Consider the following 123,607-nt stretch of genomic DNA (forward strand, 5'->3'; position numbering starts at 1 on the left):
GCATTTTAAAGTTTCAGGGCCAGATCCTCAGTGGGGGTAAATGAGCGTCTCTCTATTGAAGTCAGTAGAGCTATGCCAAATTTTGGCAGGGGAGGATCTGAACCTCAAATTGCTGTTTTATTTTGTTCACACTGGGCCATTTTAGAGCATTACAACTGATTCAAGTGGTTCAAAATTGTTTGCAAATATTGAATTTGCATGATTCAAGGACTTCTTTTAAAAAAGAAGAAAATAAGCTTGTTTCTTATCCCTACCTGCTGCAAGCAGAATGGCATCTTAAGAGTACAGCAGCGTCTGTACGCTAGCTCCCTCGTTTGTTTTGCCACTCTGTTGGGTACAAGACCTTTTCCTTTGATGCAGCAAAAGGTGGAAATAAGCCTGATGACTAACGCTGCACATCTCCAAAGTTAACTCTCATCTCCTGTAGTGCTGCTTCCATTACCATCCCAGCAGTATCTTTCCTTCCTCTGCTGTATGCAGGTAGCGGGTGATTTGTCAACATTTCTTATGCTAATCATTTTTTTTTTTTTGCTCTCAGATGAAAGATGACAGTGTGAGATCTTCCACTGGGAAGTCAATATTTAAAAAAAAATCTGGAGAAAAATAGTTTGGCTAGTTTTTTTAATTAATGAGAGGAAATAAGACACATTTGGTTCGGAACAAATATTCTTTGTGCTCCATTCCCCCTCAAAACAGATTTAAAAACAAATATTTTTAAAATAAAAGGTTCCTATTCTAGTCTAATGCTATTAAGCTTTTTTCCCCCTACTAAAAGACAGAAATCTAGCAGCAAAAACATTCTCTGCTATCCAGTGAATTGTTTAGTCATATAGATACTTACTAAGTATAACAATTACATGTTGGCCTTAAAAATCTCCTTCAGACTTATCAGGTCACCCTTTAAAAAAAATGTAAGATGTCATCCTTTACAAAAAATATTCAAGATGAAGCAACATTTTCCCGCTGTACAGTAATGAGTATTTATAAAATATAGTTTTGTGTTACTGCATTCCTCATATTCCCCTTTTTTCATTACCTGTTCTTTTCCATCAGACAGGCAAGAAAGTAGTTAACTATTGCTGCTGCTAATGATGTCACACTCAGGTAGGAAAATAATCCTGTTTCCTGTCTTTCACCCAACACACGTTGCAAGTTAATAAACATACATCCTGATAGGGACATTGGGACTCATGACCTTTAAAATAAAATGTGAAGGGATTGACCCTGCACCATTCAAGTCAATTGTAGTTTTTCAACTGGCTTGAATGGGAGCAGGACCAAACTCTATATAGTGCATGTTTGTTTGTTTTTTTCACCTTGTTGTACCTCCATAAACACAAGGGCATTGACAAGAAAACTAGATGAGCCTGGAGTCATTGTGTGGCTCCAATCCTTCAAAAACTCAGTATGTCCATTACTTTACTTCCATGAGTAGTCCTATTGAAGTCTAGTCCTTCACTGGGCTAAATTAGTCCATTTGAAAGTTAAGCTCTTCATTTTAAAGTTGTAGTCAATAAGCCTGTAGGCTGTACTATAGCTGTACTGAAAGCATTTCATAATTGTAATAAGTACAATGATTTATTAAATATAGCTGCATAGAATTCTGCCACTCCATCTTCTGGTTAAAGAGTCAGTCATAATTGAAATATAATTATTTAATTCATTGGAATTCCTGCCTGAGTATAAGATACAGAATTAGGTTGAATTAAGTTGGATGTGTAAGAGACAATTCCTTTGTTAGCTGCAGGAAAGATTTAGCTTCCTTGTTGATTTCAACTGATTTTCATTCATTTGCCATTTTTCAGTATCATCATCTTGTTTTCCCTGTGACACATACTTCAAGATAGAGAGAACCTATCTTTGATTTGATTTATAGACAGCTTTTTCTCTGATTTCTTCTGTCCATTATTGTTAATGTGTGTCACCAATCCTCCAGATGTCTCATATTATTGTGATGATAAATGGATATTTAACTTTGGTTGCATTTATTTGGTTGGAAGTTTGGAGCCACTACCTGTAATAATGCCATTGGATTCCAGTGGGGAAAAAATGGCTCCTCTTTCAGATGGTCTGTCAGTGAGTCTAAGCAAAGCCGAGGAGCAGGCCTAGGATTGGTCTCTGAATTCATACAAAGTTGCCCTTTCAATCTTGCAGCAAAAAAATTCAAACCACCTGTCATGAGGTTGTTTAGCTTTAGCTTTTCAGCTGCCTGTGATTTTGGGTCTCATGTGAGGCTTAAAAACAATGTATCTGTATTCACTGTTAGTTGCAAATCCTAGAGAAAGAAATTTGCTTGTAGGTCACATGAGTGGAGCGGATGTTTAATTCCCAGGCTTTTTTTTTTTTAATGCCATGGTAGTAGATTACACGGCTCCATCTGTTTACACACTTTCAACCTATTTAAACTTGCTTTGTGTCATTTACGTCCAGGGGAAGATTCTGAATGTGTTCTCCTTTCGGCGAAGCTATTTCTGAACTGTCAAGGTTACTGTCATCTGTAGCAGCCTCTGATGCTATCTTGGGCACTTGTATACCAAGCCCTTTATGGCAGATTGTATTTTATGGTGATGCCCTCACTTTTGTGACCTGTCTTAAGAAACAAGCAGTATAAATAAGAATAATAATGACTTGTACTTAAATAGCAATCTTACTGCAAAGAACTTAGAGCTGTTCTTATAGGATTTAATTAAAGAACTCACATCACTCCTGTGAAAGAGATAGGAGCAGTGTATGTAACTAGCTCAGTGTATATAACTGCCTGTGCTCTTAACACTAGACACATCATCACCTCTCTGAAATGAGACGTAGGACTCAATAGGAAAATGGACCAAACATTCACCTACGAGCATCAATTCAACTGTCCCACATAGGATGCATGAAGTGCTGTGCCATGTCAGTGTAGTGGTTCAATAGCACATCATCAGGGTAGTTAGTAATTTCTAATAATACCAGAGCCACATTGATGCTGTGGACCATATTAGTGATTACTTATTTGCATTACATCATTCTGAATCTCTATTGCTGCTATAGTTATACAAGGGCTGGTAATGAGTTTAGCTTCTATCATTCATATTCAGCCAACAGCTTTCCCTAGAGTGCCAGTGTACTGACTCAGAGAATGAAAATGCATTGTGAAACATGTAGGAGAGACTACCCATATTAAGCAATCACCTGTCTTCAGAGACAGCTCCAAAGTATCTGTGAAACATCCCAAGTACAGTTCTGCTCCATGCTGATTACAAGATTGCCTTCATTAAGCAATCAATCTTTTTGGTCCATTGGGTGGTCACTGAAGACACATATCACATTTCAGGAGTTAAAAAAAAAGCCAATTTAAAGAATGTGTGGTCCTGAGTGTCCTCTCTACTTGTATGAATCAGAGGTAAACTATAATGAATTTAGTGATGTTACACTCATGTTACAGCTAAAGTAAGTTAGAGGAAAATCAGGCTCTGTGTCTGTTTTTCTTTATAACCTCTTTTGCCTGTGTTTGAATCAGATACTGGAATCTCTACAGAGAGAGAGCGAGAGAGAGCACTTTATATAAACTCCTCTTACATGTGTTTAACTCAGTAATGGTAATCAGTGTTATACATGTATATTAAAGGGAAAAATGTATCCTCCTTGCTAAAAGCAGAAAACACTATAAAGCAGGTATAGTCAGTAAGATATAGTTGAATAAATATTGGCTAAAAAGCTTCTGGAACATTTGACACATCGTCTCAGGCCACTAGTTTCTGAATTTACTCATGCTTACTTCAAGAAATCAGGAGTTCAAGAAAATTCCACTTGTTTCTATGAGAAAAAGTGAATGGAGGAAATTGGGCAAAATTATTTTTCAGCATACCTTAAAAATCCAAAATACCCTCTTAGTTCTGGTCAGTGCAGTGCTAGATCTGTTCCAAGAAATACAGTGAAAAAAGGAAGCCAGGAGAAAGAGACAGAAAGAGAGAGGTGAGTTAAGCTGCAGGCCCTATGTAACTTTTTATGGAACAATGAAATTTCAATATTCAACTTGTTCCATCAAGATCAATGGCCTAGGCAGAGAAACCAAACTGTAAATTAGTTATGTTTGCAGCGACATTAGGTGTGAGTGAGGAACATACAGCAGGACAAGCAGCAAGTAAACTCCAAGAGAAATTGAATCTGCTTTGGGGCTGACACATGGCAAATGAAATAACGACATTGACAAATGTAGAGCAATATGCATTGTTCACAGAAATGAAAACACAAGTACAAAAATTAATGGAATGAAAGTAATCAAGAAAGCAAAGGCGAACTTCAGAAAAGGCTTTGATGCCATCCTTAACCCTGGCTCTATTTTGTCATGTCTAGATGTTGAAGGGGAAAAGAAAAATAATTGGGGTAATAGGAAATGCCAGAATTATTCACCGGAATATTGGTGAAACAGTGCACTTTAAACAGTCCAGTCTAGTGTAATTGTGACTTGAGTTTGCTAACTGGTCATTGTCTATAAATACAAGGTCAGATTCTACAACCTTCATTTATGACTAATCCCATTGTAGTCAATTGGCTGTAAAAGACTCACACTGAGAGTAAAAGTGAGAGAATTTGGTCCCAATTCAATGGGAGGTTGGATACCTAATTCCTGTACAACCCATTGAAAATACCAGCCTAAAACATCATGGTTTGCGGTGTGAGACTTGTAAAGGAGCAACAATTTGCTTTTGTTGGGGGTGGGGGAGGGCAGGGTAAAGGTAGCTTTTGAATTGTTGCCCATGTTAGGCACTGAGGATGAGTGGGGGTATTGTATTTATTATTTAGTCACCCACCATCAGTCTTATTCCCTAGCTTCTCACTTCCACCCAGTAAGACCCATCCCAAATATTGTTTAATTCAGCTAACTGATGGATTTCTTTAGATTTACTGGTTTCAGAGTAGCAGCCGTGTTAGTCTGTATCCACAAAAAGAACAGGAGTACTTGTGGCACCTTAGAGACTAACAAATTTATTTGAGCATAAGCTTTCGTGGGCTACAGCCCACTTCATCAGATGCATAATTTCATAATTAATTAGCCTCTTAGAGTTGGTATGGCAACTTCCACCTTTTCATGTTCACTGTATGTATATATATCTTCTTACTATATGTTTCATTCTATGCATCTGATGAAGTGGGCTGTAGCCCATGAAAGCTTATGCTCAAATAAATATGTTAGTCTCTAAGGTGCCACAAGTACTCCTGTTCTTTTTTAGATTTACTAGCAGTGGAAAGAACCACAATGATAGAAAAAAATTGGGTCATTATGAAATGATAAAATACTAGTTTTACCCTGGGAAGATAAGAAGATTGAGTGGGACAGGAAGGATTGGATTTGTAGTGGAAGTCAACAAGTGTGTGGGGTGAGAAGAGTGTGAATCAAAACCTCCAATTCAGATTTTGAAGGAATTTGGAATCCAAATCCATGTCTGAATTTGCAGCTGGCCCCATTCTTTATACTGAACTGGATCAAAATCCAGGATGTGAACAATGGAGAACACTCAGATCTGAATTGTGTGGCTTGATACTATTTTTAATAACAAAGAGAGAGGTTTAAGCTTGATGGCTCCAGTCTACTTGAACCAATGTCCTGGGTCCTGTCCTATTAACTTGAGGAAGTTAGAGTCCTGTTGACAAATATTACTGATAAGGAAGTGGCTTAGATGCTCAGATGTTTGAGACACAGTCACCTCTCCTAATTGGAAAAAAACAACATATCAAGCAAAATCCATCAAATTAAATAAAATTGTGGCAAGTACACAATACAAAGTGACACCATCATTGTGGTTGATCCTTCCCTTGAAATGTATGATGATCCAATGGGACTAGGAGAGAGAAATTTGTGTTATTTAAACAAGGATGTATTGTAGAGAGAGTATTTGGCACAGAAAAAATATGTATGTAGCTGAGTGATGTTAACTTGCAAGGGGACAAAAATATAAATTAAGGGGAAAAATCAGAGCAGACAGCAAGATTCCTTTTGTTCAAATGAAATTGTGTCCACTTGGCTAATAAAGGGGAAAGGGATTGGTCCTAGTTACTTTGGGGGTGTGGGAGGGGTGGTTTCTACCTTAGGGGGAAATGTTTTTTGGAAAGTCTGTGGCTTGAAGTTTCCATTAATTCCTGCAAAAATATACAGCCTGACTTACTAGCAAGGTTTGTTTGTTTTTTCCTTCAGTTTGAATTGTGGCAAACACTGTAGCAAATAAGAAGAGCTATCAGAGTGCCAACTGCTTCCAGGACAGAGGAAAGTCGTTAAATACTTTGTAAATAAAATTGGATAAATACAATTGCCAGATGTATTTTGTGTTATAAACACAGTATCACTTTTTGTTTTAACACTCTGTAACAGTTTTTCAGCATTCAGCATTCTGTTTACAATCTTACTAACCTATGGGGAAAGAACCCGAATGTCCGGGCAGCTCAAATAAGGAATACTGAAAAGGTCACATTTAGTGTAACACAGCATCACATAATTCAAAGGCTATAGCATATAAAATGGGACTCGACAATAGCTCATTACATCAAGAATTTAAAGAAATACTTCCCACTTTCCCAATAATAGGTGGCAAAATCACCTGCCTAAGGCATTTTCTATCTGTTCTCTCTCTCTTTCACACACACACACACACACACACACACACACACACACACACACACACACACACACACACACAGAGTCTTTGTGTGTACTGTAGGTTGACATATTTCTTTACAAAAACTGAGCCTGGAACAGACCGACACACAGCATAGTTTGCTTTTATGATGTGCTACTGCAAGAATGAAGTGGATTATTTAATATGTATAGACCTTTCCTTTTAATACTGCAATAAAGTAGAATGAGCCATTCTGGTACATAATATATTTATGACCTATAATTGTACTTGAAGATGTACATGCTAATAGAGGTTGATCCAATCTTCAGGGCATCAGCTGAAAGGTCTCTCCCCCCTCTTATACTGCCTTGTACAATTGGAACAATTTGAATTTCTCGGTTTGAATATTTTTGCCTTTTTCTGAAGCTTTGGGCATAGGAAGCTGCTAAAGGGAACCTATCACATTTAAACCATTGTTCCAATCCAGTAATGTTGAATTCTATGCTCTAGTGATGAGGCTTGTTCTTTTTAATCATTGATAAACAAACCTCAAAATGTCCAAATGTTCATTTGAACATATCCCAATCTCTTTGATCAAGAAATCTGACTGAAAAATCTCACAAGACCAAGACCTCTTGAGATTGTCAATGCCTCTTAGGTTTAGCTGGTAATGAAGAGCTACAAGAATAGTTTTACTTGTAGTATTTTGATGCTTCTGGAGCCAACCAGGAAGTAGAAGTGCATAGTGGGAAATAGGGAAGAGCTAAGTTTGTTGACTTTTCACACCTCAAAAACTAGTCCAGGTTTCAGCTTTGGTGAAAGATTCAAATTGTTTTTATTTTATCAGAACCATTGTATCCATCGCTGCTAATAAAGTGGGCAAACTCCGACATAAAAGCCTCTTAAACTTAATTGATTCCAGAAGGTTTAGTATAGCTGTCTGTAGGTGGAACGTGAAGACAAAGCACCTTCTCTTTTTCTTTATAGAAACAGTAGGTAATCAGATATTAGCCTTGACATTGTCATTATTGATGAACTCATAATTATGAAACTTCTAAGCCATTTGGAACAGTGGTCTTTGTCTATATAAATTGCTCCTGAACCTACAGTAGAGGTGGTAAACTGGGTTAGATTAAATAAGAACTGACCTGAACTCAACCTTTTTTTAAATTTGAAAAGGTTTACCAAATCATTTTGTGCTCCTCACACATCCTGCTTTTGACTGGAGGCAGCTATGCTGAAATGCCACACAAGAGTTTGTTCCTGAGAAATTTCAAGCCAATGTTGCAGTTTTAAGAGTTGCAGACAATCATTTGATCATCAGGGTGGTTACCAAAATGGATCATCTTAATTTCCAGAGATTCTTTGTCACTCATTTTGATTAAAAAGTGAAATCTAAACTAGGATCCTTTCCCTTCCTCTTGTTTTAGGGTAACTCTGTTTTACAGTATTAGAGGGGTAGCCGTGTTAGTCTGAATCTGTTTTACAGAATACTTCTTTCCCAACATTGCAGCTTGAATCCCCCTGCCTGCTTCCCCCTCCCCCACATAGCTGCTATTCCCTTCCCATCATCCCTTGATTACTGGCTTTGTTAAAAATCTAGCTTCTCCAGCCTGCCTCTATGGCCACTGCTGCCCTGGCCCAGTACAGTTATTTCGTACTCTGTCCTATTCCCCCTGAGTTGTGCAATCTGTCCTGCAGTGTTCTGAGAGCGCATGCCGGGGCACAGGGTCACCTTGTAGGCTTACAGGCCCAAATCTAGCAAAGCCCTTACACACATGCTGCTAAGGCCATTGAATGGATTGAGGGGTAGGAGCAGAAGAAAAGCAAGGCCTATCCAAGGCCTGCAGCTTTTCCTGTGTTTGCTTGCTTGCTTTGTGTTCCAACAGTGCATGCACCTGTGTGCACATCCAAATCAAACAACAATTTCTGCCCTCTATTTAGAGAGCTTAATCCACCTCCAACCTGCATGTAGTTTTCTCTAAAAAAAAAAAATCCTGATTATGAGAGCCTCACTAACAGCTCTAAGCATTGCTGATGTCTGTAATGAAGTAATTATATTTTAATTAAACACAGCTTCTATAAAATATTATAATGGATGTAAGAAGCATTTATCTCCTGACTCTGTCTCCTTGAACATTCATTTTATGGCACTGCAGAAAGAATGTGGCCTTTGCAGCACATATCCTCCAGTGAGCCCAATGCATGGTTCTCCCTTGTGGCAAAGTATAACATTACTCTGTGTACTTAATGATGCTTACAGCTGGAATGAAATATGTGATCAGTTAAGTATGTAATGAAAAAGGTGACACAGAGAGTGGGAGGGGGAATGAAGGGAGGTACTGAGACTCAGGAGGGGTGTGGTGTGGGGATGAGGGGCAGCCTGCTCCAGGTTGGAAAGGACGGTCCTGGGGGTTCCTAGCTGTGCTAGGCCCATTCCAGCCCTTCCGGGTCCTGTTCCCTGGCCCAATCCTAGGCCCCATGGGGGCTGCTTGAGTCCCTCTGGCTCCTGTTCTTGCCTCCGTCCACCCCACCCCCCCGCTCCCAACAGTGCTTGAATTTATATGGGAACAGAGCCCTCACACTATTTCCATTGCAGAAGTGCTAGTCTCCCCTACCTCTCTCCCCAGTTCTGCTAACCCTGGGGTGACATCTTCAGTCTTGAAAACCAAGATTCTCTGTTACTTTGTCTAGGCATAAATTTTGCTTCCCCACAAAATATACCAGGGATGCCAGAGGAAGCCCCAATTTTTCCTTTTCTTTCCACACTTTCTGGAAAAAGAGACTTACTTTGCTGAATTTCTTTTAGACCAACACAGAATTACAAGTATGCCTGGTCTCCTCCTTCCTCCTGGGTCTGATATACAGGAGTTAATTTTGTTCATGCAATGCAGCAGCAAGCGTTATTTTTAGTGAAAATGAGAGCTCACAGACTAAGTGCAACACACTACTGTTTTGTCACTGTGTGACTTTTCAATGGGAGTGAAATTAGCTTGTCAATATACTTTCTCCCATCATATAAGGGATGGACAAGCTAAGGGGAAAGAAACAAGAAAGCCTGAAAATAATAATAAAAAAAACCCCTCTGTTCAGTGTGGAATGAGGAAAGGAAGATGACCAACATCCACAAGATAGCAGGATAATTAATTTTAAGACCGGAATAATTCTTCTGTCAAAGGGTCCCTCAGGCTTCACTCCATTCCCAGCCCACTGCTGCAGTGTATTTCAGGTCAGGTTGTTGTGTGAATTGATAGATTGTTTGATTTAAAGAACAGTTGTGTGTGTGCTCATGTTTCTAAAATTGTCCAGCTAATCAGACATTCAGTTTGTCTACCACACCTTGCATATTTTGCTATGCTAAAGACATTCCCCCTCTCCCCCACTATTAGCTATGCAATATAACCACCTTTATCAATATGGAAAGAATAGCTTACAGCTGAGACCAGCTGGGAACAGAACTGCTGGCTTAGCAAGAGGGTGGCTTCCTTTTGGCTCACCTGTGTCATTGGACTACAAGGGTCTTGGTCACACTGTGTGCAGAATGAGACTACAACAAGTATTAAAATATGAAATACTTGATTTATTGGTTCATCCTAAAGTCTCATGACTAAGTTGACAGACACGATATTTAGCAGCCTTTATCTTTATAAGTGTTCTAATAAGGTGTCTCATCCTACATACTCACCTTCAACCCAGACTGCTTTGCTGAGGGTTATCTTGCTACCAGAGAGGAAGCTTTATCTGGCTTCAATGAACCTAATAATCTTCTTTGACAGATGCAGGGGAAGGTAGACGAGATTGTCATCTCAGCAAAAGGGGGTGTAAGGACCATCCCAGTAACAGTGGGGAGCTAAATCTCCTGGGAAGAAAATAACATATACAGTCCTGTGATGACTAGAAGTGTGCAGTGGTTAATAACAAGCCGTTTGACATTCCCAGCTGTTTCAGAAAGAGAGACAAAAAGTCCTAATTAGCAGAGGGGTCACTTGCTGGCTGCACACATTTTTATAAGCGGATACAATATCTAATTGTTAGACTTCTACAGTGTATTTATTGGAGACTATGAGATTTCTTCATTTAATAGCAGATAGTACTTACTTAAACCAGATCACTGTCACACATTTGGTCATTTGTGGTAACAAATGCTGTAATAGCTATGCTTGGCTTTAAAGTGAAATTAATTACTCTGGGGCCACACCTACCTCATCTTGGGTAGTACCTCATTCTAGTATCTTTGAGGAAAAATAGTCAGTTCCTTCTAGCTTGGAAAATTGAATCCTACAATATAAATGCCTATAGTCATTCTTGTTAATAAGAGTTATGATTTCTCAGCATGTATCCTTAGCTGGCAATAGGACAACAACACATTACAAACCAATGGGGAGCTGGCAAGGTAATGGAGAAAACACTTATAAATGTAATATACAATAAATGTTTGTCCATCATTTTTGGTTTTCTCTTGCTATTATTTCAGTAAAATTACTATGTGGCAAAATGCAGATTCCATTATTGCACAGCTTCTTCTGTTTGATCCAGCTGTCAAGTCCATAATGTATTTATGACATCAGTCTGTTCTAATAAGAACAAATGTGATGTTTAGGATTGTTGTGACTTCATTGCAAGATTAAATAAGAAGAGATGTGCTGGGACAGAATAAATAGTTGTTTTCAAGTGTAAACACATTGTTGCTAATCCAAAAGTGTGTCGGGAATGATTACGAAGAATGAATTGGAAATAGATTTGACCGAAATGTTTGAGAGTCTCTCAAGCATAAAAATCTCCACTGAGGAACGCTTCTCTGTGGTAACCAGGTGGCAATCAAATATTCTCTGTTTTCTATAACACCCATTGCCATAATATAAGTGCCAGCCCAAGTCATGTAATGGTGTTATGTCCTTGGCAGTTTTCTAATACAAATAATAACAAATAAAATAACAATAAAATATTAGCAAGGGCTTCTTCAAATATTGTTCACCTTAGTCGGTGACATATATGGCAACCCATGGGTAAAATACTCCTCCTGCCCTCCCCTCAATTTCCCTCTTACCAATTTAATATTTTTTTCTCTCCCCAGTCTTAATCTGGTGTTCCTTCCATGCCCACATTCTTGATCCATCATGTTTCCTCCTTCCCAGAAGTTTCTGAGGACTTTTCTAGGTGTCTCCACTTCCTGGCAGCTGTTCCTCACAGAAGAAGCAATGGTAGCAGGATAGTAATTCTCCAGCCTCTGCTAGGAGCAGTGGTGGCTGGTAGCTTTGTCCTGTGGCTTCTGCTAGCCTCTGCTTTCAGGAAATTATCCTGCAGGTGTGAGCTATTGGGAGCAAAATGGGAATAGGTCTTCTTCAGGAGGTGCGCAGGATTCCTCTGACTGCTGGTAGTAGCCCCTGGTTGGTGTGAGAGGACTGGGCACCAGACTTCCTCCCACTATTGCCTCTGTTAGGATATAGATATTCAGGCCTGTCTGTAAAGGCCTGTACTTTAAGAATGTAGGTGTATTCTTATTACTTAGCTAGTTATAGAGGTATAAAAGAAAGAATCAAAATCACTGTCTGTCTGTGAAAGGGCCTTCTCGTACTGTGACAGTCTGAGGCCCTGTTCTTAGGCTAAGTAAGGTCTTTGGCTAAGCAGCAGAGGCAGCCATAAGCTAAGAAGTGAACGGTCACATCCTCACATTCCAAAATAGTCACATTGAAATAAGGTGCTATTGGGCTGTTATGAATACAACCCTGTCCTGATATTCCTATCCCCTCCAGAGAAAGGAAAGAGCCTAGACGATGTAAAAGGAAACTTAGTGTGATAGCATCCTGTCTGGCAAGAACTCACTTATCAATAGCTGGGATGTGAAATCCTCACTTCTGTATTGTTTTGTATGTTTATTTGCATAGTCTCTGTCTGGTTCTGTAATTGTTTCTGTCTGCTGTATAATTAATTTTGCTGGGTGTAAACTAATTAAGGTGGTGGAATATAATTGGTTAAATAACCATGTTACAGTATGTTAGGATTGGTTATTTAAATTGCAGTAAAATGATTGGTTAAGGTATAGCTAAGCAAAACTCAAGTTTTACTATATAGTCTGCAGTCAATCAGGAATTAAGGGGGGAATGGGAACAGGGAAAATGGTGGGAAAACTGGAACCATGTTTTGCTAAGGGAGGGAATGGGAACAGGGATGGCTCTGTGGTGTCAGAGCTGGGAAGGGGGAAACTGAGAAAGGAAACTGGAATCATGCTTGCTGGAAGTTCATCCCAATAAACATCAAATTGTTTGCGCCTTTGGACTTTGGGTATTGTTGCTCTCTTTTCATGCGAGAAGGACCAGGGAAGTGAGAAGATGAAGGAATAAGCCCCCTAACAGCTTCTTTAGTCTGGGTAGCATTGGTTGAGGGAGAGCTGAACTGCAGTATTCTCTTCTCAGTGGTACCAGTAGTAGCTTACTTCAGATTCCTTTCCTCCCCCTGTTTCTCCTCCTTATTCACACCTGGAGTGGATATGGGATGGATGCAGACACTGCATAGTGTGTTCCTCCCTGTTAGGTCCTGTTATGGGGATGAAGGAGGGGAATTTCCCGTGCAGCATTTGCCTTGGCCACAGCAATAGCAGGCACATCTACAGTGTGGCAGCTGCCTCAGAGCTCAGTATCAGCTCCATCCTGCCTCAGACAGAGCTGAAAAGGTGAACAAGCAAACCTTAACAATTTTGTGCAGGCCTGTGAAATAATTTGTAGGTGGGCCCGCAAAATGATTCTTTCAGATACAACCTAAACTTCACTGATTTATTTTACATTAAAATGTCTTTTGATCAATCCCTCACCCCAGCCTCTTGCGGAAGAAATGGAGCCCAGCAGATTCTTCTTTTCATCCGTAGCAATGGCTTTATGCTTCCAAGGTTTTCTTTGCAGGGAAAAGGCTAGAAAATTACTTGATAAAATATTTTTAAAAAGAAAACAAAGATGGTTCTTCATAGCACCTAAAGGCCATCTGTGCCAGCCAATGGCTCACACAAGCCCCCTCTAGCTTATCTTCCAAGGGACACCCAATTACCCGATGGAGGTACTGAACAATGGGAAACTGAAGGTAAAGGGAGAAATTGTTTTTGCGGTTTCTCAGACTTAAGAATATTTGAAGGACTCCCACTTCAGAAATAAATGTCCCAATTTTACATTCCCAGACAGTTATTTTAAGACAATGAGGTGGTAAATAATGCAGAGGAATGTTATTTAAAAATATTCTGTTTTCCTTCCTAGTCTCCTGTAAGAGGTTTATCCTGACTTGTTTCTGGTCATCCCTCTCTTCCAAAATAACAACTAATATATTTTTAAAAATGTAACTTTTGCAGATGCACAAGCATCTCGCCTGGAATGACTAAAATAGATCACAAAAGTACAATGAAATTAGGTAGATAAATGCATCCACTGTAGGCAGTTTCTATGCCGTTCTATCTTGGTTGGCTTTTAATTAATTAAATTTTAATTGAAATCAGTCAGACCATTTTGTGCACTAGGCAGTGGCCAAATTTCTTTTGAAATATAAGCTCATGTTTGAGTTACTTCCCTTTGCTATTGTATATCTTAGCCCAATAACTTGCTCATATTTTTGCATCTATTTAAACATGGTCAGTGAGAGTTTGGGGAACAATTAGCCATGGAGGAAAAGCAGAGGGAACGGGAAAGCCTGAGGGTGGTGAATGATATTATTATTTACTATTTGTAATGTGGTAGATCAGGGCCTCATTACGCTAGGTGTCTCAAGCATAGACCAAAAAAAGATAGTCCCAGCCCGAAGAGCTTAACATTTATGTAGAAGACAAGAGACAGAGGGGCACTGACAGACGAATGGGGGAGTACAAGGAAACAAGGATACAATAATAGTTCACCCTCCAAACACTGAGATGTTCATTTAGGATATTTATCTTTACTTTTGTGATGGAAATCTCATGAAAACAGGGCTGATAGTGAGACCTGCAGTATTTCCTGTCTTTAGCTGGGTTGGAAATAGAACAAGACTTACCAATTTCTCTGTATTTCTTGTTATGAGTCATCCCTCTGTTTGTAGGAAGGCAGCTATAACTATATTTCGTTCATTAAATTATCTAAAAGAGGGTTTCAAGGAAAATAGATACTGGATGCACATACACCCATCCCAGATGTATCAGATGTTCAGTATAGACGTCATCAATTAACTCAATGCACTTTTGGGGGAGAAGTCTTTTCTTGTTTCTTTGACACACATTTTTAACTTTCTTTATTACTGATGCTAGCTCACCTAGCAAGGGCAGACTAGGCCTGATACAGTGGTGTTTGACTTTCAATCTTTTAATGAAGATTTTGTGAAATATTCCTGTCAAAAGATAGAGTTGGTGATGAATTTGAAATGGGCTGGAGGGACAGGCCTTTGGAGCTCACCTATTGGGCAACTTTGCCTGGCATCTGTGTACAAATTTCCTGACTAATACAAAGTATTTATTCTCATTTTCCAATGTCCCTCCCTTCCCTTTATGTTTTAAATTCCATTTAATATTTCCCTCTGTGGTACGTGTTATGTCCATTGGTGCAGAAGTTAGGGGTACAATTTTCCAATGTGCCTAAATTCCATTGTCAAGGTGACTTAGGCACTTAGTTCTCCTAAGTTCCATTGAAAGTCGGTGAGACTTAGGAACGCTAAGTCTATCAGGTGCTTTCATTTTAGTGCTATGTCCTTCGCAATACCTGCTGGTAACTGCGATTTCATTGCCAGTGTTCCTGTTTAGGGCAAGTGTTTTTGATGGTGAGACTACAGCCATCAGCCTTTTCATCTAGTATCATTTTAAACAGAACAGAAAACTTAACTCTCTTCCAGCATATACTGAAAATAATTATCAGAAAAGGTTTCAGTCTTGAGGCCTTTTACAATAACATACTGTAAAGGACGGTGTGTAGCTGAAGAGAGAGGATGCATCTTGTGTAAAATGAAGACTGAGGATAACTATCAATTGTGTATATGGTATAGCTAAGATTTTCAAAGGATCTCAGAAGGTTTGGATGCTCTGTTCCAAGTGGGAACTAGGGATAGATTTGCAAGGGAATGTGGGCATGGTGATGCTGAGCGTCACCATGCCTAACTTTTAGACAACTAGAAAATCACTGGGATACATGAAGCCTGAGTTTGGTGCCTAGACTCCCTATACAATGACTGGGAAGAGATAGGCACCTCAGAATGGGATCTACAAAAGCCAGCAGACTAGGTGGCTTCCCACATAAAGCTAGCCAATGGGAGTTGCCAAGATGTCCAAAGCTACGCCCCTCAAAGCATTCGGTGCCAACGTCCGAGCTGAAGGGAGGTGCTTCCCTCTGCTTGGAATTCTCAGCTGCAAACCCTCTGTTGAGGTTAGCTAGGTATCCTGACTACTGGGCTAAAAGTTATGAGGAAGGTCCTCCCCCTACCTTTTGTGTAGGCTCCCATTTAAGGGGCCTATATCCAGCTGGTGAGCTCTGAGTATTCTTACTGATTGGGCACACACTATGCAAGTTAGGTGGAAGAACACCTATCATCTGCCAGTTTGTGCATCATTCTAGGGGTTAGGTGCCTTAACACCTATTATGAAGACTGCAGTGTGCATGCCCACGGGCAAAAACATTTGCACCTAGGGAATTTACTGCAAACATTTAGGTGCTGAGCAAGTTTAGGCACCTACAGCATTCGGCAGCAGGTGAGCAGAGGTTTTGTGAATCCCAGTAGAGCTGATTCTGGGCTTTAGGCACCTAAATAATTTTGAGAGTCTAGCCCAAGGTGTCTAAATCCCTTAGGCCACTTTGAAAATCTCAGCCATTACATTCATTCTTTCAGGAATGCAAAAGTTAATAGTAAACCTTTTTCTTTCATGCAAGGGCCAATAGGAACACCAGCCAACAACTGTTTTCCTGTAGTCAGCATTTCAAACATAATTTGAAGGACACAAACAGAACATGGTGGTTTGTTCCAACAGGCAGGCGACTGTGCCATAGCCTTAGCACAGTTTCTAAACTGTTCTGCTCTCAACCTGAGCATGTTCATGTATGCTGATTTTTCAGCAAACATGTAACCATTTTATTTCTGCTGCAACAACAGTGCAGCATCACACTTTCCTTGCTTCTTCCCAGTTGATGGTTTTTAGATGCGTTCCTAAAGCCAGCACCCCAAAAGGATGATCCTTTCCCTCTCTTGTTTCTAGCATACAAAAGAGAATGTATTAAATATTAGGATAGTGACTCCCATCTACTCTTGGCAATTATACCAGTTTAGTAGGCCCTGATCCAGGAAACATTTATGCACATGCTTAATTTTATGCATGTGAATGGCCCCATTGTCTATGAATGTAAGTAGCCCCATGTAAAAGTAATGCATATGTCTAAGTCAGCGGTTGGCAACCTGTGGCGGGCCTGGCCGACGCTTCCCACAGCTTCCATTGGCTGGGAACGGCAAACCGCTGCCACTGAGAGCTGCGGGCGGCCATGCAAATGTAAACAAATGGTCTGGCGGCCCACCAGCTGATTACCCTGATGGACCTCATGCAGCTCGCAGGCCGCAGGTTGCCCTCCACTGGTCTAAGTACTTACAAGACTGGGACCTATGATCTCATTTATAGCAGCCAGTGCCAACTGCTTCCCATTCTATGCAATTGAAGCTTGGACTGTATCGAGCTTGGAGTTTAAGGTGCAAATCGCTGATAAACCAATTCCCAGATTACAGATTAAAAGGCAGACAAGCAGTGCACCAGAGCCCTGCAATAAGGTTAGCTATTAAGCAGGACGACCAAGACGCTGGAGTACCAGTCATGGTATTAGTATTATGTGAATGATTGTTCGGGAATTGCTGCGATATAAAAATATCAGGACATTGCGTGGTCTTCAACAGAGAAGTTCAGGTGTGAAATCCTAGCTCATTGAAATCAATGGCCAAACTCACACTGACTTCAGTGGAATGATAATTTCACTCCAGAAGCACCGTTAGAAAAAGTGCCAGTGTTGTTTTCAGAACTTCTTATCAATGTTTTTCAGCAGTGTGAGTGAGAGTATAGACATACTGTTGTGAAACCAAGACAATCACAATTTATCTAATGCAGAAGGGGGAAGGCAGCACTTAACCCAAAACATCTCAAAATACTTGATTTGCAGCTGGCCAAAGGTTATCAGCAATACCATAACCACAGGCTTCTGCCTGCTTCATAATCTGCATGAAAAATGGACTCTCTTGGAGTTTCGGGAGTACAGCAGCTGTGGGTTAAAGTTTTAGCATAAACAGATACAAACCTGTGGCTGAGCTGGACCCAGGCAGACACCCTTTCCTTGAAGCTTATCACAGTGTGGATTGTGTTGTAACAATTAGATTTCACCATCTGTGCTTGTTTAGGCCCCAATTCTGCTAACATTTAGGGAGCACATGAGTAGTCCCTTTGCAGTCAGTGGAATTACTTATATACATAAAATTAAACATTTAAGGTGATTAGGGCCTATGGAGGAGATCCGTAGTTGGTGTTAATTGTCATAGTCCCATTGAAACCAATCAAGCCAGCTAATGAATTGCTTTATATATATATATATATACACACATACACACACACACACACAGAGTACTGTATATAAAACCTGTCTCTGTGTCAAAACAAACAATGCCTATGACAGTTTTTGCTCTCGTTTTCTAACAGTAATATGCACTGTCTAGTCTCTCAAGGAAATCATGCTCTCCTGATATTTTTGCATTCAAATATATAACATATCTTCTCAACAGTATATGCAGAGATTCACACTAACAACAGTGGAAGTTTTCTCCATAAATGTCTGCACGTTCTGTGGTTTGGATTTATCCTGTCCTAACCTTTCACCAGATGATGGTCAATGAAAAGGTCAGGTATTTTGTAAATCTGTTTTTCTGTTTTCTCTTTTTTTTCCCCACCCAAACAATTTCTCAAGAGATTTACTCCCTTTCTTACTCAGCATCATATGCTCATTTATGTTTTACATAAACTGGAAAATCATGGGAATAGATTACTGCACTTGCTGGTTGCTACAGTGCTTTCAGAAAACAAAGTGAAGAACACAGCATATATGTACTTTGGCCAAACACTCCTGTCCTAACACTATCTTCAAAGACTATATTCAAAGAATTTATGTTAACATTATATTCTTAAATTCTGCTATTAAGGAGACAGGAAGCAAAGGGCCCTTGTCTTTGAATATTGGTTTCCATATTTGTAGAACTCTATAGTCAATTTTTGCAAGATATATGTATGGTGTACACCTGAGAAACAGATGGCAGAATTGTTTGCTAAGTCTATCATGATATAGATACTTCATATGCTGTACATTTAAGATAAGAAGGCAATTTCTGAATTATGATATCACTCATCTAATTTGTTGAATTCTGCTTAATTTGTCTCGTTTTTAACTAAGAGAGTTTTCACAGCTGAAATTTTAGATTAAAGTTTTCAAGTTAAACAAGTCCAAAAAAAAAGCATCTTAAGCCAGTAAGTATTTTATATTTTTGCATTTATATAGTTTGAAAATGGTTAAATTATACTTTAGGGGAAATTGGCTATGCAAACACTCTCTCAGGCCAGTGGTATACAAGGAAGAAGGCAGGATCAAAGCAGTGATGATCAGACCTCCAAAGACCCAGGTCTACATTTATGATGTTTATCTTGGAAACCTCATAAGAATAGATTTTATAATAAGATGTCCACTGCTTCTTGGCTTTAGCTGAGCTAGATGCACCATGAAATTAGTCTATCGCAAAGTATTTTGGTATTTTTATTACCACTCTACCCACCCATCCACCCACACTTTGGATACTTAGAATAATTTCTTGGGGTCCACAAACTTACTTGGAAATCTTGCATGTTTCCCAATCTCTGCAGTCTTAGTATGGAAATCTTGCTTTATTCCAAGATCAGGGGAAACCAAACATGTCTGACAGGTGGAATAGATAGCCAATTACAGATGCCAGGAGGATATTATAACTAAAGAATCACCAGGTTAATGTGGTAATATCTGTGGTCATTTAACAGTTCAATATAAAACATTTTTTTCCAGGTGTATATCTGTGGCTCACCTGGTCACCTTTTGAAAAGGTGCCCTTGTTTCTGAACACTTGTATGCAATGAGAACCAAAGTTCAGGTCCTGTCTGTTTCCAGAATCTTTGCACTAGTTGCAGTAGGTCCTTCACTGTGCAGAGTATTCTGAGATATGTTTGGGAATAAACAGGTGCCCACTGCATGTGACTTAGTAGAAACGCAGGTCACCTTTCTGAAGGAAGAAAAATCTCAGACAGTGCACTATGTCAGTAAGCCAGTGCATGACTTGGTATCAGGGCACCAAATACAGTCTTTGCCTAAGGCACCACTACACTGAAGGCCAGCACTGGGCAAGATTTGTGGTACTTTCTCTTTTCATTCAAAATGGAAAGACCCTAAGAAGAGGCTTTCCTGCATGATTTCAAAATTTGTGCCTCTGGCCTGGAAGGATCTCATGTGCTGAGTATGCTTACAGCATCACTGAAGGGAAGCTACCTCTGAAGATGGAGGCAGCAGCCAAGTGGACAACTAGCATGTGCCAATCCACACAACATAAGGTAGAGAAGAACTGTTAGCTAAGGCAAGGGGCCAAACCATCTGCTATTACAAAATGTGCCTCATGGTCTTTATCATCCATGCAGAGAAAACAGGACTTTGGATTTTAAGGCCTGCTCCAAAAAAGCCACAAACTCTACACTTGCAGAGTCCTCAATTTATTTGCATCAGAAAGTTGACCTCATCCATGTCAGGATATGAAGTAGTGGCTGCGGGTAATTTAAACCTAGTGCTTATGCCACTGAGTCAACCCTTGAAAAAGAAGTGCTTGTTGTAGTAATCTTGAAACAAACTGAATTTATGCCAGGGATACATTATGAAAAGCAGTTTAAGAAATGTATAATAACATAGCTGATCCCTTCCCCTCCTCCGCCCCTACCCATTTGTGTGTTCATTCACCTGTTGCATGTTCTCTAATTGCTAGATGTGTCTGAGGCAGGGACTGTACAGTTCTTGGTGAAATGGGATCCTGAGTCTTTTGTGGGGTCCTTAGGCACACCTACAATAGAAATAACAGTAAGCACAGGCAGTTTTACAGATTCATGTGTGAGGGAAAAGTATTCTCTGAAGAACAAAAACCGACTCCTACAGCGAGAGACATGGATTTGTAAAATCCATGCTTCAAGCTTTATCAGCCTGTTTCACCACCTGAGCAGCATTTCACAGGGCTGTTTGGCAGGCATGTGATGTGCATCAGCCTTATAAAGCTCTCTTTCCCCTACTGCTTTATATTTTAAGAATAGTCAAACCACAATAGATGCTGAAACTTTTACATTAATTTGTAAAAGTCCACCTCTTCCTCTGCAAATGTGGATATCTTTTTGCTATTCCTTTCTCCCCTCCACTCCCTCTTCAAATAACTACAGGCTCCCACCCAGCTGCCCTACATTACCATGATTTCTCTCCTAACAACTGGCCCCTTACCAATTTGTCTTCTTCCCCTGTGATGCTTGCCTTTATCTTCTCCTCCAGAAACCCTCATCTATGACTTCACTCCACAACTTTTCTCTTGGGAGCTCTTGTAAAAATTCTGTCCTCCTAACTGAAAGGAGGGCTTCCCTGCCTCTGATGGAATTAACTTTGTCTCCGGCTACAGCTACCTCAGCCAGTCAAGGTATGACATATTCCTGAGGGATCATAAAAATAGTTGAGAAGGGCAATTTTTTTTTTTTTTTTGCCTCTGGTTCCATCTGCTAATTCCAAGTAGATATTTTTCAACAAAATAGTTCCCAGTGGAGGGAAAGACCTTCACTTCACTCCCATCCCCCAACCTCCATACACAGTTTTCACTTCAAATTGTATTGGCTGAACACAGCTCTACTAATGTTACACAATATTCCATGTGTGCTACACACACATCTCTGTGCCTGAGCCACAGTGCCAGCTAGGAGATATAGTCCTTTAGGCTCATGCACTAAGCTCTGGAGAGCCTAATTCAGTCCCTGGTTGACAGTCATTGCACTCACATGCTCAGTATATTTGATCATGTGCACTTAATATAAGCTGGTTTGCCAAGTGGTGTTGCCTCTCTCCTTTTTTATGAAAAAGCATTTGTATTTAAATGCAGACAGTAATGCATAGATTCTTCAGCCCTCACCCTTTTTTTCCTGCAGAACACACATCCCCCCCAAAGGCTAAAGGGAATTTTTTTATAAAAATGCTGGCAGCATATCAGTGATAAGAAGTGGAATCAAAGAAGAGGATTTGTTCTTTAGTGGTAGATGATATTGTGGTACAGGACTGGGCTGGGAAAACTGGATGGGGAGGGAAAGAAATGAGTAGTGAGATGGCTTATACAGGAATGGGGTTTCATTGAAATGTAAAAGGTTTCGTTGTGGATTTTATTTCTCTGCCACCATGTTCAAACTTTTAAGAAAAAAAAACCACAGGTGTGTTTATTCAGACGAAGCTGGAATAGATAGAAGTTTGGATCTTTTGGGATTACTAGTCTATCTTTCCCTATTTGCATTGCATTCAGGTAGTAGGTAGAAAGACTAAATAGCCCCAAACCCTGTAGCCATTTATGAGAACATATTTCCACCAGTGTGATTTTCTTTTCTTCAGTCAAAGCTGGAAGGAGATATTCCCTCAGTGTGAATTTAAAAAACCTGGCAGTAATGTGACCCAGTGGCTGTAAACATTTCTGCCACCTGTATTCAAATGGAATTTCTGATGTCTTGTTTTCATCTCTGCTAGTGGTGTATCTTCCCTTAAGACAATATTTAATCAGACTTATAATGAAAATGATAATGTGGTCTTGGTTTATTTATGGGGTACATTTCTATGTGGCTGAGAGAGGTTTTTTTGTATTATTAATCGAACCCCAGCTGTTAATGTAGCTAAAACCCTACAAACTATATTTCTACAAGAGCAAAGTGCTTCTATAGCCATAAACAAAATTTGCCAATATAATACAGACTAATAAAATGCAATTTATTTAATTGGAGGTTTTGGTGTGGATCACAAAACAGATAAAGAAGCCAGGAAATGCTGGGTCAAAGCAGGATGGATAGGATTGAAATTTTTCCACAGGTATTTGCAACAAAAATGGACATTTTCACCAAATTCCACAGTGTCACCAGACCAACTGAAAGAGCTCGTTTAGCTAAGAATTGAATTGGTTTTCATACATTCCCAGGGCTTTCCTTTTTCACGGTGTAATGTGTTTTCAGACACGTTGGGCCAGACTGTACCCTTTTATGGGCTAACATCTATTCTAGAGCTGTGCAGTGTAGTTGTGGTTGAATGGGGCAGACGAGGGGGAGGGGAGAGAGATGGATATTCTTTTAAAACAAATACCTGCTGTGCAAGCTGGAGTATGTTGTCAGCCAAGTGCTGACAGGTAGATGGGGATTCTGCTCTGGTGCATTCAGGGAAAGGCGTGCATTTGATTTCCAAATGTTTATATATAGCTCTCTATCTATAGCTTCTGAGAGGGTAGATTCTTAAGAGCTGAACCTTTTTAGTCATTATCATCACTTATTTGGTAAGTACCTAGGGACTTACCAGAAAAGAGGGGCTAATTCCACTTACCAGGAAAACCTAACATCAACATGCCCTTTAGGTGGCGTAATAACTTTTTGTCTCCTTTTCTTTCAGCACATAGTTGTGTTGAAGTTGCTGGGAGTTGAACTTGGTCTCCTTTTCTGCTCTGTAGCAGTGAAGGGGGAAAGATACGGAAGTGAACTTTCTGTCCCTATCCTAAACCTCTGATGAGACAACAGAGAATTCTACACCATTGGCTATTAATTTACTGCACACACATGCTCTAAGTAGTTGCAGTATTAACAACTGTGCATTTGTTAGCTGGGGCAGTTCCAATGAGGTAGGGGTGGTATGTCAACTATGCAAGTAAAAAGGGTGTGTGTGTGTGTGTGTGTGTGTGTGTGTGTGTATGTGAGAGAGAGAGAGAGAGAGAGAGTGAGACTGAGACTGACGTGTGAGATGGGATGAGGACAATTCTTTCAGCTTTTGTAACTCCTATTGAAACAATGATATCCATGGGAATTGGGTACAGGATGGGTTTTCTGAGCTGCACATATAATGGATTCATTAGGGATTCATTCCGAGGAGTTCGGTAAACCCTCCCATCCAAGTGGAGAGAACTGGGTTTATCATCTTTCTATCATAAGAGTAAAGCTTGTCTGTGCAGGAGACAGCTTTCTCAGGGTCTGTTCCAACACTGTGACATGAACTCGCCCAGAAGATTGATCCCAGGCAAGGTAACGATTCAGCTGACAAGGGATTTGCTTAATAAAGAACTAATGGTGGGTAATGTTAATGTTAATGCAAATCAACATGGGTTTATGGAAAATTGTTTCTATCAAACTACCTTGATATCTCTTTTTGGATGTGATTATAAGTTTGGTTGATAAAGGTAATAGTGTTGACATAATATACTGGTACTACATCACATTTCAATTAAAAAAACCCTAGAACAATATACAATTAACATGATACACATTAAATGGATTAAAAACTGGTAACAGGTCTCAAAAGGGAATTGTAGATGGGAAATTGTCATCAAGTGGGGTCCTGCAGGGATCAGTTCTTATCCCTACATTATTTAACATTTTTATCAATGACCTGGAAGGAAATATAAAATCATCACTGACAAAGTTTTGAGATGATGAAAAATTGAGGGAGTGAGAAGTTTGAAAAGGACAGGTCACTGATTCAGAGCAATCTGGATCGCTTTGTAAATTGGGCCTAAGCAAACAGTATGTTTTAATATGGCTGAATACTGGACTGAAGAGCTCAAGGATCTGAATGTGGAGGAGGCTTGGAATCATTTTAAGTCAAAGTTGCAAGGACTGTTTGGAACCTGCATCCCAAACAAGGCACACACACAAAAAAATAACCTCATGGGAAGGGGTGCAAACCAAACTGGATTAACATGCATCTCAAACAGGTTATCAAGAGAAAGGAATGGAATGGAAGAAGGGATGGATCAGTAAGGGAAGCTAACTCTTGGAGGTCAGGAAGTGCCAGGATAAAATGAAAGTAAAGGTATAAAGTAAAGGGTAAAGGTAAAGCTCTGCCAAAAGCCAAGCAGAGCTGGACCTAGCAAAGGAAATTAAAAACAATATAGCCATATAAATGAAAATAAAATGAGGAAAGAAGTGGGACTGCTAAATACTGAGGACAGGGAAATTACAGATAATCTAGGCATGGCCCAACATCTAAATGAATACTTTGCCCTTATTACAAATTGAGGTAATGAGGAGCTTGTGGGTAGTGGCAGAGTACGAACAAGGATATGGAAGTAGAAATTACCACATCTGAGGTGGAAGCCAAACCGTTGAATACAACCAAATCAGGGGGCACAGATAATCGTAATCCAAGAATACTAAAGGAACTGGCACATGAAACTGTAAGACCAATAGCAAGGATTTTTAATGAATCCATAAACTCAGGGGTCATGCCCTGTGACTGGAGAACTGAAAATATAATACCTTTATTTAAGGAAGGGCGGGAGAGGGAAATGATCCAGGAAACTATAGGCCTGTTAGTTTGGCCTCAGTTGTACGTAAGGTCTTACAACAAATTTTGAAAGACAGAGTAATTAAGGCAGTAGCGGATTAATAATTTTGCCGCCCCTAGGCCGGGAAATAATTACCGCCCTGGCCCCTCCCTGACTCCACCCTTTCTCCGCCCCCATTCCAACCCCCTCCCAAAGTCCCCACCCCAACTCTGCCCCCTCCCTTCCCCTATTGGATCCCTTCCCCAAATCCCCGCTCCCGGCCCTGCCTCTTTCCCCAGCGCGCGGCGTTCCCCCTCCCCCCCCTCCCTCCCTCCCTGCCCCGCGAAACAGCTGTTTCGCAGTGCAAACGCTGGGAGGGGAGAGAAACAGGACGCGGTGGCGTGCTTGCAGAGGAGGCGGAGGTGAGCTGGAGCAGGGGGCATGGAGGGGAGCTTCCGCCTCTACAAATTTGTCGCCCTAGGCAATAATACAGCGTTGAATTAAGGGCATAGAGTTAAATGGTATTAGAATAAAATACAACATGGTTTTACAAAAGGTAGATCATGCAGACCAACTTCTTTTTCTTTGGGAAAATAATTGATTTTCTAGAGAAAGGAAATGCAATAGAACTAATCCATCTCAATTTCAGTAAAGCATTTGATAGTTTCACATGGGAAATTAATAGTTAATTTGGAGATGAGGATTAGTGCAATAATTAAAAGGTGGGTAAGGCATTGGTTAAAGGGGAATCTACAATGGGTCATACTGGAAGGTTAATTGTGAGGCTGAAGGGAGGGTACTAATAGAGTTTCTCAAGGATCAGTCTTGGGACTGATTTTTGTTAATGTCCTAAGGTATTGCCAATGTAGAGGAGGACTGGAATATCACACCAGAAGATTTGGATGACATTGAAAACTGGAGTAATAGAAATGAGATGAAATTTAGTACTGCAAAATTCAAGGTCATGCACTTAGGGACGAACAAGAGTTTTTCCTATAAGCTGGGGACTTGCCAGTTGGAAGAGACAGACCAGGAGAATTGTACTGGTCAATCACAGGAGAACTATGAGCCACCAGTGTGGTTTGGCCATGAAAAGGGCTAAGGTAATCCTAGGATGCATCAGGTGAGGTATTTCCCTTTTGAGATAGGGAAGTGTTATTACCATTCTACCAGGCATTGGTGAGACATCATCTGGAATACTATGTGCAATTCTGGTCTCTCATATTTAAGAAAGCTGAATTCAAACTGGGACAGGTGCAGAGAAGGGCTACTAGGACTACTAGGATGATCCAAGGAATGGAAAACCTGCCTTTCGAGAGGAGACTTAAGGAGCTTAACTTGTTTAGCTGAACAAAATGAAGGCTGAGTGGATAGATCTTGTTATCCCTCTATTTGTAGAGAGCAAAAACCAGGTAGGGAGAGGAGTTATTTAAGGTAAGGGCCAATGTGGACACAAGAACAATGGATATAAACTGGCCATCAACAAGTTTAGGCTTGAAATTAGATGAAGATTTCTAATCATCAGAGGAGAGAAGTTCTGGAAAAAGCTTTTCAAAGGGTGTGTGTGTGTGCAAAAAAACCTAACTTGTTTCAAGACTGAGCTTGATAGGTTTATGGAGGGGGTAGTATGATGATGTTGCCCACAATGCCATATGTCCTATCCTCCTCTGCTATTAGCAAATATCTCCAAAGGCCAGTGATGGGACACAAGATGCAGAGAGCTCTAAGTTACTACAGAGAATTCTTTCCTGGGTGTCTTGCTGGTGGATCTCACAGACATGCTCAATAATTGATCTCCATATTTGGTGTCGGAAAGGAATTTTCTGCCAGAGCAGGCTGGCAGAGACCCTGGTGTTTTCTCACCTTCCTTTGCAGTCAGGGTCATGAGTGACTTGGTGAGTTAAACTAGAGTAAATGGTAGATTTTCTGTAACTTGAAGTCTTTAAATCAAGATCTGAGGGTTTTAGTAACTCAGCCAGAGGTTATGAGCCTATTGCAGGAATGGGTGGTGCTCTGTGGCCTACAATGTGCAGGAGGTCAGACTAGATGATCATGATGGTTCCTTCTGGCCTTAAAGTCTATGCATCTGTAAATGTAGCTGTACACAACTGAAAACAAATAATGTAGGCCATACTTACAGGATGAGGGGCTCTATCCTGGGAAGCAGTGACTCTGAAAAAGACTTGGTCTTGGTGAATAATCAGCTGAACATGAGCTCCCCAATGTGACTCTGTGGCCAAAAGGGCTAATATGGTCCCAGGATGCATAAAAAGAGGAAACATGAGTAGGAGTAGAGAGATTGTTTTACCTCTGTACTTGGCATTGCTTCAATTGCTGTTAGAATACTGTGTCCAGTTCTGGTGCCCTCAATTCAAGAAGGATGTTAATAAGTTGGAGAGGGTTCAGAGAAAAGCCACAAGAATGATTAAAGGAATAGAAAACATGCCCTGTAGTGATAGACTCAAAGAGCTCAATCTATTTAGCTTAAAAAAAAGAATGTTAAGGGGTGATTTTATTAGAATCTACCAGTACCCACTTGGGGAACACATATTTGATAATGGGTTCTTTGATTTAGCAGAGAAAGGTATAAAACAATCCAATGGCTAGAAGTTGAAGCTAGACAAATTCAGACTGGAAATAAAGAGTACATTTTTGACAGTGTGGGTAATTAACCATTGGAACAATTTACTAAGGTTTTTGATGGATTCCCCATCACTGATAATTTTTAAATCACGATTGGATGTTTTTTTCTAAAAGATCTGCTCTAGGAATGATTTTGGGGAAGTTCTATGTTGTATAGAAGGTTATATAGAAGGTCAGACTAGATGATCACAATAGTCACTTCTGTCCTTGGAGTCTATGAAATCTTGGTTGGGGCAAAGGCCTGATCTTCTGGCTTCTCATCCTCATTGGTAATTTGAAATATATCCTGTACATGTTGCTTCTAGAAACTTTGCTAAATTGGGTTCTGTGGTTAAGGCATAGAACCGGGACTCGGGATATCTGAGTTCCATTCCTGTCTTTGCCACAGACTTTCTGCATGACCTTGGACAAGTCATTAAGCTCGTTGTGCTGATGTCTCACCTTCTGCATCTCTGAAATAGGGATCATAATATTTATCCACTTATAGGAGTACAGAGAGTGAAAACACCTGGTTTCCTGCCAACTCATCCTAGTTCCTTAGCAACCTGCTTGGAAGAGTATGCAGGAGTCCCAGATCACAGACTTGCAGCTCCTCAGCAGCCTGGTCTTCCAGGCTTCTGTCACCTCAGGAACAGGGGGTCCCAGCACCCACCTCCTCAGCAGCTTGGGCTCCCAGAGTGTCCAACCTTGCTGGCTCCAGGTAGACTGCCCTGGGGCTTGGAACAGGCAGACTGCCCCAGAGATGGGTCCCTCAGGGTGCCCAGGGTACCCTGCTCTGGGGCATCCCACCAGACAAACTGCCCCAGAGCCAGGGCTCCTTTCACTTCTGCAGAGAATTTCAACATTTTGGGTTTTCATTCCAATTTTGAATTAAACTTATTTTCAAAATAATTAAATCCTCCATTCAATGTAATTACTTTTCTCCGCCCAGCTATATTCAGGGGCGTTTTGAGGCTTAATTAATGAATTTGTGCAAATGATTTTGAGATTATGTGATTATAATCCTCTCTGCCTTCATTTATTTTATTTGGTTTCAGTTAGCATATGTCTTGTTGTTAATAAACTTGTTTTATTTTAATCTAAACCAACCCACTGTTGTGTTCGACTTGAAGTGATTGTTAACTCCAGTTAAAGTGGCAAGCTGCTGGATATTGTCTCTTTAAAGGAGCAAACAAGCCTTATTACAGCTGAGTGGTCCAGTAGAGGGCTGGACATTTCAGGGCAGGTGCTTTGGGGGAAATTTGGGACTGAAAGCATGTTGGGGGTCATCTTGTCAGGTGTAACTAAAGCTGGTGGGGCTGCTGTGCTGTGGCAGGCTGCGGGAGTCAGAAGCACTGAACCAAGGCCACAGAGCACACAGACACTCAAGATACCGCATGCTTGTCTCCTGGCTGTTGATGTCTGGGATGTGAGCCACAGCAGCAGACCATTTAAGGCACCTAGGATACAGAGAAGATGGTGACACAACCCCTTATTGGTCTGGATTGTACCCCAAAATGCGACACCTGCCTGTATCTCAGTGCAGAGCTATAGCCTTACTGTGTAGCTTTGTGGCCACTTGTTGTAACAGATATGGTAATTTTCTGTAATATTCTGGAGAAATTTTATTTAATTGAGTTGAACCTTATCGAATAAAGTTTTTGTATCATTGTGGGCCAGGGAATGTATGTAATTCCAGGGGGTAGGGAGACCACAGCTGTCCGGGAACTAAGAACAGTGTGGTGGTGATTAGGAAAATTCAGTCAGGTTGTAACACTCCAGAGGCTCACATATACTGGTTCAAACTGGATTCTCCAGAGACCAATGATCAGAGAAAGGACTTTTGGTTAAATAGCCTAAGTTAAACCTGACTCTGGGCCTTCTTTCTGATGCAACAAAAGGACAGGACCTTCTGTGTAAAGGGAGCCTGAATCCTTTCTGGGAAGTGCTGGAAGGACTTGACCCAGTCTGGGTGCTTGTTCTGTGTTGAACTTGTGACCACAGGAAAATTCCCAAGTGGGGTTTGAAGGACTGTTCACCAGACAGAGCTCTTGGTGGAGTTGGAAGTGATCTCTGGTAAGCTTATTAGCTTGTGTGTAAGTTCATTTATTGTTTTAATGTTTCCTCTGTTGTGCTTTTACCTTAAGAATAAATGGGGCGCATAGAAAGAACTAGGTGGTAATTTAATTCTGGCAATTGCTTCGTTTACCATCTCTGAGCAGAAAAGTAAAGCAGGCCTGCATAGGCAGTCTGACTTTGCTGGGGAATTCACAGTGTACGCAGGGAGCTGTGAATCCAGGAAATACCCAAGTCAGGAGGGAGAGGAGTTTGTCTCCGCCCAAGATAAATCATGGCTGAAGAACCGGGACCCCAGAGTGGGAGCCCTTGCTGGAGTATTGAGGGGGTTACATGTGCCATTGCCCTGAACTTTTACACTTGTAACTTATTGTGTCACTGGTATATCAGTCTATATGGGTTTGACCCTGCAGTCCTGCACAGGGAAAACTCCCTCTGGGAGTTTTGCCTCTATGGTCAGCACAGAATCTGACTGCAGAATTGACACCCTTATATATTTTCTCAGAAAAGGATGCTGTTGGAACACTTGGAGTACACTTATGCTACATGTGGTTATTTAGACACCTGGGACCAATGGGATAATTAATTAAACCCCCCAGTAAAAATATGCATGAACAGTAGATAATGTAGGGCTTAATGACCCTGGAAATTAGAGCAGCGGAAGACACTATGATATTTCTCTCTGCGGAGTCATGCTTGGACTCTGCTTCTGTGCCAAGAGTCAGATTTTTCTCAGTGACTCGTCTGTTTCCAGAAGTAGAGCTACCAAACCTGCCAGCCTCAAGGATAAGGAGTTAAGCAAGAGTGTGAATGCCACACTGCAGGGAGCCTGTATGCTGTCCAAGCTAGAATTTAAACTGAAATTTTCCAGGAGATAGACCCCAATCAAGGTCAAAGATGAAAGTATAAATTGCTTCTATACGTGCTATGCATACAATCTGCCTTAGTGACCTGGCATGAAGCTTCCTTTCAAATGAAATTTCTCAATTAAGGAAATAGCTTTTCCTGGCAAGCTGAGCATTATAATTTTCCACAGAAGCTTCTCTCTTAGCATGAACACAATGATACATTATTGGAGTAAATTCCTCATTCATTAACTCCAAACTGAAAATCCCCTAGTAATGCTGCATTTCAAAACAGACTCAAATGGTTTCTTCTGTCTGTATAATGCAAATGTACTATAGCACATACAGCACAGGAGACTTATACATGAGGCAGGCATATCACTGAATGCCCCTAAGGACTCCAATTCCCAAACAGCACTTAGATCAGAATTCACTATTCATTCCCATTCATCATTAGTAGGTCTCTCCATGACTCCTAGACTCCAGGAACTAGTACGCTGTTAAGTTTTATCAGCTGCTTTAAAGAGAACCCAGGCAGGCTAACACTAGCGTTGCCAACTTTCTAATCACACAAAACGGAACACCATAACCCCGCCCCTTCCCTGAGGCTCCACCCCTTCTCTGACCCTTTCCCTAGGCCCTGCCCCCACTCACTACATTCCCCCTCCCTTGGTGGCTCGCTCTCCCGCACCCTCACTCACTTTCACTGGGCTGGGGCAGGGGGTTAGGGTACAGGAGGGGGCAAGGGCTCTAACTGGGGGTGCAAGCTCTGGTGTGGTGCCATAAATGAGGGTGCGGGAGGGACCTCTGGGGTGAGGCAAGCAGTTGAGGTGCAAGAGGGGGTGAGAGCTCTGGGGTGGGGATGGGGATGAGGGGTTTGGGGTGCAGGAGGGGCTCCAGGTTGGGGGGCTCTGGGCTGGGGCAGGGGTTGGGGCATGGGCTTACCTCAGGTGGCTCCTGGTCAGCGGCACAGTGGGACTAAGGCAGGCTCCCTGTCTTGAATCTGGGCTACACAGGTCCAGCTCCTAGGCCAGGGGGACCTGGAGGCTCCGTGCACTGCTCTCGCCCGCAGGCACTGCCCCCTCCAGCTCCCATTGGCCACGATTCCTGGCCAATGGGAGTGCAGAGTTGGTGCTCGGGCTGGGGGCAACGCACGGAGCCCCGTGACCCTACCCTCCCCGCCTAGGAGCCAGACCTGCTGATCATTTCCAGAGCGCAACACAGGGCCAGGACAGGTAGGGACTAGCCTGCCTGAGCCCTGCAGCACTGCCAACCAGACTTTTAATGGCCAAGTAGGCAGTGCTGACCGGAGCTGCCAGGGTCCCTTTTCGACCAGGCGTTCTGGTCAAAAACTGGACACCTGGCAACCCTAGCTAACGTATTAGATAGCAAAAGGATTCATACCACCTTCTTACTCAAAGGCTGTTTCACTTATTTCCATTTCTTTTCTCACTTCCTTCCAATACAATCTTCCATATGTTTGGTGCATGCCCATGCACATTTCCTGAATTCCTCTCACATATCTCTTTCTGTTCCTTTAATACCTCCCAGGATATTATCTCTCTGGTTTTATTTTTTTTTCTTCCTCCTCTTAGTGAATATTTCAGCAGGAGTTTTGTGTGAGTTACTGCATGACGCTGTTGTGGATGCTGTTCATTTTCATTATTCTATTGTTGACGGTACTTTTCTTTCTCTCTAATTTCTAATGAAATCCTTCCTTCCTCCTGCCCTCCACTTCCCTTCTTTAAATACCAAGGGGGTGAGAAGGGAAGATAAATTGGTAAAAATTAATTTCTTTAGTAACAATATGGTGCTTTAGTAGGAACTGCCAACCACCCCACACCCTACCACCACCACCGTGACATAATATAGCAATGAAACCGTTTGATTTTTAGATATGAATTATTTATAGCTAGAGGCAAAACACCACAAGACAATGGAGGATGGGAGTGCATACGTAAGTTCTCATAGGGTCACATAGCAAAGCAGGCTGAGTTTCAGAGTAGCAGCCCACAGCCTTCAGGAAGTTTTATACCTGTTTCACTGCTAGGCCCCAGGGATAAGAGCTTGCCTCTGTGCAAGTGTGGTGGCTTGAAATAAGTCACCACATGGAGAACACCATAAGCCACAATTTTGCACCTTACTGCTTGCCCAGTTGTCATGCTATAAAGAAAGAGAACCATGTCCCCTCCATCATCCTTTGCGTAGCCAGTTTACTAACTGTCAAGGTGCTTTTCCACCTTACACAACTATAATTTTTCACTTAATTCAGAAAAAAACTAATTGCAAACAGCTGAAATAACAGGAATGAGGATCACCTTAAGGAAACATCTGAGCTAAGAAGAACTGTGAACAAGCATTCTCATTTTAGCTTTACCATTGCCCTCAACGTACTTATGTTTTCTTTCTCTCTCCAGCTGAGGGAGTGAGAGGGTGGGGTGAGGAGAGAATCCTCAGCATTTCTACAGGGTTGTTTTTTTTTTTTTTTTTTCCCTGTTACAGTGATAAATCTTCCAGGAGACTAAGAATTCCACTGACAGATTTTAAGGTATCTGCTGCTGACATTCTTTTGCAAAAAGGACAAGTCTTTGAAATATGAATAGACTGTATTTAGGGGAAAAAATAAAATACAAAAATATGGCCCTGTAGCTCTGAATTTCAGTAGCTAATAAAAAATGAGGCATATTATGTCTCTAGTCACTAGTAACTTTCACATTATTGCAAAGCTACAGTTGACCTAGTTCTACTCTGAAATCCCCATAGTTGAAACACCCCATGGCTTCTTAATTGGCATCTATAACATGGCCTCAGTGTCACACCACTGACTGCCCTGGTGAACAGTCAGTACCTACTTCTATCTTCGCTCTGCGATTAAGCTCTCCCTTTCTGATCCCAGGCAATGCCTGAGAAAAGGGGAACATCACTAATCTGGATACCAGAGCCTGCCTGTATTTTAACTTAAAGCTTGTAGGAATAAAACAAGGACATGACATTGTGGGCTAGGGCTGACATACTTATTGCTTTAATGCTATAATGATATAACCTTGTTTCTTTACTTACCAGAAAGGAGCTATTGAGCATTTACTGCTGTGCAAATGGCAGGTAGACCAAAACAAAGTTGAGCTCCTGTCTCCTTTGGAGCCAATCCTCCTCAGATAAACAAGAGACGTTCTAAATATGATAATCCTGGTTTGGTATTACTGACAAAAAAAATTGAAGACATTTGTCCTTGTGCAAAAGCCTGCTGGGGCTGTGTAAGATTATCTCCATTCTTTGGGGCAGTGGGAAAGAAAAAGGTGGAGTCCAAAAGTTAAGGAAACCATCAAATAACTCTGCTCTATACAACTTCTGAAGCTCTCAAAGCACTTTACAAACGCTAAGTCCCAATACTTATCTGAGGTAATTATTATCCCTATTTTGAAGATGAGTGGCAGAGAGAGATCATGTTATTAGCCAAGGTCACACGGAAATTGCTTGATAGAATTAGGTTTCCCAACACCCAGGCCTGTGACTTAGTTACATGACCATCCATTTGCCAAACCATCCATCCCTTCAGAAGCAGAAACTTAACAGCAACTACAGCACTAACAGCAACCAACCCCAGAAATCCCAGGACAAACTATCATATTAAAATGGAGAGAGGTTTTTATTCACCACAGTTCTCTGAATTAATCAACTGCATTCTGTATAATATATGCCTATAGCACTTTGGCTTGTCTTTGCAGTTAGAACTTTTGATGGCAGGTGAGTCTGCATTACCAACAAATACATTGCAGATATCAGCAAGATACATCTCAATGAGCATGAGGTTTGATTTCATAAATACTATGCTGGGGCACTGCTGTCAGATGAAATCCTATTCTTTGGAAGAGTATGAACAATAAATAGTATTTGGTACTTACACATATTTCAGAGGTCACACATCACTAAAATGGAAATTCTGGAAATACAACCTTGATTTCATCTTTTAATTCCCTCTCCAACTTCCTCGTATTCCCTACCTCTCACAGCAATCCTCCCCACAACCTAGGAAGCCCAGTTGCATCCTCCTCCCATGCCAATCCATGCAATTCAGCAGGTTCGGGACATACCGTACTCAATAGCAACATTAAAACTCTCAGTCCCTACCTTATCTAATAACCTGATCATGTTGTATCTGCTTAGCACAAAGGCTCCAGAGAATGAAGGATGAGTTTAGGACTCAAACGCTCACTCCTCAGAGTGGGATGATGTCACACTGTCCCTAGGACCATGGATAGGCCCCCTCACTGGCTCTAAAATTTAAACTTTTCCCCGCATTGTGATGAATTACCTGTGAGCCCAAGCCTGCTTATGCCTGAAAAGTCATCCCTGGGCAGGAGAGTGTAATGACGAGTCATCAGAGTCAATTTCCTGCACATCTTGTGATAGGCCCATAACATTCAACCAGGATTCAGCCAAGACATTGGGAGTGGAGGACAGGAAATGGATCACTAGATGATTGCCTGTGCTATTCATTCCTTCTGAAGCACCTGGCAGTGACCACTGTCGGAAGACAGGGTACTGAGCCAGATGGACCATTGGTCTGACCCAGTTTGGTTGTTCTTATGTCCAATCCATAGGTGAGGACCCATCCTGGTGATCCCAAGGCAGGTATAGAGGCTCCTAAAGGAAGCAATCTCTCCAATCTCTTCAGTGTTACAACCTGGCTGGAAACACTCCCATTTCCTTGTAGTTTTGACAGCCTGCTTGTGTGCCTTTGTCTGTTTCCACACTAGCCCATCCCTGTATCTGTGCCTGCCTCAGCCAGCTGCCCAGTGATGCTGACACCTGTTCATTAATAATGAATGTTTCAAAACTCACTGTTTGGCTTGGGGTCCTAAAGTCTACAGTGTTGGTGGAAATTACCATTTATGGCTTCTTCCTCAGCCTGGCTTTGTAGTACTAAGTAGAGAGAGAAAGGATGGTCTTGTGGTTCAGGAATCTTGAGTTTTTGATTTCGTCTCTGCCACACAGTACCTGTCTGACCTTTGGCAAGATGCTGAATCACTTTGTGCCTCAGTTCTCCATCTTATAAAATGAGGATAATAATACTCCCTTTCTATTTAGATTTTGAGCTCTTCAGAATCTCACTAAGTATACGTACAGCACCAAGCACAATGGTATCCTGATGCTCGTTGGGGTCTCTCTGTGATACTGGAGGCTAATAATAAGAACAGTAAAAAGCATTTACAGCTTGGCATGAAAGACCACAGCACCGAGAAACAAGTTATATCTAAAAACATTTGTAGCTCTACTTGTGCAGTCTCACAAAAAAGTATGTCTTTAGGAAATGTTTTAACCTCCACAGCAGAAAGACTACAGGATTGCTCAAAAGGGCTGTATATCAACTGATTTTCATTATGCCTTCAAAATGCTTGACCAGAAGTAGACTAGATTTCAAATAGCTGATGAGATTACACAGCAACTGTGCCGCTTTCTGACTGGAACTAGTGAAGTGAAAAATACTGAAGCAGCTGTATAAATTTTTTTTTCCACCCCGGCCGAATTGAAATCCATCCCTCACTCCCCACCCACTACGGCTCCCCACGCCAAACACACTGCTGCAGTATATACACCAAATGAAACACCTTAAATATTCAAACAAAAACCATGACACTAATATTGTATCAAGTAGTCTGCAGTTAAATGATACATTTAGAAACTCAAAGCATAACCTCATTCGGGATTTGCAACAGAAAGGCAAACAGCAGGCTGTGCTGTGTGAATGAGCTCCTCTCTCCTTGCCATCTCTGCTACACCGTAGGAGAGCTTATCCATTGCTAGCTATGTGTATGCGCTGGGTATGCACAAGGTGATAAAATCACCCTCTTTCATCAGCAGGAACTCCAGGCTGCTTCCCCAGTAGATAAGACATGGGAAAACAGAGGTCGGGGAGTGTTGGCAGCCCCAGTTTGCACACATGAAAGGGGGCTCATTTAGTTTGTGGCTGAGTAGCTGTCATGAAGTGTACATAAAGCCTCCTCTGCCAGCGAGCTGTTTTGGGTTCCGTCTCCAAGCAGCATTGCTGCAGGAGGTGCACTCTCTTCATTTCTCTCTCATTATTTTAGCAATTACATCTGACCTTCAAGTTCAAGATTTTCCCTTTATCTTTTTTTTAACATTTAGCTTGAAGGTTTTCATGTGCTTTGTTGGGAAATAGACATAGGCACCAGGCCCTTAGTGGTGCTGCTGAGATTACTCTATTTGTAGTCTGTAGAGATTCTTATATTGCCCTCATCATTTCTGTAGCTGAGCACCTTTTAGTCGTGCATTAGGCAACATGACCAATATCTGTCATGTGAGCTTTGTTCTTTCATCCTCTCCCCAGGAGAAGCATTGTGTGGACAGTGTTTGGTTTTGGTAGGGTTTTGTTTTTCTTTGAAATCTATACATTGCTATGTCTCTACCAGAGAAGGTCAGGTTGAAGTGCACCACGTCCTGGCAGCAGAAGATGGTGAGGTTTGTGATGAACCTTGATTCATATATTAAGAAACAAGAATCAGTGACATTCAAGGTGTTTAATGTAGTTCAAGGCATATATGCTGTGACAGGAGGAAAGTAATGGACACCAAGGCATATTGATCTTGGGTGGACTTCCATCAGGCAACTAGGTCACAAGAATTGGTTCTGCATTTTCATAAGGCTGGCCACTGCATTAGTTAGATTTCTAAAGGTGGATAAAACCCTAGCAGAGGAAGCCCTATAAATTATTGATGCTGAGAATTCCTCCCAACCTAGTTCCCAGGAAGCCAACAATATTGACATAAGTGATGCTTATCTGGATAGCAAAAAACACATTCCATACAATTCCAAGTTGCTGCTTGACAAAAATGATCTGCCCCTGGTCTAACGTTGAGTGATCTAGAGCCATCAGACAACAGCACACATATGTTCCTGATGCAATTGACACAATCACTGAGCCAATGTCAGACATGGTATAGCTAGACTAATTCAAGGACTGCATTTTCAAATAGCGGTACTCTGAATTTGAAGAAGACTGCCAAGCTGCAGTGCAGGCAAGAGTGTCAGTGTGTCATTAAATGTCAAAATGGGAACCTAGTGTGGATGAATATTACAACCAATTGCACATGACAACAAAACCAGAAATAACTACAGTTGGATTCTTGCCAATCATTCAAGCCCCCATCCATGAGCTAGATGCTCTCAGTACTGTTGTATAGAGATGTAAATATGTTGTCAGTGCTTGTGCAGCAGTATGTGGTTCTAACTATTGATGAAGCTCTGTACTGTAAACTCATTGAACTAAAATGGGACACACCAGTGTATAGTGACTTACTTCATGATTAGGTGGCTTCCACAGCTCAATAAACTTTCAAGCACATACAGGCTTCAGGGCTAGCAGATGTCTGGATTCAAAGTGGTGTTTTTGAAACAAACCCAACATAACAAACTATAAATGGAAAGCATTTCATGCACTGTGGTGCCTGCTTCTTCCACAACTCTTGGACTTTATAGAAATGCATGAACAATAGAACTCAAAGAGGATATTGTCAAAACCAATCAGTTGCATTCTTATGGAGAGCTCATGACAATTCATACTTCACAAAGATTTCAAAATCTCACCTTTACGTGACCAGCAAAGGTGACGGTAATGCGAACTTCAGGTGTTGGTGGCAGTACATGGAAATAGTGCCCCCTTTGGTCATGTTCAACTGTTCCCAGAGAGAAGGAAATTGGAAGCTGTATCTCTTCACCGTCAAATGAATTCTGCCACTCTTTGTGAGATACCACAAAAACTATGCAAAGCGGGATGTCATGTGTATCTCAGAAATTCAGTGATTAGCTGAAATGCTCAAGGAGTTCCAGCAAGGGAAATTTGTTGTCAAGAGATCATCTCAGAAGTTCAACCAAGTGGACCCTGATCAGAGCCAAGAGTGGCATAATGGCATAGGAAAGAAAGGAGGTGGAATTATAGGCATCATCAAAACTCACTCAGCATATGGGCCTTGTCTTACAATCTGAGAGCCCATATCATAGCAGACACTAAATTAATGTTCCATGTTAGTTTGGATTACCAATTTATTCACAATGAGTCAAGAAAAGTAAGAGAGCAATGTGATAAGGAAGATGAGGATGCACTCTTATGAACATTTCAAAGGCTCAAGATTTTATCTGGGGAAGAACGACTCACTTCATTGCAAAATACTACAACAAAAGGTCTGGCTACTGAAACCACAGAAGAGGCACTGTTGAATGCAAAGATCCTAGGACAAGTGAAATTGGACAGCTTTGTGGAGAAATGACTTATAAAACAAGAGGGAGAACCTGGATGCGTATACATTCACAATCTACTGCCAAAAAATAATGCTCCAACTTTTTTCATGCTGTATAAGGTGGGGAAAAAGTCAAAGGAAAGGCCTCAACCATGAAGGCAGACAGAAGTATTCTTCGGTGACTAGTCATACCCTATGAAACTGGCAGGACTGTGAATTTGCAACAGATTTTGAAACTTGAGTTAATGCCTGCTGCTTCGACATTAGTGCAGACAAATGGCAGTCTATGAACCGGCACAAAGCAATAATGGGTGAGGTACTGACAGCTGATATCCATTGCCCACCAACAGTTACCCCTGCTGGGAGAAGTTGTCTTGTAATAGATGCACAAGCTTTGGTACAAACCATAGGAAAGCCATCAGGAGCCAAAACATTTGGACACCTTGCAGACACATTTATAAAAAACAGTACTTGGGACTGGAGCAGACATCTACAAAATAGATATTGTGTTTGATAGGTACTACAAGAAATTTCTTAAGAATGGTACAAGGCAAAAAATGCTTCAGAGGTACAAGACCCATCCAAAGACTGGGGGAAGGCAGATATGTGCCTCTTCCAAGTAAACAGATAAATGTAATTGCACTTCCAGAAAATAAGGAGGACTTTGCACTATTTTTATCTGAGCAACAAATGCCACAAGCTCCACATGATAAAATCCTCATTCTGGCTGCTGGTTTTCAGGCTGTGGCTAGAATATGGTGCTCGACTGGAACATTTGGTACAATCAGCTGTGTGTTCATCAGAAAAAAGCAGACACAAGAATGATTTTGCACTGTGTCCACAGTGATGCCAACAGTGTGATTGTTGCAGTCATGGACATTGATATGCTCCTTCTTTTGCTGGCTCACTGTAGCAAAATTACAGATGTGCCAGCTTTCGTCCAAAGCTGCCTATCTAAAGGAACCCAAGTACTTTCCTATTCATGTCATTTCTGAGAAAATACAATATGGACCCACTGTTCTGGAAACTTTGCTCCCATTTCATGCCCTGACTGGTTGTTATGCTACCTTTTATTGCTGGACACTGCAGGAAGACTGCATGGAAGGTTTCAGTGACACCATCAGTTTCTAACACACCTTGGACGGGGTGATCTGGACTCGGAGAAGGTGAAGAGTGCATAAGAGTTTATTTGTAAGATGTATTTCTTGCCAGAGGTCCACAGCACTGACAAAGCACATGCCGCTTTGTTCATAAACTTGTGGTCATCAGAAGCTCTGCCCCCAATGGGTAATGCTCTTTTTTTCTAATTCTTCTCCCTCCAAATACAAGGAGTTGGAAACAGGAGGACAGAGGTTTGATGCCACAGCTCATGTCATTGCTACTAATACTAGCAATATTCTGTGGCTACACAATAGGATGCTGTTGTAAGCAGTGCAGGTACAGGACAGCACGACTTGTTTGTACAGGAATGTGCAAAGGTAGAGAACTGGAGCAAGATTGTGTCAATGGTATCTGATGCTTCGTCCCTAAAGACAGTACTGTATTATCAAATAACTAGATGAGTCATAGTGAGTGACTTAATAAGATGCTGATTCAATCTGCCACGGTATACTAAAGTTTCTTGGAATAGTATCAAATATCAGGGGGTAGCCGTGTTAGTCTGTATCCACAAAAACAAGGAGTCCGGTGTCACCTTAAAGTCTAACAGATTTATTTGGGCATAAGCTTTCGTGGATAAAAAACCCACTTCTTCAGATGCATGGAGTGAAAATTACAGATGGAGGCATTATTATACTGACACATGAAGAGAAGGGAGTTACCTCACAAGTGGAGAACCATTGTTGGCAGGGCCAATTCAATCATGGTGGCTGTAGCCCACTCCCAATAATTGATGAGGAGATGTCAATTCCAGGAGAGGCAAAGTTGCTTTTGTAGTGAGCCAGTCACTCCCAGTCCCTATTCAAGCCCAAATTAATGGTGTTAAATTTGCAAATGAATTTTAGTTCTGGACTTTCTCTTTGAAGTCTGTTTTTGACGTTTTTTTGTTCAAGAATGTGTCTACTTTTTTAAATCTGTTATAGAATATACAGGGAGGTGGAAGTGTTCTCCTATTGGCTTTTGTATGTTACCAATCCTGATGTCCGATTTGTGTCCATTTATTCTTTTACGCAGAGACTGTCCGGTTTGGCCAATGTACATGGCAGAGGGGCATTGCTGGCACATGATGGCATATATCACATTAGTAGATGTGCAGGTGAATGAGTCCCTGATGGCGTGGCTGATGTGGTTGGGTCCTCTGATGGTGTCGCTAGAGTAGATATGGGGACAGAGTAGGCAATGAGGTTTGTTACAGGGATTGGTTCCTCGGTGAGTGTTTCCATGGTGTGGTGTGTAGTTGCTGGTGAGTATTTGCTTCAGATTGGGGGGCTGTCTGTAAGCAAGGACTGGCCTGCCTCCCAAGGTCTGTGAGAGTGAGGGATCATTTTCCAGGATAGGTTATAGATCCTTGATGATGTGCTGGAATGGTTTTAGCTGGGGACTGTATGTGATGGCCAGTGGTGGTCTGTTATTTTCCTTGTTGGGCCTGTCCTGTAGTGGATACCCAGAAGTCACCTGTCTCGCTCTATCAATCTGTTTCCTCACTTCCCCAGGTGGGTATTGTAGTTTTAAGAATCCTTGATAAAGATCCTGTAGGTGTTTATTTCTGTCTGAGTGATTGGAGCAAATTCGGTTGTATCTTAGGGCTTGGCTGTAGATAATTGATCGTGTGATGTGTCCTGGATGGAAGCTGGAGGCATGTAGGTAAGTATAGCGGTCAGTAGTTTTCTGGTATACGGTGGTGTTTATGTGACCATCACTTATTTGCACTGTAGTGTCCAGGAAGTGGACCTCTTGCGTGGACTGGTCCAGGCTGAGGTTGATGGTGGGATGGAAATTGTTGAAATCTAGGTGGAATTCTTCAAGGGTCTCCTTCCCCTGGGTCCATATGATGAAGAGGTCATCAATGTAGTGCAAGTAGAGGAGGGGCACTAGGGGACGATGTTATGCTCGTACAAAGCAGACGGGATCTTTATAGAGGAAGGTAAATACACCGCATTTATTGAGAATACCACAGTTAGCATATGCTTTTTAGAGACACACACACAGTCCTGCAGTGAAGTAATTATGCCGATGGGAGAGAGCTCTCCCTGAGCTGACGTAGTGCTCTAGATTTAGGGCTCTGTAGATTTGCCCTAAGTGTGAACATCTTGGCTCCTCAGCCTGGCAAACATGTATTCTCTGTACCCCTCTCCCCCAAGTGTATATGATCACTTGACCATTACCTGTTAGGTTCACTCCCACTGGGGCACCTGGCATTGGCCACTGTCGGTAGACAGGATACTGGGCTGGATGGACCTTTGGTCTGACCCAGTATGTCTGTTATGTTCTTATTCTGTAACTTATCTCCTTTATGCTGACTTTAGGTATGTCTTAGATAAATGAAAGTCTAAAGACACGTATGCCACTTTTATTTTAACTAGCTATGGTTTTTATGCACTTTTCTGTCAGTCGCTTGTGAATATCTGTAAATAATGTTATTATTATTCTGAAAGATATTCTCAGCTTGAGCTGTGGATTCAAATTAAAAACCTGGATGGTAATCCATCTCCAGAGAGAGGATGCTGTGTATGTAAAGCCAGAAACACTCTGAGCCCAAATGATCCATCTGCCTGAACAAAAACCAGGGTGTGAAATCTTAACTGTGGGAGAGGAGCATTCCAGAAGCATAGCTCCTTCCTTTACAGACAATCCCTCCTGTGCTTGGGGGCTCGGCAGGAAGCAGTTACTGCCAGCATGGAGAGGCAGATCAAATCTGAGTGTCTATGCAATGGTCTCCTCCTTTTTCCATGGCTGGCTTGTGAGAAGGAAGGGATGACTAAAAGGAGCAGCCAGGCATTGTGGGGTACATGGACAAAAGACTAGGCAGCTTTCCTTGCACCACAGACAGGCTCCCGTTGCTGCCCTGTATAGAGAGTCTATGTGACTTGCTCAAGGTTATACAGCAAGTCAGTGGGAGAGTTGGGGATTAAATGCTTGAGTTAGGCCAGTGCTTTAACCAAAAGCCCAGCCTTCCTTCTGTCCTTCACTAGCACTGTCTAGGACTGTGTAGCGGGGTGGTCACCTGCTACTGCCCTGAAGGATTTGAAATCAGCCCTGGGAGAGGGCTGAGGCTGAGAGAGGGCTGCTACTAGGAAAAGCAGCAAGCCTCAGCTGATTGGGGAACCAGCCACAGATGCGGCCACGCACCAATCAGGGCCCAGCTGGCCCTTATAAGAGGGCAGTGGGCCAGGAGCACACACAGTCCCTCTCTAGTTATGGAGAAGGATGGGCCTGGCTGCTGGGAGCTGAGCAGGGTACCTAAAGTGGAGCAGGGCTGGGGAAAGGCCAGAGAAGCTGGGGAACTCTGGCCTGGAAAAACCCAGGCTGCAGGCCTTGTTAAAGGCCAAGAAGGGTACTGGGGTTGCAGAGGGGCAGCCCAAAGGTAGGCAGAGGCAGCAGGTCCAAGCCCTCCTTGCCAATGATGAGTGGCAATTATACTGCAGTCCGCCCCAGTGAGCGGGGGATAGATGGTGACTGGCAGTAGTCCAAGATTGAGATGAGGTGGGAATAGGGGGTTAGGGGTTCCCCGGGAAGGGAGACCCAGCGAGACTGCGGGGTACTGCAGGGGGCAGAACCCCGAGAGAAGGGGCACCAGGGTCTGTGAGGGACACCGGGTCCAGCGGCAAGGCGAGACACTGGCCTGCAGAGGGCGCTCCGGAGTTGGAAATGCTAATTCCCTGGATGGCCAGCAGGAGGCGCTGCAGGGGTGAGTCTCGCAGCATTACAAACACCCTCTACAAATAATACTTCTGCTGGGCATGATTCCTTACAATGGGACTGGGTAATGCACTGAGCACAAGCAATGTGGATGAATGGATAATGAGGATGTTGACATGTGGGGTAGAATCACCACACACCCAGACACCACATCCCACTGGGGATGTGGTACACAGGCTGATACAATAACAATTATCTCACCTAGTGCTTTGTTCAGCGTTATGGGGGATTCCTGCTTTACAGTAAGTGTGCAGGGAAAAAAGGTTTCATAACTCTTCTAACCTGTTGCCTTCCCCCTGGCCTTTTGGTACTGATACAGAAATAAAAGCAGAAGTTAGTCAACTATGACTAAGAGAGGTAGAGTGGAATAAGATAAATGATTCTTATGAGCACTCTCAAATTGCTCAAATTAGGGCCTGATATTGATTTAGCACTTCTAGTTTTGCTCTCACATCCTGCAAACTCCTACTGCAAACTCAGCTTGGAATCCCAAATTGCTAGCTGGGTCCTTTCTTCACTCTTCATGCATTGTCAGGGCCCAGCTGGCCCTTATAAGAGGGCAGTGGGCCAGGAGCACACACAATTCTGCACTCTCAGGTTATTTAGCAACAATTCTATTGGTGATGCCCAAGCTGCAGTGGAATCCCACTTATTCTAAGAACACAAGAATAGCCATACTAGCTCAGACCAAAGGTCCATCCAGCTCAGTATCCTATCTACTGACAGTGGCCAATGCCAGGTGCCCTGTATCTGTGTTCACTCTGCAATGTAACAGGAATAAAAATATACTAAGAACTCCTTTAAGTCAGTAAAGTAAACTGATAAGACTATGAATATACACAAGAACATTTCTATTGAGTAGGAATTTTTTTTTACATAGTAATTTTTCAGAAAAGGAATGCACTTTAAGGGTATGTCTATACTACCCGCCGGATTGGCGGGTAGTGATCGATCTCTCGGGGATTGATTTATCACGTCTAATGTAGACGCAATAAATCGATCTCTGATCGCTCTGCCGTCGACTCCGGAACTCCACCATGGCGAGAGGCGGAAGCGGAGTCGACGGGGGAGCAGCAGCCATCGATCCCGTGCTGCAAGGACGCGAAGTAAGTGATTCTAAATTGATCTAAGATACGTCGACTTCAGCTATGCTATTCTTGTAGCTGAAGTTGCCTATCTTAGATTTATCCCCCCCTCCCCCCGTAGTGTAGACCAGTCCTAAGTGTCTAATTTTCAATAGTGCTAAAATTTGACACTCCAGTTCAAGTTAATAAGATCTGCAAGTGTCCAATAAAAGAAGTAATCTGTGAAAATTTGCCCCATAGTGTTCAATTTCATCCTGTTTACTGTGAACAGTATCTAGGCTGATGAAGGTTGGTATTTATTAAATACATATGTCAAAGGAAAAGTGAACTGGGGCTGGAGCACCAAGTACTTACTATAGTCTCATCACTCTCTGAGATTCAGAAAGAAATCGAAGTCTGTGTTTTTTCTGGGTTTTATCTCCCCTCACTGCCTCTTCCCCCCCCCCCCCCCCCACCCCCGACACACTTCTTGGCCTTTATAAAAAAAGAGAGAGAGATTACAAGGCATGAAATAGTAGAAAGTCTCAGAGCATACTCAGACACCTGATGAATTAAACCATAGAATTAGTTAGAACTCATGACTGCCAAAAAGCCACTGAAATACTTCTTTTTGATGTTCCAGTGTGCTGAGCTGAACTGAACAAAATTTTTCTCTGTTCTGAAATGTTCAGAAACATTTTGTGAACTTGCCAGGTCCATCAGGAAACCCCAAATCCTCTTTTAATCCTCACCATGGTCTCTAATATCAGGTTGGGTTTGACATTTCCTTCTGTGTTGAGTGCTCGACTGCACAGTGGCTCATGACGACTCTTCCTTTTTATGTGCCCTATTGGGTATTAATAGTGCTTAGCTTTATTTTCCATAATTTAGAGGTTGCCTTATAAAATATTTAATTGCTTATTAATGTTTGGAAAAGTGGCAGAGGAACGAATACATATTACAGGCAGCACGCTGCTGATCAGCCACATACTAATTAGCTACACACACAAAATATGCACAAACTGCTGCTCTTACTGTACAAGTGCAGGAAGGAGAACAAGACTAACTCTCTGTCTCTTTATAAGTTGCACAGCTGGAGTTAAAGGTCTCCTGTCAGATATTTCCCAGGACAGGAGGATGAAGCTTTCCCCATCCTTTTGTTGGAGAAACAAGTTCCCACACATTATGACCAAAGCTAGATACTTATAGCACACTTCTCCTTCCAGGGGCAATTAATATAAAACTTGCTAGCTATATTTGATTTGTAAAAGGAATTTTATTTTCTAGCAGGCAAACTTAATGATCTAAGAAACCACTTTCAAACAGCTTCTCTTACACCAATCAGCAAGTATATGAAATATAAGAAAATAAAGCACAAATGAACTCCGTATTCTTTAGATAGCATCTTAGAACACAAATGTATCAACTGTTCACTAGGTTTACTTATTCTGATGATGAAAACGGTTATTGTGAATCTTGTGAAAGCATAAATCCTTTGGCTCCAGTAGAGATTAATACCAGGTCTTGCAAAAATGTTGTGGAGCTTTTAGTTCAAAGAAAAATAATTAAGATGGCATCAGTTTACAACCCAGTGTTTGGTATTACTTTAATAAGAACAGTACTTAGCACATTTCATCCACAGATCTCAAAGTGCTCTATGAAGGTGAGTAAAGTGAGGCTCACAAAGGTAAAAGTTCACACAGCAAGTCAGTAGCAGAGCCAGAAACAGGACTTTGTTATATTTTGTCTCCATGTCTCAATTCCCATTGGACCACATTTCCTCATCTTCTATTTCAAGCTGGCAGGAGAGCAACAACTCCATTTTAAACTCCATTTTACAACAACTTTTAAGATTTCAAAATTTGTTTTCATTCCATTTTTGAAAATGTCATATCTCTCTCTCTCTCTCTCTCTCTCTCGCTCTCTCAATGGCTGGATTTGGACCTCAGAAATCTTCCTCTCGAAAGTTTAGTGAAAACTAATATGTCTCCACGAAATGTCTTGATTTTGCCCAAAAGCCTTGTGGCTAACATGGTCAGACCAGCTCTGTCTATATTACATCCAGGAAGTGTTAATTTGAATTCAAAGACCCAACAGAAGGCAAATTCGTGGCTTTATATTGAGAAGAATTTGATGATACTTGTTTTATTGCTAATCTGGGTGGCTATCCTTTGTCAAATGTTTGAGAATATATTTATAGATGCTGTACTATGGAGACTCAGCAGGGAGACCAGGATACTTTAAAATGAAAGGGCAATGGCCCTTTCAGAGAAGTGTACTTTGTATCTGAGAAAATGTCAACCACACAGTGGAATTCGTGGTGGGGATTTTTCAATATTTAGTGGGATATGTTACCTCTTGAGTGGAGGTATGACTTATTTGTGTTAATGGGGATTGCATGTGATCATTGAGAAGAGACTCTAGGCCCTCAGACTGCAAGACATTCCAACTCTTTCATACTGGGTGCTAGAGTCTCTCAAAATAAAGATAGCTGCCAATAATGGAGGTGTCAAAAACTATGTCATGAAAGGATTCATATTTCTAAAATCTGCTAGACCTTTTGTTCTTCTCAGGCCCTGAATTTTCAGTGAAACTTAAGGGTAAATAAACTGAAGAAATGGGAGTAATATTTCCCAGTACATATTTATTTCTGCATGTATCTCTCTGGCTCTCTTTCCTGGAAGATTTGTTAGAGGAGTACTGCCCCCTACTGTAGAGAAATTAATTAAGGAAAGGAATACAACAACTGAAGCAAAGAGAAATGAAAGACGAACAACCTTGATATCCTGATTAAACCACAGGCAGGGAAACATGTGGTATACTAGAGATCAAGAAGGAGGAGTTCATTCACCTTGCATTTGCTGGGAATTTTTGCTTGCAGGTTTGAGGGCTGCTGAGTGAATTTAGGGAGTTGAATATTGATGCTGCTCACATTTTGCATGTTAATGTCATACACAGAAGATTAGATTGAAATGAACTGAGCATTTGATACAGGGATAAGAGGAAAGGTAAACATACATAAGTAGGTGTGTACAGTGTGGGGCAGTAAAGGCAATGGGGAGTTGTCTTTAAAGGGTTTGTGTTAAGAGGTGTAAGTACTGCATTGAAAATCATCTGTGTAGTGAGGGGGAAAAAATGCTTCTGTCCTCTTCTTTGCACTTTTATTTTAGAAATATGCAGTTTGATTGTTTAAATGGCGCTTGATTCATTTTAATATGTTCTGGGCAGTGCAAATTAGACTGCCCCTTAGTGCTGTCATAAGGGAATAGGAAGCTGGTCTTATGTGGGTGGAACTCACTCCTGTGATTTATGTTATATTACAGAATTGTTTATCTGCATGTGCTGAACAAAATCAACCAGCTTCCTTCTCCAGCTATCAGAACCCCTCTTTTTCACCTTCCTGATGGTGCATCTGATTCCCTCAAACATGTTAAAATGTCTTACTTGCCTAACTTTTGCTGCAGGTCTTATAAATTCATCATCTGACAAGGAGTTTAACTGCCAGCCACATTTACATTGCACCAACTACAATGCAATCCTGCTCCCCCCCTTCTTCAGGTCTGGCCTATTAAGAACGATATTTGTACACATTAGCAGTTGTATAAATGGCATGCCTAGTGGATAGGAGGGGTGTTCTGTTGCATTTCTCAGCTGATCATCAATGTGATTAAACAACACCTTTATAATTTTAAGGAGTGAATAACGACATGTTTTGGAGAGTGAGAGAGTTGTGCAGATTTCTTTTGGATTAAAAGTTAGGCACAGTGTTTGCTTTACTCTTTCTACCTGACCCCCCCCCCCCCCAAAAAAAAATCTTTCTTCAGTTAAAGCTGCTCAGAGCATAAATATAATACATTCTACTACCTGGGGTGAGGGGAAGGGTGGCAAAGAAGATTGTTTGCTACAATACTAAAATCCCATAACATTTCTTGCAGGAGTAGATGTGTAAACAAGTGTCCTGGCCAAATTCCATTTTAAGTAATTACATTTTGCCTACTCAGAATTTCCCCTGTTGTGTGTGGGTTGGTTTTTTTTTTTTTTTTTTTAAACAAATAATATAATCTTTACTTCTAACCTAAACAGTTGTGTTGCAATACCATGTGGTATTAACTAGCTGCTTTACAATTGCATTTCAGTAGTGGGTGAAGTGATTTCTACATGTAATTTGTAAACCACTTTATCCAGCATATTACAATCCAAAAGGAGTTCTTTACACTGTTACCAAATCTTCTATGAAAGGAATGGCAATTGACTGACGTGCTTTAACAAAAGCCAAGTAGTTAGTTCTTCTCCAAATTCATTGAGGAAAGGTAGGGATTTAAAAGCTCACACAATGCAGGTCAAATGCGTGCTTTATCCACATGAAGCAGTCCTTTCTTGGGACACACAAAGCTACTGCAGTAAAACTGCCATTTACATTGAATTTAACCCCCATGGGAGAGCTAACAACCTCTCTCTAATGACACCCAGAACTCTCACCCTCCCTAGATCAAGTTCTAACAAGTGCATCCATGCACTCTTAAAAAGCAAGAGACTGTAATTTACATATGACATTTAATTGTGTTAACTTCTAATCAGTGTAGTTTAAATTGAGAACAGGTGTATAATTGAAAACGGGGGATCTTTAAACCAAAGTAATTTCCTTCCTCTTTTACTAAGATGCTGAACAGGTGTGTTTCAGGGTGTTAGTGTTTAAGAGAGGATCTTATTTTTTATGATTGGATTGTGTTGTAAATACATGTCTGAAACTAATATTGGTATTCTGTTACTTTCACTATTTCCATGAAAAGTCATGTATATGTTCCTTTGCTGGAAATGGCTCTATCTTATCTTCCAGCTGCTATTGCGAAAGCACTTTTTTGGATTCTCAGGACTCTTGGACTTGGCCTTAATTAGACTCAGTTTTTAGAATTTAAAGGCAGCACATAGAAAATCTTAAGGCATTAATTCAAAGTAGTTGTCATACTTGTCAAATGTCCACAGACCGCACAATTAAGGGCCCTTCAGGGAAAAAAACACCATTTGAAAGAGAATTTAAAATGAAAGAGAATTTTATTTTAAACAATTGGTTGGATGCTAATGAGGTCAGGAGAAGCAGGAAGGAGTGAATATTTTTGCTCGGAAGTTACTGTAAGAATACTTGAATCACATCAAGAGGAAATGGAGAAGCTTAAAAATCAGCCCCTGTTTTTGTTGCAACTTCTGATAAGTCCCTCTCCAAACGTTTCCTCCTGGGGCAGCTGAGAGAAGGCAGCATGTCCTCCCAAGAGCCCCCCAGAAAGCTTCATGTCCCTAATCAGAAATCTAAATTCATCCTTCCTCGTGACTTTGGGTTTTTTTTATTTTGTTTTTAAACAGACTGGATAAAGCACTTTTAAATCTAAATTTCTGATCTAAATGTAAAGTTAACATTTAGAAATGATAGAAATTATCATATGCGTTTTTAAGTTTCATCTTTAACTGGAGGGAAGAGGCAGAAATTAAACCCAGTTTACATCTTGAGAAACTTAAGTTTCCACTGCAGGAGAAAAAGCTTTCTTAAAGCAGTGATCTATTTTTCTGTATAAAATATGAATAATGAATATTCCCCCTTCTCCTCATTTTTCTTGCCTCAGGGATGCTGGATGATAATAAAACAATTTCAGAGAAGCCACTTTATGATTATCTAAACCTTTCTGGGACAAGCACACATTTAATCAGCCAGATGTCTGACTAGAATCGGCAGAACAAAATTCAACCTCACAAGATTTGCCTCCAAATATTTATGCAGCACTAGATAGTGAATTGGTATATAGGAAGTGGCCGTTCTACAATTAAACTACGTTATTTTAAAGGATTTTTTTCATTTTTGTCTTCATCACAGGACTGTGATTTCCATGATACTCTTATCATTTAAATTCCCTTCCAACAGGCAAAAGATGAAAGTTGTGACTTCCTATTCAGCTTTAAAAAATAGACTAGACTAGAAAAAAATGTGAGTTTTTCTTTCATATTTAGCAACTTTTATATTCCACGTATTTCAAAGAACTTCATAGAATGATGTAGAGGGAGGGAAATACAGAATCTGTAGAAGCTAATGGAGCAACTAAATATTGAACTATAGCTTGCATGCACAACTTTAAATATTAGCCTCTAAATTTTCAAAGCACTTCATGAGGTTGTAGCCACATGAACACTGTAAGTAAACACCGTCATGAGTGGTGTAGAAATTCATGACTCACAAGTAGAGTCGGGGAATTTGTGGGCTTGTTTTGTTTTGGGTATTTTTTTTGTGAATATGCACCAATGTTTTTGTTTTTGATTTAGGCCTTTTCAGAAAAGCAAAGGATAGAATCATAAAATGCCATTATCAATCATAGTGACAATTCATACTCATTCATGATGAAAATGAAAAGTCACTACATCAAAAGAGTGAGTGTGACTCGATAGCCTGGGGGTTAGGGCATTCAGCTGGACTATGGGAGATCAAGTTGCTGTTCCAGTAACTATTTAGCTATGTGTGCAAAATGGAACAGCTTCAATAAGACAGATTGAGAGAATGCCATAGCCCAGTGGCTAGAACATTCTTCTGTAGAGGGGCAGACACATATTCAACTCAATTCTCCACCTCAGACAAAGGTGGAAATTAAACCTGGGTCTTCTATATCCCATGAGAGTACCCTAATCACTAAGCTAAAGATTGTAAGGAAAGTTGTCTTCCATTTTGTGAATCTAGTCCTGGCAAATGCCCAAGCTGAAATGTAAAATGTTTTGTTATGACCCAACCAGACACAAAATGGGGGAGGGATAGCTCAGTGGTTTGAGCATTGGCCTCCTAAACCCAGGGTTGTGAGTTCACTCCTTGAGAAGGCCACTTAAGGATCTGGGGCAAAATCAGTACTTGGTCCTGCTACTGAAGGCAGGGGGCTGGACTCGATGACCTTTCAAGGTCCCTTCCAGTTCTAGGAGATAGGATAGCTCCATTAATTTAAAATTTTGTCAACTTTTGAAAAATTCCATTTTCTGTTTGACCTGTAACTATTTTTATTTGTTTATTTACTTATTTGTTATATTTTATTTTACTCTATTTTTATTTTGGAATTTCCAGCAAACCAAAAAATACATTATTCTCCCAGCCCTACTCCCAAGTTACCTCATTATCTTTTTTTGCAGTTTGTCATGCGGTCATCTGGACTCGTATGTAAGCAGGGGAGAGAAGCTGGATGAATTAGCCTCCACATGTGCAGATGAGCAATTGTCAGCACCCTTCTCTGGATCTCCCAAGAGGAAAGAGTGAACCCACTTCAATCTCCAAAGAGTTAAATCTTATATCTAGCTCTGCTTCAAATCTAGTGCCCGAGAAACATTCCATCCTCCACAATATAGTATACAATATGTGGCAATTTGTGCCCTTTTAACTTAGCTTTAGTCTTATCATCTTAAGTGATCTTGAAGACTGTGAGTTTGGTAACATGTCCTTCATGAAACTGATCTCTTGCTGATCTATGTTTTGTAATTGTCTTCTGGGGTAATGTCATCTTTAGAACAATGCAATATGCCATATAAAGCACTCTGGAAAATGTGTATTGTAAACCAAGGCAAATGTACTCTCAGTCAGAAAGGAGAGTAATCAATCCTACACTGAGAAGCAACTGCTAATGTTTAAATCTATATTTTTAAAAATAAGTGATTTGGCACTGTATGAAACATCCTATAGTTGTGGTGCTGAAAGGGAATCAAAATAATTGACTCTTTCCTGTAAAATTAATTAACACATGCTTAGGACACTGGTTAACTAGAGAATCTTGTCCATGTAATCGTAAACAATCATATTTGTCTTCTTGTTCAAAGCAGTGGGGAATTATTTTAGGTATGCTCTACTAATGTACATCTATTGAGATGGAGATAAAAATGTCCCTGTTTAGTGCATCTCCCTCATACAAGATAGTATAGATTTTGTCTGTTTTTGTTTGTTTGTTTTAATACCTCAGTGGGATCATGGCTAATCATCTTGTGACTTCTTCTAAAAGGGCAGTGCAGAGTTGGAAGGATTTGTTTTGTCCTGAGATCAATTGGACTTGAGTACTAATGAGCCGTGTCTTCTAAAAGTGTTCTATTACATCTTGATTAGAGAAGAATCAATGTTAAGTTGTATTATCTGCTTACTTTCATAGGCATATGGAGGTGTAGTGAAACATCAGTGCCAGAGGGAGTACTGTAACCCTGGATGCTGAAACAAGAAGTGATTTTCAAATTGCATACCATAGATGCTGTAATTCTATTCACAGAGATCGAAGGGATGAACTAGGAACAAAAATTGCTTTCCATGCCCTTTCAAGGACAAACAACAAACAGCTTTTATAAATCACAACCTCTGGTTAAATGTTGTAGACAAAGTACTGAAGTGTGTGTGTGAGTGAGAGCGCTCAGTTACACAGATTTGGTCTCTCTCACATGCTGGCTGAAAACCTCTCTCTTTCTCTCCGTTTTTCTTTCACAGTCTAATTTTTCTACTTCCAAACTCCTTTTATTTTTGCGGGGAGAAGGACATTGGTATCGTAGCTGTATGCAGCACAAATAGAAGGGAAATGTTCTTCTAGCTTAAAAGGGTGTATTTGGTTGTAGGCTTTTCCTTTTTCCCACTCTTAAAATAACTATTTTCAGCCAAGAAGACAAACATATATTTTCTTATTTAAAAAAAAGAAGAAGTATGAATAGAGTATCATAAAAAATCAATGAGTACAATCTAGTTTTTGGAGGTAACTTCTGGACAACTATGTGAAATGATTGATTTTCAGTTTTGTTAGTACTGTATTCATGTATGAAAATGAGAGTTCTGCTCACAGAAAGGACAATATGTTTCCACGGAAATGCAGAAGTAAGATCACAAAATGCTTTGCTCTTTCAGAAATCTAAGGAAATAAATGATGTTCTTTTTCCTTATAGTTTTGCTGATAGTGGCTCACAGAACTATAACAACCCTGGTAGTCAATTTAGCAAATTCCTACAAGGCATGTTGATCATAAGTACCTTTAACAACTTTAGACAACTTTAAAACATCATAGGAAAAAATAAAATACATCTACATTAATGCAGTGTTGAGGATAAAAAATAATCACATAAGTACATGTTCCCACAGGTGCCTTAAGTAAGGCAATGATTTTATTATGTTTATTATTATTATTATTATTACAGAAAGAGCAACAGTAACCTCTATAGATAAGATTGTATAACAGTTTCCATTCTCACCCCCTTTTTTTAGCTTCCTGTATATTTCTGAATCATTCACCTTTAGCTGAAATGTCTAAAGTTTTTCGTCTCTGCCTAAAGCTCCTTTGGAAAGTTTGAGCAAAAATGGTGCTGCTGTTTTATTTATTTATTTTATACACCTTGCATGTGGAAAAAATGACAACTTTGATTGTTTTGTTTTAAAATATTTCTAGTCCTGAAATTGCTGGAATCTCACAGGGAACTAAGCCCCTCTGTGTTCTGGTGAAACTTGTTTTTAACTTGACTGAGCTAGAGCATGTTGAAAATTGCATTTTGCATGCATGTAGTATAATTTGCACATAGTTTACTCATTAAGGGCCTTTTGCCACCTTTGCCTGTATAGAGTAGTAGTTTAGTCGCATCTCAATGGGACTACTTGTGGAATAAGGTCCTACTCTGTCATTAAAGATTACAGATCAAGCCCTATATTTGTAAAGTGCTGTGTTAAGAAAGCAATTTTGACAATCTCAAGTTTTCAAAAATCCTGAGTCAGACCCGCCAAAATCAATAGATTGGCTTTAAAATCATGAGATTAAAAGGGGGGATGTCTTTTTATTTTTCTTCTGTTGGGGGGAGAGGCTTTAGGGTTCATGTTTTCAAGCTTTTTTTCACAACCATGAGGGCTAAAAAATTACTTAAAAAAAAAAAAAAGCTGAGATTCTAGTGTAATCACATGACTACGGGTTTTAATATAAATATCAAATCATGTGAGACTATGGATAAAATCATTGAGGAAGGAAAAGCTGCATATACATGGCTACTTTAGCTGTGCAGTGCAGTGAAAAATTTGGAGACAGTTCACAATGAATTAAGTCAATAGGATACAATATGCCCTATATACATAGACAGTCTTTGTGGAATAGAAGAAGTACCTCACTAAACTTTGCAGTATGTTTTATCTTTAGGCCTATTATATATGTGTTTTGAATTTTTTTTTATACTGTGAGCAAACAGTTATCTTAGAACAGTGGTGGGCAACCTGTGGCCCGTGGGCCGCACGTGGCCCATCAGTACAAGCCACTGGCGGGCCACCAGGCTATTTGTTTACATTGCATGGCCACCTGCAGCTTCCAGTGGCTGCGGTCCACTGTTCCCAGCCAATGAGAGTTGCGTGAAGTGGATCGGGCCTGGCCGCCGCTTCCTGCAGCTCCAATTGGCCGGGAACGGTAAACAAATGGTCTGGTGGCCCGCCAGTGGCTTGCACCGATGGGCCCCCTTGCGGCCCGCGGGCCCCAGGTTGCCCACCACTGTCTTAGAATGTATTCACATGGAGTAGCAAAAATTCATGGGACCTACTGTTGTCTTACCAGAAAGAAGTGCTTAATAATAAGCAAAAACAAAACACAAACTATACATTGTTGCAATTAATGGTCTAACATACACCTTTGTTTAAACGGGAAAGAAAACATTAGAAAGAATAGCAGCTTTTGAAAGCTAGTGAGACTGCTGATTTGAGCTCATTTGATTTGGTTTTCTACATTTAATTAAAGGCTGCATATTTCGTGAAGGAAGGCCATTTTGCTCATTTACTTTTTAATTAGGGCTGATGGGAAAATTGTCTGTCAAATTTTGCAATGAAAAATTAGGTTTTTGAGTAAATAAATTTTTCACAAAAACTGTCTGCTGTCTGCAGAAAACTCAAAAAATCCAGAATGCCTGAAAACCAACTTAATTTTCCATGATGCATCACTGCACTGCCTCCTGTCACTCAGGAAACAAGACTATGGTTCTACATAGGAGATGCAGTTCAATATGAGATTCTAGCCCAGGGATTGGCAACCTTTGGCACGCAGCCCGTCAGGGAAATCTTCCGGTTGGGCTGGGATGCTTTGTTTACCTGTAGCATCTGCATGTTCGGCGATTGCAGCTCCCACTGGCCGTGGTTCGCCGCTCCAGGCCAATGGGGGCTGCGGGAAGCAGCGGTCAGCACATCCCTTGGCCCGTGCCACTTCCCGCAGCCCCCATTGGCCTAGAACAGTGAACCGTGGCCAGTGGGAGCCGTGATCTGCTGATCCTGCAGACGCTGCAGGTAAACAAACTGTCCCGGCCTACCAGTGGATTTCCCCGAGGGGCCGTGTGCCAAAGGTTGCTGATCCCTAGTCTAGCCTATGGAGGAGAATAGAAGCAGGAGATACTGAACTACAAACTCCTATGAGACGCTGCAGTGGCATTTCAGAATTAAAATATTTCGGATTTGGATTTTTTGCCAAAAACTCAATATTTCATGTGGAAGAATTCTGTGGAAATGTTTGTTTTTGTTGATTTTTTTTTCTCTTTTCTTTTTGTCAAAATTTTCTGTAGGGGAAAAAAATTTCTGACCAGCTCAATTTTTAATGGGTGACTAACCCACACTGGAATGATATCAGAACTTAAGCAGTTATCAGAAGGAGAGAGAGAGTGTTCTGTGTCGTGTAAGTGCAATTTTTTTGACTAGATATAAGACTGGATCAACGGAACCCAGTCACTAGGGTAAAATGCTAAGATTTCTTCATGTGATTGATTTCTGTTGGGCTTGTGTGCATTTGAACATTTTATTGTGCTTAAACATGATTGGGATGTTAGAGAGTTCAGTTTAGATTATTGATCAGCAGGACATCAAATAGCCAAGCTCAATCAAGTTTTATTAAACAAAAATACGTCAGCACAATGCAGAAAGGGTTAATACCTTATCTAAACCGGGGACGCAGATTTGCACCTTTGACTCTGTACCTAATTGTTTATAATTCCATGTCTTTTTATACATTAGTTGTTTACTTCTTTCTACAATTTGCAGTTACCTGCACACCTATCATCATCCAATCGCCAACAAATGTCAGCCTTGCAATCAATGATCTAGACAGCTGCCTATTAAGTCATAGGTTCCACTATGCTCTTAATACACTAATTGTCCAGACTGACATACCTACAAAAGATCACAATGGTTTAGCCCAGAGGTTCTCAAACTGTGGTCCGCGAGCTCCATTCATGTGGTCCGCAGATAGTTCCCTCTAAGATGCGTGCCTGGGCGGCCACACACAAGAGAATGAAGGGTCACCCACCTAATTAGTGGAGCCGCACAGGCATGGCTCCACTAATTAGGTACCTGGACCCTGGAGAAGACACACATGTAATGTGAGGGGGTGGCCTTGGGGAGAAAAGGAGGTAGGTGGGAGGGGGCAGTGGGGAGAAGAGGCGATGGGAGGGATTTGGGATGTGCAGGGCTGCGGCAGCCAGAGAAAGAGGTGACTTTCCCCAGCTCCAGGGCTTTGGCTGCTGGGAAGAAATGGCCCTCCTTCCCAGTCTCATGTCTGTGGCTGCTGTGGTGGGGGAGAAAGGGAGAGATTCTCCTCCTTCCCAGTCCCAGCTCGGGGACCGCCATGGTGGGGGAGAGAGGGCACATCCATTGCATTAGAAAGGTAAGACTACTGATATTAAAATATGAGTCATGTGCTTTTATTTGTAGAACAAAAAATGTTAATTATTATTAAGGTTTTTTTATATAGTGCGTTATCCAAAGTGCTTTACAATAATTAGCTAATGTTGCAAACATTTGGAAAGATCATGAAGTGGTCTGTTGAGACACTCAGCAATTTTCAAGTGGTCCACAGAAAAAAACGTTTGAGAACCACTGGACTTTAGCCTATTTAACAACAAAGATTATTGTGGTTTATGTGGTTAGCTGCATAATACTTCTTAACCAATCATTTCATTTTGCTGTGTTCTATGTGCAGCACAAAGCTTATTTGTGACTAGTTCTTCATGATTTCTATGGAAAGCTTCAGGTTTAGTACTTACCTCAGTTCCTCCAAACATGTCTAGCTACTTATTCCTTTCTTGTGGTTTTGGTTACAATTTTATAATTTGTTATTCGGGTAGCATAACCAATCTTTTCTTAACTGCAACAGTTGCTAGCACATATGTATAATTACCTTATGGCAGCTGTAAAAATGTTATGAAAATGGGTCATGCCTGAGGTACATTTGCTGAGATATATTTTGTAGGACACATCCTACATAACTTCAATATGCCAGATATACCTTTTTGTTTTCTTGACATAACCGTGAGGGATGCAGGGAGCTCTAGGCCTATTGGGCAACAGGGAGCACAAATGACTGCCTTTGTAGTCAGCATAGACAAAGATAAGTTGTGGTCAGCTTGACCTTTCCTTTACCCAACCTTTCCTTTACCCAACCCTGCCCCAGAGTATGTGGCGGAGAGAGTGAAAGTGGAGGGAGGTGAAAAGAAGCAAAAATAGACTCTCTATGGGCTTGTCTATACTTACCGCGCTGGTTCGGCGGCAAGCAATCGAACTTCTGGGTTCGATTTATCGCGTCTAGTCTGGACGCGATAAATCGAACTCAGAAGTGCTCCCCGTCGACTCCGGTAATCCTGCTCGCCACGAGGAGTACGCGGAGTCGACGGGGGAGCCTGCCTGCCGGGTCTGGACGGCGGTAAGTTCGAACTAAGGTACGTCGACTTCAGCTACATTATTCACGTAGCTGAAGTTGCGTACCTTAGTTCGATTTGGGGGTTTAGTGTAGACCAAGCCTATGTTTCGGTGTTTGTGGGTGAGTGGATGTCTTTTAGCCTGACTTTGACTGATGACCACTTTATTCCAAGCAAGGTTATTCTCCACTTGTTATTTATAGTTTCTAATGATCAGGCTGGCCAAGAAGATGTCTCCCAAAATGAGCTTACTTTATCTGGCACTATAAGCACGGATGAGCTTGCTGTGATTTGTGAGGTAACACTTCCATTTCCAAGGCCTATTTAAAAAAAATACTCCATTACAAATTTGGTTTTCAGCTCTCCCACCTATTTGCAGCCCTTTTAGTGAGTATTCAGACATTATTTCACCGGGCACTGTTCAATTTTTAATGGAAATTGCTCCATAACTTACCCTCCACTTCCAAAGTGCTGAGACTTAGCAACTGCCTCATCTTTAGAAGGTCATGCACCCAAGATGTCCTGACTTCAATCCTTTCTGAATATTAAAGCTGCTATGTGTGTTTTCACATCCCATGTAAAATAATATGAACAGTGAAATATTGTTGGGGCTTGGGGAAAATGTGCAACTTTGGTGAGAAGATACAAGGTCAAGGTATCCCTATTAATATGCCTCCGTAAAGACCTGGTTAACATGTTGCCTTCTTCACAGTGATTCAGATTGATGAGAATGTAGCTTCTGAATCCAGGAATGATTTCAGCATCTCCACACACATTCTCAGGGTTTCAGCTCAGCAACAGTCTGCATCTTCAGTGGGGAAACAGTTATTAAAAAATAAACAAGAAGCAGGCCTGTTGGGGTATGTTAGCATATAGAAGCTAATGAAAACAGAGGGCACAGAAAATGAGATTTTCCTTTGATTTATCTGTGAAGTGAAAAAGTTATTTATTGTTATTTGTTACTTTGCTATCTGGCTTGTTTTTTTTTTTTTTTATTCCTTCCTGAATGGGTTGGGAATAAAACAGCAACTTTAGTGATAACTAGAAACTATAAAAGGGCAGATGATTATAAAAAGCTTCCCAGACTTTAGTAGGTTGGGGTTTTTGTGTGTGTTGTTTTTTGATGCTGTGTCAAAAAAATAAACCGCCACTTCTCATTGGAGGAAGAAAACCATGCTTTCAAGGCATTCCCAATTTTTATCTTTCAGCAATTTCATGTTCGTTGGCTATACATAGTCTTTCTCTCGTCTATGCAATCAAGCAATTACATGTTGTCTAAGTCGGCCCTATAATGTCGTTGCCATCCATCATTTCTGGTGTTCTTTGGCTTCCACTGGTTGGACTGCATCTCCTCCTCCTCACTTGCTAGATCACATTTAGTGATCTTGTAGTTACACAGGTTGGGCAACACTGACTTCCTCAGCTCTGCTCTACTATCCTTTTTTATATTGTTGGGGTCTTCTTGCCACTCTCATTTTTGCTTTTCTCTTTTTCTCTCCCCCACTCTTGCCTCAATTTCAAAGTCTAAATCTAGGATTATAAATTCCCCTTTGCTGTGAGACAAGGAGGGAACTAAAGAAGAGTTAGAAAACACAAAAGAGTCCCCAGAGAATCAAGAGGGGAGGGGAACTGCCTCTTTAGCATGTTTCTTCCTCTGGGAATGCACAGGGTCAGAACTTCAGGATGCAAGGGGTGAACATGCTGGGACAGAACTAGGGAGTAGATGATCTCTGAAACAAGCTCCCCTAATGGCTAGGTAATTAGCCATGTGGAAGTCAAGGCTGCTCTTTGCAGCATTAACTTTCACTCTGAGCTTACATCTCCCTTGTAGAGCCACCAGCTGCCCTACTTCCAGAGGAAGGGGCAGGGCTCTCAGTAGTTGGATTTCCTGTTCCTGTGTGGGAATTTTCTATTCCTGAATATCATTCCCATGATTTGCAGGGCTCAGCCCTTCCCTTCCCCTAAGGAGAACATTTTTCAAACTCCACTGGGTTCACCACATGGATTTTCTCAGGCCCTCTGCCCCACACTGGAAGGTACAATAGGGCCCATGTTGAGTACAGGTGCCTCCTTTTCCTTTCTTTTTCAGGCTTGCTATTTGGTCCTTTATCTCATTTGGTGAGCTATTTCCCCATTAATAAGCCCACTTTGTAATTCAGCAGCTAACTTTTTTTTCTCTGTTTCTTCTTTTACAATCTGTTTCTCAAGTATTGCATTTCTTTTCTTTAGTGAATTATAGTAAAAGCTCCTGTATCTAGACCCTTTCCATGCCTGTTTCCTATAGAACATAAATGTAAGAAAAAAGTCATATAGAACAACTGTAACACATGTCACCAGCTTAATCTTCATGGCAAATGCAATGAACTTTTTTTTTTTTTCAGTAATGTTCCTCAGTTCCTAACTGACCCAACTGTGGTGAGCATTGCAGAGACAGCACTGTCTTATTTCCACTTTGACCACATAGTGCTCTGAATTTTAGAAAAAAATCAATTTGTATAAACTCTGGATGGTTTTTCAGACACTGCTATTAAGCTACCTTTTACTCAGAACACGGTCGCTACATTGCTCTTGTAAGCTGTGAAAAGGTATATTTTGCAGCAAAAGCTCAGGGTTGGAGACAATGAAGTGCAACTGCTTTTTAAAAGAAATTATAGTCCATTCTGCTCATTGATTAATTTACAATGGCATTTAAACATGTAAGACACCTGCATTATACACTAAACATCTCGGTGCTACTGGGAATTAGGGACTTTATGACTTCCTCTAACCTTCTTTTCTTGAACAAGTTTATCAGGAAGTTGTTGGTGATAAACTGTCTCTAAACCTTATCTCTGTTAATATTGATTCTTGACTCATCCAACTCAGGCTTCAGGCCAGAATACAGAACAGAGAGAGCAGCAGTTGTACTAGTAGACAGTCTCCTTTTAGCCAGGCTAATACTATTCTTTGTTGGTAGCTTTCAGCAATATCAACTATGAGGTGCTGGTGACTTGCTTAAGAGAGCTGGACATGGCCACAAGCTGCTCAAGCTCAACCCTGGAAAAACAGAGGTCATGCTGGTGGAAACCTTTCTTGGAGCATGAGTTTTCACACTGGCCATTGTAACCAGGTTTCAGAGGTCATGATCTCTCTCCTTTTCTTCATGTGCAGATGTATGTGGAGTCCCAAGACTTACAGGAGGAAGATCCCAAAACTTTTTCTATGGTCACATTATAGGAAAAAGTCAAGAATCACTGAATTAGAACCATGAACTTAGTGTTCTATGTCAGCCAGTTTGTGGTTACCAGCCACAGAGGTACCACAAATTGGAAAGGAAGGTAGTCCACATGATTGTAAATGTGAATGGAACTCCTTTGGTCTAGTGGATACTTTTCATCCTGGTCTAGGAGTTTTCACTATTTGTTGCGTATTTTCCAATTATTTTTGTTTATTTACATAATTATATAGTCTGTGGCTTAACTTTTAATGCCAAAATAAAAGGTAAAATGCATATAGGTATACCAAACAATCTTCTGACTGGACTGCAAAATTCTGCCACAATTCTATTCAATACACTAAAGCCATCTGAGTAGAATTTCTCCATGACTAGCACAGACAAATGTCTCTGGAACAATGAAGGAGGTTATGATAGAATTTTGTCAGCTGCACAAAACATACTTCTTGGGTTACATCTGTCCACTCATTTGGCTTTAGGATGTGAGGGAACCAGAGAAAGAAAGAAAGCTTTGGAGGCTTGACAAAAAATGTCAGGGTAAACAAAGGGGCTAACTGGGAGAAAGTCTCTATAACTCGTAAACTGGTTGAAATAAATTGCCCAGGCTGCTTTGCACCTGTCCTTCAGCCCTCTGTCAAATGCATATTCTGCGGGTTCTGAGATGACATTCATCAAATGTAAGTCACTTGATGGGCTGCAGTGCTTAGCTTCTATCTCTCATCAATTTTTAACTGTATCAGTTATTGGGTTTTTATCATGGTCATAAAACTGAGATTATATGAATCCAAAAGAAAATGTCAAGGTAATAAAAAAAAAATAAGTCACAGGGATCAGAGCCAGACATCATACAAAGCAAATGTGAGTTCATAGGATCAGAAGAATGTTGGCTTTTTAATCTAGGGCCTAGATTCTGCACAAGTGAGGAAAGGTGGCCATGTGCTCAGATATCTGCCATATGAATCAAATTTAAGTCTAGACACTTTTTCCCTGGCTAAAATGGTTCCAGGTTTTCATAAGCCATCTGCTGAGTGAGGAAGTTTTGGGGAAAGAACTAATCTGCGCAGAGAGTAATCCTAACACTTAATAATAAGAAACGAAGAAACCGTCCCAGAAAAGTTGGAGAGTAATTGCCAGCACCCAGCAAAGCTAAAGAAGGAGACAATACAATAGACTCATTTACAATTAAATTAGTAGATTCCCAATTTACTTCTGTTTAGATCTTGGATGTGGAAGTGAGTCTTACAAATTAGAACATCAGTAACACTCAAAAGTACCTGAATTAACAATTGAATCTGTTCTTTAGAAAGAAAAGACCCAAGGAAAGCGATCTCTCACATGAGAAGGAAGGAAGGGGGTGTTCACTCAAGGACTCAGTTTATGATAGAGACTGGAGATTGGAATATCTCTCAATTATTTCTTCTAATGCTGAGAGAGGATAACAGTTTTCAAGTACATCAAAGGTTGTTACAAGGAAGAGGGAGAAAAATTGTTCTCCTTAACCTCTGAGGATAGGACAAGAAGCAATGGGCTTAAATTGCAGCAAGTGCAGCAGGTTGACATTAGGAAAAACTTCCTGTCAGGATGGTTAAGCACTGGAATAAATTGCATAGGGAGGTTGTGAAATCTCTGTCATAAGAGATTTTTAAGAGCAGGTTAGACAAACACCTGTCAGGGATGGTCTAGATAATACTTAGTCCTGCCATGAGTGCAGGGGTCTGGACTAGATGACCTTTTGACGTCCCTTCCAGTCTTATGATTCTATGTTTGACAGAGTTCTGCAACTACAAATAAATCTCTTTGGAAGCCTGCATCCTAGTCACTTAGATCACCCCGGGCAACCGGTGTGGCTAGAGTAGGAGGGAGTTAGGTAACTTGTTGGGTTTGGAAGGGTAGAATGGATCACTTACATCTGCAGGGAGCCTCATGAGCTAATGAGGCAATTAGTTCACCACGTGGAAAATCCTGGGAAGAAAACAAGCAGTATTAAAGGCTGACCCAGGGAGTAGAAGGAGGTCTCCGTCTGTCTGCTGTTGTACTGTGTTGTAGCCCAGTAAACTATATGTCCTGTATAATTCATCAGGAGAGCTTAGCAGTGTGGGTTTGCAGGAGCAGAAGGGGAAGCCTGTTCACACAGAGGTTCCTGGGACCATGTAATTCTTATATGTGCCACCACTTGGACTCAGGAGCTCCATGTTTTTCTTTTTGTTCAGCCTCCTCCTCTTGCATGTAAAAGAAGTAGGAAAGAGCTTAGAGAAAATTAAATGAATGGATCTGTCTCTCCCAAGGTCACCATAGTGGCAACCAATTATGGAAATCCATGTCAAATGCTGGTTTCCTTTGGGGACCGTAACTCAGATGGAATTGGAAAAGACGTGAGACTTGAAATGCTCAGCTCATGACCTATTAATTTCTAGGTCTCCAAGGCCTTTTTCTTCTGTTCCTCATTGCTTTGATCGCCAATGTCACCTATTCAGTTCCTCACTTGAAAGTCAGGTGGCACATAAAGTGGCATTTTCCCTATCCTTTTTTTTTTCTTTTCAGACGACTGAAAAACTTTATCATGTGCAGATTTGCTGTTTCTAGAAGGAATGTCTAACACAGCTTTAGCAGGCTATGGATTACCTATTCACATAAGCGTGGCTTGCTCACCAGTTGTAGTTTGAAAGTTATTACAGTTAATTTACTTACAAAATGAAGGCTTCGCTCTGCAGCCCTGGGTATTTTATGCTTAGCTAACAAAACAAGCACCTTTCTAATTGCAATGCCATACCCGGACTGCTATGGCTGACCTTGCTCATAGATCTCAGAGTGAGAAGTGCATGGTAGCCTGTAATTCAGAAATTGCCACTGCCTCGGAAAACACTAAAGTCAGAATTGCATCTTTAATTGATTGAGAGTGAGAATTCTCTGCAGTTAATGATGCAGCCTTTGGGGTCTGTCAGAGAGAAAAGGTTCATTTAAGCACTTTTTTAGCAAAAAAATCAGAAGGCAAAACATTGTTTATTTTGCACAAAATAATACATAATAATTAGTTCTGAGCTCACTGACAGTCCTGGTTTAACCAACAGTATGTTTACAAGTAATGGCTGGGTTCTGAATTTAGTGCACACCTGACTATAAAATAATATATTTTTAGAATGGCCTGACTCATTATTTTGCCAAGTGTTCAGACAGTGCTGTATAAAATCAGCTTGTATTCTATATACTACAGTTAGGGCCTGATCCAGTTCCCATGAAACCAATGAAAGACTCCTATAGATATCAGTAGGAATTCATTTGCACTGATGCTGGGTGTGAGTAAAACCCCTGTTTTGGTTTCACCGTTACCATCAGCTGTCAATGAAATGTACAAAGTTGCTTTTCTTCATGGGAGCGAAGGATGCCTGAGCCTGTAAAGCCATGCAGAAGATTTTAAGCTTGTCAATATTCAGGATACTGTGGAATTTGCCCTGAGGGACAACCAAAATGAAAGAGAGCTTCAGCTCCTGGTGGAACAATGTCAACACTTGCTGAAAAACAAATGAAGGAGTAAGAAAAACTAGCAAGAGCTAGACTTACTAGGATCCTAAGCTCTGTGGGGCAGGGACTGACTTTTTGTTACATGTGCCACAGTCTGGCCTATTATAATTCTATACTGGTACTGAAGTAGCATCTAGAGGCCCCAATCAACAATCAGTCCTCAATGGTCTAAGCATTTATGCCCATTGAGGACTGATTGTTGATTGGGGCCTCTAGACGCTACTTCAGTACCAATATAGAATTATAATAGACCAGACTGTGGCACATCCTGTGTGTCTGCTCTGGGGAGCACGGGGCAAGGGGTGACTTTACTTCCCTGGCAGAATACTCCTACCATGAGTAGCCACAGGGAGATTGGAGAGAAGCTTCTATGGGGTCACTCTGTCTGCACTTGTGCATATGGGTGGGAGTGGGCAAGAAGGGATAGGGAATGGGTGGAGGCTGTGCACTGGATGATTTATGCTCATCTAGTGTAGGGCAGGTGCTGGGTCTGTCAACCCTACAGCAGGAGGAAACTGGGAAGCAAATGGTAACTCTTGGAGTCACAATCTGCCTCCAGCACACAGTCCCACAAGTAGGGGCTTGTGGCAAAGCCATGACTGATCCCAAGCATATTAGAGGAGTACTCGTGTGGGCAAACCTTCCGTAGCCCTCCCAATATTTCAAATTATACCTCATTTCTGACCCACAGCTCTTCTTGCTATGCCAGTCCTGGGTAAGGTGACTTAGTGATCCTGATTGATGATTGACAGGCACTATCATGAACCCAACAAACCTGTTTTCACTTATATTTGAACTAGGGTTTGCCCACAGGTCTCACAAGGTAACACAGCACTCACTTTCCTGTCCTTTTAGTAATGTTTAGCTTGATTTTTTTCCAAACTTTTTTGTTTAGGTAACAAATTTCTTCTTCTCCTTAACCCCTCACAGACATCTAAGTGGGAGGCATTGTATTCCTGTGGTGCCTTTCACATCCTTTGCCTTTTACTGTCTCTGTTACCTTCCTTCTGTATGGGCACATGAAAGTAATGCTTGCTGAGGAGCCTTTGTCCTCCTTTCTCATCAAGGTCACCCATTAAGAATTCTCTAAAAGTACTAGGGCCTGTGTTCTTCCATTTGGTGAACTGTCCCTCAGCTTCTCTTTGCACCCATTCTGTAATGGGCTGGGAAATTAGTATGTTGGAGTTATCTCATGGAGGCAATGGGGTGCAGTGCGGTGGGCATTGGACTGGAGCTCAGGAGCCTTGGGTTATTTTCCTGGCTCTGCTGGTGACCTTGGACAAATCACATAACCTCTTTATCCATCTGTTTCCTCTCCTTCCTTCACCCTTCCTCCCCCCCCCCCCCCCCCGCCCTGTCTTGACTATTTAGATTGTAAGCTCTATGGGGACAGGGATTGTCTCTTGCTGTGTGTTTGTATAAGGCCTAGAATGGGTAGGCAACCTATGGCACACGTGCCAAAGGCGGCACGCGAGCTGATTTTCAGTGGCACTCACACTGCCCGGGCCCTGGCCACCGGTCCGGGGGGCTCTGCATTTTAATTTAATTTTAAATGAAGCTTCTTAAACATTTAAAAAACCCTATATACTTTACATAAAACAATGGTCTATATATTATAGACTTTCTAGACTATATACTATAGACCTTCTAAAAACATTAAAATGTATTACTGGCACGCAAAACCTTAAATTAGAATGAATAAATGAAGACTTGGCTCACCACTTCTCAAAGGTTGCTGACCCCTGGCCTAAAACAATGGGGCCTGGATTTTGATTGGGACTGGTAGGTGTTATTCTAATACAAGTAACAATATTTTGTGCACCTGGCTTTTCCTCACTTGACAATCCAACACTGTTGCAGCTAGCAGACCACCCAGTGTAAACCTGTATTTTGAATCTCCATGTTCTAAATGGAACACTTACAGGAAGGTTTTTCAAGATGCCATGAACCACAAGCAGCACTATGGCTCTTTAGAATGCCAGGGATGACGTTCAGTCATCTAGATCCCACACCTTGTATAAAATCACTGCTGTTTAGCTTTCAATCTTTGATAGCATGGAGCTTTTCCCCATCATTTCAATACCACGGAAACAATTTTTTGATATTAATCAAGAAGGCAGTGGAGAAGGCAGGAAGGTTTAACACATCTGTTTAAATAACCACAAGACGTTAAAAAAACATGCAGGGTAAGAGGAAAGAGATCCTACTGTGCTTAGTATATGATTTTTTTTATGACCCTCTTTCAGGCTTGCATGGCAATTGATAAGTAATCTGTTTAGTAGTTTTCAAACACCTCAAGGGTCCAACAAGAAAAATGTGACTGGAAACTTAATTCTCGGAGGGAATATTCATTTCTTCAGGATTCCATTAGCATGTGTAGCACTTATTAGAGTCTGGACATACAAGTCTTAAAACATACAGATACATTTGGAGCTTTGATTCATAAGCTTAGAGTTCCAGTTCACTGTGCAAGCATCCCAATGAGATAGTTCAATGACTGTGAGCAAAATTTGGGCCATAGGACAGCCATTGTTTATTTTCACAGTCTGTACAGTACAGTTGTTGTGCAGAGGGCATGGTGCTCAGTTCATAGGGTACCCACTGTCCATAGTTTTTGCATCAATAACTCTTTCAAAATAATGTGTGGATTTTTTCAGTGAACGTGGAGTTGAAGAGCAGGCTTGATGGGGAAAATAAAGCTGGTTACTGAAAGTACCTTCCTGGAGCTCTTTTTAATTCTCCCTTCCTCTGGACCCCAGTTCCTTTAAGAAACTGAGGAATAACGGTGATAGCAAAATGTACTGTTTCCCAATGAAATCTCAGTAAATCTTAGCTTTGCTGTTCATCAGAACTGAAACTTTGCATGGGAACATGTCAATTTTGATAACATTTTGTTGAGAAAAAAAACGAAAAGAAAGTTCTGATAAGGCTGAAACATGCCATTTTGACTTTTTTTTTTTTAATGGACAGTTTCAATTTTTTGCTTTGAAACCACTGTGATGGGTTCCCCCTCCGGTGCCAGCTGGAACTGGGGTACCACTGAGCCCCTCTGACCCACCAGCCTGGTCTCCCTCTTACACAGTACAAGCTGCAAAGCCCTCCAGGCTCCAGCCAGCACTTTCACCGGCATACACTGGTAGGGCCACACCCAGTTGACCAGCACCTTCATAGGAAGGCTACAGGTAGGGCACCCTCTCTGGGCACACACCCCCTCTGGAGTATAAACCCAAAACAATACTGTCTGTGCAGCACAGGAAACTGTACAGCATAAGCTCATAAAATTCATCCCTCCCTCAATGTGGAGAGAAATATGCAACAGCCTTTTGCCCCGAGTTAGGATTCCCACACACTAGTTTAGATAAAGCAAAAACAAGTTTATTAACTACAAAAGATAGATTTTAAGTCATTATAAGTGATCGCAAACAGATCAAAGCAGATCACCTAGCAAATAAACAAAAAACACAAACTAAATTTAATATACTATATAGATAGGGTGAGAATCTGCTATTCATATTCAAAGAGATTACAAGCAGGCTGCAGATTCTTAAGGGGCAAGCTACACTTTCTTACAGCTTGGAATCCCCAGGTGTTCCATTCCCAGGCTAAAAATCCCTTTAGCCTGGGACCATCACTTCCCCCAGTTCAGTCTTTATTCCTCAAGTATTTCCAGTTGTGTTGTTGTAGGGAGAACGAGGTACCATCATGATGTCATTTCCCCCTTTTATATCTTCTTCCCAATAGCTGGAAAGCTCTTTTGCTGTGACATGGGTCAAACAGTTCTCATTGTGTGGTACTATCTTGGAGAGGTTTCTATTGTACACAGTTCCTGGGGAATCCTTGTGCTTGTGTGCATTTCCTCAATAAGCCACTAACATTGTTTGATCTTTTTACTGTCATACCTGAAAGGTTGCTTGTGGGTGTTTTCAACCTCACCTGTTTCAGTAACACATACATAGCCAAACTCCATAACTTCACATACGACAATAGCACATACAATCCAACGAGCTATTAATGTCTAGCAAATCAAGACTTTTAGAATGATACCTCTCAAGGCATACTTTGTACAAAACATATCCTAATTACATGACAGTGGTGAATACTGGGGTGCCAGCGTGTCACAGCCACACTTCATTTTGAATTTTATTTTATATTATAAAACAGTTTTTTAAAAAATCCAAAATGCCAAAATTGAAGCAAATTCTTTGCCCCAAAATGAATTTGCTTGGGGAATCTTTGTTTCACAGGATTTGTCAATTTTGTTTTTGTTGCAATTTGAAACTAAAACAAATGCTGACATAATAGAATTTCCCACAAAGTAGAAATTCCAGCTCCCATGTAGCTCTAATAATAACATTGACACTGATCTTTTACAGAAAGTTTGTTTTTTCTAGTGGATGAAAGAATTTTTCAACACTTTCAAGCCAAAGCTGCTTACTAACAATACCGGAAGTAAGTAATAATACTATGTGGTAGGGAAATATCACTATCCGATAATTTTGAAGATGCAGGAAGTTTAAACAGAGAGGTTAAGTTGAGTTGCCAAATCTCATACATGAACTCTATGCCAGAGCCAAGAATAGAACCCAGCTTTCATGAATCTCAGACCATGGTTTATTCACAAACTCAAAGAAATATGATTTTTATGTACTCTGTTTTCAATATGACGTACGTGTCTTTACATTGGAGGCTGGAACCAATGCATTACTTCTCATCACAGCTTCCAACCCTTCAAGGAGACAGATGAGGAGATGGGTGGGAAGCTTGAAATGATGTGGAATTCTTTTCCGTAACCAGTTTAATTTTTAAATAATTCTATTTCAAGATTCAACATTTATTATATTAAAGACAGTAAAAAAGCAGAGAGAGATCAGCAGGTTTGTGTGGGCCAGAAGGAAATTTTGAATCTAAATGGATGGACCTACCACATAATTAGGTACAGGTGAAAGTTATGCTTCACAGCATGTGATAAGAACATAAGAATGGTCATACTGGATCAGATCAAAGGTCCATCTAGCTCAGTATCCTCTCTTCCGACAGTGGCCAGTGCCAAGTGCCTCAGAGGGAATGAACAGAACAGGTTATCATCAAGTGATCCATCCCCGATCGCCCATTCCCAGCTTCTGGCAAACAGAGGCTAGGGACAACATCCCTGTCCATCCTGGCTAATAGCCATTGATGGACCTATCCTCCATGAACTTATCTTGTTCTTTTTTTAACCCTGTTATATTTATAGGTGATATAAGTGATAGGACATGTTTGACCCAAAAGTTAGAAGAGACAAAAGGTGTCTCCACAGATAAACTCCAGAGTACCACAACCTTTATTTATTACTATAGATGTGTCTTTGTGAAACAAGATTTGTTGGTTCTGTGTGTTTTTTATAAACATACACACATGTGCATGAATGCACACATGTCCTGTATGTGGAGATGATACTCCTGTGACGATCTGGAGAACAATGTAAAGAAATTACTAGAAATGGGAGCTTTATACTATAGAAAAGAAGAGATTCCTAAATTCCTAAAAGTATCTCAACTTGTTTCTAGACCTGTACGGTCCAGAGATAACAGATTTTAAAGCAATGACATTCTTACCTATAGAACCTTGCCACTTTTGGGGGTGGGTGGGGGGAGTTGTGGTGTTCTAAATGTATTACTTTTAATTTTTCTTTCCCTCTGAACTCTATTTAGTTGGATCCATGGTGATTTTCTTTACTGATGGAGGATAACAAGAAATAATTTCAACAAAATTCTTTCACTTTCTAAAATATTCATTAAATATTTGTATGGGGCATATTCAAAAACATGATGATGTGATGTAGTATAATTTTTTAGCAGCACTCATTTGGAACAACCTGCACAATCCACAGTTGTCTTTGCAGCTCATGAGTAACCTGACCATCTCAAATTCATGCTGATTAATCCATTAGTACCATATTGTAATTTGTTCCGTGTGTGTGTATTGCACATATATTTAATAAACATGCACATATGTGGGTAGACCAAACAAATTCTGTGTGTCTTTTATTGACATTTTTAACTGCAAAACCATGTAACTTTCATCTCCCTTGTTTTTCTTCATTCTTCCTTTTTTCTCTTTCTCTTCCTTCTTTCCCCCCATTCCCTCACACTGAGGCCTGTCTCTCAAGACCAGTCCTGCTCCCTCTTGCTATCTCGGAATCAGACTTACTAGCCACTGAATATTATGGTGGATAACCTGGTAATCAGTGCATGGCATTTTAAAATGTTCAGGTTTTCCATTCTCTAAAATTGTTATTTTTAAATCTTCCTTCTTCCCATTCTGCTTCCTACTTCAATTTCCTTCTGTTTATTTTCCCAGTTATTTTTTCTCCTCAAGCTTTCCCCCTCCTTCTCTATCATTCTCATCCACTCTCTTCTAGCTCCTATGAGTGCCTGTAGGGTCTAACATTTTGTGCTCTCCATTTTCTTAACCTTTAATCCTGATATGCTGCTTTATTGGCTCAGAGGTTGCAGAACTGCTACTGCATTACAACCCTTTCATTTCACAGAGCTGGTTCTCCTCAGTTGGCTCTTCTGTTCCTTATTCTACCTCTCTATAGGAAATACTTCCTGATTTGGAAGCCTTACACATGTAAATGGGTGAAAATCCTGACCCTATAAAAGTTAATAGGAAAACTCTCAGTGAGTTCAAAAGGGTCAGGATTTCACCCTATGAATCAATATACTTTATTTAGACTACAAAAATGAGACCATTAGGGTTGAATTCCAAAATGGAATAATTGACACAGAAGAGCAGATGTGTCAAGTTGGTGTGCACAGGAAGTATATTGGCTTCACTGGTGATTTCCTTGGTTTGTGTATGTGTGTTTAATGATTGTATTGGTGGGATTTTTACTTAAGCAACCTTCATTCTAATTTAGCAAGGATTTTTCTGTGGTAGATATACAAGATCAATCTTTTCATGGGAAAACTCTAGTGACACCCTTATTACATATGGCATAAGTAATGTAAAGATTTTGTCAGCGTTATTTTTAGTAAAAGTCAGGGAAATGTCACGGGCAATAAACAAAAATTCATGGAAGCCGTGACCTGTCCCTAACTTTTATTAAAAATAACTGACAAAATGGGAGTGACGGGGGGATGAGAGCATGAGCCGTGCGTTAGGGAGGGGAGGTCCAGCTCCTGCTGCCGATGGAGGCTGAGAGCTGCTGGTCCCTCTGCCACCCACAGCAGCTCAGTGCTCTGGGGTTGGCGGCTGGGAGCTGCGGGAGCCCCTTGCTGCCCATGGCAGCTCAGAGCTCCAGGACACTCACCTCCTGACAGCTCCAGCCCCACCCCGGGGCTAAAGCAGAAAATGTCAGAGATCTCTGGAACTCAGAGAATCCGTGACCTCCTTGACATAATCTTAGCTTAAGGCATAAGTAATATTGCTGCTGCTCTAAACTGAGGAGATATCTGAAACAGCTAACTTGTTTAACTTATTTTCTCTTCATCCTTGTGCTCTCAAAGCACTTTGGAAGACAAGAAGATTCCTTTAAAGCCATGTTGTTCCAGTTTACCTCCTGCTTAGACAAGCCATGCTGTGCAATCAGGATTAAGAAAATGTCATTTTAAAACTTATGCTTGACTGCATTGCTCTTTATACTTTTTATGTAATGAATTATATAATAGAACTAGTTGTACAGTGGAGTCTAGAGAAATGTTAAATCCTGTTTTCCAGGCCATTTGAGGATCCAAGGAAAAGACAAACTATGGATGTCTTTTAACTCACTCTTTCCCCTTTCCTGTTGTAATGCATTTTGGTCAATTTAACATGTTATCAGTTTACAGTGGTAATTCCATTTTATTATAAAGATTGTAATAAAGTTAGGATTAATGCACTGTTTCCAAATTTAAAGTGATCTATAACAGTGGTTCTCAACCAGGGGGTAGTGTGTCCCAGGGGGTCCACAGAGGTATTCTATATGGTACATCAATTCATCTAGATATTTGTCTAGTTTTACAACAGGCTACATAAAAAGCACTATTGAAGTCAGTACGCACTAAAATTTCATACAAACAATGACTTGTTTATGCTGCTCTATATGCTATGTACTGAAATGTAAGTACAATATTTATATTCCAATTGATTTATTTTATAATTATATGGTAAAATGAGAAAGGAAGCATTTTTTTCAGTAATAGTATGCTGTGACACTTTTGTATTTTGTGTCTCATTTTGTAAGCACATAGTTTTTAAGTGAGGTGAAAATTGGGACAAATCAAACTCCTGAAAAGGGTACAGTAGTCTGAAAGCTTGAGAGCCACTGATCGATAACCCCTATCTCTCTCTCTGTGCTGTTTACTATGGCCTCCCAAAAAAAGTAGTCATCTCTACAAAAAAAATTTCAGATTTAGTCACAACTTGCAAGAAACTGCTTTTTCTTTGTCCAGATTGTGTCCCAATTTCCTGTAGAGATTATACATCTTCCACTGGTTCTAATGCAGATTAAATTGTGTGCTGTTCTAGCTACTTTCTGTGTGTGAATGTGAAGTAAACTGATAAGAGAAACAAAGAAGATTCAAAAGCCAGAAAGATGAAAGAGGTACTTTTACTGAAAACGTCTGCACTGTGAAATATGAATTGTATAATGACTGTGGCTTGAACATGTTGCAATTAGCTTCCAGCAATTCTACATACACAGTGATGGGTAAGCAGTTGCTATTAGTGTGTGTGTGTGTTGTTTCTTGAAACAATAGAGCAATTAACACTTGTACTGCTTTTTAAAAAAATCTATTATTAGTCTGACAGGAGTATGAGCTATTTTGTCAAAAGGATTTCTTTGAAAAGGAATCAGTGTATTCTGTTTCTCTGCAGTAAACAACATACTCTGATTTTAGAAGATAAAAGCAGCCATAAACAAAAGGCCTTCATTTAAATTCAAGCATCATTGCTCACACAAGTATATTAAAGAAATCCTCTTTTAAAAACATGATTCAAATTTGGGGAAGAAATAAAAAGCCCACTCCTGGATTTAGAATGCGCACTTGTTAGCAGAGAAGTGAGGAATAATTTAAAGCAATAAAGTTTAAAATCCTGTCAGACTGTAGTTATCAGTGTAATCTCTAGCAAAAGATTGCTGATGGCAGGTATGGAACTTAAAACTGCAGGCAGCAAGAACATTCAATCTTTTGCTCTTGAGAAACCTCTAATCATCTCAGGTGATGTTGTTGAGATTGAGAATTTAGATGTAGTGAGAAAAGAACACAGGAGAGGAAGAAATTCTATATTTTAGATACAGACCAAACTGGAAGTTGGTTGGGCTTAGAATTTGGATACCAATTGCAGGCAAAAATTTAAAAGATATGTATTTTTTAAAATCAGCATTGTAGGTTAAAAACTCTTTTGCGCTTCAGTGTATGCTTGAAGGAAGACTTGAATTTAAACTCTGAATATTTTCTTTTTCTTTTTTTGTTAAGGTAGAGCTTTGATGTGATAATTGATTATCATACCTGTTTTTGTCTCCCCTTCAGGGGGTTAGGAAGGAAGGAACAGATCTACTCTCTTAACAGTGGCACAGTTGGTGATTATAATATCACAGCAGTGGCTGCTACACCAGTTTCCAGTGTCTGTTTCAAACCTCCCCGTGCTTATTACTATCCTGTTTGGACTTCTAGCACTTTAATTCAGTGTGTTAAGACATAAAAATATTTGTGAATTATTTTTAATGAACCAGGATAAACTAATATATTTTTTTAAATGTTCTGTCTCTTTTTATATTGATCCAGCTACTGCTGCTTTGTGTTTAAAGTTTATTGGGATGACATTTGAGAACTTGAGGCCAGATTTTTAAAGGTATTTAGGCTCCTAAAAGTGTAGGAGGGCACCGAGTGGGATTTCTGAAAGCACTCAGGCACCTAGGCTCAAATTTTTAAAGGTATTCAGGGTTTGTTGCAATTTTTAACTGATTTAGGAGCCTAAATTTCATTTTCAAAAGGATATTATTACTTAGGAGCCAAAATCCCATTGACAGTTGATGAGATCTAGGCTCATGTGCCTGGGCACCTAATTTAGGATTATGGATTGGTGTCAGAACACCTAAAGTTAGGTATTGCAATGCTGAGCCTATGTACACTTTGTGGATCTATCCCTAGGTACCTATTTGCATCTTTAGGCACCTTCCGTGTGAGCTCTTAGTTTTGTTCTTATGTAGTTTTCATTGTATAGTTTTTGTGAGAACACTGCTGCACAGCCAGGTCTTTCTAATATATTATCTGTGAAATGGGAGGTTAAGTAGCTACATTATGATGGAATGAAGAATAATGTATTTACCCTCATAACAGATACATACCCTCTAAATTCAATGATTTTTTTTACTCTTGATTGGTTTTGCTGTGACACACTGTCTACTGCATTGCACATAATTGTGATTCAAGAGTCTTTTTTCTCTTCTCATATATTTTCATGTTTGTATTAAATGTCTTAATGGTAACTCTAAGCCAAGTTAGAAAAAGAATTACTATGATTTATACAGGATCACACCTCTGAAGTCAATGTGAGTTTTATTATCTATTTCATTGGGAACAAGGCCAGGCCACTCAATTGGGAATCTGAGGTACTATCCAGGCAATACTAAGCATTGATTGATTGCTCTTTTTCATGTTATACAGACCTAATCATTCTAGCCTCACATAAAATTGTGGCTTGGTTATGGAGAAGTGTGTAGTCAGAAGAGTCTTGATATTTTTAAATCCTCATTTGCTGTTTTTTATCATGTGAACTTGATCATTGAATTTGCATGAAATCTAAAAACTTGCACATGAAGAAATTAACTGGGGAATGCATTTAGTTTAACCCCATTGTCTGGATATTCAGAATCTTTATTAATTTTTCTTTGGAACTTTCTATGCATTTCTGTTGTAGTCCTAGAGCGAGAACAGATCTTCCCAGTAGTTAAGGTATTAACTGACAAACTGTATCCTATTGGCTAATGTAGCATAATCCTATTTAAAAGGATCCACATTCACATCCTATAGGGATTGTATTTATTTAAAATAATTAAGTGGTGATTTAGGCAGACCTTTTGCAAGGAGAGAAAAAATCTATCTATAGAATTATAGAATAATAAAAATGCAGAGCTAGAAGGGACCTTGAGAGGTCATCTAGTTCAGTGCCCTGTGGTGAAGCAGAACCAAGTATACTTAGACCATCCCTGACAGTTGTTTGTCTAACCTACTTGTAAAAACTTCCAGTGATGGGGATTCCACAACTTAGAAGACTATTCCAGTGCATGATTATCCTTATAGTTAGAAAGTTTTTCTAAATCTAACCTAAATCTCCCTTGCTGCAGATTGACCCATTCCTTCTTGTCCTACCTTCAGTGAACATGGAGAACTATTGATAACCATCCTCTTTATAACAGCCTTATAGTAATTACATCTAGACCAGATTTCCCTGGTTTGCTGAAGAGAATGGCATGTAGGACTGTGTCAAAAGCTTTACTTAAAATCAAGATATATCATGAATAATACTTCCTCTCATCCACTAAGCCAGTAACACTGTCAAAGAAGGAAATGAGGTTGGTTTGCGGGCCACACATGGTCTGTCAGGGTAATCCTCTGGCGGTCCGCGAGACAGTTTTTTTTATATTGATCATCCACAGGCATGGTTGCCCACAGCTCCCAGTGGCCGTGGTTCACCATTTGTGGCCAATAGGAGCTGTGGGAAGTGGCGGCCAGGATGTCCCTGTGGTCCTACAGCTCTCATTGGCCGGGAATGGCGAACCGTGGCCAATGCGAGCTGCGGACAGCCGTGCCTGCAGACGGTCAGTGTAAACAAACTGTCTCACAGCTTGCCAGCAGATTACCCTGATGGGTCGCGTGCAGCCCACGGAGCCGCAGGTTGCCCACCAATGACCTAGACTGAGGGAGCAAGGTCTTCGGAAGCCTGGGAGGCAATGCTTGTGTTGCCGGAGGCTGGTGGATTCAGGGAGATGTTCCACAGCAGGAACAGACAAGGCCGCTTTACCCAAAGGGCAGGTGTTGGTGACATGCCAGATAATTCCGGGTATCCTTGGGATGCATCACGCTGGTCTATAATTACCTTGGCCCTTTTTGTTCTTCTTTTTGAATAGGTACCATGTTTGCCATTCTCCAGTCTTCTGGGACATCACCTGTCCACTGTGGGTTCTTGAAGATAATTCCTAACATCTGAGATAATTCTGAGATTGCTTCAGCTAGTTCCTTTAGTACTTTAGGATTAATTTAATCAGGCCCAGCTGACTTGAATACATCTAACTTATCTAAATGTTCTTTAACCTGTTCTTTCTCTATTTTGGCTGGTGTTCCTTCCCCCTTGTTGTTAATATTACTTCCATTGAGTATCTGGTCACCTTTTAACCTTTTTAAGGAAAACTGAAACAAAATAGGCATTAAATACCTCAGCCTTCTTGATGTCCTCAGTTATTAGCGCTCCTTCCCTGTCAAGTAGAGGACCTGCACTTTTATTTGTCTTTCTCTTGCTCCTAGAGTATGTATAGAACCTCTTCTTATTGCCTTTTATGTCCCTTGCTAGGTGTAACTCATTTTATGCCTTAGCCTTTCTGACTTTGTCCCTACATGCGTGTGCTCTTCTTTTGTCCTCTTCCTTAGCAATTTGTCCAAGTTTCCACTTTTTGTAGCATTCCTTTTTGATTTCCAGGTCATTAAAGAGTTTCTGACAGAGTCATATTGGCTTCTCGCTATTCTTCCTGTCTTTCCTTAGCATAGCAATAATTGCTGTTGTGCCTTTAATATTGTCTCCTTGAGAAACTGCTATCTCTCCTGTGCAACTATATGCCTTACATTTTCTTCTCCTGGGAACTTATCTACCAGTTCCTTGAGTTTGTTAAATTCTTCTTTTTTGAAGCCCATTATCTTTATTTTGCTGGTCTCACATCTTCCCTTCCTTAAATTCTGAAAATCTATCATTTCATGAGTTTTTTCATCCATAGTGTCTTCCACTTTATTATTTAGAGTATGCTTGCAACTAAAACATATCCACAACTCTTTCTACTGAAGCCAAAAATAAAATATTGAGACCTGATTCTGCAAATGTTTACAATCAGGCATGGTCCCACTGAGGTCCTCTCCACCTATATAACCTTGAAAATAGGGAGGGGGGGGGTTATACTGCTGGGGAATTCTTGAACAATAGGGGGAGGTGTTGAATTTTTGAATTTCTTGGTTTTGCTAATACTGGGCTAAACTGAACTGTACCTCTGCACCTTCAATTATGTTTAATTACTTCTGTTGACTTTTCAAAGTTCTGTCCTGGGTGCCTAGTGCATTTGGATAAGGTGCTTTTTAATGTGCATACAAATCTAAATCAAATAATGGGACTACTATTGGTAGTAGGGACTTGTAAGAACTTGAGTCTGATTTTTAAGGAAATTTTACTTATTTTAATTTGTTGTAATCAAGGGAGCAAATTACTCTGCTTTGAGACTTGACCTCTCATGTATCATTTCTAAAAGCAAACAAACATACAAATGTTCCCCCTGATTATAAATATATGCAGATAGATTACGGAGGCAGTGGTTGCTACTCCGTATGTAAAGTTGAGTTCCATTTTACAATTAAAGGAAAGATTCAACCTCTTTGTTTGGTAGAAAATTGCAGTTGCAGAGTATCCTCCCTGAATTTACAGCACTTACTCTTTGAGTATGATTTTATAAGAATTGAAAAGTACATCTGCTAATTCGTTTGTGAGTTAAAGTTAATTACAAACTGGGACCTTTAAGAGGTGAAGCAGTCTTTTCTTTCTCCCAAAGACTTTTTGCAGAATAAAATAGGCACTTCAAACTTTCAAAATTAGTTAATATCTTTGAAAATCTTGATTATAGGCTGTATTTGAAGAAAATAGGTTGTAGTTAAGCTAAATTATTAAGAATGGTATTTAATTGCTATGATTATTTAGGCTACACATAGATTCAGGTCAACCGTTTAGGTAACTCTTAGGTGGGGCTATTCTGGCATCAGTGGTAGCTCAATTAATCACCAGTTTTCCTCTACAGCTAATTTGGGGGGAGGGATAGCTCAGTGGTTTGAGCATTGGCCTGCTAAACCCAGGGTTGTGAGTTCAATCCTTGAGGGGGCCACTTAAGGATCTGGGGCAAAATCAGTACTTGGTCCTGCTAGTGAGGGCAGGGGGCTGGACTCAATGACCTTTCAAGGTCCCTTCCAGTTCTAGGAGATGGGATATCTCCATTTATTTTATTTATTTTGTATGCAACAGTTCTATTGGTTGTAATGGTTTTATGGTATGAGGGTGACTGGACACATGTATCAAGAATTCTCACAGGTAGATTACTTGACCCAACTCCAACTCTCATTGCTCCTTAAAAGCTTCATGGCTACATACTAGCTTAGACATCAGTCCTTGAAAGACTCCCCATAGTTCTGCTGCCTTGGCTGCACTGTCCATCAAGACAGAAATGTTAGGGGAAATGAAGGACGAGCATAGGAGGAGACTTTAAACAGAGGATTCATTGGGACTCTGGGACTATCTATCCCTTCTACATAATACCAGTCTCCGCAACGCAGAGCTTTAAACCAATAAGGTCTAGATTTATCCATAAACTTCAGCTGCTTTGTACTGCTCTGGTGTTGCAAAACAGCTATGAATTCAGCCGGCTGAGTACTTCAGTGCTCTGATTGTGCTGTGCTATTCTGGTGTACCAATTTTGCACTTTTTTTATTTTAACTTTTAAGATTCATACTACATATCTTCAAAGCATTTGAGATATCACACAGGGGCATGCTCTTTGAGTTTCCTGCTTAGCGTTCATGTTGACAATTCTTAAAAACCAAGGAATTTCCAAGACCAAACCACTATTCAAATGGAGTTAAGAGTAAGAGTATATGTCATCAACTTAAGGATAAAAGCATTACAGGGATTTTGTAATCATTCCACAACTAAATATTACAAACTACAGAGTTAAGGTTACAGAGCAAACAAATGCACCAATATTATGGGATAGAAATATACAGTTAACACACCCAAACAACCCTTAACTCTGCAATTACAATGTTTTTGTACTCTTAAATTAGTGATACATATTCTCAACCTTAACTCCATTTTAACAGGATTTTGGCTTTTAGATATGTGCTTTGTGTGTGTGTGTGTATGCAACATAGATACTTACATATATTTGTAAACATATATACAGATTCATAGTTACTTTTATGTGTGCATGTTTTTCATGCACAAAACCAACCAAGTTAGAAAAAAAAGCGATGTAAAAGTATCTACAAAATGAGACCACTAGGAAAAGAGCTGGCAATTTAAATGGCTGTGGTAATCACAAAATTATGGCTAACTTAAGCCTCTTTTTCTCCCCCTTCCTAGGGTTCATAAAACCAAATGTCAGAGCTGAGCAGTGGGGGAGCATTTTATCTATAACTGTCAAATATAAAAAGTTTTTATATGACCAAAAAACAATTTTGGATCACAGTTTAGATTGTGATGTTGATGTTCTAGCAGATCAAGGGTCATCATTCTTAGCTGAGGAAATCGGAGACTCGTTTTTTACTTGATTTTGAATTATTGTGTTTGTTTGGTCTCATTGGATTTCGGAGGATGAATTCAATTTACATATATAAATACATTGGTGGCTTTCTTCTGTTTATATGATGCCAGATAACATTTAATATTTATAGGAATACACTATCTTGGAGATAAATATGATTTTTTGAAATACATGTATTTTGAATGTTTACTTTCTTTCCACTCAATTCTAGATTTATCAGTTTAATATTCTTGTGGCATTTATAAATTCAAGGGTCCCTTTTCTGTATAAACGTCATATAGATGCTATTTTCTAAATTCATAAAAAAGGGCTAGAATCTTTGTTCCATTAAGCCTGTTTTACACTGACCCAGTCATTCAGAGAAGCCTTAAATCCAGCTTCACCAGCCAGTAGATGATCCCCACTGTCTAGAGGAATCCTCCAATGGTGTAGTACCACTAGTAGCTTTTAGACCACCCTGCATCCTGAGTCTGGCATAGATAAGGTGGCAAAGGAATGTGGGGGTGGCCAGAGTGCACTTGACTGATCCCTGGTAGCTGGACCCAGCCTTCTGTAGGCTGCTGTATTCTATGTTAAGATTGGTTTGGCATCCAGCATCCCCAGCAATAGGGTTTCACACCAGACACAGATCCACCAGTCAGAAGAATGTAATATATGGGTGTGTGTGTGTGTGTGTGTGTGTGTGTATATATATATATATATATATATATATATATATATATATATATATATATATATATATATAACAGGTGGGTCTGGAAGCACTGACTATTATTAAGAATGCATGACTTTTCTCATTGTAAACCCTGTTTTGAGTTGCATAGAACTTTGCCAAACTTTAACCCATTTGGGCTGAAATTTCCCATATTTTGTGTCTGCATTTCAGCACTCTTGTGGGTATGCATTATGACAGTCTTGCCCAACAGAAATAAAGCCCTTTCCCACTGTATTTTAGTGGACTGCATTTTAGTGGACTGCATAAACACAAGATAACACACTTCTCTTTTGCTAATCATGTGCCTTATGGTCCATCTAATGCACTGAATGAGATGGGGTCTCAGAGCATGTGAACATGTAATTAAAGATAGTATCATTATGCATGTACACAAAGTAGCTGAATTAAGGTTACACAGCAATCTTAATTTCCTAACTTTTGAGCATTTGGCTTTGCAACCTTTATGTTCTTTTAATATCATTCTGAGTGCAGTTTCCATAGTGTTTTAGCATTGTCTACAGATAGCACAGTGGATTCAGGGGTGGGACTTAGGAGATCTGGCTTCTATTTTCAGCTCTGCTACTGAGCTGCTGTATGACCTTGGGGAAATCACTTCACATGTCTGTGCCCTTGTTTTTCCCTGCACAGTCAGTCTTTTCTATTTAGAAGTGCTTCAGAGAAAAGATTTCTTTCCCACAACACATCCATACAGAATCTAGAACAATGGAAACCTGATCCTAATTGGAGCCTCTAGGCACTACCGTAATACAAATAGTAAATAATTAAAATTTAAAACAACCTATAAAATCATCATATGGAATTGTATTGACTCCATGCAGGGATAAACATCAGTTTTGGAGATCAGAATTATGTACAGAATTTGTACATAAACAACACAGGCATCTACCACTTGAGATCAATGAATAACTGGCAGTGGTAATAGGTTGTCATCCTCTATGCTGATCACCCACTACTTGGGAATGAGAAACTTTGTCAGTGCCTTACACAGTTGTTTGCTAGACAGCAAAGGAGAGTTGGGAATCAGGGATACAGGCAGGGCTGGTGCAAGGAAGTTTCGCACCTTAGGCAAAATTTCCACCTTGCACCACCCCCCTTCAGCCCTGCGGCAGCTCTCCGCCCCCCCTCCACCCTGAGGCACCACCCCACGTCAGTTCCCCCCCCCGGCCCGGGGAACCATGCGCAACTCCCCCCCCATGCCCTGAGGCACACCCCCCCCCCCCCACCGCAGCAGCTCCCCACCCCCCGGCCCGGGATCCGTGGGGCAGCTCTGACCCAAGGGAATCCCTGGGCTTCTGATGGCGCGCTGACCCAGGGAATCCCTGGGCTGCCGGCGGCACACTGACCCAGGGGAACCCCTGGGCTGCCTGCCGGCGGCTCAGACTCCCTTTCCCTCCCAGCACAGCGGCTGCTGTAAAAAAAAAAAAAAAAAAAATGCGGGGCCCCACTTTTTGGCACCCCCAAATCTTGGCACCCGAGGCAACTGCCTAGTTGGCCTAAATGGTAGCACCGGCCCTGGATACAGGCTTCTATTCCTAGCTATAAAGAGGAATATTTTGCACATTCATTCTAAAAGGTGTCGTAGTTAAATAGATAAGATTTGGCCCTGACAAACTAGAGATGTGGACTCTACTCCCAACTCTGCCAAAAATAACTTTGTGCAGTCTCTCCTTTACTCAGTTTGTAAAACGAGTGTGGGGGATTGGAGCATACTCAGTGCAGATGGAAAATGTGGAGATTTTAGCAGCAAGGCTCCTTCATGCACAAATGGAGATTTTTGGAAACATATAACTTGACCAACCTGGGTGAATTTTCATGAGAACAGATAAAGACATCTCCCTGACTGCAGGACAATCATCCTGTGAAATTTCAAGGCCCTGCCTCAAACCACAGAGGAGCTATAGCTCTTTCAAGGAAACAATTAGGAATTCTTTTTTTGCATTGCCAAAATTACCTATTTGTCCCTAACCTCATTCTTTGATATAGCTGATCCATGAGTCCTAGAACTTGAAAAAATATCAACTTAAGGCAAAGAGTAGCATGAAAAAGGTCAGCCTGAATAGTTAACATTTGGTGAAGTTGTAGCAAATGTGAAGTGTTAACTACATGCATCAACACCAGCTCTGCTTATGATACATAGTTTTATTGTGAAATCAGTATTCAATATATCAAACCATGGGCCATTGTTATATGATTATATTATAACTGTGAAATAAAGTTACTCTGTACACAGTAGATGTATACATCTAAATCTGATGAGATTTTGCAACTTTGAATTCTCTCTCTTTTTCTCTTTTGCTGTAATACTTGAACTCTTCTGTTTTATAATTCTCATCTCCCTCCGCCCCCCCCCCCCCCCCATTTTCCACAGGGCTTTCAGGCTCATCCTTGGGACACCATGGCTTTTCTTTTCATTAGTTTATATTTTCCATGGCATTTCCCTAAAGCCTATCAAAGTAATTCATGCCCATCGTGGGAAAAGATGTCACTGCAAGAAAACAGGACAAAGTAACATTCCATCAATATTAGGTTTGAATCTTTTGACCTTTTAGTCACTTTCTCATAACATTTGTTTAACTTAGAGTGCAGTTATCTGTACACACTAAATGATATATTGAGCCAATCCCTCAGATGGTGTAAACCAATGGCTCTCAACCTTTCCAGACTACTGTATCCCTTTCAGGAGTTTGATTTGTCTTGTCTTCCCCCAAGTTTCACCTCACTTAAACACTACTTGCTCACAAAATCAGACATAAAAATACAAAAGTGTCACAGCACACTATTACTAAAAAGTTGCTTACTCTCTCATTTTTACCATATAAATAAATCTACTGGAATATAAATATTGCACTTACATTTCAGTGTATAGTATATAGAGCAGTATAAACAAGTCATTGCCTGTATTAAATTTTAGTTTGTACTGACTTCCCTAGTGCTCTTTATGTACCCTGTGGTAAAAATAGGCAAATATCTGGATGAGTTGATGTACCCCCTGGAACACCTCTGTGTACCCCTAAAGGTATGTGAACCCCTGGTTGAGAACAACTAGTGTAAATCATCTGCATACATGCACTGAAGATCTGGCCCCTTAGTGTAAGTGGGTGCCATTGCCAAAGTTATAGATCCAGATCCTTTGCTGTGGAGCACACAGAACAGTTCATGTGGGGTGAATACAAAGGTGATTTAAGCACATTTGCACTCTACCAATTCTGAGCTCCTGGTCCAGTCCCATAGTATAAGATGGAGTAAGTAGAGAGCTGCTCTAACTTACACTGACCGCCATAAGTCAAAGGAACAATATAGTAGCAGGAGATCATTGAGGAACAAGGACGCCCACTCCATCTTCTGCATTGTTAGCATAGGGATGGGTGGTTGAGGAGCCACCAAGCTGGCTCTGTCACTGTAGGTTCCTCACACATGCGGTGATCCTCCTGTGTCCAGCTATGCTGGCTTTAGGGCTTTTTTGTATCTGCTGTGTAGCACAAAGTGGCAGCTGCACCACAACTCAGAATCTGGCCTGTTATTTTTAGTATTACTTTATGATGTGGCATAAAGTTTGATTTTTGTAACTAATACATTTAGGGATACTTCTCAACTGCCAAATATAGTGTTCACACTACTGCAAGAGTCAGAAAAGTTATGAAGCAATATATTGTTTTATGTGCCCATCTATCAGCTGGAACATGTAATTTTAGATATTTATAGTAATACATATAAACCAATCAAACATTATTGCCAAATACATTTAGCCTATCAACTTTCTCACTAGGTAGCAATGTGGTAGAAATGTCACTAAAATTTAAACACGACCACCTCATTCAGCCATTATCAGTAAAATATAGTTGTTTATAGTTTGCTTTTGTATGTCAGAAAATAAAACACTGCTTTTGAGTGCATTTATTAATAAACAATTGTCTATACAGCATTCAATGAACTTCTTGGCATGTTGATTCTGCCTTTATTACATGTTAATGAATCCTTTATTGTTTTGCATTAAATCAGTTCTGATAGTTACCCAAATCAACAGTGAGTATACTGGTTCCACAAAGTATGTGAGGAAGACAAACATTTTGACAGTAGATAAAAGGAATATCAAAGATACATTGCTATATTTGTGGAGCAAATAGAGGTAGTAAGGGTTTGTTTTTCATATTCTTTCTGGCAATATTAAAATGTATATAATCCCTAAGAAGTGGTGACAGGAATGAATATTCCATATATTTTAAACAATGAGAAACAGAATAAAAATCAATGGCACAAAATGTAGTATGAGAGTTACAGCTGAGATAGTTTGTTGGGAGATGTTTCATGGGCTGGCATATACAGAGTTTGCTTTCAATAGTTACAATAGTATAAAATGATGATGAAGTGTGTCCCTAGACTAAGTTTTTAAGGCAAATGTGCTTTGTAAAAGGAACATCCTGATTTATCTAGTCAGATAACAATGCAAGATTTCCTTTTACCCTATCCAGTCTATTTCTGAACAAGTGTTATCTGATACAAGACTTTACAGTTAATGACAGCAAGATTTGTCACATGACTTGGCTATACCAGTTCTTTGGTTTTATTTGTAAAGAGGTACAGGTATATTAGGAATGTATTGAACTGAGCAAGCATATTTTTATAAATCTATAATTCCATTAAATGTACAGGTAAAACAATAGGAAATAAATGTGTCTTTATAAGGAATATTACCTATTTAAAAGATGACTAAATAAGTTCCATGGACACATTTATGAGGCTGATTCAGTTTTCAAAGCTGACATGCTATCTTAAAAATCTTGAGCTATATGACATCCACAATTCTTTTTTGAATTATATTTACATGAAGGATCTCCAAAATACCATCTAACCTATACTTGGTGTGATATATGTAGATACGTAAATGTTATGACTGTGTTTTCTCAGCACTACTTTTTTAAGTTTCTAAGGCTGCTACCTGTCACAGGAGTCATTTTATTTGGCACAGTTGATATTACAGAAGAGAAGCACAGCATCTCTCTTCCAATTGACTGCAGTGGGCTTTGGATCAGGTATATGGAGTCTTTATTCTCTTGTTCCTCTTCTTTGTGTATGTGTGTGTGTATTTCTATTAATCTAAAATAAATGTCATTTGGACTGAAAGCATGTGTTTGCTCTTTATATATGAGAAAATATATAACTTTGGATTTCATCATAAAAATGGCGACTCCAGCTCCCGACATCTGCGCAGCTCCAAATTCCATTGTCCTTACAATACCGCCACATAGATCTGAAGGTCAAAAGCAGTGTGTATGCCTTCATCAAATAGATTGTAATGTTCAGCAGGTGTTAAAGTTAAGTAAAGTTCAGAAAAGTGAGTGGCAGGCACAATGGGACAGAGATGCAGAGCACAGCGGTTTTGGAGGACAGCATGGGTAAATGTAATTTTGCATGACCTTTCCAATGCTGTGTGTGGAACCGTATGACTTGATTAATAACTGAGTGAGTGTCAGACAGAATGAGTGAGATTTAGCAGGTCCAAGATCCTGTCCTAGTCATTGACTGAGGATACCTAGGAGATCAGAACAGCCTCTCAATGAATTTCTTTTAGAATAAAATGGCTAACTTTTGTCCCCAGTCAATGAATGATCAGGCATGTCTAGAGAAAAAATATATCTATTCTAATTTTGCATTAATATATCCTTTTAATGACTAGGACTTTCAATAACTTCATAAATTACCTAACCAAATACGCTTGGAGAAGAAATGGGCTTTGCAACATTCAGGGCTCTTCCTACATCTGAGGCTTTCACTTCCCAAATGTTTACACTGCTAGTAGGGTAGCGCAATTTAAATCTAGATGATTTAAATAATGGATTAAAACACTTTATTTAAGAAAAGTTATTTGACTTAAATGAGTGTGAGGCTTTTTAAATCTGCTTTGAAAAGTTGTACTATTGCAGCTTGATATTAATATTTATAATGGTCTAAATTATACATGCTGTTTCTTTAAAATGGCACTACCAGTATGGTATCGTATTTGAATTTTACAAAACTGCTATCGCCATTTCAAAATGTTGAAAATTAAGGCTCTGATCCTGAAAACATGTAAGCAGATACATAACTTTACTCACGTGAATAATCCTGGGTTGAAAGATATTCAAGTGCTTTGTTTGCAGCATCCACGGCTGAAACTTTATTTTTATTTTTAAAAAAATCTAACTGAAATACTTTGTCATTTTAAAAAAGTGCTTAATTGTTAACAGGGAAAAGTTATTTAGTCTTTCAATATATTAACAAAGTTATTGTGAACATTTTTATACAAATACGCTTAAATTTTCAAAACCAGGCTCCTAAAGCTAACACCCTAAACCCATATTTAGAGATCTAACAATAAGATTGTCAAAAACAGACAGAATCAAAGAGTTTAAGGACAGAATGGAACATTAGATCATTTAGTCTGACCTCCTGTAGATCACACACCATTAAATTTCCTGTATCAAACCCAATATCTTGTTTGACTAAAGAATAATTTGTATTTGGCTAAAGCATCTCTGTCAGAAAGGCATCCAGATTAGATCTGAAGACATCAGGAGATGAAGAATCCACCACTTCCCTTGGTAGTTTTGTTCCAATGGTTAATCACCCTCATTTTTTTTTAAATGCCTAATTTCTAATTTGCATTTGTCTAGCTTCAGTTTTCAGTCATTCGTTGTTATGCTTTTTCCCACTAGATTAAAGAGCTCTTTACTACCCAGTATTTTCTCCCCAGGAAGGTACTTACACACTGAGGAAATCACTTCTCAACCTTCTTTTTGATAAACTAACAGATTAAATTAAGTCTCTCATAGTAAGACGTTTTCTCCAGCCCTTGAATCATTGTTGTGTTTTTTCCCTGCACTTAAGAACATAAGAATGGCCGTACTGGGTCAGACCAAAGGTCCATCTAGCCCAGTATCCTGTCTATTGACAGTGGCCAATGCCAGGTGCCCCAGAGGGAGTGAATCTAACAGGTAATGATCAAGTGATCTCTCTCCTGCCATCCATCTCCACCCTCTGACAAACAGACGCTAGGGACACCATTCCTTACACATCCTGGCTAATGGCCATTAATGGACTTAACCTCCATGAATTTATCCAGTTCTCTTTTAAACACTGTTATAGACAGACAGAGCTGTCTATTTTATTCCAATATTGGTCTCACCTCCCTACACCTGCTCACTACTCCCTTGTTTATACATACAAGGATTGCACTGGCTATCTTTGCCAAAGCATCTTACTGGGAGTTCATGTTTTGCTGCTCGACTCTGAAATCCTTTTCATAATCTCACTGCTTTCCAGGACACAATCCCTCACTCTGTCAGTATGGCCTGCATCCCTTGTTCTTAAATGTATAAATTTGAATTTGGCTGCATTAAAATGCATTGTGTTTGAATGGGCCCACTTTACCAAGCAAGCCAGATTACTCTGTGTGGTGCTGCCCTGGTCCTTATTGTTATTTACCATTCCACCAAATCTTGTGTCATCCACAAATTTCATCAGCAGCCATTTTATATGTTATAAGTGGCTTATGAGAGGAAGTCTCATTGACTTCAAAATGCAACCTCTGATGGAGGAACATAGCCAGGTCAAAACATTTCAGCTTTCTGGATTTGTGGAAGTTCATGTATGGAGAGAGGTTATGTTGGTTGCAAATTTAACACAGGCTATTTGCTTATCAGTTTTGTGCTTGAGTTTGGTTGATCACACAGGAAGGATATTAATAAGACCATGTCCTTGCCTTTTTCGGCAAACAGTTTAAGCCTGAAATTTCTTAGTAGAAAAAATATGAAAAATCTGAAATTCTACTAACAAAAAACTAATGAGAGAAACAGGTGCAAAACATCCACTTCAGCAGTTTAAGGCTCTAAAATGGAAAGAAAGTAAAGAACTAGCAACATGTAAAAATCAAATATAAATTTTAAAATAGCTTTTTAATGTTTTTTAATCATGATTTTTATCCACCCTGCCTGATGGCTATATCTGAAAGAACTGGTTATGTTTACTCTCTTAGGCTATGTCTACACTATGAGCTAGGGGTGTGATTCCCATTGAGCTGGCACAAGTACACATACCGTGTAGCCGCGGTAGCACGCATAGTGGCAATGGAGGCACAGCTGAGCCCAGCCAAGTATATATCCAATAGTTTAAGGTAGGTTTGTACTTGTACTGTGTGACCACAGCTACACTGCTATTTATACTTGCACTAGTTCAATGAGAACTGGGACAAGTATATGAGCAGGGAAATCACACCCCTAGCTCATAATGTAGGTATAGCCTAGGACTGCTGCCCCAGGCAATGCCTAGAGCAAGGAGCACTGCGTGCCAGCACACCCTTTCCAACCAGTCACTGAGAGCTGAGTAACTGTATTATTGGATGGAGCTGGGATGACCCACTACAGCAGCATTGGTGTGTGGTGAACCACTATGCTAGATATTAAGCCTGTACCCCAGGTGGTGGTACTGAAAACACACATGCAGCACATAGGTATAATTTTGAGTGGGGACCACAGGCAGTTTTGAAGAAATGTATGTCTCAATATTGCAATCACCAGTGAGGGAAATACTTTATTTCTTTTAGAGATACCCTTTGTACAGAAACTCCAAAGACTAAGAAGTTCATGCTTTTAATAGATTGTTGTATGTCCTAACATATTGACCTGTATTAAAACAATAGGCCAAATTCTCAGCTGGACATGGATCCACTGACTTCACTGAAGTTACCACTGATTTACACCTGCTAAGAATCTGACCCATTGTTTTAATTATTATTCTTGATCTATGGTTCTCTGGAGACTTTCATTTTAGTCAAGACTTTCCCTTATAACAGATGGTGGTTACTATCTATACTGCCTTTAATTTATTAGAGCTTATGAATTAACTTCACTTTGTGTGAAAAGGTTCTTTAAAAAAAACATATTAGTTCTATAATCTGAATGAATTGGCAGGGCTTATTGTGGCCTTTTACCTCCCCACTGTGAGGAAAATGGTGTGGAGAAGTGGGATGCAGTTGGAGATAATTGATTTTATTGCATAGAGCTTATCTACATGACATAGTGCTATTTAAAAGGAACAGAAGAGTGCTGAACCACTAAGAAAAGTGTTTTACTTAATATGTCCTGAAGTTGGGGTTCATTAAGAAGCTCTTAAACCAAGGAGAATGTGTTTTGCCTTTATTGATGCTCTGGGAGTTAGACTTCAGAGGACTATGTAGGAGAGGAAATTAACTTTAGTAGACTGAATCAATATTTGAAAGAGTCCAAACAGTGTTATTTATTTTTATTGTTATTTTTTATTTCTTTGCCAATATGTAGTTAGCATGTGCCTTATTATCATCAGAAAATCCTTACTAATACAGAGCAAAATAACCAACCAAACACTCAACCACCTTTATTTGCTGGTTATAAATCTCCTGGTGCTGAGGTTTTTCTTCTGAGCACTTCATGATTTTGCTTGACAAATGATCAAATGTGAAAAAAAAATTCAAAAGTATTCACAAAGTGTTTCTATCTATGGGAACAACCAGAGGGTGCTTTTGGTTCATTTATTTGGTGAAGATAGTAATATTCCTGTCCTTGGACAAAATAATGAATTCCCATCTGGGTAAAACTATTGCAGAGAAACAAGATTTTACCCTTGAAAAATCAATCTTCCACTGTTATTCTTCTCTGCTGTATATCTACGTGTTTGTCTTACCTCTCCTCTAGAAAGTAGCGTGTATCTAGCTTCATTGCTCCCTGCTTTTCGTATAAGCCTCTGTGACTTTGTGAGACAGTTTCATTATTGTAAGCATGCTGTATAGTGCTCACTCTTAACTTTTTGATTGTTTTATATAACTAAATAACATTACTTCAGCATTTGTAGTATTCCCTAAGTATGCCCAGTATTCTACTTCTACAAGGAAGTAGAGGGAATAGTGAAAATATCAAGGTATTATTGTATAGTTATATACAGGAAAACTGGAAAGGGCGATCACTGTATATTGCCTCATCCTTTCCTCCAGAATTCAATACACAAATACAATTATATTTTGAAATGGCAGTCCAGGTGATTAGGTTCAGTATTCATTTTTACCTTTATACACAATAGTTTGTATTTTGTCTCATATATAGTGTTGTGAATCTGTGCATCTCAAATATTTTTCACTCAATTCTAATGATCTCTTTGAACACATATAGGAGCTGAGTCACAGGGCCCCCACCACCTTTTGTGAGTCTTAACAATATCCACTTTGGAAAAGTTTCTGCCAGGATATTAGAATGTTCTTTACCCTCGGAGGTCTTCATAGAATCCCAGAATCTCAGGGTTGGAAGGGACCTCAGGAGGTCATCTAGGCCAACCCCCTGCTCAAAGCAGGACAAATCCCCAACTAAATCATCCAGCCAGGGCTTTGTCAAGCCTGACCTTAAAAACATCTAAGGAAGGAGATTCCACCACCTCCCTAGGTAACCCATTCCAGCGCTTCACCACCCTCCTAGTAAAATAGTTTTTCCTAATATCCAACCTAAACCTCCCCCACTGCAACTTGAGGCCATTGTTCCTTGTCATCTGCCACCACTAAGAACAGCCTACCTCCATCCTCTTTGGAATCCCCCTTCAGGTAGTTGAAGTCTGCTATCAAATCCCCGCTCACTCTTCTTTTCTGCAGACTAAATAAGCCCAGTTCCCTCAGACTCTCCTCATAAGTCTTCCTGTTTCCTGGCTGAATACAGTTCAGAAAATTAAAGCTCATGGAAAAATATAAATATAAATCCAATGTACAGATAGTTGATACAATAAAGGGGTAAAATGTATAGTATCAGAGATAATGTCATGTTTTCTTATATGAATTGGAAGTATATTATTTGGTGTTTATATTTTAAGCCTTATCTATGTGTGTGTTTGTGTATGTATGTGTGTGTGTGTGTATGCTCCTGCGCACATATGCACATTTATATGTATGTATGTTTTTGCTTAAATTCAACATGTCTTAAAAGGGTGGAGAACAGAGTGTGAAGTGATGTGATGGGAGAAGGGAATGGCACAAAGCAGATTTTTTAATAGTATGCCATTGAGCATAAATGATCAGATTGGGCTGGTTTTGGTTTATAATTTATTTTAGTATTGAATGCAAGGGTAGTGAAATATTGTTATCCTTATTGTATGAGTAAAGGCAGCATAACTGTACTTAGCCTGTCCTGATTGAAAAGGTCACCCTAAACTGAACCTCACTTGCTGAGCAGACGGTAGAGATGCCAAATCCCAGTGAAAATGAGAGTGGGCAGGAATTTGTACTTGATGGCTCAAAAAAGAGCTAGATAAGTTCATGGAGGATAGGTCCATCAATGGCTATTAGCCAGGATGGGAAGGGATGCAAAACCATGCTCTGAAATATCCCTAGCCTCTGTTTGCCAGAAACTGGGAATGGGAAATGGGATGGATCACTTGATGGTTACCTGTTCTGTTCATTGTCTCTGAAGCACCTGGCATTGGCCATTGATGGGCTAGATGGACCTTTGGTCTGACCCAGTATGGACGTTCTTATGCTGTGGCTGCTGCCTCGACACCAGCTACCTTCCCTTCTCTAGTGTTAAAGACAAAGCTGAGTGAATTTAATTGATGGTCCTTGTTACTGTTTGGTGTTTACTAGAGCTGAAATCACTGAGGAGCAGGTCTAGAGGCTAAGCCTTAGATCTGGTATGGGGACAGTGTTGCAGTGAAATCCAATGATCAATCAGCTGCAGAGCAGTTCCCTGCTATCCAATGAAATCACAAAAAACTGGCCTAAGTTGGTGAACCTCACTATGTGGCATCACAGAAGTGATAGTGAGCAGCAAGCAATGATAGCAGCAACAGAGATGAGCAGAGGTAGAGGTAACAGTGGCAGCAGCAGTGAGCCCACTGCAGAAGGAGTGGCAGCAGCAGATGTAGGCACTCTCTAGGCTATTCCTTATTTGCAGACCCTATAGACTTCATGTTTTCGATAACAAAACCCCATCAAGCAAGCAAAGTTAAACAATTGTTAATGCCTGCAGTGATGTGGCAGATTAGGCCTAGAACCAGGAAGGAGGCATTCTTGAGTAATAAGAGCAGCACACCCCTGGCTTGCTATGTGTGACATTGGGCTAGTCACTTAACCTCTTTATATCTCCATTTTCCCATTTGTAAAATAAGGACAATAATTTACTTACTTTCCTCACACAGTTTTGTGAAGAATAATTAGCCCAAGTATATACAGGGCTCTGAAATGTCAAGTGCTATGCAATTCTCTGTGGATGTATTACTAGCTTCCAAATGTAGAGATACACCCACATTCCTCAGTTTGCAACTTTTTGGTAATTAATAGTAATACTGCAACAGTATAAATACTATATTATGTTAGAAAATGTTTAGATAATAACAAAGGGACTAATAAAAGCATGCCTTAGAAAAAGACCTAAATAAGAGACAATTCCCTTGGTGGAAGGCATTTGCTAAGTTGTTATGAAAAAATTATCTATAAAATATTAAAAATGTAGTACTGAGTGTTGCTCAGACATACTTATTTCTGGATTTGTCCTAATTTAGTTAAAGGCTTTTGGAGACTTTAGACAATCCCACCTCCTGCTTTTATTAAATAAAATGCTTTCCTCATTATGCATTCCAGCTCTGCAATTGTCCTTTGGAGAGCACCGGGTTATGGGGTTTCATGACTGAGAGCTCCATAAATCATAGAAGTCCAAGTGCTGATGAGTAAGTGTTCTTACACAATTGTTTTAAAGTGACTACTTATTGCTAGCTGTAGTTATTGTGTTACATTGGCAATTAACAATTTAGGAAGCTTGTCCGAAGAACATTTAATGCTGTTTTTTAGCACATAGACTGCTAATTTGCCATTGTAAAAAGATTATGGAGTACAGCAGTTATTCACCATTTTGGGATCCACAGTGAAATAATATGAGAGGGGGCGAGAACGAGCGAAATTGGGGATAAGAGAGGATAAGCGGGAGAGAGAGAGAAGGCTTCTGAAAGAAACATAAAAGCAGTAAACAGAATTGTGTTGAAGGAATAAAGCAGTCAGCTATTTACATGGCACCAGCAGAGTACATTAAGCAGGGGGTGGATGAATAATCTATTGTTTTTGCATGCAGCATCATTGGGTCTTAATAACAAAATCCTGCCCTAACTCCCTGAATGTGCACTGGGGAAAAGGAGAAGCTGAACACAGGGCCAGAGCCATCCTGTTGGCCCGGGGCAGGACTGTTTGGAGTCCCTGGGGAAATCAATTCTTCCACGCTCCTTAGTGATACTCCAAAAAGGAGTAGTGTATGCCCCCTCACCAGCACCTGCTCCCAACTCTAGCAAGCATGCAGGGAATTTGCCTTGATTACAGCCCCTGGGGGCTGACGAGCTCCAGCAGGTTCCTTACCAAGGGACCCACAGTGGGAAAGGCACTCAGATTTCACCCCCAGTTCTTCTGTTGGCAGGTATATCAAGACCTATCTTTTCTCTGATTGGTCCTGTCTAAGCAAGCGAAAGACATCTGTGACAGAAAAGAGAGAATAATCCTGTATTCAGAGAATCACTGCAAGTAAGACGGTAAGCCCCGTCTCTTGAGTTTTAAACACCTCTTAGGTGGCAGGTCTTGCCTCCCTTTTTCCAAAAGATTTCTCTTTGGATTTAGTCGTAAAACTTGATTTAAGTTTCCCAAAATGTTGGACAGGGCAGTAAAGTGCTTTAAATAAATTGTTTGTTAAATGTTTTATGGAAGAAATTCTGTGAAGCCCCAAAGAAGGACACTTCTTGGCCTGAAAGCAAATGTGTAATACATTATTTATTGGTCCAGCACAAGGTAGCACATTCTCTACCCTGTCTATAAATTTTGACATTCACAGTACTTGGCCCTTGCCCTACAGCACGTAAATCCTTTTGATAAATTACTAATGAAAAGCTGAATGTCCAGTGGGCACAATGAGAATGGTGTCTCTTTCTTCTCCTCCCCTATTGATAAGGTGATACAGCATATTTGTCTTTACACTAAGTTACTGTTTTCTAAAAAGATCATAGTAATTGAATCAACAAATAGTCACAGCAGTGGCCTTGGCACAAGTGTGTCACCTTTGTGAATAGCTTCCATTGTTTTGCATTTCCCAGCTCTCAGTGGTCCCCCATCTCTTTCTGCCAAGTGAAATACCAACTTATTTATACCTTCTAACTTACATTTTAGCCCTTAGAAAACTCCAGCAAAGGGATACATCTCCTTAGCAACATGGGCTACCATGAACACATCAAACCTGACCTCCACTCCCAACATTGGATTCCCAATAGAATATTGAGTCAAGTTCAAGGCCTCAATTCTGATTTTCAGATCGATCAATGGCCAGGGCCCAGCATATCTAAAAGATTGCCCAAAACTCTGGGACAAAGACTATATTTGACAACTCGGGTCCTCTGGCATAGTGGAACCTACTACCATATGGGTAAACCTCATCTGTGCACGAGACAGAGGTTTCTCAGGGGTAAGTTCACAATGGTGGAATAAACTCCCACAGGAACAAAGGACCAACACTAACTTCATCACCTTCCTCTAAGTGGAAGATGCACATCCTTGACCTTGCTTTTTCTAGCGCTAAGACATAGCAGTATGTACATTTAATAGGGAGATTTCCGTAGCTCATTTAACAACACTAGGAAAGAAAAAATGTGATCAGGTGCTACAACAAACTCTGGTGACCTTATGAAGACAACTCACTGAGATTTCACATAAAGATTTTTGAGCTAATTCAAGTCACTGGGCTGGAAAAAAACACTCTTTAAAATGGATACACATAGTCTGTGGGGGAAAAAAAATAGAAAAGTAAGGCCGCATTTAGATGGTGACATTTTATCTCATTTCTCTTCTGTGGTCTTTAAGGTCTTGCCCACTAACCATGCATGGATGCAGGATGAATAACTGTGACCTTAAAGCACATTCCATCCAAAGTTGTGGGTAACTTTGTTTGACTTGGTGGCAGTGATTGCTATGTTAATGAGCTGTCTTGCAATAACTGGTCTGATCTGTATGAAAATGTCACATGCTATAATTGAGAGGGCAAGGCTACAGTTGAAACTAAATTTAGTTTCTTTCTCCCCCCTCCCCCCCCCCATTTTCTTTTTAAGTTGCTCCTGCTGTTTTAAAAAACTTCAAAATGCCACAACAATTCCATGATATTTTTCACAGAGCCTGGAGCTTACAGTATTAACGCTTTTTTTTTTTTTTTTTGGTGGGGCGGGGGGATGGCAAGGAGGAAGAGGTCTGTAATCGCTTGAGGTTTTAAACTGTGGTCTTGTCTACTCTCAGGGCTCCTCTCTTGCTGGCTTGCCTTTCTCCCTCTTTAAGATGGAGGGGATAGGGAAAGCTTTAGAAGTGAGTAGGAACATCAGCACTTGCTCCTCCACTTTAGGAATGCGTCAACCCACCAAAAAACCCACATTGTTTCATAGGTCAGAATAGTTGGGCAGAATGTTTCCTGCCTTGAAAGGCTTGTCAGTGCAAAAAAAATCCCTAACTGTATCATGGCAAATGCTGGATAATGCCTCTTTTATTTAACCTGCTGGGAAATCAATTCATTTGAAAAGGGTGCCTTCATCGTCAATTACCCAGACTGGTCCATTATTTTGGTCAGAGCTTTCTAATATCTTATACTTAATGGAAATAATTACTTTGCACTTATCTCAAGAGGCTTTTTATTAATTTTGTCTCACCACACCCCTGTGAGGCAGGTGAGTATTATTAGCCTCCATTTACAGATAGGGAAGCTGAAGTACAGTGAAAGCAAGGGCAAGACTCACACAGAGGATTAACTCCAATGCACTCTGCTGCCTAATGTAACTCACAGCCTTGAGCTGGGCACCCAGATTCCCTATACAATACATGTGGAGAGTTAGAAGCCTAAGAATGGGATCCACAGAAGCCACCTTAGTCAACGTTGTTGTTCTGAGGGTGTAGCCTTAAGCCCTGCCCCTCAAAGGAAATTAGGCACCTATCACCTATCTCCACTCAGGATTCTCAGCTATGAACCTTTTCCTGGAGTTAGGTTGCCTAAGCTAGGTCAGTTGTTTATCCTGAAAAACCAAGGTGGTAGAGGAGATGACGGTGGTGTCCCCATCCCTGTGACTTCTCAACTAGTGACTGGTGCACTCACCCAGGATATGGGAGTCCCAGGTTAAATTCTCCCCTCTGGCAGATACAAAGGAATTTGAACTTGTGTCTCCTATCTCTTAGGAGAGTGCTCTAATTACTGGGCTATGAGGTATCATGGAGCAGTTTGCTCTCAGTCTCTCCTGCTTGAAGCTGTTCCACTGTGTATAAAGAATTAAATATTCACTGGGCTAAAGAGAGCATGAGAGACTCTAGTGCCCAGTGGTTGGGCACTCAGTTGGTAGGTGTCAGACCCCCAGGTTCAAATCCCTGGTTCACATCAGCTAGAGGTGGGAACTGAACATCGATCTCCTGCCTCCCAGGTGAATGCACTTATCACTGGTCTAAAAGTTACAGAGGGGAAACTACCATCATCTCCTTAGCCATCCTCTGAACACACCTACCCACTCAGGTCCCAGAGGCAAGATAGGCACGAGAGCGCCTAGCTTGTGAATCCTGTTGGGACTTAGGCATGAGCTAGCTGCCAAGCACCTCAGTGGTGTCAGGACTTAGATGGCTGTGTGTGTTCCCAGCTGCTGAAATTTAGGTGCCACAGCAACTTTAATAGGGGAAACTCAGGTGCTTAGGGACTTTACACACCTACAGTGTTAGGCGGCAGCTGAGCGGCTTTGGGGAATGTCAGTGGCACCGAAATATTAGACATAGGAGCCTAAAGAGGCAGTGAGATGCCTAAGGCCCTTTGTGAATCTAACCTTTTGACTTGCTTCAGGTCACATGGTGAGTCTGTGGCAGAGCTGCTGTGATTGACAACTACTGAGCCTCATTCTCCTACTCTAATCTCTAGACCATATTGCCACCCCAGAGCAAATAAATGGTTCAGTATACGGTTTTTGTTTTGGGGGTGGGTACAGAATATTTGAAGTATAGTGAAGTAGGGGTGGATAGATGTGTGTTTGGGTTGCATTTCTTTCTGTCATCATTAAAAATAGCTGGAATATCAGCAATGGCAATAGCTAAGGTTGCTGATGGGTTTCTTCCATAGCCATTATACTTTTTTTTTTTTTTTTTTTTTTTTTTTAAGAGTTTCACCTCTCAGGCTGAAATTATCCAGGCGCGGTTTTTGTTGTTTTGGTATTCCAATGAAAATGGGTTGCAATTTAGACAAGGTGTATGAGACTTTAAAAATCTCACTTTACTCATGCCAGTAAATTTAATAGCGACATTATTAAACTTACAAATGGATGGTCATACATTTAGGAATAAAAATATTGGTCACATTGACAAGATGGGGACCGTATACTAGAATGTAGTCACACTGAAAAAGAATTGGGATTCATGGCAGATAACCAGATGACCATAAATGCCTAATATGATATGGTAAGTGAGTGAACACAATCCTTGGATGTATAAGCCAGCGAATATCAAGTAAGAGTGATGGAGGAGGGGCGGGTATTACTGCTGAATACAGCATAAGTGAGACCATTAAAAGAATACTGTGTTCAGTTCTGATGTCCACATTTCTAAAAGGCTGTTGATAATTTGGAAAAGGTTCAGAAAAGGGCTACAAGAATGAGCTGAGCTCTGAAAATCATTCCTTATAAATTAGAGACTTAAAAAAGCTCAATCTGTTTAGTTTTCAAAGAAGGGCATAAAATATGACTTGATCAAGGGTCAGCAAGTACCTACATGAATTTCTGATAATAGATGGCTTTTTATCTAGCAGGAAAATGCATAGTTGGATCCAGTGGCTAGAAACAGAAGGTAGCCAAATTCAGACTAGAAATAAGGTGCAACATTTTAAGTGATGGTAATTAAGCGATGGAACAACTTATCTAGTGGCTTAATGGATTCTTCATCACTTGATACAAAAATTAAAAGGTGAGGTTTTCACATCTGTGTTATGCAGGAGGTCAGACCAAATGATCATTATGGTTCCTTCTGGATAAAAATCTGAGTTTTATGAGTTCATTCTATTAATGAAATATATTCTATTAGTAGGCACTCAAATCCTTGTGTACTAGGAAAACATTTTTTTCTCTTAGCCCCAATTTATCTCATTGCTTCCCACAGCCACATCTTTGTTACTAATGAGACAGACACCCCTTCAAGAAAAAAGTATGTGCTATGTAATACTCACTGTCTATGCTGGATCAAGGTGCATGGTTTGCAGGCAGCTGTGGCAGTTTTGCCTGTCCCTGCTTGGAGGAAGGCCCATCAACAGCAGAACCCTGGCTTCATAGACAGTGATGAGGAAAGACTGCCACAGGTCAGTAAAACTATATGCAGACAGCTGCATGTACAGCCAATACCATTATGGCTCCATTGGCCAGCTATTCAGGTCCGGAGTGTCTGATGTCCCATCTACCCCTGCCTTCCTTGGATGCTGCTAAGCACAACATTTCTCATCCCATATCTTAACCTCGGTCAGCCAGATCTGAGAGCTAAGTTTGTCACAGCCCAATTTATTGCTGTAGGCAGGGGCCCAGTGCTGAATAGAAAAAGATTATCTTGCATGATCAACACAATAGGATAGAGAAAGGAAAAGATAACAGAGAATGTCAGGCAGGAAAGTCTCTGTACAACTGGGTATGTGTCGGATCTTATTTCTAAGTCTTCAGTCTTAACCAGGACTTTATAGCATCCTTAGATGTGCAGTCAATCTGTGTCAGGCCATACAGTGCATATAATGGGGACTGGCAGTTCACAGATTAAGTGATAGATGAAAAGACTTGGCCTCCGTCGTCATTTAATTTAGTTCCAGGTTGATGAGCTTCAGGTGGCTTTGCATTAAATTCTGACATGGAAATCTTTAACTTTACTTTTGATGGAAGAAAGCTAGTCACTGGGGAGCTTCATATCTGGCTGAGAGAAGTAAATGGACTATAGGCCCTGAAAACCAGCGGGGTAGAATCATTTATGAAGTGGTAAGAACAAGACATTCTGTGAAGTCTTTACAATCTCTAGTATGATTAGTTTCTTATTGATCTGTGTGTTACATGTCCAGAGACTATCATTTCTGAGAGCTGCAACTAACCAAGGGGCCCCCAAAGCAATGAACAGGTCAATTTCACTTTTCTGCAATGACATTCCTCATCTTGGCTTTTATTGCCTGATTGTTTAGACTGGAAAGGCTGCATAATCCCCATTTATGGTATTTCATCATGTTGATAGGGAAAGAGAATGTGCCGTGATAATTTTGGTGAGTTTAGTTTGTAGTTAGATACATTTGCCACACCGTGCTGTGCTTTCCAGATGTATGCTGAAACAATTTCTGTAGTTGTTTACATCTTCTTCATTTATTAGGCATGAGGGGACTAGAGGCCAAATGCAATATGTCTCTTCAGCTGAATTCAATCTGTGATTCTGGAAGGAACACTTGGCTGTTTTTTAAAAAGTTTGGAGTGAGGCTGAGGACTGTAAAGATAAGTCCTTTTGCTCTTTCTGCCACTCATTTTTGGGACTGAAATGTAAAGCCTGAACTTTTGCAAAGGTGCAGAAAAGCAGTTTGGATTTCTTTTGTACAGGCTGTTCTTCATGATGGGCTTTTAAAAAAACTATTCTGAGTTTTTCAAATCATGGCTTATTTCAGGTTTTATCTAGCACTCCCAGCTTTACCTCACAACAGCCCTTATTGTGGTAGCCAGAGACTGTGCATTAAATATGTGTTGCAGGGGAAGGTGGAGATAATTTTATTTTTTTCTGAGGCATCACTTCTTATTTTTGAACAGCAAGGCATGTATTTGCTTTGTGTTGATTCACGTTGATTGGTGCAGTGGTGCAAGTAGAAATCATTTCTTGCCAGTACGCTGCACTCATGGAAGAGACACAAAGGGGGACCTCCCTATGTGACCCCCCCCATGTGGCTCCTCCCCTCCCCATGATTCACATCCATCCCAGGTTACCTGGGGAGAGGGGGGGGCTCTGACCTCCTCCTGCTGCACCAGAGACTTCTGCTGTACAGACCTCAGGTAGGACGACTCAGGAGACACAACTGCGTGGAAGGGTTGGGGGTGGGACTGGGAGAGGGCTCCTCCTGTGTCTTTCAGGTACGCCAGCTATAAATATCTTACTGGTATGGCGTACCGTACTGTACCACCATACTTGCACTGCTGGCTCAGATGGCAATTCTTAAATTAATCCTGGGTACAGTTTTAGGGGCTGGCTTAAATTGTCATAGTTCCATGAGTTCAGGGTACCTGTGACAATTTACATCAGTTGAGGATCTGCCCCACTGAGCCTTAACATTCCACCCATGCTGTATAGCTTCCTATCCTGCAGGGTCAATTCCATTGGAAGACACTGGGTTCCTATATTTTAAAAAAAAGTTTCTCTTCTTGAGGAAAGGTAGAATTTTAAGAGTCAAAAGGCCATATTCTCAGTGGCTATAAATCATTACCGTGCCTGAAGCTATGCTGATCTATGCCTACTGAGGATTTGGCTTCAGGACTGGAACACCATAGAGAAAAGTGAACTATAAAATCAGTGTTGTTTTGTGTTCATTACCATACATCACTTCTTTAAAAAGGACCTAACAAGAGCTGAGCTGGTGATGCGTCAACAAACGCAGCCCAGAAAACAGATAATATCCAAGTGTTATATTAAAGAACAATGTGATAGAACAGCACTTATCATGCCTCACCTGTACTCTGCCCGCAAATTAATTTCTGTTGGGATTATTGGATTCCAAATATCGAGAAAACATCCAAAAGCTGCATTTTTAAAACAAAACAAAAAAAGAAAAATTTTCCCCACCAAATTGGACTGACCTAAACTGAAAGAAATGAATATTCAGTCCTATGTTAGTGACCGCTTCAAAAGGGCCAAACTGTCATAAACCACCATGGCTAGGAGTGGGTGTGTTATACCATAGGACAGCCATTTCCTGCCCACCTGCAAAAGGAAAGCACATGTAGTCCTAGCCCTGACATGCTATAAAATATCAGACATTAAAATTATAAATCTATGCTTCATACCAAAGCAATTATACATAATTTTAGCAGTTTCTGAATCAAAGTTATAATTTTCCTTTCTCTCACCTAGCATGAGGGTGGAATAGGTGACCAATATGGAAGCCAGTAAGGTTCAAATGCACCACTAACAGCATAGGAAATGGCAAAGACCTGTTAGCCTGCAAAAATGTGTTTTGTGTGTATTTGTTTGTATTCCTAGAAAATCTATATTAAGATCGGGTTACGATTGTGAGCACATATCAGTAATTTATGGTAACATACGTTACAACAATGTTGTAATTAACCCAAAGGCAAGTGTTATAGATGCAGAAAATCCAGAGTAAAGGTTACATTTAAAAGAAATCTAAGCATATTAAGCTATCTAAATGTACAGTTAGGACACCCAAACAACCTTAGCTCTGCACTGTAGGGTCACCATGTATAGCCATGGGTCACCGTGCATAGCCATACAGTAACAATTGACACATATTATTGATTGTGGTTCCAGATTAGACGACATTGGATAATTTCATGGGTGTTTTTCCCCCCTCTCATGGTGTCACTACAGGGCAGTTAGGTCTTTTTTTGTAAATAATTTTAGATTATTATGGAGGCAATGACCACAACGCCATAGTTAATGATACACATGCATCAAACTACTGCACCAAATGTCCACATCTGGGAGAAGGTAGTGCGGTGGGGGGGGGAGATTGAGGGTTAATCTGGGGGTGTTTGGCGGGAGTAACTTGCTAAAAGGGGATCGGGAAGGTGGGAAGCCCAAAGTACCGTGCTGCCCCCTGAGGAGAATAACAAGCTCCAGAGCTGCCTTCAGCTTGTGCTGCCCTCAGAATTGGCCTTGGTGCTGACACCATGAGCTGCTTCTGAGTCTGTCCAGGGAGGCCCCTGGAATATCCCCAAATTAAAGTAAGAAGAAAAGAATGGCAGGACAGGCAGGCAGCCTTCCCAAATGTGGTATGTGATGGGGGAATGTATCCTGTAGCCAAAGATTTTCCATCCCTACTGGATATGTAATCAGGTGGGCAACTTTACTAACAGGTGATGAATAACAGTATGTGAGAGAGGAATTGTTTTGGATTATTCAGATGGTGAGAATTAGGAGCACATCAGATGCATTGCAGTCTGCATGGAACTTGGAGGGAGAAGCAAAGTTTGCAGGAGAGAAGATTTGGGAGGAGACACCAGGAAGTCAGGTTGTTTGCACATGGCTGTAATGCTGGCTGCAATTGCATCATTTCAGTAAATAATTCTCTAAATGTATCACCACTTTACTTTTAGAAACATAGTGTATGTTCATGTTATTCCACAGCACGCAGTATACAAACCAAGATTTACACCTAGCCTCATGAGCTGCTGTGCCCTGCCGCCTCTCTTCATTTTCCCTTTCACTGCACTCCCTCACTCTTGTCCCCATGTTCTTCCACGGGGGGGAGGTATAGCTCAGTGGTTTGAGCATTGGCCTGCTAAACCCAGGGTTGTGAGTTCAATCCTTGAGGAGGCCACTTAGGGATCTGGGGCAAAATCAGTACTTGGTCCTGCTAGTGAAGGCAGGGGGCTGAACTCAATGACCTTTCAAGGTCCCTTCCAGTTCTAGGAGATACATAGAATATCTCCATACATTTAATTTATGTTACTCCCTTCCTGTCTCAGATAATTAAAATGTAATTGTATCACTTCAGCTCCCATCCATTTCACGTGTGTGTGTGTGTGGCAGCGGGGGATCACATGCTAACTGTCACCAACACTGCTTCATGTTACATTCTGTCCCCATATCAGGTTAGACACTTAACTCTCATATGAAAATCAATGGGTCTAAAGCACCTAACTTGCTTAGGTGCTTTTGAAAATCCCACTCAACCCCTATCTGCATCATTAGGCAACCTAAGTACCTTTTGAAATCTGGCCCTAAATCCTTTGGGAACAGTGAACTTGTCTTTGTACGTGTCTGTAAAATGCCTGGTGCACAGTTGGCAGTGTACAAATACTGCAAACACTTAATAGTGAATTTAAAATATTAATCCACAGGCATACTGGTATCAAACCCAGAGCAGAGTTAAGGTTGTTTGGATGTGACCTTGCTGACTGTAGTTGATGTGCTAGAAGAATGGTTAGTGTGTGCTAGAAGGTAATGTGTGTAGATATGTGGCTTTACAATGTGTTTTCTGTTTTGTTGTGGCTTTGAGTTTTGAGTTATTTCCCCATAGCAATATTATCTGGTATTTTAAATCTGAATAATAAAATAAGAAATGGAAAATTTAGACTGAGCATCAGGAAGGTGGGTTTTTTCCTAGTTTTTGGAACCCATCGGGCTCTGGAGCTCTTATTAAAAACAAAGCACAGAAGATTCCTAGGCAAGTACATGTCAAACATCCTCTCTCCCCCTCCCCCAACACCCACCCACCCACCCACTGCACGAAACAGCAAGAAAAGCTGGAGGATCTGTCTTCTCAGAATAACCCTTATATAGAGATGTAGCTCTGCAGTAGCAGTGTCTACATCTCCTTCCCCTCCCCTCCCCCTGCAACTCTTGAGTCCCAGGTGCAGGAGGTATGTCTTGGAAAGCATGGCCAGGTAATTCCTACTTTGGGATAGTCCCTTGGGGCCTTGGGAAACCTGGTGTAGGTTAGATTAGGCCAGAGGCATCTTTTCTCCAGCCCCATTCTGGTCCTATGCCAACTACAGGTTGACCAGAATACAAAATTAGATCCATTGTCTTCTGAATGCAGCATACTTGTGAAATAACTCCCCCCCCCCCCACCCCACCCCGCTCCAATATTAAAATACAGGAACATTTGTAATTCTCCTGTCTGCTGCTGCTCTCCTTACATATCTGGCAGACCTCTAGTTCCCTCCTATATACAGCTCTTAGTGGCCATCTTACATCTCCTCCTTCAAAGAAGCGAGTTGTCGTAGCCTCTTTGAAAGCTTTTACAGTCATATTTTAGCTGCAGAAATCCTATTTCAAGGCATTAGTAATGCTCCCTGTAGTGGAAGTAAAAATGCTAGTCTGTTAATGTGATATACCAGGAGACATTCATGTGATAGAATGTTGTCACAAATCTGCGGTCTCTAAGCACTTTATGGTTCTCCTGTTATGCACCAAGACTACCTGGAACTTAATGGTGGAAGTTGATCCTCAATATAGATTCTTCTACTCCAAAAGCACAGGCTGTTACTAGTTCAGCTAAAGAAGAATCTTTGTTAGTTAATAATTAGCTAAGCAAAGCCTGTAACATACAATCAAGCAGTTATGATTCCATTGAGCTCCAGCCAATTCATCACCATACAAACATTTGTAGCCATATTTGCAGTCATCTCTTATGTACGAAGAGCATAGCACAAGAAAACTTTGATTATTAGAAGGCTCAAGAGCCATCACAAACCTTTTCAGCTTTGCAGTTATGATCCTCATTTATGTCACCAGGGGTCTTTGATGTCTCTCTGGCCTGTGTCCCACACTAGGGACAACTAGTATATTCCTATATCTGCCTATATGTTAAAATATAATCTCCCAGTCACCAAGAGAGGCCCTTATGACACATTGATGCAGAGTAACATGAGGAGAGTCAAACAGTTATCTAACTAACCCTGTTCCAAATACTGAGCCTATTTGTGCAGACTTCTCTAGTAGTGCTGACACAAAGAGGGTGAAATCACTCCTGAAAGTCACAATAGGACTTAAGTAGAAGGATCTGTCTGTAATGGACAAACTGGAGTTCCCTGCTCCTTTTGGGTACGGACTATCTCTTGGTACTGAGACCTCAATCTCCAGACCACCATCATCCAATATCACAGGACTCTACCCTTTTCTGCAGGTGCTCCTCCATTGGGTGATACCGAGGAGGATGAGAGAGACATCCAGTCAGTCTCTTCTATTTCTGTTCAGGTTTCCCAACATATCCTTTCAGAAACCCATTCTTTGGACAGTCACAAGGAAGATCACACTCATCATCCAGTGTGGTAGCAACAACCCTGTATACCACCCCTATTCCCCCGCCCCCAAAAAAGGGCCACACAGGGAACCCTGAGTTGCTTATTGTCAGCAATTAACCAGACCATCGATACCATCTCATAGAGAGACTAGAGTCTTACAGTCCTCTCCTCTCATCCCACAGGAGGGGATGTTTGATGAGTTGAAGGCCAGGACAGATAAAGAGGCTACTCCTCAAATACTGATATAATCTTCCTCTCCAGACAAGGCGGTTATGCCTCTGCCACCTTCCATGGCTGTTGATTTTGAGAAACTTCATAAAGAGGGTAGCAGATGCTCTTCAGACTCCACTTGAAGAGATTAAGGTGTCTCAGCAAAAACTGTTGGATATCCTGCAGTCAGCAATACATTCTGGAGTGGCTTTAGTGAGGCTCTCCTGGATCCAACTAAGACTATATGGCAAACACCTGCTACCATACCACCAACTTGTAAGCAGGTGGATAAGAAATATTTTTTGGGTCTCCCACCTCTCACCTAACTTTTTGGTGGTGGATGCAGTAAATAAGCAGGGTAGGGAACACTTTTCAAGTCTGCCCCATATAACAAAGATAAAAAAAGAATTGTTTCTCTTTGGACAGAAGTCCTACTTGTCAACAACCCTGCAATTCAGGCAGTCAAGCCCAAATATAATTTTACAATTAATAATGGATTTACTCCCTTTACTGAACATCTGCTGCAATTCCAGTCTGTCATCTTGGAGGGCTAATTAGTGGCCAGATCACTCTTCAAGAAGCTTTGGATGATGTGGACATTGCTGACAGGTTCCTCTCCATAGCAGCTATTATGTATAAGGCATCATGGCTCCAGCTTTTGTGGTTTCCTAGAGAAGAACAGAACATCATTGAGAACCTCCTCTTGGACAGTTGTAAGCTTTTTTCAGAGACCAAGGATGTGTCCTTGCACACACTGAAGGACTCTAGAGCCACTTCATGATTCCTGGGCATATATACACCTATACATAAGAGAGAGTTTAGTACATTACAGGCGGCCCCCAAAACATGTCCTGATTAGTTCTCTGGATTCCACGGATCGACTGAACCACACAGGAAAAGACAAATTTCAAAGAAAGAGGGCAGCTCACCCACTGTTTACAAACATGCAGTCATCATCAAAACAACAATTTTGATGGGTTTGTATCGTCTTGCTTTTCTGGTTTTACAGCTCCATCCATTTTCCCACCTCCCCCACTTTGGAGACTGCCTTTCTCAATATGCTTGGAGGGAGATCACAACAGACAAGTGGGTCATATAGAGGTCATAACATATGATATACCATCTACTTTATGTCACTCCCTCCTTTCCACCCCTGACTGCCCCATCTCTCATTAGGGACCCCTATGACAAGCATTTCTTGAGACAAAAAGTTAACTCTCTCCTTTGATTAGGAGCAATAGAGCCACTCCATCCTCCTAACAAGGGTAAGGGGTTTTACCCAAAATATTTCCTTGTGCTAAAGAAGGATGGAGGGTGGAGACCAATATTAGATCTAAGAGTTCTGGAGAAAGGGGATGGGTCTTCAGCACTCGTACAAGATGCCTATTTCCATATAACGATACACCAGGGGTCGGCAACCTTTCAGAAGTGGTGTGCCGAGTCTTCATTTATTCACTCTAATTTAAGGTTTTGCATGCTGGAATACATTTTAACGTTTTTAGAAGATCTCTTTCTATAAGTCTATATTATATAACTAAACTATTGTATGTAAAGTAAACAAGGTTTTCAAAATGTTTAAGAAGCGTCATTTAAAATTAAATTAAAATGCTGATCTTACGCCACCAGCCTGCTCAGCTCGCTGCCAGCCTGGGGTTCTGTTCACCTAGGCCGGCAGAGGGCTGATCAGTGCCTGCGGCCGGTACTCCAGACCTGGGGGGGGGGGTGTTTCATGGGTCAGGGCAGAGGGCTGGGGGAGAGGGTTCAGGGCAGAAGACTGGGGTGTGTGTTGGGGTGTGTGGGGTTCAGGGCAGAGGGCTGGGGGTGTGTGGGGGTTTAGGGCAGAAGGCTGGGTGGGGGTTGGGGTGTGTGGGGTTCAGGGCAGAGGTCTGAGTGTGTGGGGGGGTTCAGGGCAGAGGGATGGGGCTGTGGGGATGCAGGGCAGAAGGCTGGGTGTGTGTTGGGTGGGGGGGTTCAGGGCAGAGGGCTGGGGCTGTGGGGATGCAGGGCAGAAGGCTGGGTGTGTGTTGGGGTGGGGGGGTTCAGGGCAGAGGGATGGGTGTGTGTTGGGGTGGGGGGGTTCAGGGCAGAGGGGTAGGGGGTGCAGGGCAGAAGGCTGGGGTGCTTGGCTCGTGGTGGTGCTCCCAGTGGCTCAGGGCAGGGGGCTGTTCCACCCCCTTCCCCCAGGCTCCATCCCTACCTCTCTCTGCGTCCTCTACGGAGCTCTGTGCACGCTGCCGCTCTTCCCCCTCCCTCTCCCCCTCGCTAGGGCCATCAGCTGATTGGCTAGGGACGGAGAGGAGGAGCGGCAGGAGAGCACCGCTGGGGGAAGAAGCGGGGAGGGGGGAAGGTTGGCTGCCGCAGAACCAAGCTTCTGCCTCTTGCCCCCGCAGGGGAGAGCAGTGGGCAGGGGGGCTGAGTGGGGCTGGGGGCCGGGACTGTGGTAGGGAGCTGCGTGCCACTTAAAATCGGTTCGCGTGCCGTAAGTTGCCAACCCCTGCAATACACCAATCACCCAGGCAGTACCTACACTTCACTATTCACCAGGATACTTTCCAATTCCAAGTGCTTTACTTTGGCTTTTCTTGGCCCTAAGGGTGTTCTCCAAGGTCTTGCCAGTACTGGCTGCTTACCTCTGACAGGGAGTCCTTCTAGTCTTCCTGTATCTTGACGACTGGCTACTCAAGGGCTACTCCTATGAAGCAGTGCTATCTTCCACACAGATGACTCTTGCTTTATTCCAGGAGTGGATCTGCAGCTGAATGTACAAAAATCCAATTGACCTCTTTTTAGAAGATACAGTTCATAAGGGCGTATTTGGACGCATTGACAGCAAGGGCCTACCTTCCCTTAGACAAATCCGTAACTTTGTCAGATCTGGTGTAGGCAATTCAGGGGAGCCCTCAGATTACAATAAGGAACTGTCTTCTGGCAGTTTGTACCTTTGTGACTGATCATGCAAGGCTACACCTCCTCTGCTTTCAAGGTTGGCTCAGAAAGACCTATTCTCCAGTGAGAGACACTTTGGACAAACAGGTGATGGTACCTCTACAAGTTAGACACTCCCTAGACAGATGGAAGATCAACTAAGTTTCCATGCAGGGATTCCTTTCTGTGGCTTAGCTCCATCAGTAACTTTAACAACAGACACATCACTGTTGGGATAGGGAACCCATCTCAAAAGCCTCACCACTCAGGGCAGATGGACAACTCAGGAAAGTTGCCAAGGTGTTGGAGCTCAGTGCTGTCAGGAATACTTGTCTTCATTTCCTATCTCTCCATCAAGGGCAAATCAATCAGGGTCATGACTGACAATGTGTCCTGAATGTTTTATATCAACAAGTAGGGAGGCACAAGATCCCCCTCGCTGTGTGCTGAAGCCATGAAACTATGGAACTGGAGCATAGCTTATCAGATCCAAATTTCAATGATCTACTCCTAGGTATTCATAACACTACAACTCAGCAGACAGTTCTCACAGGACTACGAATGGGAGCTAGAGGATCAAGTTCTCCACAGCATATTCCAAAGATGGGGACTGCCAGAGGTGAATATCTTGGCCACTTCCAGGAACAAGCTCTTTTCTGCTCAAGAAGAAGTCTGGGCCACCACTCTTTCAGAGATGCTTTTCTTCAATCTTGGAAGAAAGGTCTGTTCTGTGTGTTTTCTCCACCACCACTGATACTAAGGGTGGCAAACAAAATCAGACAGAATTGTCCTTGCAGTGCTGACCTGGCCGAGACAAGCTTGGTACTGTTAACTGCTTCACCTACATGTTCAACAACCGCTCATGGTCCTGACCACACCTCATCTCCTCTCATAGGATGCGGGTCATGTGCTTCACCCCAATTTGGGGGTTCTCCATATCATGGCATGGTTCCTTGATAGTTCTCACTGGGTAGAATCCTCCACTTCTATTCAGTAACACCCATTGCAGTTTCGTAGTAGAAAGAGTTCAACCTGTACTACCTACCTATAGAAATGTAAAAGGTGTTGTCGTCGCTTCCCCCTGCCTGAATCTGTGCCACTTTGAGTCATTCTGGATTACCTGTTGGATTACCTAGTAGCCATCATTCCTTCCCCCTCCCCAGTATTCCTCAAGGACAAAGTGTCTTTACATCCAGACCCAAAATTCTTACCTAACGTTGTATTGGAGTTCCACCTTAACCAATCCATTCATCTACCAGGGTTTTTTTCCAAAGCCGCATAGCTTTCTGCAGGAGTCCTGTTTTCATACCCTGAATGTTAGAGGGGTGTTGGCTTTCTACTTAGATAGGATCAAGCAATTTTGAAAGTCACCTAGGCTCTTGCTTCCTGGATAGATCCAAGGGGTCCATGGTCTCTGGTCAGAGACTATCAAGATGGATATCTGGATGTATTATCACTTGTAATGATGCTACAGATATTCATGCTCCCACCCCCCACAAATGGTGATAGCACATTTGACCAGATCACAAGCAATGTCTACTGCATTTCTTAAGAATATGCCAGTATCTGAGATATGTAGGGCCACTTCATGAACTTCAATACATACATTTTTGAAACATTATGCTTTAATCCATGCCGCCAGATCCGATACGGCACTTGGTACTTCAGCACTATCTTCAGTTCTAGACTCAGTTCTGAAGCTCCCTCCTCCCTCTGAGGATACATGAAGTGGAGAACACATAGGGATGCTACTTGAAGACAAAGAAGATGTTACTAACTTGGCGCAGTAACTGTGGTTCTTTGCTCAATGTGTTCCTGTGTATGATCAATGTGTTCCTATGTATGCTCCATTATCCATCCTCCTTCACCTCTGCTTCAAACTCTGGGATGTTGTGGTGAACTAGGAACTGAGGCCAGTTCACCCATGCATCCCTATATAGCCTCAGTGTCCAGCACGAGGAGGTATAGGCCTCATGCACGAGCCGAACAGACACTGCTAATGGAAAATCTCCAATCAAGGGCTCAAGAGTCACGCACACACCGAAGTGGAGCACCCATAGGGGGAACACATTTCAAAGAACTGCAGTTGCTGCACAAAATGAGTAATCTCTTCCTTGTAGAGTGTATGTTTTCAGGCCAGAAGGGACCACTGTGATCATCCAGTTGGACCTCCTGCAGAACAAAAGCCATATCAATTCCTGCTTCAAGTCCAATAGCTGTGCTAGGAAAAGCAATTTTCTTTTATCCTTGCTCAGATGCCATCAGCAGTAATGGAAAAATAGAAAGGTACACGAGAGTGTCCCTTTAAGTTCTACTAAGATTTAACAGAGGGGGGCAGGAACTAACTCCTGTTTTCTTTCTGATGGGAGGGAATACAACTTCTGAATGTGCTGGTGGAGGTCAGCAGAGTAACTTTATTCAGAGCAGTATTCTTCTTCTCTTTAACAAGGGCCAGTGTGATTTTTATGGTGTGGATAAGGAAGACTAACACTTTAGTCAGAGTCTAGTGTAAATAATAGTTCATAGTGAGCTACAGTAATACATAATTTTCGAATTAAGACAGGGCCACCAAAGAGTTGCTGAGACTTTTTTCATGTACAGACCAGCAAAGGAATGAATTATTATCCTCATCTGCCTTTGAGCTATCTGTGTCACATTCATTATACCCAATCAATGCATCAGCAGTGACATTCTATAGCAAGAGTCTCACTGCCTATTAGTCATGCAGTAAAATATCCTATTGTTTAAGTCCAGGTTGTTAAGCAAAATGAAAGTATTCCATTTTCTCTCTATCATAAGGGCTGTGCTTTTGATGATGACATTTACTACTCTTGCACGAGGGAATATGTCTCAGCTATTTCTGACAGCACTAAGTGCCTCAAACAGGCCAACTCACTAAATCACTCTCTATATCAGCTGAACAGCGATCAATCTCAGTAATCAACAACAGGAACCAAATGTCAATTTGTTCTGACCCATTGAACATCTAACATTTGCTTATTGCTCATAAAAATCTCTGTCCTCCTCGCTCTCTCTCTCAGCTATGTTTTACCAGATATCAATGGGCTACACAGACCGAAGATTAGAGTAGTGAAAAAAATGCTTTAACTTATTTTATTGCCACACCGTGGTGTAAAATGGATTCAGGTAGGGTGAAATTAACAAGCCTGTGCTGAGCTAGTGATCTGGGACTAGGATACCTTCAGAAATCAGTTCTTGGCAGAGTTCACCTTGGTCTGGGTACATGTATGGGCTGCTAGATGTCTGATTTGCAGTTTAGTTCTAATCTGGAGCTAATAATTGTGGGCAGAATTGCAAAGCAGAAAGAACATATAATGACTTTCAAATAAAGCAAAATAAATATATGCTAAGTGGAGGAAAGGATTCCAGTCTTTGCCTGGAAAATTTGTTTCTGTCACTGACCTACTGCTAAAGGCAGTAGCATTAAAGTGGAACTGGGATATTAATAACTTTTCCTCAGTTCTTTCTGATGATTTAGACATTACACACCTTTAATTAAATTTATTGGAACACGCACTCTGCTTTTCTTGGAAAGGTGAAAAATGTCGATAAAGATGCATTGCTAATTTGGGTGTTGCATTTTCTAACAATCAATGCAATTAGTGATGGTCCTTGGATAGTTTGCAGCAAAATGTAATGTCATGGCTTTTGCATGTTTTCCACAATCTTTTTAGAAAGTGTAACTGTTTGCTTGCTGCAAAATAAAATAGCAGCAAGACATAGTGGAAATAACTATTATTCCTTATTTATCTCACCATACCGGCATAAAGGTTAAATTGTTATTCGCCTTAGAGAAGTAGAGTAATGAAGTATCATTCTCAAAGTTTTAAGTCATTTCCCCTTCAGAGGATACAGAAGTGTTGCTTAAGTTTTATCTGTTAATTATAACTGATGTAACCTTTTTACCAGTTGGACGCAACAGCAATAAGGGACAGGTTCAATATCTAGGAGGTTCCTCTTCACAACACAGAACAGTACCATCTTAAGCCCTACTCAGTAATCTGGAAAAACTAAACACCATTCCTGGGTGCTTCAAAGAGGCAATACTTTCCCACTCACAAGCATACAGTCTGTGTACAACAAAAGAAAAACCCAGCATTAATTTGGGAAAACATCACACCCAAATTGAAAACCATCAGCACACACTCACCCTATAGTAGGTTGGGCACTATTCTTTGCCTCTGTTTCCCACCTTGCGGTGTGAAAGTGTTGAAACACTGTACCTCAAAGTAGCACCCTGGAGCCCCCATATTCACTACTGATGTATGATTATGATATGCTTTTTACAATGCATGAATTGTGAGGTATCATTGTAAGAGTCTTGATCAGTAGAACGTTAATATGCTCTTGGATTGTATGTACTTTCATTGTATGGAAAGTTATGAAGTATTTTTGTATGTGCTACTGAAATATGTTGTGAGGTTGGGAGATGCCCAGAGCTGGCCTTTCAGTTGCAACAAAGGAGCACAGATCTCTGTGCCTGCTACTTATAATTACTTAAAATCTTTCTGTAGTTAATAGTCTGGTTTTATATTTTGCCTAAAAGTGTGTTTTTAGTTGAAATGCTTGGGGGATCTCAGCTCAGATTACAAAGGCTGGTGAATGTACACTTTCCTATGAACAAGTGGTGAACTTATTAATGAGCTTGCACTGTCCAAGGGAACCTTGAGCAGTGTAAGCCAGTATATTTGTGGGGTGCAAGGTTGGGAGATGGGGTAATTTGCTGGTACCTCTCTCTGTATGATTCATGAGTGGCTATGGGAGTATTCATGCAATGTAGCTGGGCAAGCGGCGCCACATGTTGACGGCTGAGTGATCACAGCACCTGTAAGGGCGTTGCTGCTTGTCACTGGCATAGCATTGTATGAGACAACCCAGGCTAGAAGATAGGTAAGGAAGCACAGCAATCCCACAGTTCCAGGTTGTACCCATCACAAGTGTAATGAACAAATCTCTTTCACATCCTATTCCCCTTTCCCTCTGTCACACCCCACCCACAGTTGGCTGTCCTGGGTCAGCGAAGACTCAGAGTTCAAAGTTGTGGTCACATGGCTTCACCTCCTACTCCTGAAAAGGGCAGGGGGTGGCATCAAGTAATGCCTCTACTGCAGCCACCACCTCTGCAACTGGCTCAGTGCCGCTGCCGCTCAGCATTTCTGCTGCTATTGCTGCTGCTGCTCACTGCCACTTCGGTGATGCCATGTTTTGAGGTTCCCCCACTTAGCCCAGCGCTAGTGATTTCAGCTATTACTGATTTGCCTAAATAGTGGGTAACTTCTCTGCTGCTGCCTCATTGTTGCATTTCATTATAATACTGTCCCCAAGCCATGTCCAAGGCTTAGCCCCTAGACCTGCTCATCAGTAATATCAGTTCTAACAATCACTGAACTGCAACAAAGACTCTAAAGACAGTGCAGATGTAGCACAATTGAAACGCTGGAGAGGAAATGGCTAAATGATATACAGGATTCTTTAGTCAGCAGCCACACCATGAGATAGGAACACCTATTTTCACCCTCTCTCATTTTCACTGGGATTTGACATCCATACCCTTTGCTTAGCAAGTGAGGTTTAAGTTACATTAAGCCCCTCAATAAAGGTATGCTAAGTAAAGATCTGCTGCCCTTTATTCATACAATAAGGATAAAAACATTTCATTACTCCTGCATTCAATACTAAAGTGAATTGTAACCCAAATTCAGCCTAAACTGGTCACTTTGACAAAGCAGCTCTGTCCCCGAGCACCCAGGCAGGGTAGGTATGTCTATGCAAATACAGTTTGTTCCTGAAGTGTTTCCCTCTCCCCTCTCACCCCCCACTATGTCACTAGATGTCAGGGGAGAGTTCATTGAGACCCTGCTTATACTGGGTAAAATGCAATGAGTGAACTCTTGACTCCACTGAAGTAAGTGGCAGAACTCCCATTGACTTAAGCAGGGCCAGGATTTCATCAAAATAACTTAGAATTACAAAAATGAACACAAAACCCTCTGGTAGATGCCTCCCAGATTCCTAACTTATGTAGAGATTTGCACATTTATTCAAATGTTGGTTGAAATGGGGGTAAGAATTTGGATAGGATTTTCAAAAGACCCTAAGGACAGATTTTTAAAGGTATTTAGGCATTTAAGGAGGTAGATTGGGATTTTCAAAATTGCCTAGGCATTTTAAAAATCCTACTAGGTGCTTATATGCCTCTATGGACATCTAAGTAGCTTTAAAATCTTGCCCTAAGTGACTTAGAAGCACAAATCCCACTAACTTTCACTTGTATATGGGTGTTTTGGAATGTCCCTCCAACAATCCCATCCAGAGCCAGGGTTAGCATTTTGGGGAGAAACAGTGAGATGAATTATTTGTCCTCTTTCCCCCCCACCTCCCCAACTTAATCAACATTTGAAAATTATTTCAGTGCACATTACAATAAAGTTAAGGATGAGAACATCTATTAGTAACTGAGTGGTAAAAAAAATTACAGGGATGTTACAGTTGAACCAAAACCAAGCATTATAAACTCAAGGTTACACTTAAAAGAAATTCCAACATGTTAACATGTCAGAAATGCAGCGTTAATGCACAGAACCTCAACTCCATCCTGGAGCAACACTAAGCCACATGATTATGATTAAAGCATCTTAAGGTTTGTGGTCCCAGATTATATTAAATTGATTTTTAAAGATGCATTAGATATTTTTTCATATTTTTTCTGCCTTGCAGGACAGGACAGCGTTAAGGTTATTTGAATGTCTTAAATGTGCTTTTTCAGACCTTAACATATACATATGTTTTTTTCCCCTTGAAATATCCTTATTTTGTAAAAAGCGACAAAGAGTCCTGTGGCACCTTATAGACTAACAGAAGTATTACAGCATAAGCTTTCGTGGGTGAATACCCACTTCATCAGACGCATCATAATATTATTTTGTAAATATTATTAAAAACTTTAAACATAAGCACCCCCATACAACCACAAATGAAAATTCTTCATGGGCTATTCCAAATAATTTGAAGATATGTACAATAAATCTTAAGTAATTTTACATTCTAACTGGTAAGGGTTCATTCACCAGTTACACCAAAGCAGCCAGACCACACTAACCAGTTAAGGTGAGTTTATTGATGCTTTGCCTCACTAGAGCAATGCAAAGCAGATGGAATATACAGGTGAACTCTTGACTTCAATTTACTTTTAGAGGGCTGTGTTACAGAGAGCTGTACTATGTGAGACAAAGGGCAAAAGAAGCCCAGTCTGTGCAGGTTAAAGGCTACCCATCATGTTTCCTGTCTCAGCTCCACTGTGCACCATGGTAGCACTGCCAGGGGAACTGAGACAGCAAGCCATAGGTGCAGCCATGAACTGTTTAAAGAGCAAGGACACTTGGGAAAAATAATGAGAACTCTTGATACATGTTTCCTGTCTCCCTTATACCTCTGCATCATTCTATCCAATAGAACTGCTGCATGTGACTTAGCTGTAGAGCCAGGCTGGTGATTGGTTGAGTTACCAATGATGCTCCAGTGGCCCCACCTAAGAGTCTCTACTTTCTTTGTAGATACAGCAGTCTTTAGAAATTGAACGTAACTACCACCCACTTTAAAAAAAAATGGCCTATGAACAAGGACGTTTAAATGATACTCCATTGTTATCATCATTTGGGACAAAAACTGATACAGATGCTAAATTTCATTAATCCCATTCTAATCAAATTAAGCTCAACCTAATTAACAAATATACTCATAAATGCACCCGAAATTCATATTCAAAGTGCTGTAAGTTTGGCGAGAATACACTCTTGTAGAACTCAATCTTAACTACGGAGTCTTTAATCATACAATCATAGGACTGGAAGGGACCTCGAGAGGTCATCTAGTCCAGTCCCCTGCACTCATGGCAGGACTAAGTATTATCTAGACCATCCCTGACAAGTGTTTGTCTAACTTGCTCTTAAAAAATCTATGACAGAGATTCCACAACCTCCCTAGGCAATTTATTCCAGTGCTTAACCACCCTGACAGTTGGGAAGTTTTTCCTAATGTCCAACCTAAGCCACCCTTGTTGCAATTTGAGCCCATTGCTTCTTATCCTATCCTCAGAGGTTAAAGAGAACAAGTTTTCTCCCTCCTCCTTGTGACAACCTTTTATGTACTTGAAAACTGTTATGTCCCCTCTCAGGCTTCTCTTCTCCAGAAGAGGGAGTGAACTTTACCATCATGGCTGCCAATTCCACTGTTTACTGGGATCTCAGGGTCCACCACAGTACAACTGAGCCTTTGCTGTCCTAATCCTGAAGGAAGACCTGGCCAGACCAAGCCAAAGAAAGCGACCTAGATGACACGGTCACCTCCACTATTTCCAGCTAAATTTCAACCACCACCTGGAATCTGAGGCTTTATCTCACACACACATCCCATCCCTCATGTCCTTTTCCTTCCACATCATATTTCTTCTCTTTCCCATCCATCTCTTTTTTTCTTCTGTCTAATAGAAGCCTGGCTTAGCAGGCCAAAAGTGTATATTTTGCAAAATTGCTGTAACCTGTGCCCAGAAAGAGGAAGCTAAAGACAATGCTTTAAATAGCCCAATGCTGGTACAAGTTTTCCTGGTATTGGACTGGCTAAGAAGACCATGTGCCATGCTTATGTTTTTCCAGTACTGAAGTTGCAAGTAAGAGTCAGCACCCAAGACAGAAGCTGCATTTTCTATCTTTGCTGTTGTTTTCTCTTCCCTCAAGTGTGTTCGTCTTGTTCTGTCTTGTAGGAAATGAACTTCTCGCAACAGCACCACCACCACCAACAGCTCCAGCCCATTTCAACTAACTGCTTCTCTTCCCCCCACCCCAACCAAAAAGGACAGGTATTACCATCTTTAACAAATGCCACCAAAGACTGTCAAGCATTTTTTTTTCCTTCTAACTTTCTGTATCTAAAAGGAAAGGTAGTAAGAGATACTGTTCCAATGAAAGCCTTATTTACTGCTTTACATTTCAAATGCTTTAACTGTTTTCCTTCTATTTCTGTATATTTAATAAAAAATGAAAATGTAACTCTAAGCAGACTTAGGTCTCTGTATACCAAGTGCCAAACCATGTTTAAGATTGTTTAATATTCGAGATTGATAAGCTTATCTAACACCCTTGATTTTGGGGCCCATTTACACCATCAAGATATAATAGAACAGTACTTAATATCCATAAGGAAACATGGGTTCTGAATATTAGTCTACTACCAAAAATAATCATTCTGCATTGTCAATCTGAACTATTTCCCAGCTAATCAGAGATATTGCCAATCTCAGTCTACACACTGTCTCACTGATCATTGGTTTCTTGCACATCTAATATGACAAAGAAGACAATGGCAGATTAGAAACCACGTTATAAGTGTAAAAAGTTAGTGCAAGTAGAAGGGTTTAAAGTTTTTGGGACTAAAACCAAACCTGGCACCCTACAGAGGGGGTTCCTTTCCCCTATGCAGATGCTGGCTATCACTTATCCATGCAGTATTGCTTAGGGAGGAGAATTGCATCCCAGGCACTAGGATCAGGTGTATGCTGTCTCCTTTCCTAATTCAATCTTCTCCAAGCTTGTAGGTCAGGTTCCTTCTCCCAGAGGTGATGAAGAGTAGTTACCCCTGTTCATAGTCTCCTCATCCAGTTTGTTACCATAAATAAATGGAAAGTGGATAGAAAATACAGATAACATCACAAGATGAAAGATAATAATAAATAAATACATCTAGACACAGTCTGTAAGAAGCCCTGCTAGGAAGGAATAAACCTTGCTATACAAAATATGAAACTATTAGGCCAGATCCTCAGCTAGTGTAAATTAATATAGCTCCATTGAAATATGGCATAACAACATCTGTCCAAATTTCCCCAGGAGAAAATAAAGATGCAGCAATTGCTGAAGGGGTACTTGGTATGGTTATACCTTCTGTCACAAGACTCAGTTTTTCAAAGGGAACATTGTTTATTAAACTGTGATTGGGCAGCTGTCCCTCACTGGCAGAAAAGGGTTTAAAAGCAGCCTGAGGAGGCAGCCAATTAGAATGGGGCTGAGAGAAGCAGCCAATCATGGCTCGGCAGGCTCATATAAGAAGGGCTGCAGGACAGTGCAGAGTTCAGTAGCTGATGAGCTCAAGAAGAGAAGACCAGGCTCTTAGCAGGAGGAAGATGTGCTAGCACCTTAGACCAAGCAGCACTGCAAGCAGGGACTGGGGGAGCTAGAGAGAGCTCCTGGCTGTCTGCTAGAGCCCACAGGCTGAGGCTCTGAAGTAAGGGCAGAAGAGGGTGCTGCAGCTGCATGGGAAGCAGCCCCAGGACCGTGGACTGCAGTTGCCACTTGGGGAGTGGCTGGCCACAGATTGCAGGTCCCCCAGAAGAGGAGAACACAGAATGAGGCACAGAGGGCAGTGTCACTGAAGAGGATGCTGCAGTCCTGGGAGTAGTAAGGATTCTGGAATAAAAGTGATGGTGGTGAGACACCACCAGAGGAGGGCGTTCTGGTGAGCAGAGCTAATTCTCATGACACATGGCAGGAGGTGTCAGAGTAGTGAGTCTCACCCTATCACATAAACTTTGTCCATAAGCAGTATCTTTCAGGCAGAGAGTTCAGTACACAGCAATGAGCCAGCTTCCCCTTGTTATAGCAAAACACTCTCTCTGCACACTTTAGCCCCTGCAGTAGCTCACTCACCATGCTCCCACCCTATTCTGAAAGGGGAAGCTCCCATTCTTCTATTACAGATCACCATTAATAATAAATAAATAAATAATGATGATACACATTCAAAATTACTAAATATAAACCATATGAATCTATTTCTAAGACATCTATTCCAGGCACCTCACACTCTGTGCTGGTTAAATAAATATTGTCTCACCATTAAACAGCTACTCCATTACATATTTCTATTTTTTTCCAAAATGCAGCTTAGTATGGTGACAGGCCATGTCCACCAAACTCTATACTTGTATAAGATGTCTGTCCCAAATGATCATATGTCACTGTCTCCTTTGGCTGTTGTATTTTATCTAATTGTCTTTGAAGTTTTCCTACAGATGGTGTCCTTTTGTACGCTCATTTCCTGATATGCTGAGCTATGTCTGCTTCCAAATGTTCTGAAACAGAGTCATTGGCATGCAGTTCAAGGTCAGTAGGCCTTGTCGTCAGATATTCAACTACGTGTGTGTTCTTCCTGTGTGCTGTCCCAGCTCTGTGCAGACAGCTGGCACAGCAGACCTTGAGTGAATGACCAATGACCACAAAATCTGTTAAGGTGTGAAAGCGCTTGGTCAGGTTTATTGTCCACAAAGCACAGTCCTAGTTCCCCAGATCAATGTCTACAGTTACACTAGCATATGTATTCCCGTGACAGTGGATGCAGCTCAGTCAATGGCAGGACTTTTCACTGTCCCCTCAGCTGGACAAAGACACTTCCTCTGAGATACACCAATACAAACAAATTACATCTCACCTGTGATGTATCAGGGTGCCACCCTCAGACATATTAGAGTGCCACCCATTGACTTGTGTCTGTAGCTTCAAGCAAAACATCTCTATTCATCATGCTGTCATCCTGAACTTATCCTTAAGATGGGTCAGCATGTTCCTGTTATCTTTGGGGAATGTGTTTATCGGGGTGTTCTGGTACCACCCTTCTGGAATATGCTTGTGTGGGTGTTTTGTGCCTATCACCTACTAGGAATATGTGTTTTTGCAATATCAACCCTATGCTTGCCAAATTCTGTGAGCAGGGCCAGCCTCTTGCTCACAACTTAACTTTGCTTTATATCAACAAGGTTTTGACTACTTTAGCCCAGGCCTCAGGACTCATACCAGGCCTCTGATACATGGGCTTATATTTCAGGTCCTCTTCCTACTACAGGCCTCAGTCTGTCTGGGCATGGTTGGAGCTAGTAATGAACTCTCTTGCTTCAGGAGTCAGTGCTGACCTTGTTTCTTTGTGAAGAATGTTTTGTCATCTGCTAAGCAGATGGCCAGCTGGATCGCCTCATGAAGCTGGTCCAATTCCAAAATCCTCCCCTTCTGAGTTATCAGAGTCTTACAGAATACTCTGCAATTCCTGCAGTCTTTTCTGTGAAGACACTCCCTTTACTTTGGAAACATGTTTCCCATTGGATGGTTCTTGGCTGATGAATGATTGTACACCTCCCTGCTCCATTTTCTGGTTTGACCTCACATGCGGGGCTACCTTTTCTCTTAGCGGCTATATGAATCTGATACTGCCCAGATGCTCAAAGTTTTCCTGGACCTCCCTCTCTGACAGATTCCTGGCAAATATGCAGTCTCTGGGCTGAAGATCAGGTTCTCGCAGTTTCCTGTTGTAGAATTCTTTTCCTCTAATCACTGATTTCAGATTTGTGTGCGTGCGCAAGCTGATAAATATGTTTTATCTGCTTCTTTCTGTGCTTAACATATCCATGTTAGGTGACAATTTCTTGATCTGGCTTCAGTCCAAATAATAAGTCAATAGGTAACTTTGGGTGTCTCCCATACAAAAGGAAGAAGGGTGAGAAACGTGTTGCTTTGCCAACTGTAGGCATGCACCACTTTGTTGAGCCATTCCTTCCAGTTTGCTTTCTTGTAGATTTCTAGAGCTCTGAGCCTGGAGACTAAAGATCAGTTAAAATATTCAGCTGGATTTGCTTAAGAAAGGTATCTAAACCAATGCCTTACCAGTGTATTTCTGCAGTTTTTAAAACAACTGGTTCTAAAATTTGTTCTCAATTGGTTCGCTCCTTTGTTCTGGTATATCTTTGAAGGGAATCCAAATTTAATTGAGAAGTCATTGAAGATTTTCTCAACAGTATTTTTACCAGACTTCCTTGTTGTAGGGTATACTTCGGCAAATTTTGTGACGTTATCTACAATCACCAGGATTTATTCATACCCTTCTTTACTCCTCTCCAAATAAAAATAGTCAGTGCAAATCATTTCAAAGGGTGCTGTAGAGAGGACACTGTGTAGATGCTCTGCTAGGTAACTAGGCCTGTCTTTCTTCACACACTTACAAACTCTTGTGATATAATATTCTGTGTCCTGTCACATATTAGGCCAAAAGAACCTGCCTCTGGTTAAGTGTACTTTTACTTGTTCTGTTCCCAAGTGTAACCGTTTGAGATTCACTCAGGCCAAGGAGTGATTCAATCAACATATGCCTTGTATCCCTGGGTGTCTTGTGGCTGTGTGCTTTGGTCCAGAGCTCTGACCCCAACAGCCTGCCACAAGCCTCACCCTGGATTTGCTCAAATTGGATACTCCTTGCAGGCTGGCCTTAGTGCCCTTCCAGCCCCAAATTCATCTCCTTCAGGGCCCTGTCCCTCTCACTGGCTCCTCACAGAAAACTTATTAAGTTCGCTGTCTTTACTGTGACAGTGTAACACTCCCACCTGTCAGCTTACTAGAAGCACACACACTTTACTGAACTCACCCAATATTGATGATTTATAATGAATGCAAAACAAGTTTATTAACAAAAGAGCATGGATTAAGTGATCCCAAGTAAAAGAGGTAAAGGTAGAGCTGGTTACAGTCAAATAAAAGTGAAAACAGGCACCTACAAGTCTACAACTTAATCTAGCAAAGAGTATTTATTCAAGATGTTTTTTCTCTCATTCACAGCCTTCTTTCCGGCTCTTTAGTGGCTGGCCTTAAGGCAAAGGATATTTTACAGGTTCACTCCCCGTCTCTTTATAGTTCAGTGAACCTTTGAAATGTATTCTCTTGAAGGGAACCCCCAGATAAAGTTCATTAGTTGAAACTGAGTAAAGAAGCCATGAGGTCTGGAGAATGAAGCTCCATGCTGGTTCCTCCCCTGCTGGTGGTTGCAACTATGCAAATTGTTTATTCCTGTTGCAACCGCCAGTACAAATGAACAGCCCATTGAATTTGGCCACACACAAGAGG

The 123,607-nt window shown here is 41.0% G+C and overlaps 1 long non-coding RNA gene across 2 annotated transcripts; it reads left to right on the forward strand.

Annotated features, from left to right (window-relative positions):
- Positions 1–21,068: 21,068 nt before the first annotated feature.
- On the forward strand, positions 21,069–118,687 carry LOC135982337 (uncharacterized). 2 transcript variants are annotated; one of them, XR_010599622.1, is made up of 4 exons: positions 21,069–21,284; positions 94,147–94,232; positions 94,967–95,078; positions 118,435–118,687. It is a non-coding gene; the product is annotated as an uncharacterized LOC135982337 (long non-coding RNA). The 2 variants fall into 2 exon arrangements; XR_010599623.1 differs by lacking the exons at positions 94,147–94,232; positions 94,967–95,078; positions 118,435–118,687 and adding exons at positions 50,716–50,826; positions 52,005–55,001.
- Positions 118,688–123,607: the final 4,920 nt, after the last annotated feature.

The sequence above is a fragment of the Chrysemys picta genome, chromosome 3, assembly GCF_011386835.1.
Source record: "Chrysemys picta bellii isolate R12L10 chromosome 3, ASM1138683v2, whole genome shotgun sequence".
Lineage (NCBI taxonomy): Eukaryota > Metazoa > Chordata > Testudines > Emydidae > Chrysemys > Chrysemys picta.